We start from the raw sequence: 144,179 nt of genomic DNA on the forward strand, positions 1-144,179 counted from the left end.
AAGAATCCGCCTGCAAGTGCAGGGGACATGGGTTTGAGCCCTGGCCCAGGAAGATCCTACATGCCGCAGAGCAACTAAGCCCGTGTGCCACAAATACTGAAGCCTGCACGCCTAGAGCCCGTGCTCCGCGACAAGAGAAGCCACCGCAATGACAAGCCTGCGCGCCGCAAGGAAGAGTAGCCCCCGCTCGCCGCAACTAGAGAAAGCCTGAGCGCAGCAACGAAGACTCAATGCAGCCAAAAATAAATACATAAATCTAAAAAATTTTTAAAAAATAGGTATAAGGGCAAATGGCAAATACATGGCCATAAAGTATAATTTCAAGACAAAGTCCGGAAACCTCTGAAAAGGATAAGGATACTGGCTATTCCCTTGTCAATCTCTCTCTCTCTCTCTCTCTCTCACACACACACACACAAACACACACACTCACACACACACACACACGAGTTCACCTGTCCTGTCACTGATACGCATTTTTGTTGGCATGAGGCTGTCTTCACGAGTCAGACTCCCCACTGGCACTGAGCTACTCACTGTTGCTTCCACTCTCCTGTGAGAACGTCTACTGCTCTCCTTCCACGTTTTTGCCTTTCCCCTCCGCTGTCGCCACTGGGCCCTCCAGCACCACAGTGCAGAGCTTACTGTCTACTATATTCTATTCTCCCTTTCCCCCACCCCCCATTCTCACCTGTCTACTATATTTTATTCTCCCTTTCCCCCACCCCCCCATTCTCACCTGTCTACTATATTCTATTCTCCCTTTCCCCCACCCCCCATTCTCACCTGTCTACTATATTCTATTCTCCCTTTCCCCCACCCCCCATTCTCACCTTTTTTTTTAATCTCTTTTGAAGGCTGTGTTTTCCCCACATTTCTTAGGTTTTTTATCAAATATCTTTGGGTCAATATTGGTAACCAGCAGGGTCCCTACTAGATCGATATTGCCAACCTCGGGCCACTTACTTGAGGCAAGAAAGGCACCTTGTGCACAAATTCTAAACACCTTGCTTGCCTCACGCCAGTTCTGGCCTGGCTACCCAATAAGAATGTTTCTTTTGTTGCTATTATGAAAAGGCATGGTCTCTGATTCTAATTTCTGATATTTATTTCATAATGAATCATCTCCATCTCCTCTCATTCAGGTTCAAGCCCATGTAATTCTGGACCCACTCATGTTGTAGTACCCTTCAGAAAGCTATAAATCTGTAACAGCTACAAGAGGATGGTTCAAATAATTCATCTGATTGTTAGATTCTGGGAACGCTTTCATTGGCCTGCATTAAAAAAGCTGAAACAGAACAGATACTACCACTGGGTAGATAGGGTGTACAATCATACCTGGGATCACTGGGATGAGCCCTGGGTACCCCCATTGTTAATGAGCTGCCTATTCTCTTCACTCCCATGTTATGTATCTAGTGCATCTCTGATGCTTCCTACTTAACCCTCCAGGTCCTCTACTGGGACTAGAATCTTGTCCAAAGAGTCAGCCCACTTGATTGATATTTGCCAAGTTCCTGCAACCCTTCCTCCTTTGTACCCCATATATCCAGCTCATGGCTCCCCGGGAGTCTATTACAAATAGATGGATCATCTAGAATTGTCACACTGATTGTAGCCTCATGTTGACTATTCCACAGAAGACCCTAGAAGGGTGCACACTGCACTTCTGGCTACTCCCTTCCTCTCTGCCCCTGCCCCGAGTTCCCTCAGTCCCAGCTTCCTATCATTCACTGAATGCCCAAGATGCCTTCTAGCTGGGCTCATCCAAGTCAAAGCTCTAAGCATCCTAGGAACACATTTGAACACAGACTGGAGCCGCATAAGGGCAATGCTATGAAAGGAGGAAGTTTTGCTCAAGCACAAAAGCATTAACTGAAGAAGCAATGTAATCTATCGATAAGTACTCCAAGGTTTCTTAGACTTTTTAGAAAGTTACTACTTGTATTGGTCAGGGCCCTTCAGAGAAACAGAACTTGTATATGGTAGATAAAGAGATTTATATAGGTTATTAACTCACATGATTATGGAGGCCGAGAAGCCCCAAGAGCTGTAGTTGGCAAGCTGGGGACTTAATTCTGGAAGTTGTGGGTCTGTCTGAACTCTCATATGAGAGAACTGTAAATAGAAATAGTTCTGGAGGCTAGAAGTCCGAGGTCAAGGTGTTGGCAGGGTTGGTTCCTTCTGAGGCTGCCAGGGAAGGATTTGTTTCAGGCCTCTCTCCTTGGGGTGAAGACGGTGATCTTTCCCTGACATTTCTTCGTATTGGAGAGGAGGAAGACTTTTTCCTCTACCCTTCTGGGTTCTTTTGTCGGTCCGCTGAAAATCCCATCACACTTTTATGCTTCTGAGATGGGTGATAGGAAGGTCTTATCTAAAGGGCTTCAGAACACGAATCCAAACAAATGGCAGATCTGGTATCCATCTGTTCGCTCTGCTTCTCTCAGTTCGAGTGAAAGTTCCAGGCAGGCAGACCGAGAAAGCCCTGGTTGAGAAAGCCCTTTCCAGCCATCCGGGTGGCTATGTGGGCTGGGCAGCTTGGGGAGAAGACATTGGGGAAAAATTGTTTGTGGAACTGTTGACTTGCTGGGGACAGCAGTCGCAGGACCACCGGATCCCGGAGGGCTCGGAGAGCTCGGAGGACTCGGCTTCCGGGATACAGGCCGAGCCCAGCAGCCGGGCGGCGTTTGCCTCAGGCGCTTCCCAGAAACCCCCGCGGTTCCGGCTGCCCCGCCCCCGCCCCGCCCGAGGCCAAAAGGCGCAGGCGCGCCTGTCTGACCTCTGACCTCTAAACCCGCAACGCAGTGACAGAAGACCTCAGAGACGGGCAGAGGGAAGCGCGAGGTCAGCTTCCTAATTTTTTCTTCCAGGTGACCGGCGGTGGGCTCAGAGCTCCCGGAGAACTCGGTCACAGGAAGCAGGGACTCTGCAGGGCCGCTTAGGACGGGAGAGAGGAGGCTAGAGGGTTAACAGAAAGGCTATTTCCTAGAGTCAGTGTATCCTTAGCGGAGTAGCGCTGTTACCGACCAGGGTTCTTGGCCTCTTTAACCAACAGAAATTGATTAGAGGCCAGACAAGAAATTCAGGAGCTTCAGCAGAGGGGAGCGAGAACAAGTAAGTTTCCGTTGCTTGCTCCCTCCCTGGGCGGGGGAGGGCAAGCTTGTTCCTTATATGGGGGTGAGGGTAAGGGTGTGTCCAGGGGGGGGGGGGGTCAGGCTGGAGGTGTGGCTTAGGTGGTCTGCCCATCCCTTTGTGGTGTTGTGCGCAGGGGGCATGCGCAGTACCCTGCCTTTGCTCCCGACCCTCTGCTTTTGTTCCAGGCTCTTGAAAAGTGGCAGTTGGGTTTTTTGGTTTCTCTGTATCTTTTGTCCATAATTTGCCCCAACTGAACATGCAGGCAGTTACTTTTAGTCCCATACAGTTTGTTTGTATTTTGTTGCTGGAGGAGAGGTGTATCCAGGTGCAAGCACTGCAGCAAAGGGTCCCAGGTCCCAGCGTGTCTCATGACTACAAAAGGAAGCATTGTAAAATTTGAACCTTAGAGAAAGAAGGGAAATCATAACGCCTATACTGTAAAACCACCTTCAACAGCTTTGAAGTGAGAGATTTGAGGAAGCGGCCTCCTGAAGATGCTTTTTAAAGATACCTGGAAGCTCTTTGTTTCCACTGCCAGTAGCATCATCCAAGCTTCGATGGTCTCTCATGTGGACTAATACAACAGTCTTCTAGTGGACTCACTTCCTTATTCTTGTCTCCCCATCCAGTGGTAAGTGGGTCTTAAATTGATTGTATATTGGATTCACCGGGAAACACACAACCTACTGGTAATTGGGTCTCACCTGCAGAATTCTGATTTAATTGGTCTGGGGTGTGGCCTAGGTATGAGTTAAATAATTTCCCCAGGTGATTATAATGAGTAACCAGAGTTGAGACTCCATTCCACGTGCAGCGTGCAGAGCTAAATCCTTAATACCTTAATCAGCCTGCTTAAAACCTCTCAGTGTCCTTCAGTGGACCCCAGGCACTCACATTACTATCTCCACCCTATGCTGATCATGCTGCAGGAACCCCTGCATCTGCTGATTCTTCTGATGCATCCCCATCCCTTCATCTGCCTTACTCTGCCTTGCTTCTGGTTTCAGCTTCCTCCCTTTCCAAGTATACCATTCCATGCAATGGACATTGGAAGTGGCTAGGTACACGTTACTTGTTGGTTATTCCTCTGCAAAGCAATCCCATCCCATCTTTCAATCATAATTTGAATTGAGAGGACCCCATTCTTCTTCCCCTATCCCAGCTTTCACGTTGTGGTTGGGAATGTGATCTGGGTTTCTCAGAATGCTCCATCAGGACTAACAAGCACCCTTTCTGATAGTTTTTGGCTGGAGGCATCAGGAGTTGTGAATTGCTGGAGTTGTAAATCTGCTGCCATCTCCCTTGGCTGAGGGCGGAGAGTCATCTCCAGTAGGAGAGAAAGGGACCAGTGTGTCAAGAGAAGCACTGAGATGCAGGGTGCTCCATTTGTGTGATCCCATTTAATCCTCACAATATTCCATTAGAGTATCCATTGCTATCCCCATTTTGCTGATAAGAAAAGTAAACTCCAGAGAAATTAAGTAATATGCTTACATATTACTGTTCAGGTTAGAATTCCATTTTAGGTGCAAGAAATATTAGCTTATAAAAACCAATTTCTGAAGTATATTTACAATATTCTCTCAACCCAAGAATAAGTTTGTTGTGAACATTCCACATCAGTTTGAAAAGCCAGGTTTTAAGAATGTGCAGTTATTTATACTAGTTACACTGGTGAAGAAACAGGACACATGTTTTGTATAAATGGTTAGTGGTGGTGGTTGTTGGCAGATTCATTAAATGGTTCTGAATGCTGTTGGCACTGGTGGATTATGTCAGTTAAAACAATGCTTTTCAAAATATAATGTGAATAGGCGTCACCTGGAATCTTGCTTAAATGCAGCTGATGATTCGCTAGAACTGAGATTTGGTCTGAAATTGTGCATTTGTAACAAGCGCTCGAGGGATGCTTATGCTGTTGGGTCCTGCACCACTCTTTGAGGAGCAAGGGGTTAGGATATCAGAGATGTAAGTTATATTTATTGCACCAGTATCCCTGTAGCCTTCTGAAAGATTATAGCCTAAATTGTAGTCATAACCAATTGAATGCTTCACAAAATTCATTGACAATTAGAAGGAAAAAAACTTCATCAGAGTTGATGTGCATGTGATTACTTTAAGCACTAGATACTCACTGTTCTGTTAATCTGGGGACAGGTTAGGGAAAACTTGTATAACTCTTCCGGAATCCTGGGTGAGGAATAAATTCTTACAGAATAGTGAATTGAAGCTCTGGTGATGGGGAAGCTCCAGGAAGAACACAAATGATGGCAGTGAAGAATCCGTAGAAAGAAGATATTGCTACTTAAGGTGTAAGTTCTTTCCAGAAGTCAAACACAATACACAGGCTTCAGTAATAAATGACTTGCTATTCAAGTGTAGAACCATCCTTGGTAAATAGAAGCCTTAATACATTTTTAAATAGTGGGTTCTTTTTTTTAAGAGAAAAATAGAGTTTTATTTTTCTCCCTATATTTCAAGCTGGCTTCTTAGGAGAAAGAATTCATTTTATCAGTCTGTGAATAAACTAACTTCAGGGCTGTTCAGAAGAATTGAGACTTCTGAAAAGTTGAATACCCTGGAGTCCTTCTGCCAACTATGAGAAGAAAAATTCAGTGCCAGTAGGTACATAACAAAATTAATGAAGTTTAATGCTTCATGAGAATTTACAAAGTCAAAGTTTTGAAATAGTTTTAACATTGGGAAAGGCCATAACTCCTGAAATCAGTCATTTTCTCCTTGTAACTGGGCCCGTGGGACAGTGGTATTTCTTTTGCCTTTTTGGCAGCATTATCAGTATGAAGCCTTGGAGAGGAGGAAGAGTAATCAGTAAAGAATAATTATTTCATTGTGTTTTGTGAAATGTGAAGATAAATATTTTTGCATGAATGGGATAGAGGGCAGTTTTGGAGCCTGTAGCAGATGTAAGCAAAAGGTTGAGCAGAAAGAAGGAACTTGCTGGGCAGTCTTGAAATATTTTCAGTATTTAAAAACAGCCTAAAGGAAATTCTTTGGTGATTAGACAACAGAGGCTTGTTATAACATCATGGCTTCCTTTTTTTGTTTTTTTAACATTTTTATTGGAGTATAATTGCTTTACAATGGTGTGTTAGTTTCTGCTTTATAACAAAGTGAATCAGCTATACATATACATATATCCCCATATCCCCTCCCTCTTGCTCTCCCTCCCTCCCACCCTCCCTATCCCACCCCTCTAGGTGGTCACAAAGCACCGAGCTGATCTCCCTATGCTATGTGGCTTCTTCCCACTAGCTATCTATTTTACATTTGGTAGTATATATAACATCATGGCTTCTTAATGTTGGCTGATATTATAGAATTTAAGGAGATAACACTGGTTATCTGACCAATTGGAAGTACTGATTGAGATTTATATGCCTTTGTTTAAAAATGATATAAATTATTATAATATACAGTAAGTTTCTCAAAATATTGGATTGTTGTGGACTTGGAATAATGAAAAGACTGTTTTGAAAGTTGGAAAGTTTGGAGGCTTTTTTTTTTTTTTTTTTTTTTTGCAGTACTAGGGCTTCTCACTGTTGTGGCCTCTCCCGTTGCGGGGCATAGGCTCCGGACGCACAGGCCCAGCGGCCATGGCTCACGGGCCCAGCCACTCCGCGGCATGTGGCATCCTCCTGGACCGGGGCACGAACCCACGTCCCCTGCATTGGCAGGCAGACTCTCAAACACTGCGCCACCAGGGAAGCTCCTGGAGGCTATTATTAAAAATCAAGTGTATTACCTCTTGGAAGATAGACCTTGAACCAATGAACTTATTTGTAGTCAGTCAGCAAATATTTAATGAAGATCTTCATGTGCTGGATGCTGGGCTGGACATTTTGTGGATACAGTAATAAAAAAAGTCATGGTCATTGCCCTTATGAAACTTATGGAAGAAAAGGGAAACACTGAAGAAATAACTAGCTGCACATAGTGTTAACATAAGTTATTCTAAGGTCTCTTAATACTAAATAAAATGTTAATGCATTTTATTTCCTTATTTATATGTTTAATTTAAGATAAAATTCTGAAGCAGAACCAACAAGTAGTTATTCGTGACTAATACAGGCAGTGAATGACCCTTGGTGCCCATCTGGTGGACATCCTCTGTCTTGGTTGTTATCCTACACACATGCCCCTTGTAGTTTTTTTCTTCAGGTGTATTCCTTGTAAGAAACTCATTAAAATGTTAATGTCCCAGAACATTGGTGAGATGAATCACTTTCACCAAAACAACATTTGTTATGTTTAAGTTTTGAATTCTTGACCCAGATATTTTCCATCTTAGGGCTCAGAGTTCAAGCTCTTGCTCTTCCACAATGAACAGTGTTGACTATTTGCATTTGGTACTTTGTTTTATGAATCCCGTTCTGATTTACTCTTTCATCATTTGTTCATCTTGGTTGTCATAGAGGGCTGTTAAGTGATCTCTGTTTACTCTGTATACGCTTTCTTCATTTTTCAGCTCACTCATTTGTACATTTCTTTAAGTGTTGAATATTGATTACATAATTTAACTTCCAGAAACAACACAAGTTATTTGGTTAAGTAAACTAATGCTCAGAAAAAGTCACATCTGCTCATATCTTCCTTTTTTTCTTGTTTTTTTAATAATAGCCAATTTTTTTTAAGTTAATAAATTTATTTTTGGCTGCGTTGGGTCTTTGTTGTTGCATGCCAGCTTTCTTTAGTTGTGGCGAGTGGGGGCTAGTCTTTGTTGCAGTGCGTGGGCTTCTCATTGTGGTGGCTTCACTTGTTGCAGAGCACAGGCTCTAGGCATGCAGGCTTCAGTAGTTGTGGCACACGGGCTCAATAGTTGTGGCTCACAGGCTCTAGAGCGCAGGCTCAGTAGTTGTGGCACATAGGCTTTGTTGCTTCGTGGCATGTGGGATCTTCCTGGACCAGGGCTTGAACCCGTGTCCCCTGCATTGGCAGGTGGATTCTTAACCACTGCGCCACCAGGGAAGTCCCTACTCATGTCTTTCATATGTAGTATTTTCTTTAAAGAAGTATAGTTGATTTACCTTGTGATAGTTTAAGGTGTACAGCAAAGTGATTCAGTTATACATACACATATATATATCTATTCTTTTCCAGATTTTTTCCATTATAGGTTATTACAAGATATTAAATATGGTTACCTGTGGTACAAAGTAGGTCCTTATTGTTTATTTTATATATAGTAGTGTGTATCTGTTAATCCCAAAATCCTAATTTATCCTTCCCCCCTTTCCCTTTTGGTAACCATAAGTTTGTTTTCTATGTCTGTGAATCTGTTTCTGCTTTTTAAATAAGTTCATTTGTATCATTTATTTTAGATTCCACATATAAGTGCTATCATATGATATTTGTCTTTCTCTGTCTGACTTATTTCACTTAGTATGATAATCTCTAGGTCCATCCATTTTGCTGCAAGTGGCATTATTTTGTCCTTTTTTATGGCTGACTAATGTTCCAGTGTATAAATATACCACATCTTCTTTATCCATTCATCTGTTGATGGACATTTAGATTGCTTCCATGTCTTGGCTATTGTGAATAGTGCTGCTGTGAACATTGGGGTGCATGTATCTTTTAAAATAGAGTTTTCTCTGGATCCCAGGAGTCGAATTGCTTCATCATATGGTAACTCTATTTTTAGTTTTTAAAGGAACCTCTATACTGTCTCCATAGTGACTGCACCAATTTTATATGTAGTATTTTAATGGCAGAATTGGTGACATGTTTGGAGGTTAATCAGCAGTGTTCTGTTTCTTAAGCTGAAGCATGAGTTTATGGGTACATGTGGGTTCCTCTATTGTTATTCTTTATGCCTTATACATTTTATAATTATTCCTTTATATCTGTTCAATATTTAATAATAATAAAAAATTGAAATTTAGAGATTATTATCTTCAATAATAGAAACCTGGAGAGAACTATGGACCCTAGAGCTTTTGAGAACTTAAAGGCCACAATTAAGCATTATACTTTGTTTCCACTGACCACACACAAAAGTGAATATTTGCATAGTATTTACCATGATACTAAAGTTATATCAAATTTATTTTGTTGAATTTGTGTCTGTTTCCTAAAATCTTTTTATTTATTCAATTTATTTATTTTTGGCTGCATTGGGTCTTCGTTGCTGAGTGTGGGCTTTCTCTAGTTGCAGCGAGCGGGGGCTACTCTTCATTGTGGTGCATGGGCTTCTTATTGCGGTGTGTCCTCTTGTTGTGGAGCATGGGCTCTAGGTGTGCAGGCTCAGTAGTTGTGGCGCATGGGCTTAGTTGCTCCACGGCATGAGGGATCTTCCTGGACCAGGGCTCGAACCTGTGTCCCCTGCATTAGCAGGCGGATTCTTAACCACTGCGCCACCAGGGAAGCCCTGTGAGATTTCCTATGAAGTTGACAATATTGTTGTAATAATTCAAGGGCTGACTTGTAGGCTGAAGTCAAATGTTGTGGGAAAATTCGTTTGTTAGACTGTGGCCAGAAAATTGTGTTTGTTCATTTTAATTTGTAAGTTATGTTTGTCAGAGCAGGTGATTTTATGCACCAGCTTTATGATAATCAACTCTTTGAGCTTATTTAATAAATTTGAAGGAGTTCAACAATTTAAAAAGGCTGTGAGGATTTTTCTCTACAACAACAACAAAAATATCAAAAACCCCCCTACATTTAAAACATTTCACAAGTAAATAAATAACAATGTAACTTAAAAACATATGTATAACCTTGATTTTCTGAGAAACTATCAATATATATAAATTAAGGTAAGGTTTTCCTGTGATCATTGAATATTTGGGTATTCTTTCACTGACCGTAAATATTACCCTCAGCTGGACTTTTGAAATATTGCTTAGAATTTATTTTTTACATGTAAGTTTATACACGCACATACACACAGGTGATATAGACAAAAATTAAAACATGCAGAAAAAGTGTATCACATAGGACTTACCTCTAGTCAGAGTACATCAAAATGAATTGCTTTGTTAGGGAGCGGGGTGCTTAGGCACTGAAACAGAAGTTAAAATTTAATTGGGAAACAGGTTGTGAAAAGTAGGCTGAGGCAGGAAGCCAGGATGGGAGCACCTGGGCTGTGAAAATGAAAAAGGATAGTGGGGGACACTCTGAGGTTAAATTGTCTTCTTCACAGCCAAGCACATGCTGTGGTCTTTACTTGGAACATTTTTCTTCCTCCTGCTACTCCCCTCCCTTCCCTCTTTCTTTGTATGGATGACTTAATTTTATCCTTAAGGTCTCAGGTCTAACTTCTCAGAACTGCTTTTACCATCTCCACCAAATAACTCTCAGAACCTTGTTTGTTTCTGTGGTAGCACTTCCCACTACTTTCAATCATTTATTTGTTTGCTTACATTGTGGTTGTCTGTCGTCCTTCTCCATTGCCCACTTCCATTTCATTTCCAGTCTCTCAACTCCATGAAGAACTATTGTCTGTCCTACTAGAGCGTCTGGTACACAATAGCTACTCCATGGAGGTCTGGTGCCTTTTGTTGCTTTCAGGTAGCAATACAGGTACGTCATCTCTGACACAGGAGACTCCAGCAGACTTTAGAACATTTTTATACAGGAAGGTATGTAGATCCTTTGATCTCTACTCTCACCACTCCCTCTCCCATTCAGGCTTTTCTACGAATTTAACATAGGACTTTTTTGCAGGGGGTGTACATATTTACTATTCAAGAGCTTTCATAAGTCACTGGAATTGTGCTTCATAGTTAGAAACAGAATTCTCTCTTTCCCTAGTGATGACATAATGACTAGAAGGCAAGAAGCTTTCTATCTCTGCAGAGTTTTATCAAAGCATGGAGTGCTCCCATTCTACCATTGTAGCGAGCCTTGTTTAGCCTGGGGCAGTCTGCTGGCTGCTTTCAATGTTAGTTCAGTGCCCCCTGGGGACTTAATCCATTCATTCTATAATTAATTTCTAATTTATTATTGGGGGGGTGTTTACTATTCAGAAAGCATTCACTGAGTGCACATGCGTAGAGAACTTTGTATAGGGGGCTTATTCTCGGGACATAAAAATTGAAGATGACATTATTCTTGTATTTGAGTTGATCAAAAACTGTCTAGAAGACCACATATTCATATACGGAATGATGAAAAACAATTACAAATTATCTAAAACAGTGAAAAGTTAGAAACAATGTAAATGTTTAATAATGGGTGAATAGTTGAGTAAATTGTGATATATCTACATGTTAGGATTTGACTTTAAATTATATTGATAGTATAGATATGATTATATTATAAAGTTAAGTATGGAAAAAAGTCAGGATTCAAAACATGAAAAATGTAAACTGCAGGCTTCTTTTTCCTGTTTTATTTTCCTTGTAGCAATGAATACCATCTAACATGCTATATGATTTGCTTACTGATTAACTGATTGAAGTATAGTTGATGTACAATATTGTTAGTTTCAGGTGTACAACATAGTGATTTGACAATCAAATACATTACAAAATGATCATGAGTCTAGTAATCATCTGTCACTATGCAAAATTATTACAGTATAATTGACTGTATTCCTTATGCTGTACATTACATCCCCATGACTTATTTTATAACTGGAAGTTTGTATTGCTTAATCCCCTTCACCTGTTTTGCCAAACCCCCTACCCATCTCCTCTCTGGCAACCTCCAATCTGTTCTCTGTATCTGTAAGTCAGTTTCCATTTTGCTTTGTGTTGGGCTGCACCCGACAGGCTTACAAGGCCTGTGCTTGCCCAACTTCAAGCCCAGAGTCAGCAACAGAGACATCAATGATTTAATGGATGGGGGAGCTTACATGTCTGAAACAAGATCCCGGAGCAACACCCCACCATGTGCAGTGGATGGCGGAGCAGTACATGGTGGCAGTCCTCGCTCTTGGGGACAGAGGGAGGTTGCCAGTTATAGGGGGAGTTGACATCAGGTTGGCTTATTGGGTTACCAGGGAAGCCAGCAGAGGGGCATGCCCCTCACGACCCCTTTGATAAGCATAGTGGAGATGTTCTGATCTAAAGCTAGAACAATCATTGGCTGGGGCCTGGGACAAGTATGTAGGAAGGTCAGTCATGTGAGTAGTGTGTAGGCGAAGCAGGCACTGATCAAGTAGGGGATGTACAGAGAGCAAGAGAACAGCCATTTTGAGTGGTCTGACCATACGTTTTGTTTGTTTTTGTTTTTAAGATTCCACATATAAATGAGATCATAAGGCATCTATCTTTCTCTGTCCAACATTTTCCTTAGCATACTACTCTCCAGGTCAATCCATGTTGTCACAAATGGTGAGATTTCATTCTTCTTTATGGCTGGGTAGTATTCCATTGTGTGTGTGTACGTGTGTATGTGTATAAATATATATAAATATATAAATATTTATGCACACACATTTTCTTTATCCATTCTTCTATTGATTGATATGCAGGTTGCATATCTTTGCTATTATAAACAATTCTGCAATGACCATAGGGGTGAATATATCTTTTCCAGTTAATGTTTTTGGTTTTTCTTAAAGGTAAATCCTGAAAGTTGAATTGGTGAATCGTATGGTAGTACTATTTTTAATTTTTTGAGAAATCTCCATACTGTTTTCCATAATGGCTGCCATAGTTTACATTCCCACCAACAATGCATGGGAGTTCCTTTCTCCACATTCTCGCCAACAATTGTTGTTTGTTGTCTTTTTGATGATAGCCATTCTGAAAGGTGTGAGGTGATATCTCATTGTGGTTTTGATTTGCATTTCCCTGATGATGGGTGATGTTGAAAATCTTTTCATGTGTCTCTTGGCCGTCTGTATGTCTTCTTTGGAAAAAATGTCTAGTCAGGTCCTCTGTGCATTTTTATATTAGATCTTTTTTTTGATACAGAGTTATATGATTTCTATATATAATTTGGGATTAACCCCTTATCAAATATATCATTTGAAAATATTTTCCCCCATTCAGTAGGTTGCCTTTTTGTTGATGGTTTTCTTCACTGTGCAAAAGCCTTTAAATTTGATGTGTCATTTCTTTATTTTTGCTTTTGTTGTCCTTGCCTGAGGAGACATTTATAAAAAATATTGCTAAGAACCATGTCAAAAAGTGTACTGCCTGTTTTCTTCTAGGTGTTTTATGGTTTCAGGTCTTACATTTAAGTCTAATCCATTTTGAGTTTACTTTTCTGGATCATGTTAGAATATGATCCAGTTTGATTCTTTTGCATGCAGCAGTCCAGTTTTCCCAACACCATTTATTAAAGGGGATGTCTTCTCCTCATTGTATATTCTTAGCTCTTTTGTCATAACTTAGTTAACTGTAGTTTATTTCTGGGCTTTCTATTCTGTTCCATTTATGTATAGTCTGTTTTTATGCGAGTACCATGTTGCTTTGATTACTATTGCTTTGTAGCATAGTTTAAAATCAGAAAGTGTGAAACCTCCAGTTTTGTTCTTTCTCAAGATTACTTTGGCTACTGGGGTCTTTTGTGGCTCCATACAAATTTTAGACTCATTTGTTACAGTTCTGTGGAAAATGCGTTGGTATTTCAATAGGGATTACATTTGTAGATTGCCTTGGGTATTGCAGACATTTTAACAATATTAATTCTTTTAATCTATTAGCACAGTATATAATTCCATTTGTGTTGTCTTCAATTTATTTCATCAATGTCTTATAGTTTTCAGAGTATAGGTCTTTCACCTCCTTGGTTAAATTTATTCCTACATATTTTATTCTTTTTCATTTAATTGTAAATGGAATTGTTTCATTAGTTTTTCTTTCTTATAGTTCATTGTTAATGTATAGAAATGCAATATAATTCTGTACATTAATTTGTATCCTGTGACTTTACTGACTTTGCATATTAAGTTCTAGTAATTTTTTAGTGGCATCACTAGGATTTTCTATAATATGATGTCATTGACAAATAGTTTACTTCTTCCTTTCTATGTTGGGTTCTTTGTATTTCTTTTTGTTGTGTGGTTGCTGTGGCTAGGACTTCCAATACTATGTTGAATAAAAGTGGTGAGAGTGGGCATACTTGTCTTGTTCCTGATCTTAGAGGAAATGCTTTCAGCTTTTCATTGTTGAGTATGATGTTGGCTGTGGGTTTGTCATATCTGGCCTTTATTATGTTGAGGTACATTCATTCTTATACCCAGTTTGTTGAGAAGTTTTATCATAAGTGGGTATTGAATTTAGTCAAAAGCTTTTTCTGTATCTATTGAGAAGATAGTCATATGATTTTAGTCTTTTATTTTGTTAATATGGTGTATCACGTTGATTGATTTGCAGATATTGAGCCATCCTTGCATCTCTGGGATAAATCCCACTTGATTATGGTATATGACCCTTTTAATATATTGTTAAATTCAGTTTGCTGATATTTTGTTGAGGAATTTTACACATATGTCCAAGAGAGATATTAGTCCATGTTTTAATTTTTTTTAATAGTTTTTGTTTGGTTTTGGTTTCAAGGTAATGCTGGCTTTGTAGAATGAATTTGTAAGCATTCTTCAACTTTTTGGACTAGTTTGAGAAGGATAGGTATTAACTCTTCTTTAATGTTTGGTAGAATTCCCCAGTGATGCTGTCTGGTACTAGAATTTTGATTGTTTGAAGGGTTTTTTTTTTTAATGATTCAATTTCATCACTAGTAATTGGTCTGTTCAGATTTCTATTTCTTCCTGATATAGTCTTGGAAGATTGTATGTTTCCAGAAATTTATCCATTTTTTCTAGGTGTCCAGTTTGTTGGTGTATGATTTTCACAGGAATCTCTTATTATATTTTGCATTTCTGTGGTGTTGGTTGAAACTTCTCTTTCAGTTCTGATTTCATTTATTTGAGCCATCTCTCTTTTATTGATGAATCTGGCTGAAGGTTTATTGATTTTATTTACTTTTTCAAAGAACCAGCTCTTAGTTTCACTGATCTTTTCTATATTTTTTTAAGTTTCTATTTTATTTATTTTTGCTCTGGTCTTTATTATTTCCTTTCTTCAACTAACTTTGGCCTTTGCTTTTTTTTTTTTTATAGTTCCTTTAGATGTATGGTTAGACTGTTTATTTTAGATTTTTCTTGTTTCCTGAGGTAGACCTGTATTGCTATAAACGTCCCTCTTAAAACTACCTTTTCTGCATTCCATAGATTTTGGAACATTGTGTTTTCAAATTCATTTTTCTCAAGGTATTTTTGACTTCCTCTTTGACTTCTTCCATGACTCATCACTTGTTTAGCAGCATGTTTTAGACTCCATGTGTTTGTATTTTTTCCAGTTTTCTTCTTATAGTTGATTTCTAGTTTTGTACTGTTGTGGTCTGAAAAGATGCTTGATATGATTCCAATCTTCTTAAATTTATTGAGATTTGTTATGTGGCCTAAGCTGTGATCTTTCCTGGAGAATGTTCCATGTGCAATTGAATATAATGTGTATTCTGCTGTACAGTAGGTCCTCGTTGTTTATTTTATATATAGTAGTGTGTGTATTTTAATCCCAAACTCCTAATTTATCCCTCCCTTCCCCCCTTTTCCTATTGGTAACCATAAGTTTGTTTTCTATGTCTGTGAGTCTGTTTATGTTTTGTAAATAAGTTAATTTGTATTATTTTTTAGATTGCACATATAAGTGCAATCTTTATGTGACTTCATTTAGTATGATAATTTCTAGGTCCATCCATGTTGCTGCAAATGGCATTATTTCATTCTTTTTTATGGCTGAGTAATATTCCTGTGTGTGTGTGTACACACATATATACATACACACACACGTATACATCACTTCATCTTTATTCATTCATCTGTTGATGGACATTTAGTTTGCTTCCATGTTTTGGCTATTGTAAATAGTGCTGCTATGAACATTGTGGTGCATGTATCTTTTTGAATTAGAGTTTTCATCTTTTCTGGATATACTTCCAGGAGTAGTATTGCTGGATCGTATGGTAGTTCTGATTTTAGTTTTTAAGGAACCTCCATACTGTTCTCCATAATGGCTGTGCCAGTTTACATTCCCACCAACAGTGTAGGAGGGTTCCCTTTTCTCCACGCCTAAAAGGATAAAGTTTGACCATCGACTGTAGTTATTAACTTGGCAGTTGTTTTTACAAGTGCATTCACTGCAAAGTTGGGAAACTTTAATCTGTTTTGATTGGATGACAGGCAAACAACATTGTATTTCTTGCGTTTTCAGCAATAATCTTTTTAGATCTCTTCGGTGTACCATAAATATTTTGTTAGGTTGTATTAGTAATCCATGAGCTAAGAAGAACTTTAGGAGGCATATAGAAGTTGTCTTCTTTAGTTGTTACTGTCCATGAGACGATTAAAACACAGAACACATGAGCAATGGGTAGTGGGATACAATTTGGTATTGAAGTGCAAGGAAAGGGATTTGATTTAGAGATAACCAGTATGAAATAAAATTCAGGAACCTTTCTATTTCTAAGGATAACTTTAAAGAGTTGAATGTGAAAATCCTACCATTCTGAAAAAATCAACATCCACATATTTTTTCCATTTAAAATTTAAATTAAAAATACCACCTTTCTTTATAAGACATTCAGTCCCATGGAGAGAAAGAATTTCTTTATCTCTCAACCTCAGTGCTCCTTCATCTTTAGTATGCACCACCTGGGAATCTTGCTAGTGCAGATTCTGATTCAAGTCCCGACCCTAATTTCTGACAATGTAGGTCAGTGCTCCACCGTACTTGTTTACTCTGGGTCCACCACCTCTCCCGCTCCCTCCCAAATGACCCAAGTCTGTAAGAATAGAACCTATTTACGGAAAGGGTGCTTTAAAATTTTCTCTGCATACCCAGGTTTGTCTTGTACACCTCTTGCCACTCAGTGATGTTCAACGAGCACCAACTGATTGTGGCACCAGGAATTGTTTAAAAATATAGGTTTTCCTTAGTGCAACTTGGAATTATTTGCAGAGAATTTAGCAATACTCTTAGACATTTAAAAATAACACTCTAGTCTCTAAAAGTGGTAGTGTGGGGAAAGCATGAAACTGGGAGACATACTACCTTTGAATATAAACACTGGCTCAGTCATTTACTGCTTGTGATACCTGAAGTATGTAATTTCAGCTCTCTGAGTCTCAGTTTCTTCATCAGTAAAATGGTAGAGTTAATGCCTACCTTGCACTGTGGTTGTGAAAATTAAAGGAAAGGATATATGTAAAGCATCTAGTACAGGGTTTAGAATATAGCAGGCACAGAGTAAATGCTAAGTTCTTTTTTTAACCTCTTCTTCTACTATTCTTTGATCTGAGTCAGAGGAGTAAAATTTCTGCAGGTTTGAAAGTCACAGCCAAGGGAGAGTTAAGTAAAATCAGAAAAAGGTGCATACCCCTGTAATTAGTCTCTGCTTAAGATCTAAACTTACCTTTTGTATTTTGAAAAGGAAAAATATATTATGTAAAATGACTTTCATCATAAAATTAGCACAGTTGGTGTTTTGTATATAAAAGTTAAGCTTATTTAGAGGGAAACCACTTTATTATTTGGACTAAAAAATGTTCAACCTTTTTTTGGTTACAATTGGAGCTAAAAGTTACTCAGATTTATGAAATATGGCAGAGTTAAATCGTTAAATCTTGCTCACTTTTGAAAATCAAGCTGTATTAATTTGATTTGCTGCTTAACAATATTACTGCAAACTTAGTGGCTTAAAAGAGCACTCATTATCTCACAGTTTCTATGGATCAGGAATCTGGTCACAGCTGATTTTCAACAAGGATGCAATAAGGGCATCAGACGGGTCTGGGTTCTCATCTAAAGACTCCAGTGGGAAAGTATCTGCTTCTAATAAGCTCACAGGGTTTTTGGCAGAATTCAGTTCCTTGGGGTTGTAGGGCAGAGGGCTCCAATTTCTTGCTGGCTGTTGGCTGGAGGCCACCCTTAGTCCCTGGAGGCTGTCTTCAGTTCTTTGCCACGGGGTCCTCCCCACATGGCCACTTGCTTCTTCAGACCCTGCAAGGGAGAGAATCTTTTTGTGAGGTGGACGTTACTGTCTTATGTAACATAATCATGCAAGAAACACTCCATCACTATTGGCTAAAAGCAAGAAATACATCCTGCCCACATTCAAGGGGGGATTATATAAGGGCTTAGATAGCAAGAGATGGGGATCATGGGGGCACCATAGAGTCTGCTGCCACACAAGCATGTGTCTGAAAATAAAATGAATATTAACATATCAGTAAAAGAAAGCTAATATGATCATATATACATGTAGCAAATCATTATGTTGTACACCTTAACCTTATACAATGTTATGTGTCAATTCTATCTCAATAAAACTGGAAAAAATAAATTACAAAACACAAAAACAAAAGAAACAAAAAACAAAACAAAAAGAGAGCTAATTTTTTCCAACTTCTTATCCCCTTTGATGTTAACCATATCATGTATGGACAGTGTCTATATTCACAGAACAAACTGGTAGAACACAGGAGGAAAAATGGCCTGAAACTCATTGGATATAAATATGTGACTTGAAACTTAGTTTAATCAGTCTAATTTTATGAATAACTTTATCAGAAATTTCTGCTTTGATGTTTTCATGATGTTCACAGAGTATTGAAAACAAAAATTTTACCTATACAGACACCAATTTCTCTATTAAAAACTGATTTGGAATATTTTTAACAATGGTATAATTTTGGAATGTTTTTAAAGGTGGTACCTGTGCCACTTAATTTTGTGAATTGCAGGCAGGAATGAAGAGGCTTTGTCACCATAGTTTGATAGAGAGATCTGGAAAAACCCTGGGCTGCCTTCCCTAACTTCAAACCAGAAAGTCTTCTGCATCTGAGATTTTGATGGTATTTGCCCCAGTCAACCAATAAGTATGTACCTTAATTTTCAGCTTAGCCAATTCCTCAAGTAGTAGGCTCTCTGAATCTCAAAACCAGTTTGTAAATCAGAATTAATTTATTAGCTTATTCTTAATAAAACTGCTCCAGTTAATTTCTTCTGGACTTGAAATCAGAAATGTTATTAGATGAAAAACGTCTATGCTTAGTATCTTATCTCCAGTAGCAATCATATCATACAGTTCTAGTTTAAAATCCTTTATTAATATGTTTTAGAGACAGCTGGAAGCACTATATGCTGAGTAGCAATGTTCATATATATGTGTGTGTGTGTGTGTGTATGTGTGTATATATATATATATATATATATATGCATACATCTATATATTCTAAAACCATTCATGTAAAATTTCTCTGCTTTTGGAAAGGAAAAATTTACATATATAAATAAAGACAAAGATAAATAATAATACATTCCTTCGTTGTTTCTCATTCTAACACTTCACTCTTGAAATTATTCTTTATGATTTTGAATGTTTCTTTTTTTTATTGAATGTTTTCAATATCTGCAAATCAGTCAGTGTGGTGTACCACATTAACAAATAGAAGAATGAAAACCATATGATTATCTCAATAGATACAGGAAAAACTTTTGATAAAATTCAACATCTATTTATGATAAAAACTCTCCAGAAAGTGGGCATAGAGGGAACTTAGCTCAACATAATAAAGGCCATGTATAACAAACTCACAGCTAATATCAAACTCAATGGTGAAAAACCGAAAGCATTTCCTCTCAGATCAGGAATAAGACAAGGATGTCCACTCTCACCACTTGTATTCAACATAGTTTTGGAAGTCCTAGCCATGGCAATCAGAGAAGAAAAAAAAAAAGAAAGGCATCCAAATTGGAAAAGAAGAAATAAAAGTGTCATTGTTTGCATATGACATGATACTATACATAGAAAATCCTAAATACACTATCAGAAAACTACTATAGCTCATCAATGAATTTGGTAAAGTTGCAGGATACAAAATTAATACAGAAATCTGTTGTATTTCTATACATAAGAACGAAGGGTCAGAAGGAGAAATTAAGGAAACAGTCCCATTTACCATGGCATCAAAAAAAAATAAAATACCTAGGAATAAACCTACCTAAGGAGGCAAAAGAGTTGTACTCTGAAAACTGTAAGACACTGATGAAGGAAATTGAAGATGACACACAGAAATGGAAAGAATATCATGTTGTTGATTGGAAGAATCAATATTGTCAAACTGACTATACTACCCAAAGCAATCTACAGATTCAGTGCAATTCCTATCAAATTACCAATGGAATTTTTCACAGAACTAGAACAAAAAATTTTTAAATTTGTATGGAAACACAGACAACCCTGAATAGCCAAAGCAATTGTGAGAAAGAAAAATGGAGCTGGAGGAATCAGGCTATCTGACTTCAGACTACACTACAAAGCTGTAGTCATCAAAACAGTATGGTACTGTTGGACAAACATTATGGACAAAACCAGAAATATAGATCAGTGGAACAGGATAGAGAACCTAGAAATAAACCCACACACATATGGTCAGTTAATATACGACAAAGGAGGCAAGAATGTACAATGGAGGAAAGATGGTCTCTTCAATAAGTGGTTCTGGGAAAACTGGACAGCTACACATAAAAATGAAATTAGAACATTCTCTAACACCATACACAAAAATAAACTCAAAATAGATTAAAGACCTAAATGTAAGACCAGATACTATAAAACTATTAGAGGAAAACATAGGCAGAACCCTCTTTGACATAAATTGCAACAGTATTTTTTTTAGATTCGTCTCTTAGAGTAATGAAAATAAAAACAAAACAACATGGGCTTCCCTGGTGGCGCATTGGTTGAGAGTCCGCCTGCCAATGCAGGGGACACGGGTTCGTGCCTCAGACCGGGAAGATCCCACATGCCGCGGAGTGGCTAGGCCTGTGAGCCATGGCCACTGAGCCTGCGCGTCCGGAGCCTGTGCTCTGCAATTGGAAAGGCCACAATAGTGAGAGACTTGCGTACTCCCCCCCAAAAAACCCCAGCAACAACAAAAAACAAATGGGACCTAATTAAACTTAAAAGCTTTTGCACAGCAAAGGAAACTAAACAAAATGAAAAGACAAACTGCAGAATGGGAGAAAATACTTGCAAATGATGTGACTAACAAGGGATTAAACTCCAAAATATACAAATAGCTCATACAGCTCAATATCAAGGAAAAAAGCAACCTAATCAAAAAATGAGCAGAATATCTAAAAAGACATTTCTCCAAAAAAGACATACAGATGACCATAAGGCACATGAAAAGATGCTCAGCGTCACTGCTTATTAGAGAAATGTAAATAAAAAATACAATGAGATATCACCTCACACCAGGTAGAATGGCCAACATCAAAAAAGCTACAAATAATAAATGTTGAAGAGGGTGTGGAGAAAAGGAAACCCTCTTACACTGTTGGTGGGAATGTAAGTTGGTGCAACCACTATGGAAAACAGTATGGAGATTCCTCAGAAAACTTAAAATAGAGCTACCATATGATCCTGCAATCCCACTCCTGGGCATATATCTGGAGGAAATCATAGTTCAGAAAGTTACATGCACTGCAGTGTTCATAGCATTACTATTTACAACAGCCAAGATATGGAAGCAATGTAAGTGTCCATTGACAGATGGCTGGATAAATATGTGGGGTATATATATATATATATATGTATATATATATATATATATATATATCTCCAATGGAATATTGCTCAGCCATAAAACAGAATGAAATAATGCCATTTGCAGCAACATGGATGGGCCTAGAGGTTATCACACTAAGTGAAGTAAGTCAGACAGAGAAAGACAAATATCATATGATATCGCTTATATGTGGAATCTAAAAAAATGATACAAATGAACTTATTTACAAAACAGAAATAGACTCACAGATAAAATAGATAACCAACAAGGGCCTACTGTATAGCACAGGGAAGTATACACAATGTCTTGTAATAACCTATAATGGAAGAGAATGTGAAAAAAGAATATATATATATATAACTGCATCACTTTGCTGTATACCTGAAAATAACACAACTTTATAAATCAAATATATTTCAATAAAAATTTAGAAAATAAAAATAAAATAAATTAAAAAGTGTTTCTTTTTCCTTCTTACAAAAGTAGAACAAAATAATCACCGGTAATACCAGAACCAAGAGGGTATCAATAATATTTTGGTCTATTCCCGGCCATATTTTTATGTATATGCATGCATATACGTATTCATATATATATATTATATAAGCATATAAGATATTTATTATGTAGTATTATGTTATTAAATATTATATATATATTATGTGTGTGTTTAAGTGTGTATGTATTTTGAAAACCTGTGCTTTTGTCCCTTGGCAATATATCAACAAAATATGATCAACTGATAATTTAGGAGATTTATAATCATGGGTTTTTTTAAACATTTTTATTGGGGTATAATTGCTTTACAATGTTGTGTTAATTTCTGCTGTATAACAAAGTGAATCAGTTATATGTATACATATATCCCCATATCCCCTCCCTATTTCATCTCTCTCCCACCCTCCCTATCTAAACCCTCTAGGTGGTCACAAAGCACTGAGCTGATCTCCCTGGGCTATGCAGCTGCTTCCAACTAGCTATTTGTTTTACATTTGGTAGTGTATATATATCAGTGCTACTCTTTCACTTCATCCCAGCTTACCCTTCCCACTCCCCAGGTCCTCAAGGCTGTTCTCTATCTTTGCATCCTTATTCCTGTCCTGCCCCTAGGTTCATCAGAACCTTTTTGTTGTTGTTGTTAGATTCCATGTATATGGGTTAGCATACAGTATTTGTTTTTCTCTTTCTGAGTTACTTCACTGTGTATGACAGACTCTAGGTCCATCCACCTCACTACAAATAACAAAATTTTGTTTCTTTTTATGGCCGAGTAATATTCCATTGTATATATGTGCCATATCTTCTTTATCCATTCATCTGTTGATGGACACTTAGGTTGCTTCCATGTCCTGGCTATTGTAAATAGGGCTGCAATGAACATTTTGGTACATGACTCTTTGGGAATTATGGTTTTCTCAGGGTATAGGCCCAGGAGTGGGATTGCTGGCTCATATGGTAATTCTACTTTTAGTTTTTTAAGGAACCTCCATTTGTTCTTCACAGTGGCTGTATCAATTTACATTCCCACCAACAGTGAAAGAGTGTTCCTGTTTCTGCACACCCTCTCCAGCATTTATAGTTTGAAGATTTTTTGATGATGGCCATTCTGACTGGTGTGAAGTGATACCTCATTGTGGGTTTGATTTGTATTTCTCTAATGATTAGTGATATTGAGCATCCTGATATGTGTTTGTTGTCATTCTGTGTATCTTCTTTGGAGAAATGTCTATTTAGGTCTTCTGCCCATTTTTGGATTGGGTTGTTTGTTTTTTTGATATTGAGCTGCATGAGCTGCTTGTATATTTTGGAGGTTACTCCTTTGTCAGTTGTTTCATTTGCAAATATTTTCTTCCATTCTGAGGGTTGTCTTTTTGTCTTGTTTATGGTTTCCTTTGCTGTGCAAGAGCTTTTAAGTTTCATTAGGTCCCATTTGTTTACTTTTGTTTTTATTTCCATTTCTCTAGGAGGTGGGTCAAAAGGATCTTGCTGTGATTTATGTCATAGAGTGTTCTCCCTATGTTTTCCTCTAAGAAGTTTTTAGTGTCTGGCCTAACATTTAGGTCTGTAATCAATTTTGAGTTTATTTTTGTGTGTGGTGTTAGGGAGTGTTCTAATTTCATTCTTTTACATGTAGCTGTCCAGTTTTTCCAGCACCACTTATTGAAGAGGCTGTCTTTTCTCCCTTGTATATTCTTGCCTCCTGTATCAAAAATAAGGTGAAATAAGGTGACCATATGTGCGTGGGTTTATCTCTGGTCCTTCTATCCTTTTCCATTGATCTATATTTCTGTTTGAAGAAGCTGTCTTTTCTCCATTGTATATTTTGCCTCCTTTGTCAAAGATAAGGTGACCATAGGTGCATGGGTTTATCTCTGGGCTTTCCATCCTATTTCTTTCATCTGTATTTTTGTTTTTTTGCCAGTATCATACTGTCTTCATTACTGGAGCTTTGTAATATAGTTTGAAGTTGGGGAGCCTGATTCCTCCTGCTCTGTTTTTCTTTTTCAAGATTGCTTTGGCTGTTCAGGGTTTTTTGTGTTTCCATACAAATTGTAAACTCATTTGTTCTAGTTCTGTGAAAAATGCCATTTGTAGCTTGATAGGGATTGCACTGAATCTATCGATTGCTTTGGGTAGTATAGTCATTTTCAGTGCTGATTCTTCCAATCCAAGAACATGGCATCTCTCTCCAGCTGTTTGTATCATCTTTAATTTCTTTCATCAGTGTCTTATAGTTTTCTGCATACAGGTCTTTTGTCTTCTTAGGAAGGTTTATTCCTAGGTATTTTATTCTTTTTGTTGCAGTGGTAAATGCGGTGGTTTCCTTAATTTCTCTTTCAGATTATTTGTCGTTAGTGTATAGGAATGCAAGAGATTTCTGTGCATTAATTTTGTGTCCTGCTACTTTACCAGATTCATTAATTAGCTCTAGTAGTTTTCTGCTGGCATCTTTAGGATTCTCTATGTATAGTATCATGTCATCTGCAAACAGTGACAGTTTTACTTCTTTTTTTCTGATTTGGATTCCTTTTATTTCTTTTTCTTTTCTGATTGCTGTGGCTAAAACTTCCAAAACTATGTTGAATAATTGTGGTGAGAGTGGGCAACCTTGTCTTGTTCCTGATCTTAGTGGAAATTGTTTCAGTTTTTCACCGTGGGGAAGGATGTTGGCTTTGGGTTTGTCACATATGGCCTTTATTATGTTGAGGTAGGTTTATGCCCACTTCCTGGAGAGCTTTTATCTTAAATGGGTGTTGAATTTTGTTGAAAGCTTTTTCTTCATCTATTGAGATTATCATATGGTTTTTTTCTCTTCAGTTTGTTAACATGGTTTATCACATTGATCAATTTGTGTATATTGAAGAATCCTTGCCTTTCTGGGGTAAACCCCACTTGATCCTTTTAATGTGCTGTTGGATTCTGTTTGCTAGTATTTTGTTGAGGATTTTTGCATCTATGTTCATCAGTGATATTTGTCTGTAGATTTCCTTTTTTGTGACATCTTTGGTTGTACTGTCAGGTGATTTTGAGCCTCATAGAATGCGTTTGGGAGTGTTCCTCCCTGTACTATGTTTTGGAAGAGTTTGTGAAGAGTAAGTGTTAGCTGTTCTCTAAACGTTTGATAGAATTCACCTGTGAAGCCATCTGGTCCTGGGCTTTTGTTTATTGGAAGATTTTTAATCACAGTTTCAATTTCAGTGCTTGTGACTGGTCTGTTCATATTTCCTGTTTCTTCCTGGTTCAGTCTTGAAATTTGTACTTTTCTAAGAATTTGCCTATTTTTTCCAGGTTGTTCCTTTTATTGGCATATAGTTGCTTATAGTAGTCTCTCATGATCCCTTGTGTTTCTGCAGTGTCCATTGTAACTTCTTCTTTTTCATTTCTAATTCTGTTGATTTGAGTCGTCTTGCTTTTTTTCTTGATGAGTCTGTGTAATGGTGTGTCCATTTTGTTTATCTTTTCAAAGAACCAGCTTCTAGTTTTATTCATCTTTGCTATTGTTTCCTTCATTTCTTTTTCATTTATTTCTGATCTGATCTTTATGATTTGTTTCCTTCTGCTGACTTTGAGTTTTGTTTATTCTTTCTCTGGATCGTTTAGGTGTAAGCTTAGATTGTTTATTGGAGGTTTTTCTTGTTTCTTGAGGTAGGATTGTATTGCTGTAAACTTCCCTCTTAGAACTCCTTTTGCTGCATCCCATAGATTTTGGATCATCATGTTTTCATTGTCATTTCTTTCTAGGTATTTTTCGATTTCCTTTGTGATCTTTTGGTTATTTAGTAGCATATTGTTTAGCCTCCCTGTGTTTGTATTTGTTTATAGTTTTTTTCTCCTGTAATTGATATCTAGTCTCATAGCTTTGTGGTCGGAAAAGATACTTGATATGATTTTCCTAAATTTACTGAGGCTTGATTTGTGACCCAAGATATGATGTACCCTGCAGAATGTTCCATGAGCACTTGAGAAGAAAGTGTAGTTTGTTGTTTTTGGATGGAATGTCTTATACGTATCAGTTAAGTCTATCTGGTCTCATGTGTCATTTTTTTTTGTTTTTTTTGGCTGCGTTGGGTCTTCATTGCTACGCACAGGCTTTCTCTAGTTGCAGCAAGTGCGGGTTACTCTTCGTTGTGGTGTGCAGGCTTCTCATTGTTGTGGCTTCTCTTGTTGCAGAGCACGGGCTCTAGGCATGTGGGCTTCGGTAGTTGAGGCATGCAGGCTCAGTAGTTGTGGCTTGTGGGCTGTAGGGCGCAGGTTCAGTAGTTGTGGCACATGGGCTTAGTTGCTCCACAGCATGTGGGATCTTCCTGTCCCAGGGATGAACCCGTGTTCTCTGAATTGGCAGGTGGATTCTTAACCACTGAACCACCAGGGAAGCCCCCTAATGTGCCTTTTAAAACTTATGTTTCCTTATTTATTTTCATTTTGTATGATCTGTTCATTGGTGAAAGTGGGGTGTTAAAGTCCCCTACTATTATTGTGTTACTGTCAATTTCCCCTTTTTATGGCTGTTTGCCCTTGCCTTATGTATTGAGATGCTACTATGTTGGATGCATAAATATTTACAATGGTTATATCTTCTTCTTGTATTGATCCCTTGATCATTATGTAGTGTCTTTGTCTCTTGTACTAGTCTTTATTTTAAAGTCTATTTTGTCTGATACGAGTATTGCTACTCCAGCTTTCTTTTGATTTCCATTTGTATGGAATATCTTTTTCCATCCCCTCACTTTCAGTCTGTATGTGTCCCTAGGTCTGAAGTGGGTCTCTTGTAGACAGCATGTATACACGTCTTGTTTTTGTATCCATTCAGCCAGTCTATGTCTTTTGGTGGGAGCATTCAATCCATTTACATTTAAGGTAATTATTGATATGCATGTTATAATCGTGCTTTGAATTGATTTTCTCTAATATATTCCTACTCAACTTTTCTGTAACATGCACTTGCTAATATACTACACATTTTTATTTTAAATGGTCATAAAAACATCTCATCAGTTGCCCAATAATTTATAGAGTGTTTATCTTCTTACTGCTACCCTCACAAAGAAGGGAAGAATGTTTGATTAGAGATCAGAAAGCGCATGTCATCACTGTTTTCCCAATCAAGAAAGCAGCTTTACATTTTCTAAGTTTCACAACCTTTTCTTTATTTCTCACAAATTCCAACCAAAAAATACTGTCTTTTGGGAAGGGTGCCTACAGTTGTGCTGTCATTAATAACATTGTCTTGTCCACTTGTTCTGAATAGTTGTTCCTATAAACCATCTTTTCTAGAGTCTAAGAGTAAAGATTCTGTGTCTTTGCTTGTTTTAGAAATCCCACCACAATTTTACTGATAGTGGTGTAGTGATGTAAAGGTATCTTACTGCTATATGTGTATCAGTGACTTGCTTGTTTAAAACACTGCTATTTGGGTTGCTATTTCTGCATTTAAAAATTCCTCCAAAACTGAGCAGCTTAAAACAACCATTTTTATTTTGCTCTTGGATTATGTAGTCAGGAATTCCGACAGGGCTTAGTGGAGTTGGATTGTCTCTGGTCCACTATGCTTTGGGCCTCAGATGGAAAGTCTAAAAGGCTGAAAGTGGCTGGACAGATGGTGGCTGGGCTTCTCTGAAGGCTTGTTCCCTCATCTGCCTGGTGCTTAGGCTGGAGTGACGAGGTGAGGACCTCAGCAGGTGTGCCTACACAAGACATTTCTATGTGGCCTGGCTTCCTTACAGCATGGCAAAAGGTAGGTAGTTGGACTCATATATGGTGGTGGCTCAGCGATCAAAATTCAAGTGTTCTGGCCTGGATTTTCACAACCCAGCTCACAAATCACACAGTTGTGAGGAGGCCATCCTCCTCAGATGGTGAGGGCAGGTGTAACTATCTGGTGTGAATCACATTGCTCTAAAGGGGGAGCACGGGGTGCGGTTATTGCTGTAGGTAATGATAGACTACCTGTAAGCCAGAAACCTGTGTTTGCTTTCAAACAAAGAAGTAAATATAGACATTTAAAACTTATTAATGATTCACCATACTTTATTGGTCAGGGCAATCAGAAGCCCATGCAGATTTGGGGAGAGTAAACATATATCCTCTCCTTTTGAGGGGAGCAGTACCAAAAAATTGGGGCTACATTTTAATATTGTCACAGTTTTCATACATAAAATTGTATTTTTATTTTTTCTTTTCTAGTTATGAAAAGAGATACTCTGCTTAATCAAATATGCTGTTTAACAGGTAGTTCTCATATATAATATCCATGACATGATATTATTGGATAAGTTGTATTATTAACCTCTTTGACGTGTAGATGTTCAAAACATTTAAATAAAACATTAAGCTATATCAAATAGCATATTTAATTTTGCTCTGAAGGTGCATGAGACAGTTTAGGATCAAAATTATGAACACTAATTTTGTTGAAGGTGTGCTTGAGAACCATTAATAGAACACTGGACAATTAAACATGCTGTTTTTTCATTAGTGTGGTCAGGATGACGTCAGTCACATGTCATGACTTCTTTACATGTCTGCATTGTAGACTGCCACGAGTCTTTTATTGCATCCTGGTAGATGATAATTTCACATTTGGAGTGGCTGGTTTCATGAATGAGAATCAAGAGTCTAAAATGTCCTTTGAAATACTTTCCATTATATGCATCTCCCTAAGAGGTTTTCAAGTGAAAAAAGGAAGACTCAGAACTGTGTATATAGTGTCATCTGTGTAGAAAGGAAACAAAAAAGACAAGCACACTGCTTACATAGGTGTAGAATATCTCAGAAAGAAGAGTGGGGCTTAGCCTCACATGTGGGAGGGAGGTTTTCCCTGCATGCTCTTTTGTACCCTTTATTTTTGTGTTATATTAATATAGTTCATATTCAAAAATTAAAAAGAGATAAAAGAATTGTATTTGTGTATTGCCTTTTCTTTTCAACATCTTTATTGGAGTCTAACTGCTTTACAATGGGGTGTTAGTTTCTGCATTATAACAAAGAGAATCAGTTATACATATACATATGTTCCCATATCTCTTCCCTCCTGCATCTCCCTCCCTCCCACCCTCCCTATCCCACCCTCTAGGTGGTCACAAAGCACCGAGCTGATCTCCCTGTGCTATGCGGCTGCTTCCCACGAGCTATCTATTTTACGTTTGGTAGTTCATACACGTCCATGCCACTCTCTCACTTTGTCACAGCTTACCCTTCCCCCTCCCCATATCCTCAAGTCCATTCTCTAGTAGGTCTGTGTCTTTATTCCTGTCTTACCCCTAGGTTTTTCATGACATTTTTTCCCTTAAATTCCATATATATGTGTTAGCATATGGTATTTGTCTTTCTCTTTCTGACTTACTGAACTCTGTAAGACAGACTCTGGGTCCATCCACCTCATTACAAATAGCTCAATGTCGTTTCTTTTTATGGCTGAGTAATATTCCATTGTATATATGGGCCACATTTTCTTTATCCATTCATCCGACGATGGACACTTAGGTTGTTTCCATCTCCTGGCTATTGTAAATAGAGCTGCAATGAACATTTTGCTACATGACTCTTTTTGAATTATGGTTTTCTCAGGGTATATGCCCAGTAGTGGGATTGCTGGGTCATATGGTAGTTCTATTTTTAGTTTTTTAAGGAAACTCCATACTGTTCTCCATAGCAGCTGTATCAATTTACATTCCCACCAACAGTACAAAAGGGTTCCCTTTTCTCAACACCCTCTCCAGCACTTATTGTTTGTAGATTTTTTGATGATGGCCATTTTGACTGGTGTGAGATAATATCTCATTGTAGTTTTGATTTGCATTTCTCTAATGATTAATGATGTTGAGCATTCTTTGATGTGTTTGTTGGCAGTCTGTATATCTTCTTTGGAGAAATGTCTATTTAGGTCTTCTGCCCATTTTTGGATTGGATTGTTTGTTTTTTGGATATTGAGCTGCATGAGCTGCTTGTAAATATTGGAGATTAATCCTTTGTGAGTTGCTTCATTTGCAAATGTTTTCTCCCATTCTGAGGGTTGTCTTTTGGTCTTGTTTATGGTTTCCTTTGCTGTGCAAAAGCTTTTAAGTTTCATTAGGTTCCATTTGTTTATTTTTGTTTTTATTTCCATTTCTCTGGGAGGTGGGTCGAAAAGGATCTTGCTGGGCTTTCCTGGTGTTGCAGTGGTTGAGAGTCCGCCTGCTGATGCAGGGGATGTGGTTTCGTGCCCCTGTCCGGGAAGATCCCACATGCCTCAGAATGGCTGGGACCGTGAGCCATGGCCGGTGAGCCTGGACGTCCGGAGCCTGTGCTCCGCAATGGGAGAGGCCACAGCAGTGAGAGGCCCGCGTACCAAAAAAAAAAATAAGGATCTTGCTGAGATTTATGTCACAGAGTGTTCTGCCTATGTTTTCCTCTAAGAATTTGATAGTGTTTAGCCTTACATTTAGGTCTTTAATCCATTTTGAGTTTATTTTTGTGTATGGTGTTAGGGAGTGTTTGAATTTCATACTTTTACATGTACCTGTCCAGTTTTCCCAGCACCATTTATTGAAGAGGCTGTCTTTTCTCACTGTATATTCTTGCCTCCTTTATCAAAGATAAGGTGACCATACGTGCGTGGGTTTATCTCTGGGCTTTCCATCCTGTTCCATTGATCTGTGTTTCTGTTTTTGTGCCAGTACCATATTGTCTTGATTGCTGTAGCTTTGTAGTATAGTCTGAAGTCAGGGAGCCTGATTCCTCCACCTCCATTTTTCGTTCTCATGATTGCTTTGGCTATTCGGCATCTTTTGTGTTTCCACACAAATTGTGAAATTTTTTGTTCTAGTTCTGTGAAAAATGCCAATGGTAGTTTGATAGGGGTTGCTTTAAATCTGTAGACTGCTTTGGGTAGTAGAGTCATGTTCACAATGTTGATTCTTCCCATCCAAGAACACGGTATATCTCTCCATCTATTTGTATCATCTTTAATTTCTTTCATCAGTGTCTTATAATTTTCTGCATACAGGTCTTTTGTCTCCTTAGGTAGTTTTATTCCTAGATATTTTATTCTTTTTGTTGCAGTGGTAAATGGGAGTGTTTTCTTAATTTCACTTTCAGATTTTTCATCATTAATGTATAGGAATGCAAGAGATTTCTATGCATTGATTTTGTATCCTGCTACTTTACCAAATTCATTGATTAGATCTAGTAGTTTTCTGGTAGCATTTTTAGGATTCTCTATGTATAGTATCATGTCATCTGCAAACAGTGACAGCTTTACTTTATCTTTTCCAATTTGCATTCCTTTTATTTCCTTTTCTTCTCTGATTGCTGTGGCTAAAACTTCCAAAACTATGTTGAATAATAGTGGTGAGAGTGGGCAACCTTGTCTTGTTCCTGATCTTAGTGGAAATGGGATCAGTTTTTCACCATTGAGGACGATGTTGGCTGCGGGTTTGTCATATATGTCTTTTATTATGCTGAGGAAAGTTCCCTCTATGCCTACTTTCTGGAGGGTTTTTATCATAAATTGCTGTTGAATTTTGTTGAAAGGTTTCTCTGCATGGATTGAGATAATCATATGGTTTTTCTCCTTCAATTTGTTACCATGGTGTTTCACATTGATTGATTTGTGTATATTGAAGAATTCTTGCATTCCTAGAATAAACCCCACTTGATCATGGTGTATGATCCTTCTAATGTGCTGTTGGATTCTGTTTGCTAGTATTTTATTGAGGATTTTTGCATCTATGTTCATCAGTGATATTGGCCTGTAGTTTTCTTTCTTTGTGACATCCTTGTCTGCTTTTGGTATCAGGGTGATGGTGGCCTCGTAGAATGGGTTTGGGAGTGTTCCTCCCTCTGCTATATTTTGGAAGAGTTTGAGAAGGATAGGTGTTAGCTCTTCTCTAAATGTTTGATAGAATTCGCCTGTGAAGCCATCTGGTCCTGGGCTTTTGTTTGTTGGAAGATTTTTAATCACAGTTTCAATTTCAGTGCTTGTGATTGGTCTGTTCATATTTTCTATTTCTTCCTGATTCAGTCTTCACAGGTTGTGCTTTTCTAAGAATTTGTCCATTTCTTCCAGGTTGTCTATTTTATTGGCATAGAGTTGCTTGTAGTAATCTCTCATAATCCTTTGTATTTCTGGAGTGTCAGTTGTTACTTCTCCTTTTTCATTTTTAATTCTATTGATTTGAATCTTCTTCCTTTTTTTCTTGATGAGTCTGGCTAATGGTTTATCAATTTTGTTTATCTTCTCAAAGAACCAGCTTTTAGTTTTATTGATGTTTGGTATCGTTTACTTCATTTATTTTTCATTTATTTCTGATCTGATTTTTATGATTTCTTTCCTTCTGTTAACTTTGGGGTTGTTTTGTTCTTCTTTCTCTAATTGCTTTAGGTGCAAGGTTAGGTTGTTTATTTGAGATGTTTTTTTGTTAAGGTAGGATTGTATTGCTATAAACTTCCCTGTTAGAACTGCTATTGCTGCATCCCATAGGTTTTGGGTCATCGTGTCTCCATTGTCATTTGTTTCTAGGTAGTTTTTGATTTCCTCTTTGATTTCTTCAGTGTTCAGTTGATTATTAAGTATTGTATTGTTTAGCGTCCATGTGTTTGTATTTTTTACCGATCTTTTCCTGTAATTGATATCTAGTCTCATAGCGTTGTGGTCAGAAAAGATACTTGATACAATTTCAATTGTCTTAAATTTACCAAGGCTTGATTTGTGACCCAAGATATGATCTATCCTGGAGAATGTTTCATGAGCACTTGAGAAGAATGGGTATTCTGTTGTTTTTGGATGGAATGTCCTGTAAATATCAATTAAGTGCATCTTGTTTAATGTATTATTTAAAGCTTGTGTTTCCTTATTTATTTTCATTTTGGATGATCTGTCCATTGGTGAAAGTGGGGTGTTAAAGTCCCCTACTATGATTGTGTTACTGTCAATTTTCCCTTTATGGCTGTTAGTTTTTGCCTTATGTATTGAGGTGCTCCTATGTTGGGTGCATAAATATTTACAATTGATATACCTTCTTCTTGGATCGATCCATTGATGATTATGTAGTGTCCTTCTTTGTCTCTTGTAATAGTTTTTATTTTAAAAGTCTATTTTGTCTGATACGAGAATTGCTACTCCAGCTTTCTTTTGATTTCCATTTGCATGGAGTATCTTTTTCCATCCTCTCACTTTCAGTCTGTATGTGTCCCTCAGTCTGAACTCGGTCTCCTGTAGACAGCATATATATGCGTCTTGTTTTTGTATCCACTCAGCCAGTCTGTGTCTTTTGGTGGGAGTATTTAATCCATTTGCATTTAAGGTAATTATCGATATGTATGTTCCTATTCCCATTTTCTTAATTCTTTTGGGGTTTTTATTGTGGGTCTTTTTTTTCTCTTGTGTTTCCTGCCTAGAGAAGTTCCTTTAGCATTTGTTGTAATGCTGGTTTTGGGGTGCTGAACTCACTCAGCTTTTGCTTGTCTGTAAAGGTGTTAATTTCTCCATCAAATCTGAATGAGATCCTTGCTGGGTAGAGTAATCTTGGTTGTAGGTTTTTCTCCTTCATCACTTTAAGTATGTCGTGCCATTCTCTTCTGGTTTGCAGAGTTTCTGCTGAAAGATCAGCTGTTAACCTTATGGGGATTCCCTTGTGTGTTATTTGTTGTTTTTCCCTTGCTGCTTTTAATATGTTTTCTTTGTATGTATTTTTTGATAGTTTGATTAATATGTGTCTTGGCATGTTTTTCCTTGGATTTATCCTGTATCTCTGTACTTCCTGGACTTGATTAACTATTTCCTTTCCCATATTAGGGAAGGTTTCAACTATAATCCCTTCAAATATTTTCTCAATCTCTTTCTTTTTGTTTTCTTCTTCTGGGACCCCTATTATTCGAATGTTGGTGTGTTTAATGTTGTCCCAGAGGTCTCTGAGACTGTTCTCAGTTCTTTTCATTCTTGTTTCTTTATTTTGCTCTGCAGTAGTTATTTCCACTGTCTTATCTTCCAGGTCACTTATCTGTTCTTCTGACTCAGTTATTCTGCTATTGGGGTGTAAGTTAAGTAAGTTATGTAAGTTAAGCAAAATGAGAAGACAGAAAAACACACAGTAGAAGAAGGAGCAAGGTAAAAACCCACCAGACCTAATAAATGAAGAGGAAATAGGCAGTCTGCCTGAAAAAGAGTTCAGAATAATGATAGTAAAGATGATCCAAAACCTTGGAAAAGAATAGACAAAATACAAGTAACGTTTAATAAGGATCTAGAACTAAAGTGCAAGCAAATATGACAACACAATAAATGAAATTAAAAATTCTGTAGGTGATCTCCACGTCTTACTCTTCTGCCAACTTGAGGCTTGGATTCTGCCTTTTCTTCTCATCTCCCACTTATTCCTCTTTTCAATGAAGCTGATTTCCTAGCATGCCATTCAAGACATACTTAAAAGGTGAAAAATGGCTTTTGTTATGGTCACTGATGACTTCCATATTGCCACTTGCAATGGTCACTTTTCAGGTCTCACTTTACCAAACTTCTGAGTAGCATTAGGCCCAGTTCTCTACTTTTCCCTCTTGAAAATTCTCTATTCTTGGGGAAACACCCTCTCTTGGTTTCCTTTTACCTCTTTGTTCCTCCTCACTCTCTGTTGTAAATGTTGTAATCCCTTGTATTGGTCCCATATCCTCTACTCTCTTCTGTCCATATTCTCTGCCGAGATGCCCCCATCTTTTCCATTGTTTAAATATCATCTGTACACAGGTAGTCTTGCTTTCACAACACAAACTTGGTTTTCTCCTAGTTTTTCTCATTGCACTAAACTTCCCCATGTCTTTGTTACTTGAGCCAGAACCTGAGGGAGGGGTCATTATTTCTTCTCTCAACTACCTCTGTCTCCCATCACATCTTATCCATTAAGAAATTCTGTCATTTCTTTTCCAACATGTATCTCAAACCCATCCACTTTCCCCATCTGCATTGCCACCATCATGGTCCAGCCAACTCTTCTCTGAACTACTGGATTACTCTTTCCACAGTTTTCCTCACTTTTGCTCTTGCCACACCACCCTCCGAACATCTGTTTTCCATACAGCAGCCAGATGACTTTTTCTTCCAATGACACGGAGTAGATCATGTCATGCCTCTCTTCATGGCTTCTGCGGCTCTTAGCAGCACACCTTAGCACAGCCTACAGTGTGTTGGATGAACGAGGCTGGCTGTCTCTCCAAGCCTGTTCTGTGTACTTTTCTCCCCAGTTGATCACAGTGGTCTTCTCTGAGTTCCTGGGCTATGGCAATTTCTTTCTCATCTCAGGACCTTTGTTCATGCTGTCCCTTTCTCTTGGGAAGCTCTTTGCTTGCTTTTCTCATGTCCAATTCCTTATCTAACACATCTTAATTCAAACCTCTCTTTCTCAAAGAATTCTTTTCTGGCCAGCCCATGTGGAAGTGCCGTTGAGACAGCAGAAGCAAGAATAACTACAGTCCTGCAGCCTGTGGAACAAGAGCCGAATTCACAGAAAGATAGACAAAATGAAAAAGCAGAAGGCTATGTACCAGATGAAGGAACAAGATAAAACCCCAGAAAAACAACTAAATGAAGTGGAGATAGGCAAACTTCCAGAAAAAAAATTCAGAATAATGATAGTGAAGATGATCCAGGACCTCAGAAAAAGAATGGAGGCAAAGATTGAGAAGATGAAAGAAATGTTTAACAAACACCTAGAAGAATTAAAGAACAAATACCGAGAAAAATTAAAGAACAAACAAACAGAGGTGAACAATACAGTAACTGAAATGAAAAACACAATAGAAGGAATCAGTGGCAGAATAACTGAGGCAGAAGAACGGATAAGTGACCTGGAAGACAGAATGGTGGAATTCACTGCCATGGAACAGAATAAAGAAAAAAGAATGAGAAGAAATGAAGTCAGCCTAAGAGACCTCTGGGAAAACATTAAACGCACCAACATTCACATTATAGGGGTCCCAGAAGGAGCAGAGAGAGAGGAAGGACCCAACAAAATATTTGAAGAGATTATAGTTGAAAACTTCCTTGACATGGGAAAGGAAATAACCACCCAAGTCCAGGAAGCATAGAGAGTCCCAGTCAGGATAAACCCAAGGAGAAACACGCTGAGACACATAGTAATCAAACTGACAAAAAGTAAAGATAAAGAAAAATTATTAAATGTGATTAAAAATCTTCCAACAAACGAAAGTCCAGGACCAGATGGCTTCACAGGTGAATTCTATCAAACATTTAGAGGAGAGCTAACACCCATCCTTCTCAAACTCTTCCAAAAAAACGGCAGAGGAAGGAACACTCCCGAACTCATTATACAAGGCCACCATCATCCTGATAGCAGCACCAGACAAAGGTACTACAAAAAAAGAAAATTACAGACCAATATCACTGATGAATATAGATGCAAAAATCCTCAATGAAATACTAGCAAACAGAATCCAACAACACATTGAAAGTATCACACACCATGGTCAAGTGAGATTTATCCCAGGAATGCAAGGATTCTTCAATATACGCACATCAATCAATGTAATATACCATATTAACAAATTGAAGAATAAAAACCATATGACCATCTCAGTAGATGCAGATAAAGCTTTTGACAAAATTCAGCACCCATTTATGACAAAAACTCTCCAGAAAGTGGGCATAGACGGAACCTACCTCAACATAATAAAAGCCATATACAAGAAACCCACATCAAACAGCATTCTCAATGGTGAAAAACAAAGCATTTCCTCTAAGATCAGGAACAAGACAGGGATATCCTCTCTCACCATTGTAGTTCAACATAGTTTTGGAAGTCCTAGCCATGGCAATCAGAGAAGAAAAAGGAATAAAAGGAATACAATTTGGAAAAGAAGAAGAAAAACTGTCACTGTTTTCAGATGACCTGATACTATATATAGAAAACCCTAAAGATGCCACCAGAAAACTATTAGAACTAATCAATGAATTTGGTAAGTTTGTAGGATACAAAATTAATGCACAGAATTCTCTGGCATTCCTAAACATTAACAAGAAAAGACCAGAAAGGCAAATTAAGGAAACAATTCCATTCACCATTGCAAGAAAAAGAATAAAGTACCTAGGTATAAACCTACCTAAGAAGGTAAAAAACCTGTACTCAGAAAACTATAAGACACTGATGCAAGAAATCAAAGATGACACAAACAGATGGACAGATATACCATGTTCTTGGATTGGAAGCATCAATATTGTGAAAATGACTATAGTACCTAAAGCAATCTACAGAGTCAATGCAATCCCTATCAAATTACCAATGGCATTTTTCACAGAACTAGAACAAAAAATCTTAAAATTTGTATGGAGACACAAAAGACCCCAAATAACCAAAGCAATCTTGAGGGAAAAAAACAGAGCTGGAGGAATCAGACTCCCTGACTTCAGAGACTGTACTACAGAGCTACAGTAATTAAGACAGTATGGTACTCACACAGAAACCAAAATATGGATCAGTGGAACAGGATAGAAAGCCCAGAGATAAACCCATGCACCTATGGTCAACTAATCTATGACAAAGGAGGCAAGGGTATACAATGGAGAAAAGACAGTCTCTTCAGTAAGTGGTGCTGGGAAAACTAGACAGCTACAGTAGAAGAATGAAATTAGAACACTCCCTAACACCATACACAAAAATAAACTCAAAATGGATTAAAGACCTAAATGGAAGCCCAGACACTGTAAAATTCTTAGAGGAAATCATAGGAGGAACGCTCTGACATAAATCACAGCAAGATCGTTTTTGACCCACCTCCTACAGTAATGGAAATAAAAACAAAACAAAGAAAGAAATGCCTTCCCCCAGGTATTTGCCACTATAGTGTCTATGATATTCCATATAACCACTCAGTTTTTGAGTTCTTTTGAGATTCTGTGGTGTTTTCCAGCAGGTGAAGGGTGATGACTTTTTGACTGTAGAGATGGTGAGAGGACAGAATAATATGTGTCTTGTTACCAGCAAGGGAAAGGGGAATGTACATCATTTTCAAATTATATGTGCAATAAAAGAGACAAGAACAAGTTCAGGAAAGGACTAATGATTATTATCTTGGCTCAAGGGAATTGACAGATGGGGGAATAATACCCTTTGAGAGAAATAGGCATCTATTTACCATCTTCCAATTCCCTCAAAGATATCTAATTACCTCCAAAAGCAACATTCATTACAGTTTAAGTACTGTGTATTTCATTGGAGTTTGAGCAGGTAGGACTGTAAGAGGTCTTTAGAGTGTATCTGGTTTATCTTTCCTTTTCTAAACTTTCATCAAGAGTTGGAGAAGTTAAATGATCTGCCCAAGGTAATCCAGCCACTGGGCGGACATGTTGGGGTTTAGAATCCAGATAGTCTGCCTTCTGCTCCAGAGGGATTTCCACCACATTTTATTAATGCCTGAGCATTGAATTCCTAAAGGCAAAGGAGCCTGAGAACTCTATGGACCCAATGAAGCCTTAAAAAAATTTTCCTCAGCTGTTGCTAAAATTTTAGTTATATATCAGATTTCTTCTTGTTTATTTTTTTACATGCAGGCTTTAACTTTCCTTTCTTATAAAACAACCTTTAAAATGTATATGGCAGTCATTTAAAATAGAAAATAGAGATCAGTAAAAATGATAAAGATAAAAATCGTCCACAAACTTCTCCCCATCCCTTGGATAATAGCATTTTGATGTCATATTTTATCTTTACAGGGTGGTTCAGAACAAGAGAATTGTCTTCTTTAATCTTGATTCTACCACCTTGCTACCAAGAAATGTCGAAGAGAATTGTGGAGTTTAAGTTTCTATTAAATTTAACCTCTACAAGTTTTTCTGGAAGCTGAGGCAGGGTATGACAACAAAGTAGGTACATAGTTTGGGCTTAAATACTTTTCCACTTGTTTTAAGACATCTTCAGTGGCTTGCTCTGTTTCTCTCACAATAGGCCTAAGACAAGTCTCAATAGATGCCCTGATGCAGGAAAGTGTCCCTGAGGGGAAAGTGTATTCATTAGACTAGTTAGTGAGGGGGAGATAAACCAAACAGCAAGAAAGAAATTCCAGAATCATCAGCTTAGTGTATTGCCTAGGATTCTAAATATTGCCTCTCTGCCCAGACCCAGCAGATCTAGAAAATCAGAGTAGGAGCTCTAGGATATTAGGGGAAACTCTCAAGTGATGAATTAGCCTCAGTGTAGAACAGGCAGCTGTTCTACACTGTTCTACAGTGACCTCCAATGTGTTTACTGGAATGTAAAAGTAGATGAATATATGTAGATATGTTTTTAAAACTTTAGGTCTCTGAATATATGAAGCCCATGCTCTGTTATTCACCTCATTTGATTTTAGCCCTGTGAAATGGATGTGTGTGGGGGCTGCTGTGGTTTTTCTTCTTTTGTTGTTGTTGCTGTTGTTATTTTTCCCTTAAGCACAGGGTCTTTGCCTGAGATCCAGCTTAGGAGCTTGGAGGAGAGGAGCCCAGCTGAGAAGTGATGCTCCAGTGTGTGTGGGCACTGTCCTAGGTGGTTGCTGGTGAATTAGACTTTCAAAGCAGGAAAGGATGACAAAAAATAGTTTCAGCTCCCCTTCAGCAGGAGCAAGACACCAATACATTTTGTTATTTAGTCCCTGGGGGGTAAATTAAAATTATATTGTTTTTCCAATACTCCTTGGAACCAATAGTGAGATAATAATGACCTGTAGTGTTTTAGTGTGGGTGTCACTGGATGTACCAGCATTTTCCTCCTTAGTTTCTTACATCCGAATCTTCAAACATTGAATTTAAAATAAACGCTCCTCTCTCCTTGTGGTCAAATAGAAAGCTTTTGAATGTAAACTTTGTAATCAGATCCGATTATGATCTATCTTATGATCTCTCTGCAACCTATTTATCTGCCTAAGCCCCAATTTTCCCTCATAGTGTAATTATGAAAATTAAATGAGACAGTTAGGCAGATGGTTTTGCACAGGGTCTCAGGCTAAACAAATATCTCCTGGCAGGTGAGAGGAAGGACATGAAGGAGGACAGAGAGAGGGAGGGAAGAGGTTTGAGGGTGATTTATGAACTGGGATTGCTATGCTATTGGGGCAAGATTAACTCAGGTTTTAACCACCAACATTCCTTTATTACATCAAATGATGTTTTTCCACTGTGACTTTTTATAGTTTCTATTGTTAGACATTTAAATTTCAAAGTGTAGTGATTAAATAAGTTGTGATGGTAGCAAATGTGAACAACAGCTATGGAATTTTAAAAGCTGTAAATGCATCTTTAAAACCTAGTAGACTTCGGGCATCAGCCAGCATCATCCTATGTCGTCAAATACTTGTACTTTTCAATGACCTTGGAGCCTTTAGTGTTTTCCCCTCTCCTACACCCCCTGATGGTTTCTTTGCTTAATCAGGAATGAAGCTGAACTTTTCTGCCACCTACTGCTTCTCAATGTATATGGATGGCTTCCTTTGAGTTGTGCTCAAAATAACATCTGATCTGAAAGCAACACTAGGAAATTCAATCATCTGTGAAAAGAAGAGTAAAAAATAAAAGCCAAGCCAAGCCCCTGGAAAGTTCAGCTTCAGCTCTGGGAAATACAAAAAGGGGATTTGAGTGAGTCTATTTCTGGAAATCTGACTGCTCCAGCACAATGTGCTGAACAGCATGAGGGATTCTTTTGTGGCTAATGTACACTTCGAGAGCCTTGCTACATTGTTGCTGCCTTTTAACCGGCTAGAGGGCAAAGTCCATCTCAGCTGCCTGTTCTACACTGAGGCTAATTCATCACTTGAGAGTTTCCCCTAATATCCTAGAGCTCCTACTCTGATTTTCTAGATCTGCTGGGTCTGGGCGGAGAGGCAATATTTAGAATCCTAGGCAATACACTAAGCTGATGATTCTGGAATTTCTTTCTTGCTGTTTGGTTTATCTCCCCCTCACTAACTAGTCTAATGAATACACTTTCCCCTCAGGGACACTTTCCTGCATCAGGGCATCTATTGAGACTTGTCTTAGGCCTATTGTGAGAGAAACAGAGCAAGCCACAGCAGAAGAGCCTGCCAGTGCCTGCTAGCATCAACATGTGCTGTAAGGTGCGTGGAGCTGCTGCTACTCCCAGAATTACAACTTCCTCCCTCCCCACTCACGCTTTCCTAAACCCAGGGTTGACACCTGGGTCTGAAGCATCATTGAAAGTTTCTTCCAAAAAAAAAAAAAATAGCTATATCATCTTATATTCCTCAGGGCTTCTGGATTCAGGTGTACTCTATTCTTTTCTGATTTTCCTATCTGGCCTGATTTAGTTCCTCAGGAGATATGGATTCCATCATAAACATCACAGGCAGACTCCAGCTCCTAATAGGTCTGTCGGCCTATTAGGAGCTGGAGTCTTATCTATAACTTTTCTTATCTATAGCTATACTGAAAGGTACATTGAGAAAATAAACCCTGGCAATTATCAGCTTAACTCAGTGAAAAACAACCACCAAAAAAAAAAAAAGTGCTTTCGTTTGTAATTATCTGGCTAATTCCAGGTGAAAAATTTCATTTTGCCTTGGACTACCAGGATAATTGCCTCATTTTTTTCCACTTTGCTTTGCTAGTGACCTAAATGTTACTCTGAGCTTTGAATTCTTTGGTCTCTTGTTCCAGCATTTTGTGCTTCAAATGTTTTTGCCCCTCCCCATTTTCTCTATTACCTGTAACCAAGGAAACTGATGCGTACTAAAAGCTTTCTGGTAAATGTACCTTCTATCATTTTCTTCTTCATTGCTGGCTTTAAAAATTCCATTTTTTTCTGTGGATTTTATAGAAAACAACAGTCCTTTGAAAGGAGAAACCATTGGTTCAGGTAAACCCAAGGTAAGATGTGCAAAAAGAATAAGCTTCGGCAGCTCATGAAATCACCCTGGAATTATGTTATAGGGAAAGACTCTATTTTGACAGTCTGTTTTGTTTTATACTTTGGAGTGGATAGTTTGGGTAAAGTAGTCAATATAACTGAGCTTGGATGACATCACTGAAAGTAATAGAAAAAAAATCATGATTAGTCTTCCCCAAGTCCTTTGGGCATATGCCATACAATATGGTAGCCACTGGCCGCAAAATTTAAATTATTTAAGTTTAAATTGATTAAAATTAGATAAATTGAAATTTCAGTTCCTCAGTCACACTGGCCACATGTCAAGTGGCCAGCAACATGTGGTCAGGGGCTACTGCGTTGAATAGCACAGATATAAAATATTTCCATTGTGACAGAAAGTTCTATCAACAACACTGCTCTAGTTATCACTTTGCTTAAGTTTTTTCCCATCCAGGAATATCAGCTTCCCTTACCGCTGCCTCTGCAAAACTTACTAGTCTTACTGAAGCATTCTCACCTCTATCATGCATTGAAAGTCTATTCCACACCGCATTTTCCAGTTTTTATATATCTTGGGCAGAATTTGTAGAGTTTAGAACATATTGTGTAGTCAGTATTATTAACTTATTATTTATGTGTTAGTCTTAGATTTTAAACTAGATTAAAACCATATTAAAGGCAAGAGTTATGCCTCATAGACCTTAAACATCCTCTAGACCATATTTATTATTATTTGTTTTTTTCAAAGTATGCTCTGGGACTAAGCTCAGGGATTTTATATGCATCTTCTAGAATGTGGGCTCTTGTAAGGCAATGTCATTATTTACTTATTTACTTATTTATTTATATATTTTTTTGGCTGAGTTTACTTCTACCTTGTATTTTTTTTTCTTATTAGTCATACATTTTATACACAGCACTGTATACATGTCAATCCCAATCTCCCAATTCATCACACCACCACCCACACCCCCTGCCGCTTTCCCCCCTCAGTGTCCATACGTTTTTCTCTACTTCTGTGTCTCAATTTCTGCTCTGCAAACCGGTTCATCTGTACCATTTTCCAGGTTCCACATATATGTGTTAATATACGATGTTTGTTTTTCTCTTTCTGACTTACTTCACTCTGTACGACAGTCTCTAGATGAATCCATGTCTCTACAAATGACCCAATTTCGTTCCTTTTTATGGCTGAGTAATATTCCATTGTATATATGTACCGCAACTTCTTTACCATTCGTCTGTCGATGGGCATTTAGGTTGCTTCCATGACTTGGCTATTGTAAATAGTGCTGCAATGAACGTTGGGGTGCATGTGTCTTTTTGAATTATGGTTTTCTCTGGGTATATGCCCAGTAGTGAGATTCCTGGGTCATATGGTAATTCTATTTTTAGTTCTTTAGGAAACCTGCATACTGTTCTCCATAGTGGCTGTATCAATTTATTTTCCCACCAACAGTGCAAGACGGTTCCCTTTTCTCCACACCCTCTCCAGCATTTGTTGTTTGTAGATTTTCTGATGATGCCCATTCTAACTGGTGTGAGGTGATACCTCATTGTAGTTTTGATTTGTATTTCTCTAATAATTAGTGATGGTAAGCAGCTTTTCATGTGCTTCTTGGCCATCTGTATGTCTTCTTTGGAGAAATGTCTGTTTAGGTCTTCTGCCCATTTTTGGATTGGTTTTTTTAAAGAAATTGAGCTGCATGAGCTGTTTTTATATTTTGGAGATTAATCCTTTGTCCAATGAATTATTTGCAAATATTTTCTCCCATTCTGAGGGTTGTCTTTTCATCTTGTTCATGGTTTCCTTTGCTGTGCAAAAGCTTTGAAGTTTCATTAGGTCCTATTTGTTTATTTTTGTTTTTATTTCCATTACTCTAGGAGGTGGATCAAAAAAGATCTTACTGTGATTTATGTCAAAGAGTGTTCTTCCTATGTTTTCCTCTAAGAGTTTTATAGTGTCCGGTCTTAAGTTTAGGTCTCTAATCCATTTTGAGTTTATTTTTGTGTATGGTGTTAGGGAGTGTTCTAATTTCATTCTTTCACATGTAGCTGTCCAGTTTTCCAAGCACCACTTACTGAAGAGACTGTCTTTTCTCCATTGTATATCCTTGCCGCCTTTGTCATAGCTTAGTTGAGCATAGGTGCGTGGCTTTATCTCTGGGATTTCTATCCTGCTCCCTTGATCTATATTTCTGTTTTTGTGCCAGTACCATATTGTCTTGATTACTGTAGCTTTGTAGTATAGTCAGAAGTCAGGGAGTCTGATTCCTCCAGCTCCGTGTTTTTCCCTCAAGACTGCTTTGGCTATTTGTAGTCTTTTGTATCTCCATACAAATTTTAAGATTTTTTGTTCTAGTTATGTAAAAAATGCCATTGGTAATTTTATAGGGATTTCATTGAATCTGTGGATTGCTTTGGGTAGTATAGTCATTTTCGCATTATTTATTCTTCCAATCCAGCAACATGGTATATTTCTTCATCTGTTGGTATCATCTTTAATTTCTTTCATTAGTGTCTTTTAGTTTTCTGCATACAGGTCTTTTGTCTCCCTAGGTAGGTTTATTCCTAGGTATTTTATTCTTTTTGTTGCAGTGGTAAATGGGAGTGTTTCCTTAATTTCTCTTTCAGATTTTTCATCATTAGTGTATAGGAATGCCAGAGATTTCTGTGCATTAATTTTGTATCCTGCAGCTTTACCAAATTCATTGATTAGCTCTCATAGTTTTCTGGTGGTATCTTTTGGATTCTCTGTGTATAGTATCATGTCATCTGCAAACAGTGACAGTTTTATTTCTTCATTTCCTATTTGTATTCCTTTTATTTCTTTTTCTTCTCTGATTGCCGTGGCTAGGACTTCCAAAACTATGTTCAATAATAGTGGTGAATTTTGTATCTGCCTTATTTCACTTAGCGAAATGTCCTTCAGTTTCATCCATGTTGTCACAAATGGCAGGATTTCTTTTTGCTTTTATGGCTGGATAGTATTGTATTTGTGTGTGTGTGTGTGTGTGTGTGTGTGTGTGTGTGTGTCACATTTTCTTTATCCATTCATCTGTCAATCAACACTTTGGTTGTTTCCATATTTTCAATATTGTGAATAATGCTGCAGTGAACATGGGAGTTCAGATATCTGTTCAAGATCCTGTTTTCATCTCTTTTGTATATATGCCCAGAAGTGTGATTGCTGGGTCATACAGTAATTCTATTTTTAATGTTTTGAGAAAACTCCATGCTGTTTTCCATGGTGGCTGCACCGATTTGCATTCCCACCAACAGTGTACAAGGGTTCCTTTTTTTCCACATCCTTCTCAACGTTTGTTATCTGTTGTCTTTTTAATAATAGTCCTTCTGGGCTTCCCTGGTGGCACAGTGGTTGAGAGTCCGCCTGCCGATGCAGGGGACATGGGTTCGTGCCCTGGTCCGGGAGGATCCCACATGCCGTGGAGCGGCTGGGCCTGTGAGCCATGACCGCTGAGCCTGCGCGTCCAGAGCCTTGCTCTGCAATGGGAGAGGCCACAACAGTGAGAGGCCCGCATACTGAAAAAAAAGAAAAAGTCATTCTGACAGGTGTGGGGTGGTGTTTCATTCTGGTTTTGATTTGCATATCCCTGATGACTGGTGATGTTGAGCACCTTTTCGTTGGCCTCTTGGCCATTTGTGTGTCTTCTTTAGAGAAATGACTATTCAGATCTTTTGCTCATTTTAAAAATTAGGTTTTTTGGCTATTTGAGTTTTAGGAGTTATTGGTATGTTCTGGATATTAACTCCTTATCAGATATATGATTTGCGGGTGTTTTCTCCTATTCTGTAAGTTGCCTTTTCTTTTTTTTCTTTTTTTTGTGGTATGTGGGCCTCTCACTGTTGTGGCCTCTCCCATTGCAGAGCACAGGCTCCGCACGCACAGGCTCAGCGGCCATGGCTCACGGGCGCAGCCGCTCTGCGGCATGTGGGATCTTTCCAGACCGGGGCACGAACCCGTGTCCCCTGCATTGGCAGGTGGACTCTCAACCACTGCCCCTGCCTTTTCATTTTATTGATTGTTTCCTTTACAGAGCAGAGGTTTTTAGTTTGATGTGGTCTCACTTGTTTATTTTTGCTTTTGTTGCCTGTGCTTTTGGTGTCCTATCTAAAAAGTATTTTTGCCAAGACCAGTGTAAAGGAGCATTTCCTCGTTTTCTTTTAGGAGTTTTATGGTTTCAGGTTTTCATGAGGGCTTTGATTTGCATTTCTCTCATGACTAATGATGTTGAACATCTTTTCATCCTATATTGGCTATTTTCATGTCTTTTTTAAAAGTTTTTGTTCAGATATTTTGCCATCAAAATAAGTCAGACTGTGTGTCTTATTATTAATGAATTGTAATATTTGTATATATATGCTGAATATGGATATAGTAAATATTTTCTTTGAGTTTGAGAAAAAAATAGTGGTGAAGTGGAAATCCTTGTCTTGTTCCTGATCTTAGAGGAGATGCATTCAGTTTTTCACCATTGAGAATTATGTTTGCTGTGGGTTGATCGTATATAACCTTTATTATGTTGAAGTAGGTTCCCTCTATGCCCATTTTCTAGAGAGTTTTTATTATAAATGGGTATTGAATTTTGTCAAAAGCTTTTTCTGCATCTATTGAGATGATCATATGGTTTTTATTCTGCAATTTGTTAATATGGCATATCACATTGGTTGATTTGCATATATTGAAGAATCCTTGCATTCCTGGTATATATCCCACTTCATCATGGTGTATGATCCTTTTAATGTGTTGTTGGATTCTGTTTGCTAGCATTTTGTTGAGGATTTTTGCATGTATATTCATCAGTGATATTGGTCTGTAGTTTTCTTTTTTGTAGTATGTTTGTCTGGTTTTGGGATCAGGGTGATGATGGCCTCGTAGAATGAGTTTGGGAGTGTTCCTTCCTCTGCAAATTTTTGGCAGAGTTTGAGAAGAATGGGTGTTAGCTCTTCTCTAAATGGTAGAATTCGCCTGTGAAGCCATCTGGTCCTGGACTTCAGTTTGTTGGAAGATTTTTAATCACAGTTTCAATTTCATTACTTGTGATTGGTCTGTTCATATTTTCTATTTCTTCCTGGTTCAGTCTTGGAAGGTTATACTTTTCTAAGAATTTGTCCATTTCTTCCAGGTTGTCCATTTTATTGGCATAGAGTTGCTTGTAGTAGTCTCTTAGGATGCTTTGTATTTCTGTGGTGTCTGTTGTAACTTCTCCTTTTTCATTTCTAATTGTATTGATTTGAGTCCTCTCCCTCTTTCTCATGATGAGTCTGGCTAATGGTTTATCAGTTTTGTTTATCTTCTCCAAGAACCAGCTTTTAGTTTTATTGATCTTTGCTGTTGTTTTCTTTGTTTCTATTTCATTTATTTCTGCTCTGATCTTTATGATTTCTTTCCTTCTGCTAACTTTGGGTTTTGTTTGTTCTTTCTCTAGTTCCTTTAGGTGTAAGGTTAGATTGTTTATTTGAGATTTTTCTTGTTTCTTGAGGTAGGATTGTGTCCCTATAAACATCCCTCTTAGAACTGCTTTTGCTGCATCCCATAGGTTTTGGATCATCGTGTTTTCATTGTCATTTGTCTATAGGTATTTTTTGATTTCCTCTTTGATATCTTCAGTGATCTCTTGGTTATATAGTAACGTATTGTTTAGCCTCTATGTGTTTGTATTTGTTACGTTTTTTCCCCTGTAATTGATTTCTAATCTCAGAGTGTTGTGGTCAGAAAAGATGCTTGATATGATTTCAATTTTCTTAAATTTACTGAGGCTTGATTTGTGATCCAAGATGTGATCTATCCTGGAGAATGTTCCGTGTGCACTTGCGAAGAAAGTGTAATCTGCTGTTTTTGGTTGGAATGTCTTATAAATATCAATTAAATCTGTCTGGTCTACTGTGTCATTTAAAGCTTGTGTTTCCTTATTAATTTTCTGTTTGGATGATCTGTCCATTGGTGTAAGTGAGGCGTTAAAAGTCCCCCACTATTACTGTGTTACTGTTGATAATCTCTTTTAGAGTTGTTAGCATTTGCCTTATGTATTGAGGTCTCCTATGTTGGGTGCATATGTATTTATAATGGTTATATCTTCTTCTTGGATTGATCCCTTGATCATTACATAGTGTCCTTCCTTGTCTTTTGTAACTTTCTTTATTTTACAGTCTATTTTATCTGATATGAGTATTGCTACTCCAGCTTTCTTATTTCCATTTGCATGGAATATCTTTTTCCATCCCCTCACTTTCAGTTTGTATGTGTCCCTAGGTCTGAAGTGGGTCTCTTGTAGACAGCATACATATGGGTCTTGTTTTTGTATCCATTCAGCAAGCCTGTGTCTTTTGCTTGGAGCATTTAGTCCTCTCATGTTTACGGCAGTTATCGATATGTATGTTCCTATTAGCATTTTCTTAATTGTTTTGGGTTTGTTTTTGTAGGTCCTTTTCTTCTCCTGTGTTACCCATTTAGAGAAGTTCCTTTAGCATTTGTTGTAGAGCTGCTTTGGTGGTGCTGAATTCTCTTAGCTTTTGCTTGTCTGTAAAGCTTTTGATTTCTCCATCAAATATGAATGAGATCCTTGCCTGGTGGAGTAATCTTGGTTGTAGGTTCTTCTCTTTCATCACTTTAAGTATACAACTCTTTTGGCTTTAGAGTCTGCTGAGAAATCAGCTGTTAACCTTATGGGAGTTCCCTTGTATGTTGTTTGTCATTTTTCCTGTAGTGCTTTCAGTAATTTTTCCTTTTCTTTAATTTTTGCCAATTTGATAACTATGTGTCTCGGCATGTTTCTTCTTGGGTTTATTCTGTATGGGACTCTCTATGCACCCTGGACTTGGGTGGCTCTTTCTTTTCCCATGTTAGGGAAGTTTTTGACTATAATCACTTTGAATATTTTCTCGGGACCTTTCTCTCTTCTCCATCTGGGACCCCTATAATGCGAATGTTGTTGTGTTTAATGTTGTCCCAGATGTCTCTTAGGCTGTCTTCATTTCTTTTCATTCTTTTTTCTTTGTTCTGTTCCGCAGCAGTGAATCCCACCATTCTGTCTTCCAGTTCACTTCTCCATTGTCCTGCCTCGGTTATTCTGCTATTGATTCCTTCTATTTTAGTTTCATTTCAGTTATTGTATTGTTCATCTCTGTTTGTTTGTTCTTTAATTCTTCTAGATCTTTGTTAAACATTTCTTGCATCTTTTTGATCTTTGCCTCCATTGTTTTTCTGAGGTCCTGGATCATCTTCACTATCTTTATTCTGAATTCTTTTTCTGGAATGTTGCCTATCTCCATTTCATTTAGTTGTTTTTCTGCGGTTTATCTTGTTCCTTCATCTGGTACATAGCCCTCTGCCTTTTCATCTTGTCTATCTTTCTGTGAATGTGGTTTTTGTTCCACAGGCTGCAGGATTGTAGTTCTTCTTGCTTCTTCTGTCTGCCTTCTGGTGGATGAGGCTATCTAAGAGGCTTGTGGAAGTTTCTTGATGGGAGAGACTGGTGGTGGGTAGAGCTGGCTGTTGCTCTGGTGGGCAGAGCTCAGTAAAACTTTAATCTGCTTGTTTGCTGATGGGTGGGGCTGGGTTCCCTCCCTGTTGGTTGTTTGGCTGAGGTGACCCAACACTGGAGCCTACCTGGGCTCTTTGGTGGGGCTAATGGCCGACTCTGGGAGGGCTCACGCCAAGGAGTACTTCCCAGGACTTCTGCTGCCAGTGTCTTTGTCACTTGGTGAGCCACAGCTCCCCCGCCTCTGCAGGAGACCCTCCAACACTAGCAGGTAGGTCTGGTTCAGTCTCCTGTGGGGTCACTGCTCCATCCTCTGGGTCCCGATGTGCACACTACTTTGTGTGTGCCCTCTAAGAGTGGGGTCTCTGTTTCCCCCAGTCCTGACGAAGTCCTGCAGTCAAATCCCGCTAGCCTTCAAAGTCTGATTCTCTAGGAATTCCTCCTCCTGTTGCCAGACCCCCGTGTTTGGAAGCCTGACGTGGGGGTCAAAACCTTCACTTCAGTGTGTGGACTTCTGTGGTATAAGTATTCTCCAGTTTGTGAATAACCCACCCAGCAGTTATTGAATTTGATTTTATTGTGATAACTCTCCTCTACCGTCTGATTGCGGCTTCTCCTTTGTCTTTGCATGTGGGGTATCTTTTTTGGTGAGTTTCAGTGTCTTCCTGTCAATGATTGTTCAGCAGTTAGTTGTGATTCTGGTGTTCTTGAAAGAGGGAGTGAGAGCATGTCCTTCTATTCTGCTATCTTGAACCAATCTGAAATGTTCATCATTTATTATTGTATTCTCAGTGTCTGACACATAATAGATGTCCAATAAACCTAGAAAAAAGAGAGTACTATTTCACCTGACTTTGACAGCAGTGTGAAATAGGTATTATCTTCATTTTTACAAATTCAGAAATTGAGGTTCAGGAAAGTTCAGTAATCTGATGAGCCACAGTGCTGATAAACAGTGGATATTTGTACCCCAGAGCTCCTGCAGTGACTTTTCTCTCACTTGGTTTCTCATCCTCCTCTCCAGAAGAGTAACCTGGATTTCTTACATGGCAGCTCAAGGGTCCTTGTAAGAGCAAGAGGTCTGAGATGTTCCAAAACGTCACTTCCTGAACATTCAGTTGGTGAAAGCACTAGAAAACCCAGTGGAGATTCACAGGGCAATGGTGTACGCTCCACCTCTGCGTGGAGGGGTGGCATGTGCAAGCAGTGAGAGATTGCTGGAAATTGTCTTTGGAGACTAGCTACCACAGGGAGTCACCATCTCTATAGGGTCCGAGTTCCCTAGTACTGTGGTTCCTTCTCTAATAATTCTCCCACCTCAGAACATCTTTCTCTGAGATTTGAAAGGCATGGAAAGCAAAGCTGTAACCTGCTAGAACATTCCTATTAAAAGAAGTGATCTGGGTTTGATTTTTACAAATAAGTAGACCTGTAAAAATCTTAAAACGGCCTCTTATTCCAGAAAGAGGCAACTATGGTTGTCAGCAGATTTCGCAAGGAACTGGTGTTTTCGTCTTGCTTGGGAATGCTTCTGTCTCCCAAGGAGAGGTCTTGGATTAATGCTACTATCCTGGGATTCTCACAGCTAGAATCCTTGCCTGCAAGGTAAAGTCCCTCAAACTGCAAAGCTAAGACAGTTGCCTCTTCCTTCCAAAGTGGAAACAAGCAATTTCAGGAACAGGTGGGAAGATATTTCCCCTCAAAGGATTCTTTTGGCTCCCTTCTACAAGACACTCAGCAACTTCAGAATTTTACAATCAAATAATGTCTTTTTAGCATGTAATCATCTGTTATGGAGAGCTGGGCTTTTATAGTTGTGTTAATTACTCAGGTTGGAAGTAAGACCACTTTAAAGAAAATCTTCTGGATTTACTGGGGTGATATTTGAAGCAATTCCTTTGAAAGTAGGAAATGTAACAGGGAGTCTTGTGGATGTTTTTTTCCCTGTTGCTGTCAGGGAAGAAAGTTGGAGGAATGCCTCTTTAGGGACCGAAAAGGAACAGTCCACACGAGAACATGGAAAACCATAGAAGATTTGAGTTCAGTTCAGCTTCTGTCAGCTAATTGTATTTCGGTGAGTAATTAATTATTCAACACAGTGGGTGTTTTCAGCAGTCTCTCCCTCCCCCCGTGTGTGTTTCTTTCTCAAGTTGTCCTGGTTAAAAAAGAATCTGGCAAAAGCAGCTGAGCGAAGCATCCTTTCAGAAAACACAAAATAAAGCTAAAATAAGAGAACCAGGCTCAGTTTGAAATTTGTCTGTGTCAGTTCCTCAGAGACGCAGTGGGCATGGCTGTCTTTTCTGTGGGCTCCCTTGATCCTGTATTCCAAAGTAGCTGGAAAGGTGTTATGACCTTGATGCGGGAAAATAGAGTCCCCAAAAAGACCTAGCCCCAAGTTGGCAAGCACTGATTCTGAAATATGCATAATTTCAAGAGCAAACGAGTCCTCTCAATTTCAAAACAAGTAGGCTGGGATTTAGATACTACATTCTCCATAGCTTTGCTCTGATGTGATTCACTTTGCAGTGAAATTACAAATAAGTCTCTAGACCACCAGGTACTGGAGGTCTCAGGAGGATTTGGCTACCCTGCTGTTCCATTTACTATTGCTGTGTAGTGATCAATCCCAAACCAATTAATTTAAAATAACAACCATTTTTGTATGCCCCCAAATCCTCTGTGTTGGCAATTCAGTAAGGGTATGGTGGGGATAGATTGCTTTGCTTTGTGGTGGCTGGGCCTTCAGCTGGGTAAACGCAAATGGCTGAGAGCTAAAGTCCATTTCCAAAGATGGCTTCTTGACTCACACGTCAGGATGTTGGCTGGAACCTTTGCTGGGTGTCTTAAGTGGAGCATCTGTGTATGGTCTTTCCATGGGGCTTGGCTTCCTCACAGCATGGAGGCTTTTGGGTGGTTGGACTGCTTACAGGGTAGCTCAGAGCTTTAAATGTGAAAGTCTGCATGAACAAGGCAGAAGGTGTAGTGCCTTTTATGATCTAGCCTCAGAAGTCAGAGTGTCACTGCTGCCGTTCTCCATTCACCAAAGCAGTCATAGATCACAGGTTTGAGGGGAGGGGACATAAGTGCCACTTCTTGATGAGTTAGTGGTTAGGTCACACTGTAGAAGAGTATGTTGAAGAGAGATTATCGTGGCCATTTTGGGAAATACAATCTTCCATTTCCCTGATTCGACTAGAACAGGGCTTAGGACTGAGTGTTATGACTTGCCTTGAGGATTAAATCCACCTACCAATTACTCAGATTTATACTATACTGTGTACAAGATAATGGACCAAAAAGTTCATGTCTCATGGACATGGAAGATTGTATATATCTTCTCACAAAAGGGGCAAAGGACACAGCCATTGAGTTTTGGGGAGGTTTGTTACATATCAATGGCTGGATGATACAGGTTATAAAATCAGTGTACATTGTTCAATTTAATTTTCATGTATATATCAAATAACCACTTAGAATATATAATTTTTAAATAGTATTACTTAAATGTTGACACAGTTGTGTGTATATATGTGTATGTATGTGTATAAAAATCTAGAAGTACATCTAACAAGAGACATACAATACCTTTATGAAGGAAAATATAAAAATTTGTTGAAATATATGTAGAAGATCTTGTAATGGAACAATAACAAATTTTTATAGATAAGTGTTTCAATATAGTTAATATGTTGGCTTTTCTCACATTGGTCTACAAATGTATTCCAATCAAAATCCAATAGGGATTTTTGTTTGTTTGGTTGGGGTTTGCTTTGTCTTGTTTCATTTTTGTTTTAGTAGCTTAATTCCCCTTTGCTTAAGTTAGCCCCTGGGTTTCTGTCACTTGCCACCAGAGAACCCTAACTCATAAAATGGGTTAATGTACATCATCCATTCTCCCTTTCCTCAACTCTACCCTGCTGATGGGGATGATTTTTCAATATAGGCACAAATAGCATGTGAGAATTAAATGGATATGATTTTTCACCATTCCCTTTGACAAGATGTGTTTGAAAGTTAAAAACAAGATTTCATCAGTATCTCTAAGGTTACTAAAAGTATAATGGAAATCCTCCAAAATGACTTTTTTCACCTCACAATTATTCATCAATCATTCATTCTTATTCTCCAATTAGTTATTGAGTGTCCGTTGTGAGAGACATGCTGTGATAGGTGCTAGAGATAAAATGGGAGGACAACAGCAACAACAAACATGATTCCAGACCTTATGGAGTTGGTGTTCTATGTAGGTAGGGAGACAGATGTAGAAATAATTGCACAAAATACTTCTAGATTGTAGCAACTAATACGATGAAGACCAAATGAACGCTGTTTATCTCATTAGATGCAACCACATGGACAAGATGCTGGAAAATTTCAATGTAAGCCTCTGTACTTTACAGTTTTAGAAGAATATAGGGTTATTTTTGTAAACATTTACCTTCCAACAGAATTCACAATACTTGGAATCAGACCGTTATAGATTGATTTTTATGGCTTCAATATCACAACAAAACTTTGCCTTCACCACCTATCATATTTCATTTCTTCTGCTTATTAATAGCCTTAATTTCTTGCATTAAATGACAATTAAGTAAAAAAGTATCTGAGACTAACGTGATGAAAAGATAACTCAATTTTTGGGAGTAGATTAGATTTAGAGAGAGTAATTCAGTAAACATTGATTTAGTGATTTTAATGGAAAACTGTTCTTTGGAAAATGAAGGGAAAATTAAAAGGTAACTAATGTGATTTGTAAATAAATGTCATTATCAACTTGAATGAAAGTTTAAGGTATTTTAATGCTATTTTTTTAAACATCTTTATTGGAGTATAATTGCTTTACGTTGTTGTGTTAGTTTCCACTGTATAACAAAGTGAATCAGCTATATGTATACATATATCCCCATATCCCCTCCCTCTTTTTTTTTTTAACATCTTTATTGGAATATAATTGCTTTACAGTGGTGTGTTAGTTTCTGCTTTATAACAAAGTGAATCAGTTATACATATGTTCCCATATCTCTTCCCTCTTGTGTCTCCCTCCCTCCCACCCTCCTTATCCCACCCCTCTAGGTGGTCACAAAGCACCAAACTGATCTCCCTGTGCTATGCAGCTGCTTCCCACTAGCTATCTGTTTTACATTTGGTAGTGTATATATGTCCATGCCACTCTCTCACTTCTTCCCAGCTTACCCTTCCCCCTCCCTGTGTCCTCAAGTCCATTCTCTACATCTCCATGTTTATTCCTGTCCTGGCTCTAGGTTCGTCAGAACCATTTTTGTGTGTGTGTGTGATTCCATATATATGTGTTAGCATACGGTATTTGTTTTTCTCTTTCTGACTTACTTCATTCTGTATGACAGACTCTAGGTCCATCCACCTCACTACAAATAACTCAATTTCATTTCTTTTTATGGCGAGTAATTTTCCATTGTATATATGTGCCACATCTTCTTTATCTGTTCATCTGTCGATGGACACTTAGATTGCTTCCATGTCCTGGCTATTGTAAATAGTGCTGCAGTGAACATTGTGGTACGTGACTTTTTTGGAATTATGGTTTTCTCAGGGTATATGCCCAGTAGTGGGATTGTTGTGTCATATGGTAGTTCTGTTTTTAGTTTTTTAAGGAACCTCCATACTGTTCTCCATAGTGGCTGTATCAATGTACATTCCCATCAAAAGTGAAAGAGGGTTCCCTTTTCTCCACACCCTCTCTGATGCTATTTTTTCAAAAACTAACTTCTCCATCTATTAATTACTCAGCCCTGTCTGACTTCCACATCATCCCCCACCACTTTCTGTGGTGAATACCAGACAGCTTGAGAAAATTCTTACTGCTTCCTGACCACAAAGAATACTTTTCTACCATAATTTAGAAAGAGACATGTACACAGTGTTCATTGCGGCACTATTTACAATAGCCGGGACATGGAAGCAACCTAAGTGTCCATCGACAGATGAAGGGATAAAGAAGATGTGGCACATATATACAATGGAATATTACTCAGCCATAAAAAGGAACAAAACTGAGTTATTTGTAGTGAGGTGGATGGACCGAGAGTCTGTCATACAGAGTGAAGTAAGTCAGAGGAGAAAAACAAATACCGTATGGTAACACATATATATGGAATCTAAAAAAAAAAAAAATTGTTCTGATGAACCTAGGGGCCAAACAGGAATAAAGATGCAGATGTAGAGAATGGACTTGAGGACACGGGGAGGGGGAAGGGTAAGCTGGGAAGAAGTGAGAGAGTGGCATGGACATATACACACTACCAAACGTAAAATACATAGCTAGTGGGAAGCAGCTGCATAGCACAGGGAGATCAGCTCGGTGCTTTGTGACCACCTAGAGGGGTGGGATAGGGAGGGTGGGAGGGAGACACAAGAGGGAGGGGATGTGGGGATATATGTATACATATAGCTGATTCACTTTGTTATACAGCAGAAACTAACACACCATTGTAAAGCAATTATATTCCAATAAAGATGTTTAAAAAAAGAATACTTTTTGCTTTGCCTTTGATTCTTCCTTCACCAACAGCTATTCTTCATAGAATGTCCTTTCTTTCTTTTACCATTTAAGAATGGATTATTTTAGTTAATTTGCCAGTAATTTTTCAGAAACCCTAGTTACCTAGGTCAGAATTTGGTTTCTTCAACCAGGCTGTGTGTCCTTATATAATTTAAATCATCCCAAAGGAGCTACTGGCTGAGATTACAGCAACATCCAGAAGGTTGGAGGAGCATAGATCAGTCTGTGTAACTCTGGAGCCACATGTGTTCAGACTTCTAAAGATCTCTTGAAGTATTTGAAGCAGCTGAATAGTAGTCTCTCAGGTTTGTTTCCCTCTTGTTTCAGTGTTTCTGTACTATTGAGGTCTTCATCGTCTATGTCTTATATTTAATAAGCCAATATCTACTGCACCCCATTCTAGACCTTGTGCTAATGGTTGTGGGCACAAGGTTGTTTCAGATTGGGCTCCCTGGGAAACAGACTCTGAAGCAGATATTAGAATGCAAAAGGTGTATTTGGGAGTGTTCTTAGAATCAGCATCTGTGGAAGGGAAAGGAAAGAGCTGGATGGGGTAGATGGAGAGGTTGGACTGTGATGCAGTCTCAGTGGAGACCACAGCAAACCATACAAGGAGGTCTGAAGAATGACCCTTCAGAGTTGCCTTCTGCTAGGGCAGGAAGTCTAGGGCTTTATACATCTGTATCACCATTAGTAACCCCTGGTAGCGGGTGCAGCTTTGGGCAAGGTAGCTCTTTTCAGGTTTTAGTTTCATATAATCCCCAAAGTGGCTGGCAGCAGAGGGCTCTCTGCCAGTAGCTTTCCCAGAAACTGCGGTTACTGAAGGGAAATCTGGGCAGGACATCACAGCATCCAACACAGATGGCAGACAGAGAGTTAAGTGTCTACTAGGAGTGACAGTTGAATAAACATCTAACTCCAGTATTGTGTGATAAAGACTCCTAAGAGTGTGTCATAGGAGGCAAAGTTAATGTTGCCTAGTGAAAGTTTTAGGAAGCAGTAGCATCCAAGTTCTGAGAAATTATTGGGAATTAGAGGGACAAAGATGAGGTGGTGATAAGGGGAAAGACTGAGAAGCCAGGAGGCAAGAACAGAAGGAACGCTTTTTAAAAAAATTTAATTTAATTTATTTGATATACATCAGGCTGTTATTAGTTATCTGTTTTGTACATATTAGTGTATATATGTCAATCCCAATCTCCCAATTCATCCCACCACCACCACCACCCCCGCTTTCCCCACCTGGTGTCGAAACGTTTGTTCTCTACGTCTGTGTCTCTATTTCTGCCTTGCAAACTGGTTCATCTGTACTATTTTTTAGATTCCACATATATGCATTAATATACGATATTTGTTTTTCTCTTTCTGACTTACTTCACTCTGTTTGACAGACTCTAAGTCCATCCACGTCTCTACAAATAACCCAATTTCATTTCTTTCTATGGGTCAGTAATATTCCATTTTATTTATGTACCACATCTTCTTTATCCATTCGTCTGTCAGTGGGCATTTAGGTTGCTTCCAGGTCCTGGCTATTGTAAATAGTGCTGCAGTGAACAGTGGGGGTGCATGTGTCTTTTTGAATTATGGTTTTCTCAGGGTATATGCCCAGCAGTGGGATTGCTGGGTCATATGGTAATTCTGTTTTTAGTTTTCTAAGGACCCTCCATAGTGGATGTATCAATTTACATTCCCATCAACAGTGCAAGAGGGTTCCCTTTTTGCCACACCCTCTCCAGCATTTGTTTGTAGATTATCTGATGATGCCCATTCTAACTGGTGTGAGATGATACCTCACTGTAGTCTTGATTTACATTTCTCTAATAATTAGTGATGTCGAGCAGCTTTCCATGTGCCTCTTGGCCGTCTGCATGTCTTCTTTGGAGAAATGTCTATTTAGGTCTTCTGCCCATTTTTGGATTGGGTTCTTTGTTTCTCTGATATTGAGCTGTATGAGCTGCTTGTATAGTTTGGAGATTAATCCTTTGTTCGTTGATTCATTGGCAAATATTTTCTCCCATTCTGAGGGTTGTCTTTTCATGTTGTTTATAGTTTCCTTTGCTGTGCAAAAGCTTTAAGTTTCATTAGGTCCCATTTGTTTATTTTTGTTTTTATTTCCATTACTCTAGGAAGTGGGTCAAAAAAGATCTTGCTGTGATTTATGTCAAAGAGTGTTCTTCCTATGTTTTCCTCTAAGAGTTTTATAGTGTCTGATCTTACATTTAGTTCTTTAATCTATTTTGAGTTTATTTTTGTGTACAGTGTAAGGAGTGTTCTAATTTCATTCTTTTACATGTAGCTGTCCAGTTTTCCAGCACCACTTATTGAAGAGACTGTCTTTTCTCCATTGTATATCGTTGCCTCCTCTGTCATAGATTAGTTGATCATAGGTGTGTGGATTTATCTCTGGGCTTTCTATCTGGTTCCATTGATCTATATTTCTGTTTTTGTGCCGGTAGCTTATTGTCTTGATTACTGTAGTTTTGTATTATAGTCTGAAGTCAGGGAGTCTGATTCCTGCAGCTCTGTTTTTCTTTCTCAAGATTGCTTTGGCTATTCGGGGTCTTTTGTTTTTGTTTTTGTTTTTTTTTTTGCGGTACACGGGCCTCTCACTGCTGTGGCCTCTCCCACTGCAGAGCACAGGCTCCGGACGCGCAGGCTCAGCAGCCTTGGCTCACGGGCCCAGCCGCTCCGCGGCATGTGGGATCTTCCCGGACCTGGGCACGAACCCGTGTCCCCTGCATCGGCAGGTGGACTCTCAACCACTGCGCCACCAGGGAAGCCCTATTCGGGGTCTTTTGTGTCTCAATACAAATTGTAAGATTTTTTGTTCTAGTTCTGCAAAAACTGCTGTTGGTAGTAATTTGATAGGGATTGCGTTTATTCTGAGGATTGCTTTGGGTAGTATAGCCATTTTCACATTATTAATTCTTCCAATCCAAGAACATGGTATATCTCTCTATGTGTTTGTGTCATCTTTGACTTATTTCATCAGTGTCTTATAGTTTTCTGAGTTCAGGTTTCTTACCTCCTTAGGTAGATTTATATCTAGGCATTTTATTCTTTTTGTTGCAGTGGTGAATGGGATTGTTTCCCTAATTTGTGTTTCTGATCTTTCATTGTTAGTGTATAGGAGTGCTAGAGAATTCTGTGCATTAATTTTGTATCCTGCAACTACCAAATTCATTGATTAGCTCAAGTAGTTTTCTGGTGGCATGCTTAGGATTCTCTATGTATAGTATCATGTCATCTGCAAACAGTGACAGTTTTACTTCTTCTTTTCCAATTTGTATTCCTTTTATTTATTTTTTTCTCTGATTACCATGGCTAGGACTTCCAAAACTATGTCAAATAATAGTGATGAGAGTGAACATCCTTGTTTTGTTCCCGATCTTAGAGGAAATGCTTTCAGTTTTTCACCATTGAGAATGATGTTTGTTGTGGGTTTGTCGTATATGGCCTTTATTATGTTGAAGTAGGTTCCCTCTATGCCCACTTTCTGGAGAGTTTATTTAAATCATAAATGGGTGCTGAATTTTGTCAAAAGCTTTTTCTGAATCTATTGAGATGACTGTATGGTTTTTATTCTTCAGTTTGTTAATATGGTGTATCACATTGATTGATTTGCGTATATTGAAGAATCCTTGCATCCTTGGGATAAATCCCGCTTGATCATGGTGTATGACCCTTATAATGTGTTGTTGGATTCTGTTTGCTAGCATTTTGTTGAGGATTTTTGCATGTATATTCATCAGTGATATTGGTCTGTAATTTTCTTTTTTTGTAGTATGTTTGTCTGGTTTTGGGATCAGGGTGATGGTGGCCTCGTAGAAGTCTGGGAGTATTCCTTCCTCTGCAATTTTTTGGAAGAGTTTGAGAAGGATGGGTGTTAGCTCTTCTCTAAATGTTTGATAGAATTCACCTGTGAAACCATCTGGTGCTGGACTTTTGTTTGTTGGAAGATTTTTAATCAGTTTCAATTTCATTACTCGTGATTGGTCTGTTCAATATTTTCTATTTCTTCCTGGTTCAGTCTTGGAAGGTTATACCTTTCTAAGAGTTTGTCCATTTCTTCCAGGTTTTCTATTTTATTGGCATAGAGTTGCTTGTAGTAGTCTCTTAGGATGCTTTGTTTTTCTTCCGTGTCCATTGTAACTTCTCCTTTTTCATTTCTAATTTTATTGATTTGAGTTCTCACCCTCTTTTTCTTGATGAATCTGGCTAATGCTTTATCAATTTTGTTTATCTTCTTAAAGAACCAGCTTTTTGCTTTATTGATCTTTGCTATTGTTTTCTTTGTTTCTATTTCATTTATTTCTGCTCTGATCTTTATGCTTTCTTTCCTTCTACTAACTTTAGGTTTTGTTTGTTCTTCTTTCTCTAGTTCCTTTAGGTGTAAGGTTAGATTGTTTATTTGAGATTTTTCTTGTTTCTTGAGGTAGGATTGTGTCCCTATAAACATCCCTCTTAAAACTGCTTTTGCTGCATCACATAGGTTTTGGATCGTCGTGTTTTCATTGTCATTTGTCTCTAGGTATTTTCTGATTTCTTCTTTAATTTCTTCAGTGATCTCTTGGTTATTTAGTAATGTTTTGCTTAGCCTTCATGTGTTGGTGTTTTTTATGTTTTTCCCCCTGTAATCGATTTCATAGTGTTGTGGTCAGAAAAGATGCTTGATATGATTTCAGTTTTCTTAAATTTATCAAAGCTTGATTTGTGACCCAAGATGTGATCTATCCTGGAGAATGTTCCATATGCACTTGAGAAGAAAGTGTAACCTGCTGTTTTCCATTGGAATGTCCTATAAATATCAATGAAGTCTATCTGGTCTACTGTGTTATTTAAAGCTTGTGTTTCCTTACTAATTTTCTGTATGGATGATCTGTCCATTGGTGTAAGTTAGGTGGTAAGTTCCCCCACTATTATTGTGTTACTCTTGTTTTCCTCTTTTATAGCTGTTAGCATTTGTTTTATGTTTTGAGGTCTCCTATGTTGGGTGCATATATATTTATAATTGTTATATCTTCTTGGGTTTATTCCTTGATGATTATGTAGTGTCCCACCTTGTCTCTTGTAACATTCTTTATTTTAAAGTCCATTTTGTCTGATATGACTATTGCTACTCCAGCTTTCTTCTGATTTCCATTTGCATGGAATATCTTTTTCCATCCCGTCACTTTCAGTCTGTGTGTGTCCCTAGGTCTGAAGTGGGTCTCTTGTAGACAGCATATATATGGGTCTTGTTTTTGTATCCATTCAGCAAGCCCGTGTCTTTTGGTTGGAGCATTTAATTAATTCATGTTGAAGGTAATTATTGATATGTATGTTCCTATGACCATTTTCTTAATTGTTTTGGGTTTGTTTTTGTAGGTCCTTTTCTTCTCTTGTGTTTCCCACTTAGAGAAGGTCCTTTAGCATTTGTTGTAGAGCTGGTTTGGTGGTGCTGAATTCTCTTAGCTTTTGCTTGTCTGTAAAGCTTTTGATTTCTCCGTTGAATCTGAATGAGATCCTTTCCGGGTACAGTAATCTTGATTGCAGGTTCTTCCCTTTCATCCCTTTAAATATATCGTGCCATTCCCTTCTGGCTCGTAGAGTTTCTGCTGAGAAGTCAGCTGTTAACCTTCTGGGAGTTCCCTTGTATGTTATTTGTCTCTTTTCCATTGTTGCTTTTAATAATTTTTCTTTGTCTTTAATTTTTGTCAATTTGATTACTGTGTGCCTCGGTGTGTTTTGCTTTGGGTTTATCCTGCCTGGGACTCTCTGCACTTCTGGACTTGGGTTGCTATTTCCTTTCCCATGTTAGGGAAATTTTCAACTGTAATCTCTTCAGATATTTTCTTGGGTCCTTTCGCTCTCTCTTCTTCTCGGAGCCCTATAATGCGAATGTTGGTGCATTTAATGTTGTCCTAGGGGTCTCTTAGGCTGTTTACTTTTTTTTTTTCATTCTTTTTTCTTTATTTGGTTCTGTGGCAGTGAATTCCACCATTCTGTCTTCCAGGTCACTTATCCGTTCTTCCGCCTCAGTTATTCTGCTATTGATTCCTTCTATTGTATTTCATTTCAGTTATTGTATTGTTCATCTCTGTTTGTTTGTTCTTTAATTCTTCTATGTCTTTGTTAAACATTTCTTGCATCTTCTCGATCTTTGACTCCATTCTTTTTCGAGGTCCTGGATCATCTTCACTACCATTCTTACGAATTCTTTTTCTGAAAGGTTGCGTGTCTCCAGTTCATTTAGTTGTTTTTCTGGAGTTTTATCTTATTCCTTCATCCTGTACATAGTCCTCTGCCTTTTCATTTTGTCTGTCTGTCAGTGAATGTGATCTTCTTTTCACAGGCTGCAGGATTTTAGTTCTTCTTGCTTCTGCTGTCTGACTTCTGGTGGATGAGGCTATCTAAGAGACTTGTGCAAGCTTCCTGATGGATGGGACTGGTGGTGGGTAGAGCTGGGTGTTGCTCTGGTGGGCAGAGCTCAGTAAAACTTGAATCTGCTTGTCTGCTGATGGGTGGGGCTGAGTTCCCTCCCTTTTGGTTGTTTGGCCTGTGGCAACCCAGCACTGGAGGCTACAGACTCTTTGGTGGGTCTAATTGTGCACTCCAGGAGGGCTCATGCCAAGGAGTACTTCCCAGAATTTCCACTGCCAGTGTCCCTGTCCCTGTGTTGAGGCACAGCCACCTCCTGCCTCTGCAGGATACCCTCCTACACTAGCAGGCAGGCCTGGCTCAGTCTCCCATGGTGTCACTGATCCTTCCCTGTGGGTCCTGACACACACACTACTTTGTGTGTGCCCTCCATGAGTGGAGCCTGTGGAGTCTCCTGCTAGCCTTCAAAGTCTGATTCTCTGGGAATTCCTCCTCCCGTTGCCAGACCCCAGGTTGGGAAGCCTGATGTGGGGCTCAGAACCTTCACTCCAGTGGGTGGACTTCTATGGTATAATGTTCTCCAGTTTGTGAGTGACCCACCCAGCAGTCATGGGACCCGATTTTATTGTGATCATGCCCCTCCCACCATCCCACTGTGGCTTCTCCTTTGTCTTTGGACATGGGGTATCTTTTTTGGTGAGTTCCACGGTCTTCCTGTCGATGATTGTTCAGCAGTTAGTTTTGATTCAGGTGCTCTCGCATGAGGGAGTGAGCACACGTCCTTCTATCAAGAAAAGAAGGAATGCTTATGGAACTACTTGTAGACCAAATTCTTGGCGCCAGGTTAGATATAGATGTCCTAAAAAGGGTAACGTATAAGTTGAGATTTGCAAGGAGAAAGGGGTGTGTGTGTGTGTGTGTGTGCATGTGTGTGTATATGTGCACGCGTGCATTCGTGGTGAGAGCCAGGTGTTATAGATGGAAGAGCTTATGAGAAAACTGGGAAGGAGGAAGGGAGGGAGGGCAAGGAGAGCTGGAGGGAGAGAATGGAAGGGAAGAAGAGAGGAGAGGAGAAAGAATTGGGAAATTGAAGTTTGGCTGGAGATTGGAGTTTGTGACTGAAGGTTCTTGTCTGCTCATCATCATGTTTGATGTCATCTGTTCTTTATTCCAGATACCTCACATTATTATTTATTCTCTGAAGGTTTATGGATGGCACACTTAGGGACAACTGAGTCTGAAATAGTTTCATTTTGAGACCTTGTCACGTAACTACCATGTTGTATCAGTCAGATTTTGACATTGAATAAGGGATTTATTATTGAGTTGGATCTTGTATAAATGTGGGAGCTGGTGGGACAAGCTGTGCAGGCTGTTGTCTCTGCATCTGATACTTGGCTGGAAGTCTCTGTGGTTCATCCATATCTACAATCAGGAAGGAAGACTAGATGCAAATAACAGCAAGGACAAATGAAAGCCTATGAAAGTGAATTAGAACCCATGTCTGTCTCTCACCACCTTCAATCTTAACAAAGTGGGTGACCTGCAGGAAAGCAGACTTCCAGATCTGCAGGAAAAGCTGGTGTCTGTCATCAAGGAGCTGCACACGCGTCTGGCTCAGGACCTGGAGAAGCTGAAGGAGGAGAACCAGTCGAGCTGGAGGAGCTGCAGATGTGTGTGCTTCCCTGTGCCAACCAGGTAGGTCAGAGGTCAGTGACAGCGTGTGTGAGCTGCCACAGTACCTGGGGCTCTACACTGGCCTTCAAAGTGTGATGGCTGCTACTTCATTTCTGCCTTCCAAATCTTGTGTGAATTTCTTTAGTGGCCAATGCTAACCTGGAATCACATAGAGAAGGGAATTCTGGGAAGCATTATTTTAGCTCCACCAAGTTGATACTGTACAAGAGTACTACACATCATTTAAAAAAAACTTAAGTATAATGACATACAACATCATATTCGTTTTGGTGATTCGACATTTGTGTATATTATGAGATGATCATCACAGTAAGGCTAGTTACCGTCTGTAGCCATTTAAAGTTATTATAATATTTTTGACTATATGCTGTATTCTGTATATTATATCCCCATGACTTATTTATTTTATAGCTTCAAGTTTGTGCCTCTTAATCTCCTTCACTGATATCATTCATCCCCCCACCTTCCTCCTCTCTGGCAACCACCAGTTTATTCTCTGTATCTATGAATCTGGGTTTTGTTTTATTTGTTCATTTGTTTTGTTTCTTTATATTCCACATATAAGTGAGATCATATGGTATTTGTCTTTCTCTGTCTGATTTATTTACCTTAGGATAACACCCTCTAGGTCCATCTATGTTGTCACAATAGCAAGATTTCATTCTTTTATATGGCTGAATAATATTCCTGTGTGTGTGTGTGTGTGTGTGTGTGTGTGTGTGTGCGTGCGCCACATCTTCTTTATCCATTTATCTGTTGATGGATACTTAAGTTGCTTCTGTATCTTGGCTATTGTAAATAATGCTGCAACAAATATAGGGGTGCATATACCTTTTCAAATTAGTGTTTTTGTTTTCTTTGGGTTCTCAGAAATGGAATTACTGGATCGTAGGGTAGTTCTATTTTTAATTTTTGAGGAACCTCTATACTGTTTTCCATAGTGGCTGCCCCAATTTACATTCCTACCAACAATGAACAAGAATTACTTTTTCTCCACATGCTCACCAACACTTGTTATTTTTTGTCTTTTTAATAATGGCCATTCTAATAGGTGTGAGGTGATAACTCATTGTGGTTTTGATTGCATTTCCCTAATGATTAGTGAAGTTGAACATTTTTTTTATGTGCCTGTTGGGCATCTGTATGTCTTCTTTGGAAAAATGTTCAGGTCCTCTGTCCATTTCTTAATCAAATTGTTTTTTTAATATTAAATTGTATCAGTTCTTTATATAAAGATATATAGAGATATAAAGATTCTGGATATTAACCCTTATCAAATATATGATTTTCAGATATCTTCTCCCATTCAGTACGTTGCCTTTTCATTCTGTTATTGATTTCCTTTGCTGTACAAAGCTTTCAATTTGTTGTAGTTCATTTGTTTATTTTTCCTTCTGTTGACCTTCCTGAGGAGACAAATCCAAAAAGATATCACTAATGATGTCTTTGAGCTTACTGCCTATGTTTTCTTCTAGGAGTTTTAGGGTTTCCCATCATATTCAAGCCTTTAGTCCATTTTGAGTTTATTTCTGTGTATGGTGTGAGACAGTGGTCCAGATTCACTCTTTTGCATGTAACTGTCCAGTTTTCCCAATATCATTTATTTAGGAGACTGTCTTATCCCCATGGTATAGACCGTAAGTGCCTGGGTTTATTTCTAGGTTCTCTGTTCTGTTCCACTGATCTTTGTGTTTGTTTTTGTGCCAGACCATACTGTTTTGATTACTATGGCTCTGTAGTATAGTTTGAATTCAGGGAGCATGATACCGTCAGTTTTGTTTTACTTTCTCAAGATTACTTTGGCCATTAGGCGTCTCTTGTGGTTCCATAAAAATTTTAGGATTATTTGTTCCAGTTCTGCAAAAACTAGTGTTAGTATTTTGATAGGGATTGCATTAAATATATAGATTGCTTTGGGTAGTAAGGGCATTTTAACAATATTCATTCTTCCAATCCATGAGCATGATATATTTTTCCATTTATTTGTGTTATCTTTAATTTCTTTCATCAATGCCTTTGTTTTCAGAGTACAAGTCTTTCACCTCCTTGGCTAAATTTGTTCCTAGAAATTTTATTCTTTCTGATGTAATTGAAAATGGAATGTTTTCTTAATTTCTCTTTCTGATAGATTGTTATTAGTGTATAGAAATGCAGCAGATTTCTATATGTTAATTTTATATCCTGCAACTTTACTGAATTCATTTATTAGTTAGAACAGTTTTTTGGTGGAGTCTTTAGGGTTTTATATATGTAGTATCGCGTAATCTGCAAATAGTGACAGTTTTACTTCCTCCTTTCCAATTTGGATGCCTTTTATTTCTTTTTCCTGCCTGATTACTCTGGCCAGGACTTCCAATAATATGTTGAATAAAAGTGGTGACAGTGGGCATCCTTGTCTTTTTCCTGATCTTAGAGAAGAGGTTTCAGCTTTTTACCATTGAGTATGATGTTAGCTGTGGGTATGTCATATGTGGCCTTTATTATGTTGAGGTATATTCCTTCTATACCCACTTTGTTGAAAGTTTTTAATCATAAATGGTTGTTCAATTTTGTCAAGTGTTTTTTTCCTGCATCTATTGAGATGATCATGTGATTTTTATCCTTGATTTTGTTAATATGTTGTATCATGTTGATTGATCTGTGGATGTTGCACTATCCTTGTATCCCTAGAATAAATTCCACTTGATTGTGGTGTATGATTTTTTTTAATGTATTGTTGAATTTGGTTTGCTAATAATTTGTTGAGGATGTTTGCATCTATGTTCATCAAGGATATTGATCTTTAATTTTCTTTTCTCGTAGTAGCTTTGTCTTGTTTTTGGTTTTAGGGTAATGCTAGCCTTATAGAATCAGTCTGGGAGCATTACTTCCTCTTCATTTTGGGGGACTAGTTTGAGAATGATAGGTATTAAATGTTCTTTAAGTGTTTGGTCAAATACAACTGTGAGGCCATCTGGTTCTGGACTTTTGTTTTTTGGGAGTTTTTTGACTACTGGTTCAATTTCGCTACTAGTAATCAGTGTATTGAGATTTTCTATTTCTTCTTGATTCAGTCTTTTAAAAATTTTTTTATTGTATATTGGAGTATAGTCAATTAACAATGTGTTAGTTTCAGGGGTACAGCAAAGTGATTCAGTTATGCATATACATATATCCATTCTTTTTCAAATTATTTTCCCATTTAGGTTATTATAGGATTCAGTCTTGATTGTATGTTTCTAGGAATTTGTCCATTTCTTCTAGGTTGTCCAGTTTATTGGGCAGTCATTCCTAGTAACCTCTTAATAATCCCTTGTATTTCTTTGGTGTCAGCTGTAACTTCTTTTTCATTTCTGTTTTTGTCTATTTGGGCGCTTTATTTTTTTTTCTTGATGAGTCTGGCTAAAGATTTGTCAATTTTGTTTATCTTTTGAAAGACCCAGTTCTTTTTTTTTAAAAATTGAAGTATAGTTGATTTACAATGTTGTGCCAATCTCTGCTGTATAGCAAAGTGACTCAGTTATACACATATATATGTTCTTTTTTTATATTCATTTCCATTATAGTTTATCACAGGGTATTGAATATAGTTCTCTGTGCAATATATTAGGATCTTGTTGTTTATCCATTCTAAATGTAATTATTTGCATCCACCACCCCCAAACTCCTAGTTGATCCCTCTCCCTTACCCCTCCCCCTTGGGAACCACAAGTCTGCTCTCTACTTTTATGAGTCTGTTTCTGTGTTGTAGATAGGTTCATTTGTGTCATATTTTAGATTCCACATATAAGAGATATGGTATTTGTTGACAGACCCAGTTCTTGGTTTCATTGATCTTCTGTTGTCTTACTCTATATTTCATTTATTTCCACTCTGATCTTATCGTTTCCTTCCTTTTGCTAATTTAGGGCTTTGTTTGTTCTTCTTTTTCTAGTTTCTTTAGGTGTAAGTTTAGATTGTTTATTTTTCTTGTTTCTTGAGGTAGGCCTGTATCACCAAAACCTTCCCTCTTAGAACTGCTTTTGCTGTGTTCCATATATTTTGGTATGTTTTATTTCCATTTTCACTTGTCTCATGGTATTTTTTGATTTCCTCTTTGATTTCTTTGTTGACCCATTGATTATTCAGTAGCATGTTGTTTAGTCTCCATGCATTTGTGTTTTTTCCAGTTTTCTTTTTGTAGTTGATTTCTAGTTTCATACCACTGTGGTTTGAAAAGATGCTTGATATGATTTCAATCTTCTTAAATTTATTGAGGCTTGTTTTGCAGTCTAACACATGCTCTATCCTGGATAATGTTCCATGTGCACTTGAAAAGAATGTGTATTCTGCTGCTTGGGATGGGATGTTCTATCTATCAATATTAAGGCTATCTGGTCTGATGTATTCTTTACGGCCAGTGTTTTCTTATTGATTTTCTGTCTGGCTGATCTATCCTGTGGTATAAGTGGCATATTAAAGTCCCCTAAAATTATTGTGTTACTGTCAATTTTTCTTTATATGTCTGTTAACGTTTGCTTTATATATTTAGGTGCTCCTATTTTGCCTGCATAAATATTTAGAAGTGCTATGTTCTTTTGTTCGATTGATCCCCTTATTATTATATAATGGCCTTCTTTGTCTCGTTACAGCCTTTGTTTTAAAGTCTGTTTTGTCTGCTATAAGTATTGCTACCCTAGCTTTCTTTTTGTTTCCATTTTCATGTAATACCTTTCCCCATCTCTTCACTTTCAGTCTGCTGAGAGGTGGTATAAAATATCCAGCTCCCTTGACCTTAGCTGGAAGAAATCTGAGGCATGTAATTTTATACAATTTTCCAGTATTTTCTTGTAGAATTAAACTCCAATTACCCACAGTGTTAACTTACCTGATACACGCCGTTTATTGACTGCTTTCCTTTCTGTAATCTTTTTCCCTTTTCCTACACAGGTGTTCCTTGCACTTTAAAAATAAACTACTTTGACATGAATCTTTGTATCAGAATCTGCAGAAATTTCTGCGGGAAACTGAACTAAGAAGAATGGGAAGCATATGGAATTGAGATGAAGACAGCTGAGCATAGGGTAATAAAAAGAGGGAAAGAGCTAGTAGGAGAAGTTGGATGGGAAAAGGGAACTGGATGAATGGGAAATAAATAAGGTGGAGAAACTACTGAGATCTTAGGGACAAAGAGAAAGTTGTTAACATAACTTGAAAATAAAACCATTGGAGAGCTTCTTACAAAAAACATCTGTTTACTGCACATAAATCAGGTCTATGATTTAACTGTACCACCCCTGTGTTGGTTGGGGGTCAGAAGACATACTAATAATCAGTTGCAATCTTTAAAGGCCTCCAGTCCATTTTGAAGCAAAACTTAATGGTTCAGGAGACTTTTTATAAGAAAAGTCTAATTTCACAAACATCTCAGTTACATGATCCTCTTGGGTCTGACTTCTTCTTCCCCTCTTTCCATTTGCCTATCGAGAGTTAAGAAGGTGTTTTTTTTTTTTTTTTGTCACTTTGTAGTACATTTTTCCCTTTTGGATTTTGAAAAAGTCAAACTGAGAGCCACATTTGTTATTCTCAGTACTTGTAATAGGACTTGGCATTTTCCAAAGTGGAATAAAAATTTAGGCTGAATATGCTGATAGGAAATTTCTTGTTGAATTTCTTTATTGAATGGCTCAGGAAATAATTAGTGAACATTTAAAGCATAATTAAGTTAGTGAATAAACCTTTAGTTTCATACAATAACCTCTCCTGCCAGAGGGCTCTCCTGGGGATGTATCTGAGTTTCTTTTAGCTTCCACTCCTCAAACAGTGAACCCCTAACTGTTTCCTCACCTGGCACTATTTCTTCTGATTTGTTTGTTCTCTTATCTCCTTACTGGTTTGGAGTTGCCTCCTGTAGAAGGAATTGTGTCATTGTAGTAATGTATTAAAGAGAGACCACATATCTAGAATATTTCAGAAGACATTTCAGTGTCACCAGTGCCAATAAACGTTTGCATCTTCTTGGGAAACAGTGGTGCTGTTTATCCAACAATGACTTTTCAGAGAACCTTTGTAGATACTTTTCCTCTGTTTATTTTTTGGAAGCTGACCTGAGCAGGTTGAACATTTCTATTGTTTTGATAACAATAATATGTAGAAGAATGGCAGGCTTTAGGAACAGTGTTTTGTTACTGCTGGGAACCATAGAACCACCTTACCCTCAGATTACTGTTGTTTACAATCATAGATTAACAAAAGGAACACAGACCTAACTATTTGTGTAATAAACAATAGCCAGCATTCTCTTAGCTAATGAGATCATTTAAGCTGCTAGGGTACAACCTATTTTAAAATTGGATTAAAACAGTGGGCATTGAATAGAGACTAAGTTATAGCTTTGGTCCAAATCTTATGATAATTTTCTTTACCTTGTGGCATCAGTGACTTCCCTAGCAGGTGCAGCTGAAAATTTAATATCAATAAGACTGGGACATTATTTTCACCTTCATGATATTTTTACCAGCTATACCCATGTGTACTTTATATTTTTTTATTTTTTATTATAGACAAGGTGCTGTATAAAATATAAATTGTAGCTCATCATTTCTTTTTTTATTTTATTTAAAAAATTTATTTCAATTTTATTGAGATATAATTGACATATAGCACTGTATAAGTTTAAGATGTGCAATATAATGACTTTTTTACATATATTTCAAAATGATTACCACAGTAAGTTGGTAGTTCATCATTTCTTAAGTCAAATGCATTCAAAAAAAGATTTTGAAAATCTTTTTTTAAATTCAATTTTTATTTTATACTGGGTATAGTTGATTTACAATGTTGTGTTAGTTTCAGGTGTACAGTAAAGTTATTCAGTTATACATATATATATCCATTCTTTTTCAGATTCTTTTCCCATATAGGTTATTACAGAATACTGAGTAGAGTTCCCTGTGCTATACAGTAGGTCTTATTGATTATCTATTTTATATGTAGTGTGTATATGTTAATCCCAAACTCCTAATTTATCTCTCCCTCCCACCTTTCCCCTTTGGTAACCATAAGTGTGTTTTCGAAGTCTGAGTCTGTTTCTGTTTTGTAATAAGTTCATTTGTATCATCTTTTTACATTCCACATATAGGCATGTCATATTCACTGCCATAAATAGCTTTGTTTTCTAATTCATATTAAAGTGGATGCATAAATATGAAAAGATAATTTGGTTTCTGAATCACCTAAATTCATTTCATAAGCCATACTTGAGGAATATTGTTGTAGGAGAAATGCTTTCAGTGATTCTCTTTTTAAGCTATGAAGCAAAGCTTATGGAACTGGTGATCATGGTGACCATCTGTGTCTAAATTCCGCTAAAGAAAAGATTTTCTTCATATCACATATCATCTGACCACAATGGAATGAAAGTAGAAATCAGTAACAAAAGAAAAACTGGAAAATTTACAAATATGTGGAAGTTAAATAACAATCTTGGATAGACAGTGGGTTGGAGAGGAAATAAAGGGGAGAATAGAAAATATTTTGAGATGAATGAAAGCAAAACCATAACATACCAAAAGCTATGGGATGCAGCAAACTTGGATGGACCTAGAGATTATCATAGTAAGTGAAGTAAGTCAGACAAAGACAAATGTCATATGATAACACTTACATGCAGAATCTAAAAAAATGATACAAATGAACTTATTTACAAAATAGAAACACTCACAGACTTAGAGAATGAATTTATGGTTACCAGGGGGGAAGGGTGGGTGGGAGAGATATATTGGGAGCTTGGGATTGACGTACACACTGCTATATTTAAAACAGATAACCAGCAGGGACCTACTGTATAACTCAAGGAACTTGGCTCAATATTCTGTAACAACCTAAATGGGAAAAGAATTTGAAAAAGACTGGATACTTGTATGGGTATAACTAAGTCACTTTGCTATACACCTGTAACTAACACATCATTGTTAATCAACTATACTCCAATATACAATAAAAAATTTTTAAAAAGCCACATTTATTGGAAACAGCAAAAGCCATACTGAGGGAAGTTCATAGCAATAGATGCCTACATTAAAAAAGGAAAAAAATCTCAAACAACCTAACATTATACCTTAAGCAACTAGAAAAGGAAGAATAAACTAAGTCCAAAGTTAGCAGAAGGAAGGAAATCATAAATATTAGAGCAGAAAAAATGAAATAGAGAATAGAAAAACAATAGTAAAAAATCAACAGAACTGATAGTTTTTTTTTTTTTTTTTTTTTTTTTTTTGCGGTACGTGGGCCTCTCACTGCTGTGGCTTCTCCCGTTGCAGAGCACAGGCTCCGGACGCGCAGGCTCAGTGGCCACGGCCCACGGGCCCAGCCGCTCCGCAGCATGTGGGATCTTCCCGGACCGGGGCATGAAACCATGTCCCCTGCATCAGCAGGCGGACTCTCAACCACTGCGCCACCAGGGAAGCCCAGAACTGATAGTTTTTTTAAGAAAGGTAAACAAAATTGACAAACCATTAGCTAGACTAAGAAAAAAGGAGAGAAGATTCAAATAATAAAATCAGAAAAAAGAGGATACATTACAACTGATATTGCAGAAATACAAAGATCATAAGATACTACTATGAACAATTTTATGCCAACAAATTAGATAACCTGGAAGATATAAATTCCTAGAAAGATACAACCTACCAAGACTGAATCATGAAGAAATAGAAAATCTGAAAAGACCTATAACTAGTAAGGAGATTGAATCAGTAATCAAAAACTTCCCACAAAGTAAAGCCCAGGACTAGATGGCTTCATGGGTAAATTATACCAAACATTTAAGAATTAATACCAGTTCTTCCTAAACTCTTCCAAAAAGTTGAAGAGAGAGAATGCTCTCAAGCCCATTCTATGAGGCTAGCACTACCTGGATACTAAGTCAGATAAAGACACTACGTAAAAGAAAACTAAAAGCCAATATCCCTAATGAACGGAGTTGTAAAAATCCCCAACAAAATACTAGCAAACTGGATTCAACTGCATATTAAAAAGATCATATATTAATACCATAACCAAGTGGGATTGATTCTTGGGATGCAAGGATGGTTCAACATAATCAAATCAATTACTATGATATACCAACTTAACAGAATGAAGGATAAAAACTAAATGATCATTTCAATAGATAGGAAGATCATCTTAACTTCACTAATCATCAGGGAAATGCAAATCAAAGCCATAATGAGGTATCATCTCATACTTGTGAGGATTGATATTATATTGAAACAAACAACAGAAGATACAAAGTTCTGGTGTGGATGTGGAGAAATTGGAAGCCTTATATACTGTTGGGATTATAAAATGGGACAGACGCAGTGGAAAAAGGTATGGCGTTTTCTCAAAAAAAAAAAACCTAAATAGAAATGCCATATGATCCAGCAATCCCACATCTGGGTATATGTTCAAAAGAATTGAAATCAGGATCTTGAAAAGATATCTTCAGTCTCATGTTCATTGCAGCATTATTTACTATAGCCAAGTTGTGGTAACAACTGAAACATCTATTGACGAATGAATAAAGAAAATGTGGTACATACATTTAATGGCATATTACTCAGCCCTAAAAAAGAAGAAAATGTTGCCATATATGACAACATGGTGAACCTGGAGGATATTATGGTAAGTAAAATTAGCCAGCCAGAGAAGGACACATACTGCATGAATCCATTTGCACGAGGTATCTAAAATAGTGAAACCCATAGAAGCAGAGAGTAGAGAGATGTTGGCAGTGGCAAGGGGAGGGGGATCTGGGGAGCTGTTCAATGTATATAAAGCTTCAGTTGTGCAAAATGAGTAAGTTCTAGGAATCTCCTGTATAACATAGTGCCTATATTTAACAATACTGTACTGTGCGCTTAAAATTTGCTAAGAGAAAAGATCTCATAAGTGTTCTTACCACAGTAAAATAAAAATAAATAAAATTATCAGTGATTTTTAAAAAAGAATAGATTTTCTTGAACAGAGAGCTGAACAGTGCTTTTACTGGCACCCAGTCTAAGCCTAACCCTGTACTCTTGACTTCAGTGTCAGAAAGCGACTTCTGTCCAGCTCCAGAGCTCCTGTCACAGATAATATGACACACAATTAAAGAGAAGGGGTAGGAAGAGCAGGATTCATTCTTCCATTCATCTGACAGACTTTTATTGAGAATCCACTCCATTTTAGACACTAAGAATACAAAATTAATGAAACATTGTCTCTGTCACTAATGGGGTGTACAATTCAACAGGGGGAAGCAGACACATAAATGAGTGCAATACAATTTTATGGAATCCAAAAGTGAAAGCAGGAATCAGTACTTGGTGGAGCCAAGGGGAGAGAGGGGACGGTTCTCCCTGGGAAAGAGAGGCGGGGAAAGTTTTCAGAGAGGTAGCGACACTTGAGTTTAGAACTGAAAGATGAGAAGTCATTTTCAGGAAGGCTTGGAGGGGAAATTTCAAAGAGTCAAGGCTAGCAAGTGTGAAAAAAGCCTGGAGTCTTCGTTGCAACTTTTGGTTTCCCTAAGGTCTGAACTACTGGATACCAAGTGTCAGGGGAGTGAAGTGAGACAGGAGGCTGGAGACACAGGAGGAGCTACCCTAAGAGGGTCCTTATAGATTATGCTGAGGGATATGGAATTTTCTGTAGACAAAATCCATTGCAGAATTTGAAGCAAGGGGGTATTAGAATCAGATGTGCATTTTAGAAATATAATTTCCTGTATGGAAGAAATCTATTTGGAGTCAGTGTGTAAACATGTTGGATGTGGTTTGTCACACGTATGATCTTGAGATATAACTTGAGATATAACACTGCCACACGTATGGGGCTTACGCTTCCTGTTATGCTGTATAGTCACATTCTGACAGTTTCTCAGCTTTTATTTGTTTAATGGGTTTCAGTGTAGAGTTGATTGTTTTTGGAGATCTAAATGATAGAATCGTGGTGGGTTCTAAGGAGTTCCACACAGATGGTTGACGAATGCAAGGACTGATTTCCTGTGAGCCACATTCCTCTAGAGATGGATGACAACCTAAAGGAAAAACGCCTGTTAGTGTTGAATGGTAGCAAGGAGAATAAACCTGGATAACTCTGTCAAGGCATTGAGTGTGATGAAAATGGTTCCTTTTTACCTAGTCTCTCCTGGTATTTCTATTCTGGGGCCCAGGGTTACAGGCAATAATAAGCTCCTTCCCTGTTTAGACTATCCAGAGCTTGTCTACACTCATGGCTTTTCTGGTGAAATAGGAGAATGCCAAGAGTGATGTGAACTGATGTGGGGAGAAGGGGGGTAGATTTCCTTCCTAGTTATTTTAGTAATTGTTTGCTCGTTGGTATTTTCTTAAAATTATGCCCTGAGTGTCTAGAAGTATATGCCTTTCCTCTCATCTCTTACACATAGGTTGTTTATGGATTGACTAAATGTGGTTTTATTTTTTCCCATAAATATTAGACTAACATTCTAGTGCCTGGTTTGATAAATACTCCTGGGTAACAAAGGCAGACACACAAATCCAAGCCAGGTTGCAAAGGAAAGTGAGATAAAACAAAACACAACATGCAAAGAAATTAAATAAAAATTGTCTGGGTTGGGCTTCCCTGGTGGTGCAGTGGTTGGGAGTCTGCCTGCCAATGCAGGGGACACGGGTTCGTGTCCCGGTCCTGGAGGATCCCACATGCCGCGGAGCGGCTGGGCCCGTGAGCCATGGCCACTGGGCCTGTGCGTCCGGAGCCTGTGGTCCGCAACGGGAGAGGCCACAGCGGTGAGAGGCCTGCGTACTGGAAAAAAAAAAAAAAATTGTCTGGGTTAATCAGTAAAGTTATATCTCAAGCGGTATTTGGAAGGGCAAGATTCAGTCTTACAAAGTTAAAATTTTCATTTTTTTTTGTTAGGCTCATTTAAATATATAAATTACAAAGCTAATAGTAGTGTATATATTCTTCTTATAAAAAATTTTAACATAGATAAATCACAATCTCCCCCCTTATAACATTGCTCAAAATTCAGCCCCCTTTTCAAAAGTAACCACAAGTAGCAATCTGGTGTGTGTCATTTTTATGGTTTTCATTGTCTCCAAAAACCAAACCATATCAGATCAATTCAAACACCAACCAACCAGTTAATAAACAAACAAAAAAAAACAATTCCAGTTTTCACACCTTTCTCTTACCTCTCAGTTCAGTCCTCCAGAGTCATGTAGGAGAAACAGGGTTTAGTTACCAGTTTCAATTAAAAGAGCAGGTTTGGGGACACATTTTCTATGTGTAATTTGATGAAGGAAGCATGGACACCCTGGTGGTGGTTAACATCTGAGAGCTGGAACAGAACACATGCCGTCATTTTGGTGTTTTTCTGGATCGTTCTTAATTCTAGGTGCACAACCAAAGGCTAAAAGATTCTGCGATCCTTGGCATCATAATGGCATGTTGTCTTGTCTTTGATTCAGATCTGTCCATGTGATTTCTCTTCAATAAATATGTTTCTGAGTTCCTACTACATCTGAGGCATGACTCTCATCCTTGAGGAGCTTATAGCTGGGAATGGGTCCCCCTAGTAGCACTTTTTAAATAAGTTTTATTGAGATATAATTCATGTACCATACAGTTCATCCTTTTTAAAGTGACAGTTCAGTGGTTTTCAGTATATTCACAGAGCTGGGCAGCCATCACCACAATCAATTTTAGAATATTTTCATCATTAAAGAGAAACTCTATTCATTAGTAGTCACTCCCCATCTCTCTCCTCAACTCCCCAGCTCTATGAAACCACCCATATACTTGCAGTCTCAGTGGATTTGTTTATTCTAAACATGCCATATAAATAAAACCATACAATATGTAGTGCTCTGTGCCTGGTTTCGTTCCCTTAGCATAATGTTTCAAGGTTCATTCATCCTGTAGCATCAGTACTTCATTCCTTTTACTGCCAAATAATATTCCATTGTATGGATATACCATATTTTATTTATCCATTCATCAGCTGATAGACACTTGGGCTGCTTCCACATTTTGACTATTACGAATAATGCTGCTATGAGCATTCTTATAAAATATTTTGGTAGACATATGTTTTCATTTTTCTTTGGTGTATACCTAGGAGTAGAATTGCTGGGTCATATGATAACTATATTTAATCTTTTGAGAAACTGCCAGACTGCAATGCTTCTCAAACTTTAATATGCAAAACCTCACTTAGGGATCTTACTAAAATGAAGATCTGATTCCATATGTTTGGGGTGGGGCTCAAGAATCTGCAGTCCAACAAGCTCCCTGGTCCGAAGTTTATACTTGGTGTATCAAGGACCTGGTGTGTGCATATTTTATGGTTGAATTAGACTTTTTTTCATAAAAGCATTTTATTCCTGTATGTCTCTTGTATATTCTTTAAGTATACATAATTAATAATTTCTAGTTACTCAAAAGTCCATTTATTTATAAAGTCATTCTTTTGGTGTTATGTCTTACAATGTGTATCTTTAAAATGGCCACTAAAATCCTATTTGCTAAATACAATGGTTATGAAGCAAAAAAGAAGAGCATATCCCCAAATGACTGTCAAATGCATGTTCCAATAGAGATCCTTAAAATTGGCTCTTTTAATGATCAAACTCTCCCTACTCTGCCTTCCTCCTCTCAGCCTTTTTATTTATGCACTTTTCTCATCCTGCATACATCCAGTACTAGTAGTTGTAATATAATTTTAACCCCTGCATCTTTCTTGAAAATCTCTACTCATTTGGCTTCCTTAATAGCAAATCCTCCTGTACCTCCTTCAACCTCTGTGACCAGTTCTTTTCCAGTTTCCTTTAGGAATCCCACCCTGTGCTCATGAATGTTGTTTGTTCCTAGGGGTCTGTCTTTGGCCTGCCTCTCTTATCACTGTAAGTACTACATACAACTTTCTCCTGTCACTTTAATCATAAGCTGTACTCTGATGAAATAAAAATCTGTAACTTTAGCCCTGATTTTCCTTCAAGCTTTCTCCTCATACATCTCCAGCTGCCTTCCCCAAACTGTTACCTGGATATTTGAACCAACATATTATTGGCTCAAAATTTTGACCCTTATCTACTCCACACCCTTTGACTTTGGACTTGGCCATGTGCCCTGCCTTCCTTTGGCCACTGGCATGTGGGTGGAATTGATATATGCCAGTTCTGAGCTCGAGCCTTAAGAGGCTTGGTGTGTTTCCACTTGCAATTTTCCATCTCTGCTATCTTCACGAAAAAATTCCCTTAGCTAGCCGGTCAGTCCAAAGAGGATGGATGAAACCTGGAGTAGAGCCTCCCCATCCAACCCAAGACAGGTGGTGGAAAGTGGACCTTTCCATCAAAGTATAAAGCAAAGTTGCTCTGCTGAATCCAGCCTGGATTAGGCAAACCTCAGTCAATCACAAGATATACAAGTGATAATAAGTAAATACTTTTTTAAACTAGTGAGTTTTGTGGTGGTTTTGCATAAATAGCCAGCCAATAGAAATAATGTACTACAGCCATCTCAAATTCAGTCTGCCTGAAATTAAGCTCCTTTTCCACCATCTACCATAAACCTGTTCTTTTGTCCTGTATTTCTTTTGTTGATTGGTTGCCTCATCACTCATTTTTATCACTCAGTAAGACATCAGGATATTCTTGACTCTAACCTTTTCCTTACCCTCTACATTCCCTAAGTCTCCAAATTCTGTCAATTTCATTTTCTAACTAATTCTAATACCTGTTTTCTTCATCTGCATCCTCAATGTTGCTGCCTTTCATTGGCCTAAAACTTTTTCTACTGGGCTATTTCAGTGGAGCCCTAATGGGTCTCCCTGCCTCTGTTCTCACTGGCCTCTGATCCAACACCTGGTACCCAGAGCGCTATATTGAATTAGTCATGCCACCATGCTGTTTCAAATCTTTCACTAGCCGTCATCACTGCCAAGAGAAGTCCATGTTCCTTAGCATGACTCCAGACTTCTTCATCTGGTTTTCATCTGCCTACCCAAGTTCATTTCACACTTCTTTCCCTATATACTTTTCATCCATTAGTTTAAAACTATGTTAATTCCTCCGAACGTATCATGGGCCTTCCTACCCATGTGCCTTTATAAATTATATGGCCTTTGGAATTTTCTTCTATCCTTTCTCCATAGATAAACCCACCTTCATCCTTTAAAATGCATCGTAGGCATTAGCTCATCTTGGAAGCCTTGCTGGCTGCCTCAGACAGAGTCAATCATTTCTTCTATTACTTGGAAGTGTTTATGTTACTAAACTTATCACTCTGTGTTATGATATCTTTGTCTCTTCTACAAAACTCTTAAGTACTGAGTGGGCATGGACGGTACCCATAATTTCTGGTTCTTAGCACAGAGCTTGATGTATAACAGAGTCAACATGTGTTTTCTTGGATGAATGATGTTGTGGAAATGATGTAATTTTATTTGCAGTGTCCTAGTAGAGATGGGAAAGTCTGATAGGCTGGTACAGGCAGCCCTCAACGACAGCCAGAGCCAGGAAGCTACCTGCCCTGTACTAAGAATGTGGTGTGCAGTCATATGGTCCTGTATCCTGAGCAGCCTTTTGGAAGCGGGGGACAGGGTATGAGGGATTCAGAGAGAAGGCAGGAGGCTGGATGGTGATGGATGTGATCTCTTTTGGTTATGCCTCAATCATGAGTGTGATTGGATTCTTTGGGTGTTCATAGCCAAAGGGGGGCTGAGTTCTGTCTGCTCTACAACAAGGGACCTTACTGAGATGTTACTCCCAGATGGAAGAGCAGAAGAGTTGATTCTCTATGAGGAAACTGGCCAAATGGGAGACAGGAGATGGGGAAGGGAGGCGATCAGATACATTCCTCTCCCTTCTGCCTTCATGGATGGTATTTGGGGACAGTTTTCTATGCAGCTTGTTTGGAGATGTTAGGACAGCTGAGTGACCATCTGTATCTCTTTGTGGCTCGTGAAGCAGTAGCTGGTGTGGTAATGTATCACCTATTTACATGCCCTCTGTCTCTGTTTCCCTTACTGTTCAGTGATTGCGTCTCTTAATAAAGTGTCAACACTCAGGCTTGTTTTCTAGGTCATTGAGGGCTTTTGCTAGGTTGCTTATAATATAGAATAATTGTGGGCAAGTAGAAATCGACTTTGAAAAAGGTCATAAACAGGAAGTAGGCCTTGGAAATGTCTCAGGATTACACTTCCTTCTTACAGCTCAGCGGAGAAGGGATTAGTTCCTTTGATGTAATATCAGCGATAACACAGTTGAGAGCTACACTGACCTCACCTCTGGACAGAGAAGGAAGTGACCCATGCATTTCCATTCCCATGGTGCCTCATTCCTTCCTTAAACAAGGCAAGAAGAAATCTGCTTTGTCTAGTCTTTGTTTTGGCCTTCCTCTTCTTACCACAGGGGGTGCAAAATGCTTTGAAAATGAAAAAGTATTTTCTGATTATGAAGAAAAATATGTGCACTTGTCTAGAACTTGGAAAATTCAGAAATTTGTCAAGAAGTAAACAAAAAGCTCCTGTGGTTCCCTAACCCATAAACAACCAGTTAAAGTTTTGTACGTTTCTTTCTTAATTTTTAGAAACGTGTGCATGCTTATATGTACGTACAGGCTCACAAGCGTAATTTCCCTTCTCCTGGAAATCTCTCTCCACTCTCCACTCCCTGAAAGTCTCTTCAGCCCTTAAGATAAACTCACTTGGAACCTCTTTTCATGAAGGCTTCTTTGATTTTCCATATCAGAGATTCTAAAACAGGTTATATTTTGCCTGATATTATAGTTATTTTTGTTTATAGGTACATATTTTCCCAACTAGATTATAAGCTTCAAGATTAGAGGACGGGGTCCATATCTGATTCATCTTTGAAATCCCACATACCTGACAAGTTTTGAATTAATATTTGATAAATGAACAAATAATACATATATATATTATATATATAATTCAGCCGATTTTTATGTTTCAACACTTCCATCACAGTATTATTTCCTATACATGATTACCATTTTACTGTATGCTTTTCTCATTTATGAATTATTTCATATGAATATGTCTCATTTCACCAATTAGATTGTAAAGTTTCCAAAGGCAAGGACCTTTGCTTCTATTTCTTTGGTGTTCGTCATAGCATTTATCACACTGTTGAATATAGAGCAGGTATCCAGCAAAGCTTTGTTGAGTTTTTCCAATGATAGAGCCCAGCCATCAGATGTGGCATGTTTTTTAGCCCCTAATGGGCCAAAAGCAAATCAACTCTAGGGTTGGAAAATGATTGGAATCTGTATCTGTGATGTTCCATGGCAATTGAAAGGGGCTTGTCCATGCATGTCTGAGAATGGTTATAGTTTATTCCTGGCGATCAGTCCCTCTCATTGAGAAAAAGGACCAAATGTGTTATAGATACTTAATAACTCCAGAGAAGACAGCTTTTGAGAAAATGTAGTTCCCACTGTTTAAAGTTAGAACCTTGCAGTATAAAACTATTGTTTGTTGATTTCATAAGATTGAAATTCACTTATGTGAGAGAAAATACTTAACAAATTCAAAATTTGGAGAACAGAACGATCAGTTACACTGACTTATCCAAAATGAGATATGGCCCGAGAATGTAATTTCTGGAGTTGGTACCACTCCCCGTTCACCTGAGTGGCATGAGCATTTTTTAGGATATTCCCATGAGAGTTTTGAATTAACCCAGTTCCAATCACTACTTGTCCACTTGCTTCACATGTAACCTTAGACAAGTCACTAAATCTCTTTAAGCCTCAGTTTTCTTCTCTTTGATGGGGATAGCAAAACTACCTACTTTATAAGATTATTAGAAGATTAAGACTAAGATTAAGGTAGTCCATGGAAAAGATTTAGCAAAATACCAGCCTATCACCACTGTTCAATAAAGACTAGCATTTATTACGTTTATTACTTTTTTCTCAGACTGTTAAAAATAAGAAATAAATTAGCATTCATTAGTATTTAATTGAGTGATTTTCCTTATCAAAGTCAATATGCATTTCTTTTTCCTTCTTTCACCTGTTTCTCCTGCTTATGCTTTGCACTATTAGAGCGATGACAGCCACCTTCACCGGGGTTCTTACTGTTGAAGAGGCTTCTGTCCCCTCCTTGACACAAATCCTCCTTAAGTGTGGCAAATATTAATTACTGACATCAGAAATAGAAGGGCTGTGAAGTAGGTAGAAGTGTGTGTGAGGGCAGTCAGCAAGACAGCTCTTCTTAGAAAATATGTGCAAGTGACAGGCATCATAGCATCATTAATCGTTCTAATATGGGACAGGCTCACATCTTCTGAGCATAAGACTACTTGTCTTAAAACTGGCAAAGCAACTTGATGAAATGGTACTGTATAACTGGGAAAGTTAAATTTCATTAATAACTATTAAAATAATGAGCAATGCAACACACCCAACTCATTTTCTGTGAGAAAAAAAGAGAAATTGAGAACACATTACATAATAATGAACTAATTTTTAAGTCTACATGCACTTCTAGTTAATAACAGCAAAGTAGACAAGATAAGAAGTGTAGTATCATAAAGACGAGAGAAGGCATACTGACTTTGATAAGAGAGAACGCTCAATTTAATACTAATGAATGCTGACTTCTTTCTTTTTTTGACAGTTTGAGAAACTCTTGTCTCTATGCTGCAATGAAGCTCATTGATTTTGTCTTAATAGGCTTTGGAAAATTGTAAAAATCTTTTGCCTTGTGGAGAAGACAATGCAGATGACTATTAGAATTTTTTTTTTAACCTCCTTGATTCATGTCCTTTTAAAAAAGAGATACATGATAGCTCTTGCTTCCCACTCCCTTAACTAATAATTGGCTGACCCTATTTTTCTTCTCTTTAATGTGCTTACCTCTGCAGAGCATTCTAGAATTTGTTTGATTGGAAAGATCCTTTCACCCAGGGGATTTAATTAAAGAAAGAACCATGCTCACAGAGATGCAGAAGCAGGTGATTCGTAATATAGCCTCAGTGTAACTAAGACTGCCCACTTGCTGTAGGACTTGGGATCTTTCTTACCCCTGCCTGAGAGCAGATGCAGGTAAGTCAAGCTGATGATTCACTATTAGGCTTGTACGTGAGACCGGATGGGTGGCCTTATCTCTTGATGTGTTTCCTAGGAAACAAGTCACGTGCCTAGGGAGAGATGTGTGTGGCTTCTCTGAATGAAGAGATGCTTTCAGGAGGACCTTCAAGATGGCGGAGGGGTAAGACGTGGAGATCACTTTCCTCCCCACAAATACATCAGAAATACATCTACATGTGGAACAACTCCTACAGAACACCTACTGAACACTGGCAGAAGACCTCAGACCCCCCAAAAGGCAAGAAACTCCCTACGTACCTGGGTAGGGCAAAAGAAAATAACAGAGACAAAAGAACAGGGACGAGACCTCCACTTCTGGGAGGGAGCTGTGAAGGAGGAAAAGTTTCCACACACTAGGAAGCCTCTTCACTGGTGGAGACGGGGGAGGTGGGGGGTGGAAGGGGGAAAGCTTCAGAGCCATGGAGGAGAACGCAGCAATGGGTGCAGAGGGCAAAGCAGAGAGATTCCCACACAGAGGATTGGCGCCGACCAGCACTCACCAGCCTGAGAGGCTTGTCTGCTCACTCGCCGGGGCAAGTGGAGGCTGGGAGCTGAGGCTCGGGCTTTGGAGGTCAGACCTCAGGGAGAGGACTGGGGTTGGCTGCGTGAACATAGCCTGAAGGGGGCTAGTGTGCCACAGCTAGCTGGGAGGGAGTCCAGGAGAAAGTCTGGACCTGCCTAAGAGGCAAAAGACCATTGTTTCAGGGTGCGTGAGGAGAGGGGATTCAGAGCACTGCCTAAATGAGCTTCAGAGATGGGTGCAAGCCGTGGTATCAGCGCGGCCACCAGAGATGGGCATGAAATGCTAAGGCTGCTGCAGCCACCAAGAAGCCTGTGTGCAAGCACAGGTCACTATCCACACCTCCCCTCCAGGGAGCCTGTGCAGCTTGCCACTGCCAGGGTCCTGTGATCCAGGACAACTTCCCCGGGAGAAAACACAGCATGCCTCAGGCTGTTGCAACATAATGTTGACCTCTGCCACCGCAGGCTTGCCCCGCATTCCATACCTCTCCCTCCCCACAGCCTGAGTGAGCAGGAGCCCCCTAATCAGCTGCTCCTTTAACCCCCTCCTGTCTGGGCGAAGAACAGATGCCAGAGGGCGACCTACAAGCAGAGGCGGGGCCAAATCCAAAGCTGAACCCAGGAGCTGTGTGAATAAAGAAGAGAAAGGGAAATTTCTCCATGCAGCCTCAGGAACAGTGGATTAAGTCCCCACAGTTAACTTGAGGTATGCTGCATCTGTGGAATACCTGAGTAGACAATGAATCATCCTGAAATTGAGGTGGTGGAATTTCAGAGCAACTGTACACTTGGGGTTTGCTGTATGTGACTGACTAGTTTCTGAATTTTAAGTTTATCTCAGTATAGTTTTTAGCACTTCTTATCACCGGTGAATTTGTCTATTGGTTTGGTTGCTCTCTTCTGTTTTTTTTTTTTAAATTATATTTTTAATTTTTTATTTTAATTTTTTTTATTTTTTACTTTAATTTTTATTTTTTCTCTCTTTCTTTCTTTTTCTCCCTTTTTTTCTGAGCCATGTGGCCGACAGGGTCTTGGTGCTCTAGTTGGGTGTCAGGCCTGAGCCCCTGAGGTGGGAGAGCAGAGTTCAGGACATTGGACCACCAGAGACCTCCCGGCCCCATGTAATATCAATCAGCAAGAGCTCTCCCAGAGATCTCCATCTCAATGCTAAAACCCAGCTCCACTCAACAACCAGCAAGCTCCAGTGCTTCACACCCCATGCCAAACAACTAGCAAGGCAGGAACACAACTCCACCCATTAGCAGAGAGGCTGCCTAAAATCATAATAAGTTCACAGACACCCAAACATACCACCGGATGTGGTCCTGCACACCAGAAAGACAACATCCAGCCTCATTCACCAGAACACAGGCACCAGTCCCCTCCACCAGGAAGTGTACACAACCCACTGAACCTACCTTGCCCACTGGGGGCAGACACCAAAAACAATGGGAACTATGAACCTGCAGCCTGTGAAAAGGAGACCCCAAACACAGTAAGTTAAGCATGAAAGAGTAAGGTAAAAACCCACCAGACCAAACAAATGAAGAGGAAATAGGCAGTCTACCTGAAAAAGAATTCAAAGTAATGATAGTAAAGAATGAGCCAAAACGTTGGAAATAGAATGGAGAAAATACAAGAAGCATTTAACAAGGACCAAACAAACAATGATGAACAACACAATAAATGAATTAAAAATTCTCTAGAAGGAATCAGTAGCAGAATAACTGAAGCAGACAAATGGTTAAGTGACCTGGAAGATAAGATAGTGGAAATAAGTACCACAGAGCAGAATAAAGAAAAAAGAATGAAGAGAATTGAGGACAGTCTCAGAGACCTCTGGGACAACATTAAACACACCAACATTCAAATTATAGAGGTCCCAGAAGAAGAAGAGAAAAAGAAAGGGACTGAGAAAATATTTGAAGAGATTATAGTTGAAAACTTCCCTAATATGGGAAAGGAAATAGTCAATCAAGTCCAGGAAGCACAGAGAGTCCCATAAGGGATAAATCCAAGGAGAAACACCAAGACATATATTAATCAAAAATTAAATACAAAGAAAAAATATGAAAAGCAGCAAGGGAAAAGCAACAAATAACATACAAGGGAATGCCCATAAGGTTAACAGCTGATGTTTCAGCAGAAACTCTGCAAGCCAGAAGGGAGTGGCAGGACATATTTAAAGTGATGAAAGGGAAAAACCTACAACCAAGATTACTCTACAGCAAGTATCTCATTCAGATTCGGCAGAGAAATTAAAACCTTTACAGACAAGCAAAAGCTAAGAGAATTCAGCACCACCAAACCAGCTTTACAACAAATGCTAAAGGAACTTCTCTAGGTGGGAAACACAGAGAAGGAAAAGACCTACAATAACAAACCAAAAACAGTTAAGAAAATGGTAATAGGAACATACATATCGAGAATTACCTTAAATGTAAATGGATTAAATGCTCAAACCAAAAGACACAGATTGGCTGAGTAGATACAAAAACAAGACCCGTATATATGCTGTACAAGAGACCCACTTCAGACCTAGGGACACATACAGACTGAAAGTGAGGGGATGGAAAAAGATAATCCATGCAAATGGAAATCAGAAGCAAGCTGGAGTAGCAATTCTCATATCAGACAAAATAGACTTTATTTTTTTAATATTTACAACTTTTTATTTTGCAATAATTGTAGATTAACAGGAAGTTGCAAAAACAGTTCATCCAGTTTCCCCCAGTAGTAAGATCTTACACATAACTATATTACATCTTGAAAACCAACATACTGACAATGATACAATACTGCTAACTAGACTACAGACCTTATTCAGCTTCACCAAATTTTACGTGCATTCATTTCTGGGTGTGTGTAGGTCTGTGTAGTTTTAGCACAGGTATAGATTCATGTAATCAACATCACAATCAAGAAACAGAACTGTTCCATTAGCACAAAGGAATTCCTTGTGTTATCCGTTTATAGTCACCCATATCCCATAGCCCCTCCAGTCCCTATCCCTGTCAACCATTAATCTGTTTTTCACTTCTATAATATTGTCATTTCAAGAATGTTATAAAATGTAGTCATACAGTGTGTGACCTTTTAAGACTGTTTCTTTTCACTCATCATTATACCCTTGAGGTCCATCCAAGTTGTGTGTATCAACAGTCTGTTCCTTTTCATTGCAAAGTAGTATTGCATGGTGTGGATGGTTGGTTTAACCACACACACAACTGCAGGTCATCTGGGTTGTTTCCAGTTTGGGGCTATTACAAATGAAACTGCTAAGAATGTCTGTATAGAAGTTTCTGTGCCAAAATAGGTTTTATTGCTTTGGGATAAATGTCCAGGACAACAATTGCTGGGTAATATAGTACATTTATGTTTAACTTTACTAGAAATTTCCAGACACTTTTATTCAGAGTGCCTTACCATTTTACATTCTGTTCAGTAATGTATGAGAGATCCACTGTGTATGCTCAACAGCACCTGGTGTTATCACTTTTTTTAGCCATTCTGATAAGTATGTAGTCATAATTCACTGTGGTTTTAATTTGCATTCCTTGATGACTAATGAAGTTCAACATCTTTTCATGTGCTTGCTTGCCATCAATATACCCTCTTTAGTGCTATGTCAAAAAGACTTTAAAATAAAGACTATTACAAGAGACAAAGAAAGACACTACATAATGATCAAGGGATCAATCCAAGAAGAAGATATAACAATTGTAAATATTTATACATCCAACATAGGAGCACCTCAATACATAAGGCAAATGTTAACAGCCTTAAAAGGGGAAGTCAACAGTAACACAATGACAGTAGGGGACTTTAACACCCCACTTTCACCAATGGACAGGTCAACCAAAATGAAAATAATAAGGAAACACAAACTTTAAATGACACATTAAACAATATGGGCTTAATTGATATTTATAGGACATTCCATCCAAAAACAACAGAATACACATTTTTCTCAAGTACTTATGGAACATTCCCCTGGATAGATCATATCTTGGGTCATAAAGCAAGTCTTGGTAAATTTAAGAAAATTGAAATCGTATCAAGTATCTTTTCTGACCACAACGCTATGAGACTAGATATCAATTACAGGAAAAAAAACACAAAAAATTACAAAAACATGGAGGCTAAACTATACACTACTAAATAACCAAGAGATCACTGAGGAAATCAAAGACAAAATCAAAAAATACCTAGAAACAAATGACAATGGAAACACGACGATGCAAAATCTATGGGATGCACCAAAAGCAGTTCAAGGAGGGAAGTTTATAGCAATACAATCCTACCTCAAGAAACAAGAAACATCTCAAATAAATAACCTAACCTTACAGCTAAACAATTAGAGAAAGAAGAACAAAAAAACCCAAAGTTAGCAGAAGGAAAGAAATAAAGATCAGATCAGAAATAAATGAAAAAAAACGAAGGAAACAATAGCAAAGATCAATAAAACTAAAAGCTGATTCTTTGAGAAGATAAACAGAATGGATAAACCATTAGCCAGACTCATCAAGAAAAAAAGGGAGAAAACTCAAATCAGGAGAATTAGAAATGAAAAAGGAGAAATAACAACTGACACTGCAGAAATACAAAGAATCATGAGAGATTACTACAAGCAACTCTCTGCCAATAAAATGGACAACCTGGAAGAAATGGACAAATTCTTAGAAATGCACAACATTCCGAGACTGAACCAGGAAGAAATAGAAAATATGAACAGACCAATCGCAAGCACTGAAATTGAGACTGATTAAAAATCTTCCGATAAAAGCCCAGGACCAGATGGCTTCACAGGCAAATTCTATCAAACCTTTAGAGAATAGCTAACACCTATCCTTCTCAAACTGTTCCAAAATACAGCAGAGGGAGGAACAGTCCCATACTCATTCTACAAGGCCACCATCACCCTGATACCAAAACCAGACAAAGGATGTCACAAAAAGAGAAAACTATAGGCCAATATCACTGATGAACAGAGATGCAAAAATCGTCAACAAAATACTAGCAAACAGAATCCAACAGCACATGAAAAGGCTCATACACCATGTGGGGTTTATCGCAGGAATGCAAGGATTCTTCAATATACACAAATCAGTCAATGTGATAAACCATATTAACAAATCGAAGGATAAAAACCATATGACAATAGATGAAGAAAAAACTTTTGAAAAAATTCAACACCCACTTATGACAATAACCCTCCAGAAAGTAGGCATAGAGGGAACTTACCTCAACATAATAAAGGCCATATATGACAAACCCCAAAGCCAACATAATTCTTAATGGTGAAAAACTTAATCCATTTCCACTAAGATCAGGAACAAGACAAGGTTTCCCACTCTTACTGCTATCAGTCAACATAATTTTGGAAGTTTTAGCCACAGCAGTCAGAGAAGAAAAAGAAAGAAAAGGCATCCAAATTGAAACAGAAGTAAAACTGTCACTTTTTGCAGATGACATGATACTATACATATAGAATCCTAAAGATGCTACCAGAGAACTACTAGAGCTAATCAATGAATTTGGTAAAGTAGCAGGATACAAAATTAATGCACAGAAGTCTTTTACATTCCTATATACTAATGATGAAAAATCTGAAAGAGAAATTAATTTGTCCCAATTACCATTGCAACAAAATACCTAGGAATAAACCTACCTAAGGAGACAAAAGACCTGTGTGCAGAAAACTATAAGACACTGATGAAAGAAATTAAAGATGATACAAACAGTTGGAGAGACATACCATGTTCTTGGATTGGAAAAATCAACATTTTGAAAATGACTGTATTACCCAAAGTACTCTACAGATTCAGTGCAATTCCTATCAAACTACCAATGGTTTTACAGAACTAGAACAAAAAATTTTGCAATTTGTATGGAAACACAAAAGACCTCAAATAGCAAAACAATCTTGAGAAAGAAAAATGGAGCTGGAGGAATCAGGCTTCTTAACTTCAGACTATACTACAAAGCTACAGTAAACAGACAGTATGGTACTGGCAGAAAACCAGAAATATAGATCAATGGAACAGGATAGAAAACACAGAGATAAACCCACGCACCTATGGTCAACTAATCCATGACAAAGGAGGCAAGGATATACAATGGAGAAAAGACAGTCTCTTCAATAAGTGGTGCTGTGAAAACCAGACAGCTACATGTAAACAAATGAAATTAGAACACTCCCTAACACCATACACAAAAATAAACTCAAAATGGATTAAAGACCTAAATGTAAGGCCTGACACTATAGAACTCTTAGAGGAAAACATAGGCCGAACACTCTATGACATAAATCACAGCAAGATCCTTTTAGACCCTCCTCGTAGTGAAATGCAAGTTAAAAAAAAAAAAAAAGTCGGACCTAATGAAAGTTAAAAGCTTTTGCACAGTAAAGGAAACCATAAACAAGACAAAAACACATCCCTCAGAATGGGAGAAAATATTTGCAAATGAAGCAACTGACAAAGGATTAATCTCCAAAATATACAAGCAGCTTATGCAGCTCAATATCCAAAAAGCAAACAACCCAATCCAAAAATGGGCAGAAGACCTAAATAGACATTTCTCTAAAGAAGATAATACAGACTGCCAACAAATACATGAAAGGATGCTCAATGTCACTAATCATTAGAGAAATGCAAATCAAAACTACAATGAGGTACACCTCACACCTGTCAGAATGGCCATCATCAAAAAATCTACAAACAATAAATGCTGGAGAGGGTTTGGAGAAAAGGGAATCCTTTTGCACTGTTGGTGGGAATGTAAATTGATACAGCCACTATGGACAACATTATGGAGGTTCCATAAAAACTAAAAATAGAACTACCATATGGCTCAGCATCCAATGACTGGACATATACCATGAGAAAACCATAATTCCAAAAGAGTCATGTACCACAATGTTTATTGCAGCACTATTTACAATAGCCAGGACATGGAAGCGACCTAAGTATCCATCAATGATTGTATAAAGATGTTGTGGCACATACATGCAATGGAATATTACTTGACCATAAAAAGAGATGAAATTGAGTTATTTATAGTAAGCTGGATGTACCTAGAGTCTGTCATACAGAGTGAAGTAAGTCAGAAAGAGAAAAACAAGTACTGTATGCTAACACATATATATGGAATCTAAAAAAAAAAGTTTCTGAAGAACCTACGGGCAGGACAGGAATAAAGATGCAGATGTAGAGAATGGACTTGAGGACATGGGGAGTGGGAAGGGTAAGCTGGGACGAAGTGAGTGAGTGGCATGGACATATATACACTACCAAACGTAAAATAGATAGCTAGTGGGAAGCAGCCGCATAGCACAGGGAGATCAGCTCGGTGCTTTGTGACCACCTAGAGGGGTGGTATAGGGAGCGTGGGAGGGAGACGCAAGAGGGAGGTGGTATGGAAATATATGTATACATATAGCTGATTCACTTTGTTATAAAGCAGAAACTAACACACCACTGTAAAGCAATTATACTCCAATAAAGATGTTTTCAAAAACTGAATTGCTTTCAATCATTTGTCTTGGTGGTGCCTCCTGTCTTCGTTCTTGCACAGTCTCTCTCTGGCAGTGACAGTTTCATGGCTCATGATAGAAGACAGGGAGATTTCTAATCTCCACCCCCTGCTTTTAAGTGACCTTAAAAGCATTGCCAAAACTGACTATCCCTTCTCCAAAGGTGAGGTGCTCAAACTTTGGCATCCAGCAGAATCCTCCTGTGAGCTTTTTCCAAATACATACAGTAGGGGTCCTTCCCAACCGCTGAATCAGGAGTTGAGACTAGGCATGTGATTTTTGAGGAAAAAAATCTTCATGTGATTCCATGTATACCACAGATCGCTGTTGTAAACCTTGGATTATGTTCCTACAGAAGCTCAGGAGTTTTCAGCTGCGGCTGCCCATAGGAATCATCTGGAGATTTAAAACACCACTGCTGAGCTCCATCTGTGATTTAATTGGGACCCGGGCTTTGAGGTTTTTAAAAGCTCCTTAGGTGATTACAGCATTCAAAGGTCCAAAGTTGTGGACCTCTGTCCTAGCTACATACCCAGCTAGGTGAGAAGCACTTTGAGCATTCAAAGTGCCATATTTTATCTAACACTAATTTTCTAACACTAATTTTTTCTTAGCTTTAATTAATAGATCCCTTGATAGGACTGATAGACTGGGAGTGCTACATGTGAGACTGCTATACATAAAGGATAACCTATAATCATTTGTTCATTCATTCATTCACACATTCATTGAGTATTGTTCCTACCATGTGCCATACTCTGTTCTAGGGGCCACAGCAGTGGACAAGAAATACACAATCATTGCCTTTGTGGTGATCCATAGACCCAGTGTTTCACGTTCTCTTTGTCAGTTGGCTGCTGGGGTTGTGTATACCCTCTTCATCTGACTTCCTCTTAGATGTCCCAGATGCCCCATTTTTATGAACTTGTTCTTCCCTGAAGGAATCGCGTTTTCCCACCCTCTGGGTCTTGTCCCTATTGCTGTCTCTCTGCCTGGATGTCCCTTCCTATTCCTCATTAACGAGCTAGCTTCTATCCATCCTTCCATGCTCATCTTGGCTAGCATCTCTTTTGGAAGTCTCCTAGGACTGGGGTAGATGTCTCTTCTTCATGCCCCACAGGCCCTTAAATTGGGTAAGATGGGTCACAAAAGAAATCTACGATACAAGAGGAGGAAGATATATTGTAGTTGATGTCAAAATTGCATATATTAATTCAGTAAATTCTTGGTGGACATTTGGAAAAACAAAGATGACGAGAGTAAGATGACTGTGTGCTTACAGTTTGTGGCTGTGCACATGAGGTGAGCTCAGGGCAGCACTGGGTTCAAGCTATGGGAGCAGAGATTCTAATGAGGACTGGAATGTACAGCTTTCTCTTCTAGTTGCTCTGGCCCCTCCTCCTTTTAATGGTGTTATATGGAGAAAAAACAAATGCAAACAGCTCTAACAAGAGACTTTAATAAGAGCAATGATCTAACTGGCTCTAATTAGAGGAAGTAGTTTTGGAGGGTTCTGTGAGGTTCATAAAGGATGAATCAAAGAGAGATTTTGGGGGTGTTAAGTAAATGGTTGAATGGAGCATGTGAGCTGGGAAATTTTAGGAATATTGCAGATCTGTTGTCTTTTCTGCTGATGTTGTTATAACCAGGGTAAATAAATTGCTTGTAAATTTGCATTGTCTCTGTTGTTCCAAATGGTGCCATCGCTAGATGGGAGAAAGCCCAAGGACAGGAAAAGAATGGAGTTCTTGCCCTTGATTACATCCTTCACCTCTTTCTGTTGCTGAGGAGGGCTGAGTCCCTCCCAAGGGGTTATCTAGGTATTTGCTTTTCAGATTGCTTTTTATCCTCTATTCCAATTGTTGGTTTATTTCTTCTGTCTCCTACCCTGGATGTAAATTCCTTGACAGCTACGACCATGACCTTAACGTGATCTTGCTCATGGGCTACAAGAACTGGCATAGAGTTGGTACTCTGAAATGTATATTGGTCAATATGCTCTTACTTCCACAGGGTTCGTTAAAAGTTTTGCCATTTTGAAATATCTTGAGCAAAGTAAGGAGGGCACTAGGAAAATTCAAAAACCTAATCTTAGTGCCTTTATCACTACTTCCTAAAACTTTATTTTAAACCTCTGGAGAGCAACTTCTAGGGGACTTTATGATTTATATCTTGCTATTACTCAGGGACTTTCTGACTGTTTTTTTGAAAACTATTCTTAGGCTTCTGTTCAGTGCCTGAGAGAGGTCCCTCAGGTTTCTCAAAAAACAAGTGTAGGTGAGTTTCCACCCTGGAGAGGAAGTGGATGGTGGTGTAATAGGGAAGCTGACATTTCCTTCTTTGAACATATTTGTTTGGCTGTGTGAGGGGGAGGGGAGTCATAACAGTGAGGTGCCGCTCAAATGACTTAGAATTAGGGGGACTAATGTAGACCCTGGAGAGTGAAATAATAACTGGTTTGTAGCACAGTCGATCCCTTCAGAAATAGGTGAAGTCAATTTAACAAGATTGAATGGCCTCTAGGCTACAAGCCTTGACTAAAGGTATTTACATATATGGGAAAAGAAGATAACAGAGAGAAGTGGCTAGTCAGTTTCGTTAATGTAGAAAAGAAAGGTGAGAGAAATGGGACTCTATCCATGCAAACAATCTCGAGGGTAAAAAAAGCCCCATATCTTAGCAACTAGCATGAGCACTTGTTACCAAATGCATGTATGTTCCTATTGTGAAAATGGATATTTTGGGCAGCCTTTTGGTAATAACCAAAGCAAGAATCATACAATTAATCTACCTACTTTAGTCCCACACTCACCAGGAACTCTTCTGTCTACAACTTGCCTTTGCATGGAGGTCTGCATATTGGAAGAAAATGTGCTTATCACAATAGAATGGATATTCTATGCTGAAAGTAACATGCCTTGTTGTAAACATAATAATTGATATCCTTTTCTTTTTCCATTTCATTTATTTATGTCAAATATTGCTTACATATATTAAACTATCAGAGGCATACTTTTATAATCATCACCATATCTACCTCTTTATTATTGTGAAATGTCCATCTTTGTCTCTAGTAGTTCTGACATTATAGCTATGTTATCTGATATTAGTATAGCTATACCAATTTTCTTTGATTCCTGTTTTCATAGTATATTTTTTAAATCTTTTCATTTTCAAACATTTGGCATACTCATATTTAAAATGTGCTATGAGAAACAGCACACACTTTTTAAAATCCAGTTCACAATAATAATATATGTAAAAACATGTATATTTGAATTTATACCTACTGTGTTTCTTTTTTTTAATTCAAACAGAAAGTCACAAAAATTATAATCATTCTATCAGTTCACTCAGTCCCATGTAATTTTTTTTATCTTGATCTTTTGTTAGCACTTTTATGAATTCATCAGTTTTCCATTAGAGTTCTGAAAATGCTTATTTATTCAGTTCAGCAGTATAGTCAGTTACCAGAAACCTGTACTTGTCAGAGTCTTTTCCATGAATTCCTTGAAGATGAAACCCTTTTATAGGAAATTTTTGCAAAAGCATCAGAGTACGCCCAGAACTGTCTGTAAATGACAAAAGACTTAAAAATGACCACGGTTAAAGATTTGATGAAAGTTCATAATAATTCAATTGACAAGGAAATTTAGTTATTTCTGAGATATACATTTTAAAGTAATAACTAGAATTATGACATAACATTATACCAGAACATATAAGATTTTTAGGAATTTCATGTAATGTCTGAAATATTTATATTAACATATTTCCATACAAATAACCTAAAGAAAGTTTAGTTTGTTTTTTTTGGAATTTTTGATTTTATTTTTTTATACAGCATGTTCTTATTAGGCATCAATTTTATACACATCAGTGTATACATGCCAATACCAATCGCCCAATTCAGCACACCACCATCCCCACCCCCCAGCGGCTTTCCCCACTTTGTGTCCATACATTTGTTCTCTACATCTGTGTCTCAACTTCTGCCCTGCAAACCGGTTCATCTGTACCATTTTTCTAGGTTCTACATACATGCGTTAATATACAATATTTGTTTTTCTCTTTCTGACTTACTTCACTCTGTATGACAGTCTCTAGATCCATCCACATCTCAACAAATGACTCAATTTCATTCCTTTTTATGGCTGAGTAATATTCCATTGTATATATGTACCACAACTTCTTTATCCATTCGTCTGTCGATGGGCATTTATATTGCTTCCATGACCTGGCTGTTGTAAATAGTGCTGCAATGAACATTGTGGTACATGACTCTTTTTGAATTATGGTTTTCTCTGGGTATATGCCCAGTAGTGGGATTTCTGGGTCGTATGGTAGTTCTACTTTTAGATTTTTAAGGAACCTCCATACTGTTCTCCATAGTGGCTGTATCAGTTTACATTCCCACCAACAGTGTATCAGGGTTCCCTTTTTCCATCATTGTTTTTAGTTAATGCAAGGTAGGTTCTCCAAGTTGTCTCTCTACTTTGATATTTACCTTCCTTCACAATCTGGTTTCTGTGTCATTTACCAGAAAAGTATTTAACATGATTGTTCATGAAAAGGAGCTAAAATATTGTTGCAAAAGCTATTGCATGATTGCCATATATCTAGTCCAGATTTTTAGAGTAGACCATCCTGTGCCTTTCAAGAAGTCTATGTGCCTTCTCATGAGTCTCCATATTTCAAAAAGTTAAATGTTTCAATTATGTCTCCCAGCTTATAACGCTTTTATGCACTTATTGTTTCATCTGATCCTCATACCAACCAAGTAATGTACTGGCACTGATTTCTTTTTTTACATGAGGTTCTAAGGTGGTTGTTTTTTCAAGGCCATAGAGCTACATACTGATATAAATAGAAATTGAAAGCAATTTTCTACATCTAAGACCAATTAAATGCCCACATCTTAAATGACATGTCAGACTGGGGAAAGGCATAAAAATTTCTCCACATCAATCTCAGTGAAGGGTCCTATTGAATATCCTTTGTGATCACTTTTCTAACCTTGGAAGAATCATTCCCCCATTACAATATACTCTGCTACTGGCTTTATTTTATTTATTTGGTTCACTTCCCAGTTACTTCCTTATATACTTCCATAACAAAGAGAAATCACTATTTAAAATTAGATATTTTTAGGAGAGGAGATCCTGGTAAAGGACACCTTAGTTTTCTGCTGGTCTTCTGTGTCCCCAAGAGAAAAGATTGGCCATTTGTTATGTTTGACACATGTTCAGTTGATCCATCCAACATAAAGTAGATTTGGCACTAAATATAGAAATAATAGCCAGAGAGAACTGAATACAATAATAAATAGCAAGAACAGTTGTTAGCTTTTTCAGGGCATTTCAAGAGAGAGTAGGGAAAGAGAACTAGGGGAGAGGTATTAAGAAATTGGTTCGAGTCTGGGATATAAACTGGAGCACAGCAGCTGCTGTGGCAGAGGCAACAAAAGAACTTTGGGAAGATTTGTCTCAGAATTAATTTTAAATCTTTGGTTTTTTCCCATTATTGTGACACTTAAACACCTTCTTTCCTTTCCTTCTCTCCAAACCTTCGGGAAAGTCAGCTCTACACACAAATGCTTTTTGTGAGGAGTTTGCTTTTATAGAAATCAAGGGAAAAGGCCAAATCAAGTTTGGGTCAATGCAGTGTTGGGAGAAGTTTATAATATGAGGATCATGGTGAAATTATGTAGGAATTGAATAATTTATCTCTAGAAGAAGCAGATAATTGGAGACCTGGGGACCACAAGAACGAAAGCTCTCGGTCCATTTGCAGGAATCTTAAAGAGAGCGTTGGATATCCCACTGCTGTGGCATTGGGTTTAAGCCAATCTTCATTTCAAGGGGAAGGGTGATCCTAGCTGGCTTCTGGATTACTTACAAAAATACTTCTAATTGATGGTTTATTCCCTCCATAATCTTAATTTGATTCACATTTTATTACCTTCTGGCCAAAACCTGTGAATTAAAATTTTATTAAGTTAGAACATAAAGGACTAATTTGTTCAGGGTTACTGCCCATTATGCAGTAAAGCCAATAGAAGGAAGTAATTTATTTAATAAATGAAGTCCAGAGACTGTCTCAGAAGTAGTTCATGTTAAACACTCATTGTCAGTTTAGTAGGCAGTTTTGGAATTTCTTTTAAAGATATAAAATATCAGTTAAATTATATGTCCTTACTTGAAAACTGAAGCTGGTACATATTTTAATATAGGTGATGACCCCTCCTATTTACAAAGCAGATGTAGACATGTATGAAGACAAACCAAGAATTACCTAAGTTTGCTTATAAGAAACAGCAAAGCCATGTGATGTCACTAATAATAGCTACTATAATTAAACATTTTACTGTATGCTAGGGGAAGGGCTAAAAATTTTATCATATATCTCATTTAATTTTCAAAACTCTACAGAGATAAGTATTATTATTCTTATTATATAAATGAAGAAACAAAGGTTCAGAGAGGGTAATAACTTGCCTCAGGTCACATAGGTAGACAGTGTTAGAGTTTGGACTTGAACTCAGGTCTATTTCATTCCAAAACTTGTATATAATATCTAGTGAGTCCTGACAAGACCACAGTCCACACAGGACTGTTTTAACAAAACACTATCACTTGGTATATATCAAAAGGATTATTGCATGCTGCCGGCTTCAATCATTTGGAATATAAATCTATGTAGGAAATAAAATCACCACCAACAACTTAGACTTGGGAAATATTATTTTATGAGAAAATTGATTTCCTCCTTGCATATCACATTTTCTATGGAGCCTAAATTATATACCAGTATTCCTAGTGTATATTCCTAGAAATTTGATCAGATTAGGTAATCTTCTGACCACCTCACTTCCTAAACCCTTCCTAATCTTTTTCCCAGTTGCTTACCTTGATTTCCAGCTTCTTATTCCCTAAACTTTTCTTATTAATCAACACACAGATGTTGAGAAGCTGTTACATGCCTTGAAGGTGAAAATAAAGAAATATAAGATTTTTGAGGTGGATCCAGAAGTTTGAGTAAAACAAGAGAAAGAAAGATAGGAAGGGATGAGGTAGGATGAGAAATGGAGGGAATAATTTAACAGTGGTGCCTGACATACAGCAGGGACTTAATAGATGTTTGTTGGATGAATAAATGGATAAATGAATAAGCAGTCAAGTGAATGGATAGATAAATGAGTGGATGGATGTCTAGATAAATGAGTGGATGGATATCTAAATAAATGAATGGATGGATATGTGAATGTATGAATGGATGGAATACATTGATTTAGAAAAGATGGGTTTGGAAAAGATGAGTACAGAAAATCATATCTTGTCTATATGGACTTGATCCTTTAATAGAGAATCTGTTAAATAATTTGGCAATGGTTCCAATCATTTTTTTTTTCCTTGGTGGTACATGGGCTTCTCGCTGTTGTGGCCTCTCCCGTTGCGGAGCACAGGCTCCGGACACGCAGGCTCAGCGGCCATGGCTCACGGGCCCAGCCACTCCATGGCATGTGGGATCTTCCCAGACCAGGGCACGAACCCATGTCCCCTGCACCGGCAGGCAGACTCTCAACCACTGCGCCACCAGGGAAGCCCGGTTCCAATCATCTTAAAAGGGCACAAAGCAATCTACAGATTTAATGTAATCCCTATCAACATACCCATGACATTTCTTACAGAACTAGAACAAATAATCATAAAACTCATATGGAACCATAGAAGACCCTAAATTGCCAAAGCAAACTTGAGAAAAAAGGACAAACCTGGAGGTATAACCCTCCCAAACTTCAAATTGTAGTACGAGCCTACAGTAATCAAAACAGTATCATACTGGCATAAAATAGACAAATAAATCAATGAAAAAGAGAGACCAGAAATAAACCTATGTACTTATTATCAATTAATCTGTGACAAGGGAGGCAAGAATATACAGTGGAGAAAAGACAGTCTCTTCAGTAAATGGTGCTGGATAAACTGGACAGGTACATGTAAAACAATGACATTAAAACATTTCCTTACACCATATACAAAAATAAACTCAAAATGGTTTAAAGACATAAGAATGGAAACCATACAACTCCTAGAAGAGAGCATAGGCAGAGCACTCTTTGACATAAATTGTAGCAATATTTTTTGGGTCAGTTTCCTAAGGTAAAAGAAGTAAGAGCAGGGCCTCCCTAGTGGCGTAGTGGTTGAGAGTCTGCCTGCTGATTCAGGGGACATGGGTTCGTGCCCCGGTCCGGGAAGATCCCACATGCCACGGAGCGGCTGGGCCCGTGAGCCATGGCCGCTGAGCCTGCGCGTCTGGAGCCTGTGCTCCGCAATGGGAGAGGCCACAACAGTGAGAGGCCCGCGTACCGCAAATAATAATAATAAAAAATAAAAAAAGAAATAAGAGCAAAAAGAAACAAATGGGACCTGATCAAACTTACAAGCTTTTGCACAGCAAAGGAAACCATCAACAAAATGAAAAGACAACCTATGGACTGGGAGAAAATATTTGCAAATAATGTGACTGACAAGGGATTAATATTCAACATACATAAACAGCTCATACAACTCAATAAAAAAAGTCAAAAAATGGGCAGAAAACCTGAATAGACATTTTTCCGAAGAAGACATACAGATGGCTAAGAGGCACATGAAAAGATGCTCAACATTGCTAGCTATTAGAGAAATGCAAATCAAAACCACAATGAGGTATCCCCTCACACCTGTCAGAATGTCTATCATCAAAAAATCTACAAATAACAAATGCTGGCAAGGATGTGGAGAAAAGGGAGCCCTCTTACACTCTTGGTGGAAATGTAAATTGGTGCAGGTACTATGGAGTTTCCTCCAAAAATCTAAAAATAGAACTGCCATATGATCCAGCAATTCCACTCCTGGGTATATATCTGGAAAAAATGAACACACTAATTTGAAAAGATACGTGAACCCCAATGTTCACAGCAGCACTGTTTACAACATCCAAGACAAGGAAGCAACCCAAATGCCCATCAATAGACGATTGTGTTAAGATGTGGTGTACAAAACTGCAATGAAGTACCACCTCACACTGCTCAGAGTGGCGATCATTAAAATCTCTACAAATAACAAATGCTGGAGACGATGTGGAGAGAAGGGAACCCTTCTACACTGTTGGTAGGAATGTAAGTTGGTACAGCCACTATGGAGAACAATATGGAGATTCCTCAGAAAACTGAAAACAGAGTTGCCATATGATCCAGAAATTCCACTCCTGGGCATGTATCCAGACAAAACTCTAATCCAAAACAATACATGCACCCCTATGTTCATAGCAGCACTATTCACAGTAGCCAAGACATGGAAACAACCTAAATGTCCATCGACAGATGAATGGATAAAAAAGATGTGGTATATATATACAATGGAATACTACTCAGCCATAAAAAGAACAAAATAATGCCATTTGCAGCAACATGGTTGCAACTAGAGATTATCATACTAAGTGAAATAAATCAGAAAGAGAAAGACAAATAACATATGCTGTCACCTATATGTGGAATCTAAAATATGACACAAATGAACCTATCTATGAAACAGAGACTCGCAGACATAGAGAACAGACCTGTGGTTGCCAAGGGAGAGGGGATTGAAGGACGGATGGAGTGGGAGGTTGGGATTAGCAGATGTAAGCTATTATATATACAATGGATAAACACAGAGATGTAGCACAGAGAACTATATTCAGTATCCTACGATAAACCATAATGGAAAAGAATATATAAAAAAAGAATGTATATATATGTATGACTGAATCACTTTGCTGTACAGTAGAAATTAACATGACATTGTAAATCAACTATACTTCAATAAAAAAAGAAAATGCGGTATATACATACAATGGGTTATTACTCAGCCATAAAAATGAATGACATTTTGCCATTTGCAGCAACGTGGATAGATCTAGAGAATATTATGCTTCGTGAGGTAAGTCAGACAAGACAAATACTGTATGATACTACTTACATGTGTATTCTTAAAAAAACACAAATGAATGCATATGCAAAACAGAAACAGACTTGCAGGTATAGAAAACAAGCTGTTGGCTACCAAAGGGGAGAGGGTAGGAGGGAGGGACAAATTATGTGTATGGTATTAACAGATACAAACTACTATGTATAAAATAGATAAGCAACAAGGATACACTGTATAGCACAGGGAATTATAGCCATTATCTTGTAATAATCTACAATGCAGCATAGTCTTTAAAAATACTAGATCACTATGCTGTACACCTGAAATTAATACAATATTGTAAATCAACTATACTTTAATAAAAAACAAAGGGCACAATGTGACAGATCCTGACTTATGTTCCTACCTATTGTTTAGGTTTGAACAAGTCATAAGTCACCTAGGGACTAGATGGTGGAATAAACAAGGGCCCTTCAGTGTTGGTACCAAGCAGGAAAGCTTATAGAGACAAGCGTATAAAATGTTTTCAATTTGATGTAGAAAACCTGAGTGTTTAACTAAATCCTAAGTATCACATACGCTGTGATATTTAAAAAATAGTGCTGAATAGAAAGAAGAAAGATGTTTACACAAAAGCTCTGATGACACTAAATGAGAGAATGGGGTGAGAATGGTTAAACAGCTTAGCAAGGAACAAGCTTATGGCTTTGGAGCCAAAAGGTGGAATAATGCCAAGCTGTGTCTTGCCTTTGCAGCACTAGCACTTTTCATCTCCATCAGTAACAGAAGATCACCCCCCAGAGTGCTCTGCCAATCTCCTGGGCCCAGAGAAGTATGTGGAGTTTTATTTTTATTTTTTTTCTTTCCTTGATTCTAAAAGATTGCTGCACCAGTTTTAGAATGAATATTGCCTGTAGCCAGACCCATGCCGATTTTTGAAATATGGTTCGTTTTTTTTGTTTTTGTCATTGTCTGACTTTGGACAACCATTGCTAATTTGAATATTGATTAAATACCATATGTTGTAACAGAAAGAGATTTTCATGTTCCTTGGCAAGTTTCTGAGCCTCAGTTTTCTGAGGTTGAGGATGGTGAGGCTAACTCACAATGTTCCTTTAAGGATTATGTCAGGTATCCTTTGTGAAAAATTTTCTTGACTTACTGTGACCCGTTCCATGAATTTCTGTGATCCTATAAGATTATACTTATATTAAATCCTGTATCCTGGAGGCTGGGCTTATCAAATAGAGTTGCCTGCTATTTCACTATATAGATGGAGACAGCAAATCATTTCAGAAAAATTTCTTTGCTTTGAGAAGGAGATAGTGTTTCTCTGAGACATGTAATAGTAAGGACAGTAGATCCCCTTTGTAACAGGTTAGAGGCTAGAGGAGGTCAGTGTTAAGATTGTGGAGACTTTGTGAGCCAAAGGTTCAAGGCCAATATGTGTCCTATTTAATGAGACGGTATCTAAGGGATTGAGAGGATCTTTACTGAAGACCTTTGTGGAACTAAATATACAATGGGAAGAAGGAGTCTGTAATGGAGACCCAGTTTCAGTGCTGAGACTTTTGATAGCTTGAGATTGGCGTAGGTATGGCCAACTGTTAAACTGAAGTTAGAGATGGCTCATAGTTTGGGACAGGTGGTCCTCCCTTATCACAGGAGATAAGAGTGTGGTAGCCAGGGTGTGTCTGTCTTTTCCACGGTCTCTTGGAAAATTTAGATGTGGAACAGACATTAAAGATAACCACAGTGGTTCTCTGATAATATGGCATGTGAAACCCAAATACTTCCCTTGGATATTAAAAAGAGAGAACTTCCCTCCCCACCAAAATCAAGGCTGAATCTGATCAGGCCTCTAGATCCATAGGAAATAAAGAAATTAATGTAAATTTACAGGAAATAAGCATAGGAACATGTTATATGACAACATGGGTTTGTGACCTGTAAAATGCAATATAGAGAGAAACTACAAGATGAAGCACCTGGTTTCTACAATAAGTGAATCAGAGGGAGAGTGAGGGAGTAAAAAAGAGATTAAAAGAGATTGAAGGGACATAGTAACTTATTGTTGACCTATTGAACTACATGAAACTTTTAGATCCTGGTTTGAACACACAAACTGAAGTTGCAGAGGGGAGACAGAGACAGAAGGCTGAGTCGTGATTGGTTATTCAATGATATTAAGAAATTAATTTTTCTTAAGTTGACATAGTATTATAATTTTTAAAGGAGTCTTTATCATTTCATGCATAAATACTTGAAACTTACATACTTAAATATTTATGAGCAAAATGATGAGAGCTCAAGTGAGAGAGAGTGTGCCTTGTTGGCACCACAAGCTAGTGTAGCAGGTCATGGGTCTGACCCTGGGAGCACTAGAGAGAATGCAGTTCCTTCCTCCAGCTGGGACAAGGCACATGTTCCCTGGTTCCTTTCCTCAGTCCCTCTTTCTTTAGCAATATCAGCGTTTATTCCCAATACATGGTTTTCTGTGCTTCAGATACTGTAGTTGATTTCACTTATACCTAAACAATTTCTCCAGAACTGAGAAAACCTAGAGTTAGTTAGGGTTAGAAGAAACAAATATTGTTCGCCATGCTGTAGGAGGCAGGATGTGTTAGGTGCTCCTGGCATGCTTGCCATTAGGAGTATTCATTTGCACTGTAAGAAGCTCCACAGCGGAGTTTCCATTGTTTACAGTGTTTCAGCAACAGCATGAGATGGGCTGGTGGAATGCAGCTGAGGTAACTTTGGATTTGGTAAAAGATCTGTTCCAGTCAAGAGTGATTCACAGGTTCCCGTCTTCTGGTGAGACTAGCCTCGTAAAGATTGTATGAGCCTCCGTATTTTAGCTCTGAAGCATAAAGGAAATGTTAAACTTTCAATCTCTTCGCAAATACTGTACTCCAATGAAGACTTTGGCCATTTGTCCCAATGGAAAAAGCAGTCCAGTTCAGATTCATCAAATCCATCCATTCATCTATTTATTCATTGAATCTACTTGTCCATCCATCCATATTTATTATATATCTACTTCTTATCTATATATCTTTATGTAATTTCTTTGAGAATTTTGATGAAAAATTGATTTTATGTGGTATTTGTCATAATTATTGATCACCAACATCAACATTTTGGGGAACATCATATTTCAGTGGAAAAAGTTATGTTAGGAGGAGTCACAGTAATTTTAAATCTTAACTTAGCATATAACCTCAGAAAACTATACTTTTCTGTGCTGAAGTTTCTGTACCTGTAAATTGTTAATAAAATACTTTTCTCTGAAAAAAACTGCCCCAGGAAAGAATCACCAGTGATGTTATATCATGTTCCAAAGACTGTTTAAACAGATGGGATATTATTATAATATGTTAAATGAAAAGAAAAGAATGTAATACTCTTCCAGAATAATCTCAAATTTTTAACATACAAAGACATGCTGAATTCAAATATATGAAAATTTTTGTGTTTCTCTAATGTCCCAACTTTCTCTAATTAAATATATTTATGATCAGAAAAAATGCTATAAAATAGGGAATCTGTGAAGATATAATGAGGTAACAGTTGTGAAAAGCCTAAAAAGCTAATACATAATGTAATTATTCAAAAGTGCTATTTTGTTTACCAAGTTGCAGAAGATCAGAGAAAGGTAATCCAGTGGGTAGATAAAATAGATAAATAATGGTATCCTATTGTAGTCAGTGTAGCTGTATTAGATTCAGCAATCATCTATTAACCACTTTTTATGAATAAGACACGAGGCTAGGTCCAATAAAGCTATTTAAATGAGGGAAGGTAAATCAAAAGAATGAACTTGGCTTTCGGGTAGGTTATTTGACCTGGAATGAACAAAGAAGAATTGGAACAGATAGTCTGATAAGAAAATCCAAGTGTGGAATGTTAGTGCTGGAAGGAGATTTAGAAGGCATTGAATCCAAGCACCCACGATTAACATAAATGAAGGTGAAGGTAGAGTGTATGCATGCTTGCCTAAACTCAAAGAGAGAGTATCAGAGTTAGCACCAAGACACAGGTTTAAGAGGTAGGATTGTGTTCACTGGCATTTTACAGAGAGCTAATGTGGGGTGGCCTCAAGCTAGCTGTGTTCCCTAAAGTCACTGCTTCTCTTAAGGTAAACGTCTATTACTGAACCCTCTCCCAATGACTTCTGGTAACTCTCCCTTCCCCTCCGTACCATGGATTTAGGGTCCCTGCAGATCTGATGTTTGAGTCCAGCATTACTGCACTACTCTTCAGCCTGCCCACACTTTTATAATGAGTTCCTACTGAAAACCTCCTATTTTGAGTATGCCATCTGTTTCCTGCTGAGGCCCTGACTAGTATAGTGCTCAATAACTATTTTTGAATGAATGATTGAAAAACAGATTTTTTAGGACAAAGGGGTACTTTCACAGGTTTATATTAAATTTTATACATATCCTCATATCATGTCCAATGAATGAGACTGTAGTAATTCTAACTTTTTTTTTTAATTGGAGTATAGTTGCTTTACAATGTTGTGTCAGTTTCTGCTGTACAGGAAAGTGAATCAGTTATATTCACTACAGATACATGTGTCTACTCTTTTTTAGATTTCCTTCCCATTTAGGTCACACAGTGCATTGAGTAGAGTTCCTTGTGCTGTACAGTAGGTTCTCATTAGTTACCTATTTTATTTATAGTAGTGAGTAATTCTAACTCTTAAAGAAGGTTTCAGTGACTGTTCACATTCTGCAGAATTTAGAATGTTTCAGATTACTTTAAGTGAATTTAAATATAAAATTCTAAGCTACTTGGCATGTAAAAATAGCTTTCTCATCTTTTATTCTTATAAATGTATTTTATATTCATAAAGATTTAATTTCTTACTAAACTGCACAGAGCTGAATTGACAATAATTAATTTAAAACAAAGCAAGGGAATACCACTTTTCAATAGTTTTAGATGCTCAATAACTGAAGGTACCTCATTAGCAAATAAAAGACTAATAATTTTATTTAGTTTAAATAAATGGTTTTCCATTATTTCTTAGCATGAAGACCTGTGGAATGGTTTCATTTCAACCTGGACAAGAAAAGAAAGAACAGGAATCAGCATAATGAAGCTCTGCCTTCTCATGAGATTTTAGAAGCTCGGAAAGTGCTTTCTGATTAATGCTAGTTACTGGCTTATAGAAATAGTTTGAAAAGGTGGCATATAGATGTTGATTTGTCTTTATACTGAATCTTTGTTTACCGAGTGACCACATTGCTGAAAGTAAATTGCTAAAGGTAGCCGTCAAGTTGCTGTCACTATATCTTTGCCTCCTAGAAAGTTCACTTGGACTACACAGTATAGAGATGAGTGGTCTCTTCTTAAACGGGAGTGTTGTGGGAGGGTTGGTGGGGTGGAACAAAGTCTTCCTTTGGAAATTTGTAAGATGGGACCAGGCCACTGGTAAGTTATAAATCTGTCGGTTTGGCTAGGGTGTAATTGCTCAGAGTTCTACTAAAAGATCAATGGATTGTCATTGTATCTTGATTTCTATTTTCTCTCATCTCTGTCTAGTCACATAGATTGTGTGTGTTTGTGTGTCCGCACATCTCACCTACCTCTAAGATACCTAGTAAAAAATGCATCTGATCACTCCATCACGCTTTGGTTTGAAAGCCCAATGTTTTGCTTCTATCTGGCAACTTTAATTTCAAGAGGAGTTAGAATTTAGCTTTTCCGAAGGAACAAATTTCTAAATGGAATTTAAGTTAATTAATTAGACTGTATTGGTTAACTATTGTTAAATAGCAAACAACTACAAAACCTCAGTGGCCTATAACAAAAAGCATTATTTTTTTCATGTACCTGCAGGTCAGCTGGGAGTCAGGTAAGCTAGGCTGGGATAGGCGGGCCAGCTTTTTTGATCTTGGCTGGACTCACTCATGTGTCTGTGGGTTAGCTGGGGGTTAGTTGATCTAGGCTGGCTGATTGGAGCAGCTTGGCTGGATGGCTCTGTTTCACGTGTTATTCATCCTTGCTTGGGATTAGTAGGCAAGCCCAGACATGAACTTCTCAGATATGACAGAAGCACAAGAAGGCAAACAGAAACACTCAAGACCTTTTAAGGCCTAGGCTGGAACTGGCACAATTTCATATTGTGAAATTTCTCACAATTTCAAAATATACAAATCAATTTTCACTGCAAAGTAAAGGAGCTGTTACAGTGGAGGGTTCCTGGACTGAATGTCAATATTATGACATAGAAAAAAATATATATATATTTGTGTGTCATCTTGGGCATGTTACTTAACTTCTTGTCTCATATGTAAAATGGGATAGTAGTAGTATTGTTCGGAAATTATGTGAGATAGTATATGTAATGCACTTAGAATGGTATATGGTTCAACCAAAGACTATATATGTGTTTGCTTTCTTCATGGTATTTTATTGTGTGTATGCAATATAATTAATTTAGCTAGTTTCCCATTGATCAAAGTATAGCATTTTCAATTCCTCTGCTATTCCAATGTTGTTGTCAATATCCTTACATATCCATTACCATTGGCAAAAAAAAAAAAAAGATGCAATTTACTGCAAAGTCCATCCAATGTTGTTGTCAATATCCTTACATATCCATTACCATTGGCAAAAAAAAAAAAAGATGCAATTTACTGCAAAGTCCATCCAATCCAAGACCATTTAATGTAATTAGTTTTCTCAGTTTTCTATTTAAACGCAATGGTAGTATTATTTTGCAGAGTACCAGAGCTGGTTCCCTTTATGTGATATTTCTTTAGAACTTAAGTTTCCCCACTGTATTCCAAAACCCAATCTACTTCATCTTGAGCAATTTAGGGAAAATTCTTCAATTCTAGGGTATTTTTACTCCTTTGCAAAGAATGCTAATCAAAATGCTTGCTGTTTTTTAATTTCACTTTGATAAGTTCAGTTAAGGCCTCATAATTTCAGAAATTTAAAAGTACAGTAATTAAAGACACATTGAAGACAATATGCAAATATTTCAGTCCAAAGGCAACACACCCAAGTCTTCATTAAGCTTTACTAATTACATAGTAAAAGTAAAACCAAATAAAATTCTTTTAAAGTAGCAGTCCAGAATTTGGGCCTAGACCTATGAAAGGCATTTCCCTAGCTGACAGTTATGTGAACTCTGAAATTAACCAGAGCTAATTTGCTAGTAAAGGGGACAAGGGGTTGCATATACCAGTGTTGGTTTATATTTTCATGAAGTCTTGTCTTTTTTTTTTGGCTGCACTGCACGGCATGTGGAATCTTATTTCCTTGACTGGGGTTCGAACCCACACCCCCTGCACTGGAAGGCAGAGTCTTAACCACTGGACCACTGGGGAAGTTCCTTTCATGAAGTATTTTTGGTCCCAAAACTTTGGCTATTTGTTTTATGGCACTCAACTTTTGGGCAGATACATAGGTCATGTGTACACCTCGGGCAATGTGAATAGTTTGGTAAGCTGGACAAAAAGGTAAATATAGGTGACTATAAAGGTCAACAAGAGCTAGTTTATGACAGGTCTTGATTCCTCAGCAGAGCCAAGGTTGTGCTCACCCTAGGTGTGTTGAGGCCTGTCTGGAGCACTGGAGGGGTGGGATCACCAGGAATTTATCTGTATGGATGATAGGAGACCTCCTGGGAACAACTCTTTCTGAAAAGGTAGAGTGTGGACATTGGTACAATCATAGCACAGAAGCATTGGCAGGGAGAAGGTGGTTTTAAACACTGTATGCAGATCTTCATCAATTACTGCCTGCATGGATTGGCCTTGAGTTTTAGAGAGGAGGGAGGAGGCTACCAATGACACTGCAAGTTAAGTTTCTCTAAAATTCTAAATGATATGGAAGGCACAGGCATTCACTCTTTTGAAATGTGTAGGGAGAAACGTTTATGCCTCTTTCCTCAAGTTCCTATCTCAGTACGTTATGGGCGTGAGGATTGAATGAACTTTTGTTCCATACCCCCTTAGGCAGGGCACAGAAACACTTCTGGCTCCTCTTGGTCTTGCTAAGGGAGGTGGACGAGCTAAGCACATTGGGGAAACTTTGTTCACTGGGATTTATCCACTACAGAGCGGAGTGCTCACATGTGGCATAGCATCTTCATTTTCTACTTCCTGGCAGTTTTTGTCTCCATGCATTTATCCTGGGAAGGGCCCATAGCCCATATTCTGAAGAAGGTCCTGTGAGCTAGACTACACCCAAAAGGTGAATCTATACAGATATAGAAAACAAACTTGTGGTGACCAAAGGGGAGAGGGAAGGGGGGAAGGACAAATTAGGGGTATGGGATGAGCAGACACAAACTACTATGTGTAAAATAAACAGCCAACAATATATTATATAGCGCAGGGAATTATAGCCATTATCTTGCAATAACCTACTATGGAGTATAATCTGCAAAAAAACCTGAGTTACTATGCTGTATACCTGAAACTAACATAGGTTTTGGATCACTGTGTTTTCATTGTCATTTGTCTGTCGGTATTTTTTGATTTCCTCTTTGATTTCTTCACTGATCTCTTGGTTGTTTAGTAACGTAGTGTTTAGCCTCCATTTGTTTGTGTTTTTATGTTTTCTTTCCTGTAATTGATTTCTAATCTCGTAGCGTTGTGGTCAGAAAAGATACTTGGTATAATTTCAATTTTCTTAAGTTTACTGAAACTTGATTTGTGACCCAGTATGTGATCTATCCTGGAGAATGTTCTTTGCACACTTGAGAAGAAAGTGTAATCTGCTGTTTTTGGATGGAATGTCCTATAAATATCAATTAAATCTATCTGGTCTATTGTGTCATTTAAAGTTTCTGTTTCCTTATTTATTTTCATTTTGGGTGATATGTCCATTGGTGTAAGTGAGGTATTAAAGTCCCCCACTATTATTGTGTTACTGTCGATTTCCTCTTTTATAGATGTTAGTAATTGCCTTATGTATTGAGGTGCTCCTATGTTGGGTGCATATATATTTATAATGGTTATATCTTCTTCTTGGATTGATCCCTTGATCATTATGTAGTGTCCTTCCTTGTCTCTTGTAACATACTTTATTTTAAAGTCTATTTTATCGGATATGAGTATTGCTACTCCAACTTTCTTTTGATTTACACTTGCATGGAATATCTTTTTCCATCCCCTCACTTTCAGTCTGTGTGTGTTCCTAGGTCTGAAGTGGGTCTCTTGTAGACAGCATATATATGGGTCTTGTTTTTTTTTTTTTTAAATATTTATTTATTTATGTGGCTGTGCTGGGTCTTCGTTGCAGCACGCGGCATCTTTGTTGCAGCATGCGAACGCTTAGTTGTGACGTGCAGGATCTAGTTCTCAGACCAGGGATCAAACCCGGGCCCTCTGCATTGGGAGCACGGAGTCTTAACCACTGGACCACCAGGGAAGTCCCTGGGTCTTGTTTTTGTATCCATTCAGCAAGCCTGTGTCTTTTGGTTGGAGCATTTAATCCATTCACGTTGAAGGTAATTATCGATATATATGTTCCTATGACAATTTTCTTAATTGTTTTGGGGTTGTTTTTGTAGGTTCTTTTCTTCTCTTGTGTTTCCCGCTTAGAGAAGTTCCTTTAGCATTTGTTGTAGAGCTGTTGTGGTGGTGCTGAATTCTCTTAGCTTTTGCTTGTCTGTAAAGCTTTTGATTTCTCCATGGAATCTGAATGAGATCCTTGCTGGGTAGAGTAATCTTGGTTGTAGGTTCTTCCCTTTCATCACTTTAAGTATATCATGCCACTCCCTTCTGGCTTGTGGAGTTTCTGCTGAGAAATCAGCTGTTAACCTTATGGGAGTTCCCTTGTATGTTATTTGTCATTTTTCCCTTGCTGCTTTCAATAATTTTTCTTTGTCTTTAATTTTTGCCAATTTGATTACTATGTGTCTTGGAATGTTTCTCCTTGGGTTTATCCTGTAATGGACTCACTGTGCTTCCTGGACTTGGGTGGCTATTTCCTTTCCCATGTTATGGAAGTTTTCGACTATAACCTCTTCAAATATTTTCTCAGGTCATTACTCTCTCTCTTCTCCTCTGGGACCCCTATAATGTGAATGTTTTTGCATTTAATGTTGTCCCAGAGGTCTCTTAGGCTCTCTTCATTTCTTTTCATTCTTTTTTCTTTATTCTGTTCCGCAGCAGTGAATGCCACCATTCTGTTTTCCAGGTCACTTATCTGTTCTTTTGCCTCGGTTATTCTGCTATTCATTCCTTCTAGTGTAGTTTTTATTTCAGTTATTGTATTGTTTATCTCTGTTTGTTTGTTCTTTAATTCTGCTAGTTCTTTGTTAAACATTTCTTGCATCTTCTCGATCTTTCCCTCCATTCTTTTTCCGAGGTCCTGGATTATCTTCACTATCATTATTCTGAATTCTTTTTCTGGAAAGTTGCCTATCTCCACTTCATTTAGTTGTTTTTCTGGGGTTTTATCTTGTTCCTTTATCTGATACATAGCCCTCTGCCTTTTCATCTTTTCTATCTTTCTGTGAATGTGGTTTTTGATCCCGGGCTGCAGGATTCTAGTTCTTCTTGCTTCTGCTGCCTGACCTCTTGCACACTTTTAAAATTCTAGTCATATCTATTCTGATGGCCAACTTTGGTGCTTGAAATGTACTCTTTGATTGGTTTGATGATTTTAAATCTTTTATTTTGTTCTTGTTGACTGTGAGCAGGGAGCTTTAGCATCTATTCTTAGCATTTTGACAACTTTTTCATTACTGATTCCTGAATCTATCAATTAAAATGATATTGTTTTCTGTGTCCTATGTGTTTGTGACAGGAGGGGGTGAGGGGCAATGAATATGTATACAGAGCAAAGTGATGGATGTACGTATGGATGAATGGAGGGAAGATTTAGCAATAACATAGGAATTTCAAGTTTTAATCCCCATTAGGTAATAAACCCCAGAAATATATATATTTTTGATTAACATAGGAATTCAAATTCCTAGTACATTATATGTCATCGTGGAGACTAAGGTTTTTTTGATGAATAAATATTTTCTATATGTGTGTGTTAGTATCTATGCAACATGTAAAAGAAACAGTCTACAGGAAGTTGCCTTGGGGGAGAGCCTCAGAGGGAAGGAGTAAAATGAGAACAAGGCAGAGAAAAATTGAACTGAAGACAAAGGATTTATTTTAATTTATTTTTTTATTGAAGTATAGTTGATTTACAATGTTGTGTTAGTTTCTGGTATACAGCAAAGTGAGTCTGTTACATATACACACACACACACACACACACACACACACACACACACACACACGTCATTTTCAGATTCTTTTCCGTTATAAGATCCTGAGTCTAGTTCTCTGTGCTATAGAGTAGGACCTTGTTATTTATCTATTTTATATATAGTAGGGTGTATGTGTTAATCCCAAACTCCTAATTTATCCCTCCCTCCTTCCCCTTTGATAACCATAAGTTTGCTTTCTATGTCTGTGAATCTATTTCTGTTTTGTAAACAAGTTCATTTGTGTCATTTTTTTAAGATTCTACATATAAGTGATATCGTATGATATATATATATATTTTAATTTAGAAGACAAAGGATTTTTTTTAATTTTTGGATTTTATTTTTTTACACAGCAGGTTCTTATTAGTTATCCATTTAATACATATTAGTGTATATATGTCTATCCCAATCTCCCAGTTCATCCCTCCACCCCCCCACACCACCACTTTCCTCCCTTGGTGTCCATATGTTGTCCTCTACACCTGTGTCTCTATTTCTGACCTGTAAACCAGTTCATCTGTACCATTTTTCTAGGGTCCACATATGCATAAATATACGATATTTGTTTTTCTCTTTCTGACTTCCTTCACTCTGTATGACAGTCTCTAGATCCATCCAGAGAGAAGACAAAGGATTTTGAAGAGGGAGAGTGACATGAATCTGTCACTTTAAACTCTAAAGCGACCATCCATTAATTTAGGGGCTTTTCTTGGGTTTTACTTTTTCTTTGTTCAATGATGCCTCTTCAAACAGTAAGAAACTGTGCATGCATTTCCTGGGAATGTTTATTGAAGAAAAGGAATTCAGAGCAGAAGACAGAACAGACTCTTGGCTGCATATGAACAATTTGTTCCAAAAAATCAGATTTAAATATTACCATAGTGATAAAATGAAAATGTTTTCAACATCTGCCTTACTGAGACCCTGGCCTCTTAGGCTTCATCACGGCGATGGCCCCATGTCCTTTGATGAGGCTGTCAGAACTGGAGGGTTGGGGGGCATGTGGAGATGGCCCCTGCTTGGTGGTGGTGTTCCCATGTCATCACCTCAGAACCACAGAGAGTTGCCAACGGATGCCGTCAGACTCATTGTAAGAATCCTGAATATCAAAAGAGACATCTTTTTCAGAATGGAGAGCAGCACAAGCCGTCCATAGGGAACAGAGCTGTAGGCAGCCTGACATATTTTCAAGCTGAAAGCTGTGTAGTGCTTTTTCTTCCTTAAAAATAGGCCTTTGCTGTAAAATAAAATGCCATAATCAATCATTGGATTTCACCGTTATAACTTGTTCAGTTCCTTTAAATTAAATTGTGGTTAAAACCTGAAACAGACACACTTTTTAAAAAAATAAAATGAAAGTATAAGATTGATGAGAAGAAGAAAGAAGTTGTGATTCTCCCTGCCCTTCCTACCCAACACTGATAACAGTGACAGTGCATTTTCAAGAAGTGATAAGGTGTGTTTTGTCACCTTAATATGCTCAAAAGACATCTTTTCACATCCTGTTTTCTGTGATGTGGTTATTTCTCACAAATTCTCGCCATAGACTTTTTTTTCCCTTGAGAGTATATTATGAAACTGCTGCAATAAAAATATGTTTATCCAGAAATAGACACACAGACATAGAAAACAAACATATGGTTACCAAAGGGGAAAGTGTGGGTAGGGATGAGTTAGGAGTTTGGGATTTAGCAGATACACACTACTATACATAAAATAGATACAAAACAACGTCCTACTGTATAGCACAGGGAGCTATACTCAATATCATGTAAAAACCTATAATGGAAGATATATATATCTTCTGCTTGCATGATTTTATTGAAGGCTTCCTGCCCCTCATTTTCTCTAATCTCTTTTCCTGGACATGTTGGATGGATTGATCCTTTCATTTTTTTTTCTTTTCTCCCGTCTTTTATATTTCTTTGTCCTTTTTCCTCTCTCTCTCTCTCTGTCTCTCTCATTCTCTCTCACACACAGAGACACATACACATACACATGCATGCACACATGCACACATCTTTGGCATTATCTTCCAACCCTTCTCTTGACTTCTTTATTTCTGATATCATGTTTTTCTTCTCTGAGGTTCCTTTCTTATTCCCTGAATGCTCTTTTTTGATAGCATCTTGTTCTCATTCCATGTGTGCAGTGTATTCTGTGATCTCTGAGTATATTGGTGTATGTATATGTAAGAAGTTTTCTTCTCCTAGCAATCTAGGTTTTTTGGTTTTTTCTTTTTCAGTTTGTTCTTTTTTTCTATTTATTTGTTGTAGTCTCTGTCTTTTGGGTTATAGACTTTCCTCAGATGTTTGGCAATCCTTGTTTGCCAATTCTTATTTAAGAGTCAGGGATGAAAAAGCTGCTTTAGAAGCTCTGAGGACATATGTAGAGCTTGTAGACTGAGAACAGCAGTGTAGAGTGATCCGGTTGGAAGTCTGTTGGGAAACTCTTAGTATCATAATCTTTGATTCTGCCTCATGGGCTGCTCGGATTCCAGTGAGAAGGAGCTTTGGTTTCCTGCCTGAGAGCCTGGTGAAGAAAGATTGGCTGCTGCTTCTTTTTTTTTTTAATCACTCAGCGTAATTCTCTTGAGTTCCACAGAGTTGTAGTGTGTATCAAGAGGTAATATAGATGGAATCATAGAATATGTAACCTTTAGAGATTGTCTTTTTTCACTCAGCATAATTCCTTTGTGCTCCACCAAAGTGGCTGCATGTATTCATTTTTATTGCAGAGTAGTATTCTGTGGTATGGAAGAGCTGCCATTTTAACCATTCACCCACTGAAGAACATTCGGATTGTTTCCAGCTTTTGGCTCTTATGAATAAAACTGCTGTGGACTTTAATGTGTAGGTTTCTGTGTGAACATAAATTTCATTTCCCTGCGAATGCTGAGCAATATGATTACTGGGTAATATGGTAAACGCATGTTTAGTTTCAAAAGAAACTACCAAATGGTTTTCCAGAGTGCAGTGCCATTTTGCACTTGTACCAGTAATGTACGGGTGTGATCTAGTTTCTCTGTATGTTCTCCAGAGTTTGGTATTTGCTCATGGTTAATTAAGCTGTTTGTTTTTCAGATTGTCCTTTGGTGTCTTATCTATGAATGATTAGATTAACCCAAGGTCACAAAGATTTTATCCTGTTTTCTTCTAGAAGTTTTTTTTTTTAACATCTTTATTGGAGTATAATTGCTTTACAATGGTGTGTTAGTTTCTGCTTCATAACAAAGTAAATCGGCTATGCTGTACATATATCCCCATATCTCTTCCCTCTTGTGTCTCCAGCCCTCCCACCCTCCCTATCCCACCCCTCTAGGTGGTCACAAAGCACCAAGCTGATCTCCCTGTGCTATGCAGCTACTTCCCACTAGCTATCTAACATTTTTTAGTGTATATATGTCCATGCCACTCTCTCACTTTGTCCCAGCTTACCCTTCCCCCTCCCCGTGTCCTCAAGTCCATTCTCTAGTAGGCCTGTGTCTTTATTCCTTCTTGGCCCTAGGTTCTTCATGACCTTTTTTTTTTTTTAGATTCCATATATCTGTGTTAGCATACGGTATTTGTTTTTCTCTTTTTGACTTACTTCCTTCTGTATGACAGACTCTAGGTCCATCCACCTCACTACAAGTAACTCAATTTCCTTTCTTTTTATGGCTGAGTACTATTCCATTGTATATATGTGCCACATCTTCTTTATCCATTCATCTGTCGATGGACACTTAGGTTGCTTCCATGTTCTGGCTATTGTAAATAGACCTGCAATGAACATTTTGGTACATGACTCTTTTTGAATTATGGTTTTCTCAGGGTACATGCCCAGTAGTGGGATCCCTGGGTCATATGGTAGTTCTATTTTTAGTTTTTTAAGGAATCTCCACACTGTTCTCCATAGTAGCTGTATCAATTTACATTCCCACCAACAGTGCAAAAGGGTTCCCTTTTCTCCACACCCTCTCCAGCATTTATTGTTTGTAGATTTTTTGATGATGGCCATTCTGACTGGTGTGAGATGATATCTCATTGTAGTTTTGATTTGCATTTCTCTAATGATTAATGATATTGAGCATTCTTTCATGTGTTTGTTGGGAAGCTGTATATCTTCTTTGGAGAAATGTCTGTTGAAGTCTTCTGCCCATTTTTGGATTGGGTTGTTTGTTCTTTTGATATTTAGCTGCATGAGCTGCTTGTAAATTTTGGAGATTAACCCATTGTCAATTGCTTCATTTGCAAATATTTTCTCCCATTCTGAGTGTTGTCTTTTCATCTTGTTTATGGTTTCCTTTGCTGTGCAAAAGCTTTTATTCATTAGGTCCCATTTGTTTATTTTTGTTTTTATTTCCACTTCTCTAGGAGGTGAGTCAAAAAGGATCTTTCTGTGATTTATGTCATAGAGTGTTCTGCCTATGTTTTCCTCTGAGAGTTTGATTGTGTCTGGCCTTACATTTAGGTCTTTAATCCATTTTGAGTTTATTTTTGTGTATGGTGTTAGGGAATGTTCTAATTTCATTATTTTCCATGTAGCTGTCCAGTTTTCCCAGCACCACTTATTGAAGAGGCTGTCCTTTCTCCACTGTATATTCTTGCCTCCTTTATCAAAGATAAAGTGACCATATGTGCCTGGGTTTATCTCTGGGCTTTCTATCCTGTTCCACTGATCTATATTTCTGTTTGTTATTGTTTTCTTTTGTTTGTTTTTCAGAATGTCCTTTGGTGTCTTATCTACAAATGATTAGCTTAACCCAAGGTCACAAAGATTTTATCCTGTTTTCTTCTAGAAGTTTTAGAGCTTTAGGTTTTATATCTAGGCCTTGGACCTATTTTGAGTTAATTTTTATGTATAGTATAATGCATGGATCAAGTTTCCTTTTTTTATAAGTAGATATTGAATTGCTTCAGCATCATGTATTAAAAAAAGCTATTCTTTCTCCATAGAATTGCTGCATCTGTCAAAAATCAATTGGCCATATTTTTGAGGGTGTGTTTCTGGACTGTCTATTCTGCTCTGTTGATCTCTGTATGGTTTTGCCAATTCCACAGCTTTATAGTGAGACTTGAAGTCAGGCTGTGTGAATCTTCCAACTTTCAGCTTCTTTTTAAAAATTATTGTGATTATTCTAGTTCCTTTACCTCTCCATATACATTTTACAATCAGCTTATCAACATCTACAAATATCTTACGAAGATTTCGATTGGGATTGTAATGAGTAATGAATCTATAGGTCCATTGGGGAGAACTGACATCTTAACACTACTGAGTCTTCTAATCCACAATCATGGTATAAAACTCCATTTACTAAGGTCGTTGATGATTTCTTTGATCAACGTTTTACCATTTCCAGCACATAGATCTTGAACGTATTTTGCTAGATTTATACCTAAGTATTTCATATTTGTGCTGCTATTATAAGTGGCTATGCCAGGTGTCAATTTGTTTTCCATATCCCAGGTGATATGTTTCAGCTCTTAATCCTCAGAGTCTAGGACATTGTCTAGCATAGACTAAGAACTTAATAAATATTTGTTGGCTATTGGTCTTGATGTTAGACAATTTGAGTTCTATTCCTGGCTCTAATCACTGTGATATCTTGGGTAAGACACACAATCTCCCTGGGCCTCATTTCATCCATCTGAAAATAATGCATTGCACGGGGTGGGGGGGGGAGCTTCAAGATGGCGGAGGAGTAAGACGTAGAGATCACCTTCCTCCCCACAAATACATCAGAAATACATCTACACGTGGAACAACTCCTACAGAACACCTACTGAACGCTGGCAGAAGACCTCGGACCTTGCAAAAGGCAAGAAACTCCCCCACGTACCTGGGTAGGGCAAAAGAAAAAGGAAAAAACAGAGACAAAAGAATAGGGACGGGACCTGCACCTCTGGGAGGGAGCTGTGAAGGAGGAAAGGTTTCCACACACTAGAAGCCCCTTCGTGGGTGGAGACTGCAGGTGGCGGAGGGGGGAAGCTTCGGAGCCGCTGAGGAGAGTGCAGCAACAGGGGTGCGGAGGGCAAAGCGGAGAGATTCCCGCACAGAGGATCGGTGCTGACTGGCACTCACCAGCCCGAGAGGCTTGTCTGCTCATCCGCCGGGACAGGAGGGGCTGGGAGCTGAGGCTTGGGCTTCGGTCGGAGCGCAGGGAGAGGACTGGAGTGGGCTCCGTGAACACAGCCTGAAGGGGGCTAGTGCGCCACAGCTAGCTGGGAGGGAGTCCAGGAAAAAGTCTGGAGCTGCCAAAGAGGCAAGAGACTTTTTCTTGCCTCTGTGTTTCCTGCTGTGTGAGGAGAGGGGATTAAGAGCACCGCTTAAAGGAGCTCCAGAGACAGGCGCGAGCCGTGGCTATCAGCGCGGACCCCAGAGACAGGCATGAGATGCTAAGGCTGCTGCTGCAGCTACTAAGAAGCCTGTGTGCGAGCACAGGTCACTATCCAAACCGCCCCTCCCGGGAGCCTCGGCAGCCCGCCACTGTCAGGGTCCCGTGATCCAGGGACAACTTCCCCAGGAGAACGCACGGCGTGCCAGAGGCTGGTGCAACGTCACGCCGGCCTCTGCCGCCCCAGGCTCACTGCGAACTCCATACTTCTCCCTTCCCCCAGCTTGAGTGAGCCAGAGCCCATGAAGCAACTACTCCTTTAACCCCGTCCTGTCTGAGCGAAGAACAGATGCCCTCAGGCGACCTACACACAGAGGTGGGTTCAAATCCAAAGCTGAACCCCAGGAGCTGAGTGAACACAGAAGAGAAAGGGAAATTTCTCCCAGCAGCCTCAGGAGCAGGGGATTAAATCTCCACCATCAACTTGATGTACCCTGCATATGTGGAATACCTGAATAGACAGTGAATCATCCCAAATTGAGGACTTCGGGAGCAACGATATTGCCTTTTTCTCTTTTTGTGAGTGTGTATGTGTATGCTTCTGTGTGTGATTTTGTCTGTATAGCTTTACCATTTGTCCTAGGGTTCTCTCTGTCCTTTTTTTTTTTTTTAAGTATAGTTTTTAGCACTCGTTATCATTGGTGGATTTGTTTTTCAGTTTGGGTACTCTCTTCTTTCTTTCTTTTTTTTTTATTCTTTAAAATTATTTTTGATATTTTTATTTTTTATTTTAACAACTTTATTTGATTTTATTTTACTTTATTTTATCTTCTTCTTTGTTTCTTTTTTTTTCTTCCTTTTATTCTGAGCCGTGGATGACAGGCTCTTGGTGCTCCAGCCAGGTGTTAGGGCTGTGCCTCTGTGGTGGGAGAGCCAACTTCAAGACACTGGTCCACAAGAGACCTCCCAGCTCCACGTAATATCAAACATCGAAAATCTCCCAGAGATCTCCATCTCAACACCAGCACCTAGCTTCACTGAACGACCAGCAAGCTACAGTGCTGGACACCCTATGCCAAACAACTAGCAAAACAGGAACAAACCCCATCCATTAGCGGAGAGGCTGCCTAAAATCATAAGTCCACAGACACCCCAAAACACACCACCAGACGTGCACCTGCCCACCAGAAAGACAAGATCCAGCCTCATCCACTAGAAAACAGGCACTAGTCCACTCCACCAGGAAGCCTACACAACCCACTGAACCAAACTTACCCACTGGGGGCACACCAAAAACAATGGGAACTACAAACCTGCAGCCTGCGAAAAGGACACCCCAGACACAGTAAGTTAAGCAAAATGAGAAGACAGAGAAACACACAGCAGATGAAGGAGCAAGGCAAAAACCCCGCAGACCTAACAAATGAAGGGAAATAGGCAGTCTACCTGAAAAAGAATTCAGAATAATGATAGTAAAGGTGATCCAAAATCTTGGAAATAAAATGGACAAAATACAAGAAATGTTTAACAAGGACCTAGGAGAACTAAAGAGCAAACAAACAGTAATGAACAACACAATAAATGAAATTAAAAATTCTCCAGCAGGGATCAATAGCAGAATAACTGAGGCAGAAGAATGGATATGTGACCTGCAAGATAAAATATTGGAAATAACTACTGCAGAGCAAAATAAAGAAAAAAGAATGAAAAGAATTGAGGACAGTCTTAGAGACCTCTGGGACAACATTAAACACACCAACATTTGAATTATAGGGATTCCAGAAGAAGACAAGAAAAAGAAAGGGACTGAGAAAATATTTGAAGAGATTATAGTTGAAAACTTCCCTAATATGGGAAAGGAAATAGTTAAGTCCAGGAAGCACAGAGAGTCCCATACAGGATAAATCCAAGGAGAAACACGCCAAGACATATATTAATCAAACTATCAAAAATTAAATACAAAGAAAAAATATTAAAAGCAGCAAGGGCAACACAACAAATAACACACAAGGGAATACCCATAAGGTAAACAGCTGATCTTTCAACAGAAACTCTGCAAGCCAGAAGGGAGTGGCACGACATATATAAAGTGATGAAGGAGAAAAACCTACAACCAAGATTACCCAGCAAGGATCTCATTCAGATTTGATGGAGAAATTAAAACCTTTACAGACAAGTGAAAGCTGAGAGAATTCAGCACCACTAAACCAGCTTTACAACAAGTGTTAAAGGAACTTCTCTCAGCAAGAAACACAAGAGAAGGAAAAGACCTACAATAACAAACCCAAAACAATTAAGAAAATGGGAATAGGAACATACATATCGATAATTACCTTAACTGTAAATGGATTAAATGCTCCAACCAAAAGACATAGACTGGCTGAATGGATACAAAAAGAAGATCCGTATATATGCTGTCTACAAGAGACCCACCTCAGACCTAGGGACACATACAGACTGAAAGTGAGGGGATGGAAAAAGATATTCCATGAAAATGGAAACCAAAGAAAGCTGGAGTAGCAATTCTCATATCAGACAAAATAAACTTCAAAACAAAGGCTATTACAAGAGACAAAGAAGGACACTACATAATGATCAAGGGATCAATTCAAGAAGAAGGTATAACAATTGTAAATATTTATGCACCTAACATAGGAGACCTCAGTACATAAGGCAAATACTAACAGCCATAAAATGGCAAATTGACAGTAACACAATCATAGTAGGGGACTTTAACACCCCACTTTCACCAATGGACAGATCACCCGAAATGAAAATAAATAAGGAAACACAAGCTTTAATTGATACATTGAAGAAGATGGACTTAATTGATATTTGTAGGACTTTCCATCCCAAAACAACAGAATACACATTCTTCTCAAGTGCTCATGAAACATTCTCCAGGATAGATCATATCTTGGGTCACAAATCAAGCCTTGGTAAATTTAAGAAAACTGAAATCGTATCAAGTATCTTTTCCGACCACAACGCTATGAGACTAGATATCAATTACAGGAAAAAATCTGTAAAAAATACAAACACATGGAGGCTAAAAAATACACTACTTAATAACCAAGAGATCACTGAAGAAATCAAAGAGGAAATCAAAAAATACCTAGAAACAAATGACAATGGAGACACGACGACCCAAAACCTATGGGATGCAGCAAAATCAGTTCTAAGAGGGAAGTTTATAGCAATACAATCCTACCTTAAGAAACAAGAAACATCTCAAATAAACAACCTAACCTTACACCTAAAGCAATTAGAGAAAGAAGAACAAAACAACCCCAAAGTTAGCAGAAGGAAAGACATCATAAAGATCAGATCAGAAGTAAATGAAAAAGAAATGAAGGAAACGATAGCAAAGATCAATAAAACTAAAAGCTGGTTCTTTGAGAAGATGAAAATAAATCATTGAGTCTAGATGATATGCAAGCATTTTTGCATCCTACTTACCCTGTGAATATAAGACTGAGCCAAGTTGACATGAATTGCCAAAGCTCTGTCCCCCCCTACTATTCTGGATGACATATCTGAGCTAAGCAGAAAAATTAGATTAAAAGTTAAAGTTACCACTCCACTTTACAAATGAATTGAATACTCTTGACATTAAATGTTTAAACCTTTAAAATGAATATTTATTGGGATTAGTGGGGCACGATGGAAAGAGAAGAAAGTCATGGTGATACCTGCTCTTTCCTTCTCCATTTCACAGCCCTAGGAGTATAATTTACGGTAGAATATTCTCATAATCTGGGCATCCCAGATGGATGTGTCAGGCATTAAATGCTCTGATAATGATCACTCCTACGTAATCAACTTGATTTTATTTGGTACTCTTTTAAGTTATAAGAAATCAACAGCAGAAACTAACACACCATTGTAAAGCAGTTATACTCCAATAAAGATGTTAAAAAAATTTTACAAGGAATCAGGTTGGTCTTATGAAATCATGCAAAGTAAAAAGTTATGACAACCAAAGCAATTCCCCTTACCTTCTCTCCATCATCCATGTGAAATATTGCCTGTTTCATTCCTCACTGGCATCTCAGTCTCAGGTTGTACAGCAGAAGTGATTTTATTTTCATGGGCTATTTACTCCTAAGATTGTTTCAGAGAAGTGGTGGCCTAATTTTTATGGGCTTAAATATTTTATCATACTTAGGGAGATAAAATTTGGTAAGGCTCTATTTTAATCACTCTTGTGGTCAGGTCTCACTGACCAGTACAAAAAGTCTTATCCTTTCATGTACGCAAATTATTGCATTCTAAATTAAAATTTTGAGTACCACTGTCATCCTTTTCCAAAGTGAAGATAATTTTAATCAAATTTTTTTCTTTTTAGAAAAAAACTTAAAAAAGAACTTGTCACATTCACTATTAGTATTCCTTCTCTACCTCTGCAGTCAGGATTGTATTTCTGTAATTCAGTGGAAACTTCTTGCAAAAGTTATCTATGGCTTCATTTTGGTCTTCCTTATTATAGACTTCTCTGAGTCACTTAAAGCCTTTGGCCACCATTTTTCTTGGTATTTTCTCTTCCCTTGGCTTCCATAACACATCTTAAAATGTTTTTTTGTTTTTTACCCTCTCTGGCTGTTTTTTTTCTTTCTCCTTTACCCATTTTGCCTTGGAGTGGCTTTGAAGTTATGAAGAGGAGTGAGTGACCTAGAGGGATTGTTGACCAGAGACCAGTTGGGGGCAGGCAGGGAGCAGTCATGGCAGATGTCAGTAAGAACAAGTGACAAATGAAGACCTCCCCAGTGCTTTGGCACTACATAGCCCTTCTCGGACTATGGGCACAAACACAGCAGAAGTATGAAAGGACCTGAATTGACAGAGGTTAATTTCTCACACCTAGTAGGATGAGAGCTCAAAATAGAAATTAAATTCATTTGTAGAAATAAAGTTATAGCTTGGCAAATCTCACTTTGTGGCCTGAGATTCAAGTTTACCAAATACAGCAGTTTCAAATTGCTCTCTCTTTCATATGTTTTGACCCTGATAATATTATGAAGAAGATAAATCAATTATGGTTACTTTCCAGAGTTAAGTGACTTTCCCAATATCCAGGAAATCCAATAGCAATAAGGCAGGAATTAGATTTCAAGGCCTCTGCTCCACAATGCCGTGCTCTTTCCATTAGACCACATAAACTTAGGGGTTAACTGGTTATTTAATAATAGCAGAAGGAATCTAATGATCTATCATCAGTGAGACTAATGCCGAGTGAGATCCAGAAGGAAAAAAGCTGTACTCAGTAGCATAGAAACTATGTTTATATGAAATACTTTTGAGTCAAACCAGTTGACCCAGCCATCAATAGAGCTGATTGCTATGCGATATGAACTGAGTCATCCTACTTTGTCATTTTCATGTGTAAGAATGATTGCTGCAGCTTTCAAAAAGAGGAATATTACAAGTTGAAGTTAACCTCTTGTGCAGGTCTTTTCATTTTCCAGGTAAGAGAACAGAAGTCCAGAAAGGTTATGACTCTTGCAAGGTGACAAAACTGGTTACTGGCAGAAACAGAGTCAGGACCCAGGTTTAAGATGGTGCATTTTCCCTAAAACTATATTACTTTGGGGAAACTGAAATGGTCAGGTTGTTTCTATTTTGGCTGAGCTACAGAGGCTGAAAGAAGTGCAAGGATATTCAAATCAGGTCAGATTTACTGTGTCCTGAGCTTCCTGGGCTAGATGTTCCTCCCTGTGTTCTGCTGCCCATTGTCAGAGCATTTCAGTAAGCCTATTAGAGGCTATTTGTGTTATTAACCTTTCCTTGGGCAATCTGAATATTTTTAGCTTCTGAAGGAAGAGGTTGTCCCAAAGAGCACTGGCTTAGGGTGTGGTGGGTGGTAAATATATTTTCAGTCTATTAGCTTTCAGTTTTCATTATCATTTTCAAATATGCAGTTCTCTGTAAAAGACTTGAAAGTCAAGACAATTTTTGCCAGCTCTGTAAGGAGTCCAGGTATTAGATCCATAATGTGTTCTCCTGTGGGATGGCCATCTAAATTGCTGGACTTCCCGCTTGCTCATTACTCTTTAATTTTTCTTCTTTTACTAATCCTTTTCATTTATTTCAACCTCAATTGTTTCCCCTGTTTCTCCTCATCACCACCGCCCACAAATTGCATAGTGAGTGTACTTTGTTCCAAACAAGGATACTGTCTTAATTCATCAACCATGTGGTCAATTAATTAGCCTAAATCCTTGAACTCCTGTCAAGTCTTGCTGAGTTGGCAGGTTCTTCTCCATCCTTCCTTTTTTTTTTTGCGGTACGCGGGCCTCTCACCGCTGTGGCCTCTCCCGTTGCGGAGCACAGGCTCTGGACGCGCAGGCTCAGTGGCCATGGCTCACAGGCCTAGCCGCTCCGCGGCATATGGGATCTTCCCGGACCAGGGCACGAACTCGTGTCCCCTGCATCGGCAGGCGGACTCTCAACCACTGCGCCACCAGGGAAGCCCCTTCCTTTCCTTTTATGCTTTGTCTTTTTGACTGTGGTTTGGTTAAGTTCCAGTGATGAATAATGTGGTTTTGATGCAGGTTAGAGTGTTTTAAATTGGAGCATATAGTCTCCTTCTGTGTCATACTAAAAAATGTATTAACAACATTTAGTCTGTCTTTACCTAGTAATCTACATAATTTCCCAAGACTCAGTTTTAATTACTGAAGTGTTTTAGGGGGGGTGAATTTTGGCTGTTATTGCTGAAGTTCAGGCACTTAGCCCTAAATGAGGCTTGGTTCTAGTGAGTGAGGAGAGTTCAGACCATGTTTAGAAAATGGACCAGTCCCTCTGCAGTCATATATGTGAACAAATTGCATGAACTCTAAATTCTGTAAAATTAATCCGAATGAGTGTGGGGTCTTTCACAAGGTCTGTATTACTTTCCTATGTCAGTTTACTCCCTAATACACAAAAATAGAATATTCTGTGTCTTTTTATGATTCCAAGAGTAAGAATTAACCAAAAACTGTCTCCCTCAACTTCTGGATGGCTCTTACTTCCTGAATATTTCTGATTTCATTTCCAGTGTAAACATCAGTACTATGATTAATATTTTTCCTCTGCAAAGGGCCTGCTTATCAACAACCAGTGAGACGGATTACAAGTCTGAAAAATGTACTGTTAAAATAACAAAGGTTATTTGTTAACAACTTTAAAAGGTTTCAAATCCACCATAAAATCTTTGTTGGGAACCAAATGGGGATGGGCCTCAGTCTTGTAGCATATATTGTACAGATATCTTTTGACCTGGTGGAGACACATCAACAAGAAATTAATTTCCCACTTGAAGCTGAGAACAAAGTCATTTATTCTTACTTCTCGTCCTTCGAAATAAATGGTCCTCTTGTTCATATTCTTATGTATGGACTTCCCACATCATCAGCTGTCTAATTTCATCCTTTCTGTAGTATACTTTTGATTCCTTGCTTCATGAAAGGCAGGTCCATTGGAAGAACTTCGGTGGGGAGGTCAGGTCAGAGACCTAATCACCTTTTTTTTTTTAACTAATTTTATTATTTTTTAAATTATTTATTTATTTATTTTGGCTGCGCCAGGTCTTAATTGCAGCACACAGGATCTTCGTTGCAGCGTGCAACGGTCTTTAGTTGGACCATGCGGACTTCTTTGTTGTGACATGCGCGTGGGATCTAGTTCCCCAACCAGGGATCGAATCTGGGCCCCCTTCTTTGGGAGCTCGGAGTCTTACCCACTGGTCCACCAGGGAAGTCCCTAATCACCTTTTTTTTTTTTTTATTAGAGTGTCCATATGGACAGGGAAGCCAAATCTAAAATCTCCGTGTGAATTCCTGGGAAATTTCTGAGGGAAGGAGCCAACAGCAAAACGATACTGTGCTTCTTTCTAATGAAAGCCTTCATTTCTTAATCCCTAGAAAGGACAAAAGTCATATCTTAGTTACCAACAACTTAGATGACTAGGTTTTCTACATTTTGGTAAGATGCAGCTTTACAGGTTGGGAAGAATATTTATTTGGGAATATAGAAATCTAGTCGGTCCTTAGATACATATTAGCTGTATGACATAAGACGAATGAATACTCCAGGCCTCTAGATTAGATTACCTCAAAGTTTCCTTATAGCTATAATGTCCCATGACTATTCTACAAGAGTTGGGAGTATGGGGCCCAGGCAAGAGCATGATGCTTATACAACACCAAACCGAATAGGTTTGACCAAATAGGCTCAATAAACCTTCTGTGTGTCTAGATCATTCCCACCTCCTCCATCTAGTCCTATTTAAAGGAACAACATCTCAACAGGACCCTGTAAGTACCTGCAAAACAATTTGCATATGCTATTTAGAGTTCTCCTATTATCATGGTTTTAATTGGAAGGATTACTTCTTACTGAGTCATTCTTTTTGACTTCCAACAGTTGTATTTTTCAATTCTGTTCCTTGAAACGTTTAATAAATGTTCTTCATAAAAAAGTTCTGTAATGAAGTAGATTTAACAAACACTGTATCGTGTAGTCCTCTACCAATTCACTTTGTTCTTTGGATACTAAAAGTTCATTGATATCCTTCTGTAAAGATCCCTGCTTAATTTTATTTAACACACCATGGTAGGCAGAATAGTTGTCTCCAAGTATGTCCATGTTCTAATCCCCAGAACCTGTTAATATGTTATGTTACATGGCAAGGGAGAATTAAGTTTACAGATGGAATTAAGGCTGCTAATCAGCTGACCTTGAGATGGGAAGATTATCCTGGATTATCTGAGTGGGGCTCATGTAATCAAAGTGTCTTTAAAAGTAGAAGATGGAACCAGAAGAGTCAGTTTCAGAGTCAGAGAAAGACTTGACTAGCTGTTGCTGGCCTTGAAGATGGAAGGGGGTGACTACTAGAAGCTAGAAAAGACAAGAAAATGACTCTACCCTAGATCCTCCAAAAGGAACACAGCCCCACTGACACTTTGATTTTAACCCAGAGAAACCCACTTTGGACTTCTGGCCACCAGAACTGTAAAATAATAAATATATGTTGTTTTAACCCACGAAGTTTGTAGTAATTTGTTACAGCAGCCGTAAGATCCTAATACAGTGTTTTCCAAAGTTATATGATCATGTTGTGTCTTGGGTATTGTGTGCAAATTTGGGACAAAATCTGGGGGGAATGCTGGTCTCAGACCTTCATTCTTCTCTAGATAAGCCACATCCAACACAACTTCCTGTAATGATGGAAGTGTTTTATTTCTGTGCTGTTCAATAGGTAACCACAGCTACAGGTAACTACTGTTAGTTCTCAACCAAGGAGCTTCCTGGATGTGAACCCGCCCCTGTACACGGAGGGCAAGCAGAGACTGAAGAAAGAGGGGAACACTCCACATTATTAAGCAAGGAAGCTTACATCTGAGGCCTCTCTTAGGCATCACAAGAGAAGTAGATCTCCCTACCTGCTTGCCTACACCTTAAAAGTTTACACAGAGGCCTTAACTGGGTTCAGTTGCATATACCGTCCAGATGGTCTCAGCAGCACCTTACTCTCTCAAGGCTTCATCCTTGGAACAACTCCCCCTGTGGGAACAGTGGGCAGAATGTATTTTCCAAGGACAAGGTAGGGGGTCAGGAGCCTCCGATTGTTTGGGTCCAGCTCTCAGGTCAACCAGCGGTCACATCCTCTTGATGACCTCCTCCAATAGCTACTGAGCATCTGAACTGTGGCTGGTGAAACTGAGGAACTGAAATTTAAATTTTATTTTAATTTAAAATTTCAATAGGTACATGTGGCTAGTGGCTACCATATTGGACAACACAGATTTATTTATTTTAAACATCTTTATTGGAGTGTAATTGCTTTACAATGGTGTGTTAGTTTCTGCTTTATAACAAAGTGAATCAGTTATACATATACATATATCCCCATATCTCCTCCCTCTTGCATCTCCCTCCTATCTTCCCTATCCCACCCCTCCAGGTGGACACAAAGCACCGAGCTGATCTCCCTGTGCTATGTGGCTGCTTCCCACTAGCTATCTGTTTTACATTTGGTAGTGTATATATGTCCATGCCACTCTCTCACTTTGTCCCAGCTTACCCTTCCCCCTCCCCATGTTCTCAAGTCCATTCTCTACGTCTGCATCTTTATTCCTGTCCTGCCCCTAGGTTCTTCGGAACCACTTTTTTTTAGATTCCATATATATGTGTTAGCATGCAGTATTTGTTTTTCCCCTTCTGACTTACTTCACTCTGTATGATAGTCTCTAGGTCCATCCACCTCACTGCAAATAACTCAATTTCGTTTCTTTTCATGGCTGAGTAATATTCCGCCATATATATGTGCCACATATTCTTTATCCATTCATCTGTTGATGGACACTTAGGTTGCTTCCATGTCCTGGCTATTGTAAATAGAGCTGCAGTGAACATTGTGGTACATGACTCTTTTTGAATTATGGTTTTCTCAGGGTACATGCCCAGTAGTGGTATTGCTGGGTCATATGGTAGTTCTATTTTTAGTTTTTTGAGGAACCTCCATACTGTTCTCCATAGTGGCTGTATCAGTTTACATTCCCACCAACAGTGCAAGAGGGTTCCCTTTTCTCCACACCCTCTCCAGCATTTATTGTTTGTAGATTTTTTGATGATGGCCATTCTGACCGGTGTGAGATGATATCTCATTGTAGTTTTGATTTGCATTTCTCTAACGACTAGTGATGTTGAGCATCCTTTCATGTGTTTTTGCAATCTGTATATCTTCTTTGGAGAAATGTCTGTTGAAGTCTTCTGCCCATTTTTGGATTGGGTTGTTTGTTTTTTGGATATTTAGCTGCATGAACTGCTTGTAAATTTTGAAGATTAATCCTTTGTCAGTTGCTTTGTTTGCAAATATTTTCTCCCATTCTGAGGGTTGTCTTTTCGTCGTGTTTATGGTTTCCTTTGCTGTGCAAAAGCTTTGAAGTTTCATTAGGTCCCATTTGTTCATTTTTGGTTTTATTTCCATTTCTCTTGGAGGTGGGTCAAAAAGGATCTTGCTGTGATTTATGTCATAGAGTGTTCTGCCTATGTTTTCCTCTAAGAGTTTGATAGTGTCTGGCCTTACATTTAGGTCTTTAATTCATTTTGAATTTATTTTTGTGTATGGTGTTAGGGAGTGTTCTAATTTCATTCTTTTACATGTTGCTGTCCAGTTGACAACACAGCTTTAGATCAAAATTTGCAAATTCAGTTGCCAGCCAGGATATATAAATATGAGAAGCTGATCAAATATAAACAAGACAACAGTGGAAGCATTATGATCAATGACACTGACTCTTTGGCCTCAGTGTTCCAGAGGTTGACAAGGATTAGTGGAGAATGGGAGGAAAATTGTCCTTAGAGGGTATGCCTTGGCTCAAGGGACAGGGCTACCCTGCTCCTGAAGGTTATTGCAATGAGGGAACAAAGCTTATTTTCAGAAATAATTTTTCAAGAGAAGCTGAGAATTTGGATTCTTATCTTAACTACTCTGATTTCTCAAAGTTTCAGATAAAAGCAAGCATAGGTCTGGTGCATACCAACCTGTAGACTTCTAGTTTAGAAGCCCTGAAAACAGATGGTGCAGAAATGTTTGCATTATTTTAACCCTGAGGCCCTGGCCTAAGGAAGAGGTGTATATTAGCATTCAAGGTAGGGCTGTTGAGTACGGTTGTATAGACTGGGCACTGCCCAAGAACACACATACCATGAGTTCCCATTGACATGGTCCACATGAAGGATGTATATGTTTTATTCAGATAGTTTTTTGGCAGATAACAGCAAAGTATTTTGTTCTTAGAAAGCCAGCACATTATGACAACTTTGCAATAGATGGAAGTAAATTGCCTTGAAGAAATTGTTTTTTGCTTATTTTTTACATACTGTCTGGGCTAATGGCAACTCTGATGAGGAGAAGTATGAGTTCAAAGGAGAATATGTAAGAAGGCTGAAAATCAGATACAATTCAGCTTTATGAGCCCATTGTTTATAAACTCTAAACTCCTTTTTTTGCACATTTATTAAGAGGACAGGTCTGTATCTTTCCACAAAGGTGCCAGACCACTGATACTAGCCGGGTATTCCTACTATGTTCCTCTTCTCAGAGAGCACTCGACTTTGCCCATGACTGCTCTTCACTGCAGTGGCTTATGTAATTGATTTATCTTCAGTCCCAGGGCCTGCCAACACAGAACCCTCACAGAGAAGCTGCTCAGTAGATTCTTGTTGAAGGAATATTCTTTCTCTCCTATTCCAACTACAGGTGTCTTTTTTCTTTCTACTTCTACATGTTTTTTTCCCTCTCAACCCTTCTCTGTTTTTGCCTCTCTTTGACCCTGTTTGCCTCTGAGTCTTTCTCAGTCTCTTTCTTTCTTCCTTCATCTTTCTATCTTTCCTCACTCCTCCTCTCACAGCATCTCCTCGTCACCTTGTGAATTGCTTCCATCTCCCTCTTTCACTTCTTTCTCACTTTTTACTCTGCTCACTATTTCTAGCTCTACCCTTGATTGTCTGTTACCCCCACTGGGGCTTTTGAATCCACAAAATTGAGACAGCAAGAGGTGTGACACATTAACCTTAATTTTCCAATTGTTTCTTTGTCGGATGCTTTCAGGATTTTCCTCTTTCCAAGGTGTGGATCTAGGTTGGAGAATGAGTGGTAGGTGCTTCCAAATACAGAAACCTTTCTCAAAGCACCAAGGTAAGGCCGTTAAAAAAGTCACTGACCTTCAGCCTCAGGAGACTCTGGTGGCAGCTTGCCTCTTCTTACTCTTTCTCTTTTTAATATTAGGAAACAAGCTAGTTTCATCAAGGTGGAATTTCCTGCTGCAGATGAGAGTCAAACAGCTGCTTATTTTAGTTTCCATGGAGTCCACTCTTCTTGGGTCAGAAGAAGCTTCGGGGGAGATGAGTCTGGCTGTAACATCCCACCAGCCCAGCCGGAGAAAACAGTAGGGATGAGGATGTGTAAATGAGGAAATAAAGCTGGCTATGCCTTGCTTGCTTTCAGCCTTGCTTTCAGATTCTCAACAGTGAAGAAGCTGCCCTACCTGACACAACCTACTTTGCTTTGAATTATTCTGGACCGGGTTGCATGGACCAGCCACAGGCGTTCAAGGGAAAGGCTAACTTAGTTTCTCTTCAGGCTGTCTTAAAAATTTAGAATGTTTTAGAAGCAAATGTTCTTCATTTTCAATTAGACACCCATCATTCTGTCATCATATTTATGCTTGGGCTCAGATGTATGGCTGGCAGTGCCGACTATAATTGAAAGGTCCCAGAGTCCCCTTTCTCTGGTGAGGTAGGTGCAAATCAGCTACTCATAGCAACTGAACTTGGAAGAAAGTGTGTTTGCAGGAGGTACCAAGGTCTTTTGCTGTTTTGTAAATTACAAAAGGAACTAGTTCTGGGCCATCTAGGGGACGTCTTGTTTAAATCATGATTGAGTTTGCAAGAGGGTCTTTCATCTGATGACTGCCTCAAGTTGGCCTCAATGCTTTCCTTGTAACCAGCCAAACGACTTCTTTCCTTGGTTAATCAAAACTCTTGCCTTGAAAAGATACATGCACCCCAATGTTCACAGCAGCACTATTTACAATAGTCAAGACATGAAAGCGACCTAAATGTCCACTGACAGATGAATGGATAAAGAAGATGTGGTATGTGTGTATACACACACACACACACACACACACACACACACACAATGGAATATTACTCAGCTGTAAAAAAGAATGAAAAATGCCATTTGCAGCAAAATGTATGGATCTAGAGATTATCATACTAAGCGAAATAAGTCAGAGAAAGACAAATATCATATGATATCACTTATATGTGGAATCTAAAACAATGATACAAATGAACTTATTTACAAAACAAATAGACTCACAGACATAGAAAACAAACTTATGGTTACCAAAGGGGAAAAGGGAGAGGGATAAATTAGGAGTTGGGGATTAACAGATAGACACTACTATATATAGAGTAGAAAAACAGCAAGGTCCTACTGTATAGCACAGGAAACTATATTCATGATCTTACAGTAACCTATAATGGCAAAGAATCTGAAAAAGAATATATATTATGTTATATTTATAAAGCGGAACCGTTTTACTCGATACCTGAAACTAATACAACGTTGTAAATCAACTGTACTTCAAAAAAAAAAGTGTATGCACACACACACGCACGCACACACACACACACACACACACACAAACTCTTGGCTTGCCTTACATTTGACTTAGTAAAGCTGGAGATTTGGGAGGTAAACACATACGCTGTCCCTCACTCCTTCTGCCTCAGCCCTGCTGGCCTTTTTTATTCCCTTGAATTCCCCACATCCCACATTTCTTCCTGCCACTGTTTTTCTTTTTTTCCCTTTTCTTTTCCTGAATGCTCCTTCTTATTGTCTTACTACTTCCCTTCTGCTCAGCTCTCAGCTCTCCCCAGGGGTTGCTCCCTCAGAGAAACCTTCACTGACTTCCTGTCTACTAGAGCATGACAATAGCCTTCCAAATATAGGACTTCATATGACATAAGCTCTCCTTCATAGATTTGTCCAGGTTGTGATTCAATATTTCCTTCCATTATCACTTGTTTAATGTCTGTCTCCCTTACTAGACTGTATGCTCCCCAGATACAGGGGCTGGTTTTCGTTACTTTGCATCTGCAGTGTTTGGCAGTGAACTTAACACAGGGTGAGCACTGAATAAATATTTGTTGAGTGAATACATGGATGAATGAACTATAGCACTGCAATGTCATCATAATGAATCACCTTAGCCACGATCCTGGTTTGTTATCATTTAGCAACTGCAGGGAACAACTTAGCAAGTAGGTACAGGCCAATAGGACCCAGAGAGAGAGAAATCTTTCTGGTGGGGTAGGGATACTCCCAAAGGCCATAAGAAGCAACCCTGAGAGGATAAGGAAAAGGGAGAGGGTCAAAGGAAGAAAGTGCAGTGGTTCTGGTGAAACCAATTGAATTCCTCCCCACTGATAGGATTAGTTATAGTTAGCTGCCACTGGTTGAGAGCTTCTAAGCACCAAGAATCACTGCATATCTGATGTGGATTTTGAGAAGGAAGAGAGCAAACCTCCAAGAAAGAGGCTCACAGAGGCAGTGAAAATGGATCAAGTGTGGTGTGAGGATGGATCAGGGCTATCTGACCACACTCGACATTTCCTGCATTCTGTATGCAAGGGCTACCAAGTGTGGATAAAACCTATTAGAGATTGCAGTGGGAGACTGATGCAAAATCACAGTGAAATTGGAAAATATTCATAGTGACAGCATTGGGGTCAAGTATCCGGGGGCAGCAAGAGTGTCCCGTGGTTGTGGCCACAATAACAGCATCCTAATCAGAGTCTTCGTGTAATAAAGTATTGGACTGAGAGGAGAGGCCCTTGGTTCTTAACTGTTTTCCGAGTCTGCTTTTTCAGTCTTCCTGCTGGGGCTGGGATTTACTATTACATGATACGCATGGGTTTTTGGGTCATTGTGCGTTATGTGAGAAGTGACTTATTAATAAGGTGAACATGAAAGCTTGAATAAGGACTACTGCAACTTTAAGAACGCTGAGTAGAATAAGAATAATAAATGCAATGAGGGCTGTGGTAATACTAATGCTTATTAGGGCCAGGGTTGCTCCTCTGATTAGATAGATTAATAGGTGACCATCTGTAATCTTAGCTGTTAGCCATATGGCCAGGACTATTGATTGAATAAGTAAGCTAATAGTTTCAATAATTACTGGCATGGGGATAAGGGGAATTGGTGTTCCTTGTGGTAAAGTGGGCCAGAGATGCTTTTGTTTTATAGTGGAAGCCAGTGATTACAACTCCTGCTCATAAAGGAATTGCTATAACTAAATTTCTTGAAAGTTGTTTCGTGGGCATAAATGAGTGGTAAGAGACCTAGCAAGTTTGTTGAGCCAATAAATAAGATTACTGACATGAGATTTAGTGTTCAAGTTTGTCCTTTATAGTTGTGGCTAGCCATTATCTGTTTTGATGTGAGTTGAACTCGTCACTGTTGAATAGAGATTGTGCAGTTATAAAACATTTGGTTGTGTGTGGGCAATAGAAAGCTTGGAAGTATAATGACTAAAATGGCAATAGGTAATCTTATTATAGTTGGGGTGATGAAAGAGGCAAATAAATTTTTATCCATTTTGTTTCTCAAGGGGCAGAGTGTTTTGGTGTTTTAGTTGATTTTAGTTTTAGAACTGAAGGATAAGTATATTTTGAAATTTTTCAGTTGAGATACAATAAATAGAACTAGAATTATTGATATAATAGTGATAAATCATGTTGATGTATCTAGTTGTGGCATGTTATTAAGGGGAGTTTTTAACTCCCAGTCTTTAACTTAAAAGGTTAATAATACTCAGCTTCTTAATGAACTTATAGTATGGATGCAGATCATTTCTCAAAGCATTTTAGAAGGTTATTAGGTAACCTTCCTGTTAACCTCCCAGTAAATTATTTTTCTGTTTACCCAGAATCAATCCCTATTGCTTACAAGCAGGAAATGTTGGACTGCCATATGAAATGTGACAGAAAATGCCAGGAAAAGTCTCTCTCTGGTGTACTTTCTGAACAAACACCAGTCAAACCAAATGCCATGTCCTGCCATGGCCAGAGGTGGGAAGGTGTGGGTGCTCTTGGCAGACCAGCAAAGCCTCAGCAACCAGAGATTCCAGAACGAGCCCTTTGTGGTGCAGGGTTTCCTCTGTGGGATGATAGTTCTCACGGATGTGCATCTTCTTGAGACCTACCTTTCTGCTAGATTGCCGGAGCCCCCAGACTTCTGGTTTCCAGAGCTGAAAAGGATAATCTAATTCAGTGGTTTTCACATGGGGCATTTTTAACCCCTAGGTGACATTTGACAATGCCAAGAGATGTTTTTGATGTCACACTTGAGGAGAGGGTTGTTAGTGAGTAGAGGCCAAACATCCCACAAGGCACAGGAAACCCCCCCCCCCGACCAAAACAAAGAAGTATCTAGCCAAAATGTCAATGCGTCACTGTTGAGAAATCCTGATCTAAATAATGTGTCTGAGAATCTCTTGTTTCTCAGGAGTCTTGTATTGGAAAATATCTTGTATTGGAAAAATGTTAGCTTCATATTTTGAGGTAGTGTGTAGAACTGCATAGTCCAGTGGAGTATTGATTATCTACATATAGCTATTGAGCACTTGAGATATGACTAGTCTGAATTGAGGTGTGCATGTGTAAAACACACATTAGAGATTTTGGATATAAGCTATCCTGCTCATATTGAAAAGAACAGAAGCTAAAAGAAATAATTTTTCACTTATTCTTTAATTCCTCCATCCAATAGACATTTTTGAACTTATGCTATATGCTAATCATTGGGCATATTAAACATAAGTACCACTTCCTTTGTGAAGAGCTCATAATCTATTGAAGAAGTCAAAGAGTTAAGGAAAGGGATTGCAGAAGAGTGTGTACGTTAGTGTTTGTATAGAGGAAAGCGTGATTAGCTGCCTAGATGAGCCAGGGACCATGCCTGTAGGGAGGTGATGAAGTATTATTGGAATCTGTTCTTCCATACCTTTGAGGATGTGCAGTTCCCTCTTCTGCCTCTTACCAACTGGAATGTTAGTCTTCACCTCTCTACCAGCCAACACCCTGTCTTGAGCTGAATAACTGAGCCCTAGCTAGACCACTGTAGCTCAAAGACATCCTTTGTGATTTTGAACTTTTAACAGTCTTGATTTGTTGCTCCCCATAGGTACTTGATAAGGTAGTTCTTGCCAGGGCTCCCTTGTTCTATTGTAAACTACATGAAGCACTGAAACGGAAGTGCACAAATGTGTTTGTTGAATGCAAGAATGACCATCCCAGAAAGTCTCATTAAGTCCTGCCTATAGATCTTTCTGGGATTTATAGGACAATATGGCAACACACAGGCTCCGTATAGACTTCTTCACTAAATGATCCAGCTGTTCACTGTCTCCCCTCTGGCCTTTGCCCTTGATGTTCCCGTCCCATATTCCACATTGCCCTTTGCATGCATAACTCCTGTTTAGCTTTTGGTCTCAGTTTCAAAGCCATTTCATTTGGTAAGCCACCTCTGACAACTGCCACCCTAAAAGATTAAGTTCTCCTTTTCCCAAGGCACTGTTGGTGCTTCTACATTAACTCAGTTCAATGTCCCATCTTCTTCATTAGACCATGAGCTCCAAGTGGCAGTGTCTGTGTCTCATTTGCTCACTGCTAAAAAATATTCTTAGCATCCAGCCCCAAGTGTTACACATAGTATGTCTTAGGTTAAGTCCCCAGAAGCAGACACTGGGGTGAGGACCGTGTGCAGGTGATTTTATTAGAAAGTGTTCCCAGGAGAAAGAGAGTGGGGGGAACAGGGCAGGGCAGAGGGGAAGCTGAACAAGGGTGTAGTTTCAGGTGATGACCCACCTGACGTGAGGATGAGGAGAGCCTCATTCTGATCTCCCTGAGAGCCCTGAATCTTTTTTTCTTTTGGCCGTGCCATGCCGAACCACTGGCCCGCCAGGGAATTCCCAGAGCTCTGAATCTTACACCTTGAGAGCTATGGAGAATAAATTGAGAACTTTCAATATATGCCTACTAATATTTCTGGAGGAAGAAAATGAAGAGAAGGTTGAGGTGAGGAAATAAGATTTGAAACACTAATGGCAGAATGAAAGACAGATAGGAGGTTTTTTAAAAAATTAATTTATTTAATTAATTTATTTTTGGCTGCATTGGGTCTTTGTTGCTGCGCGCAGGCTTTCTCTAGTTGTGGTGAGCAGAGGCTACTCTTCATTGTGGTGCCTGGGCTTCTCATTGTGGTGGCTTCTCTTGTTGCAGAGCATAGGCTCTAGGCACATGGGCTTCAGTAGTTGTGGCATGTGGGCTCCATAATCGTGGCTTGCGGGCTCTAGAGCGCAGGCTCAGTAATTGTGCTGCACGGGCTTAGTTGCTCTGCAGCATGTGGGATCTTCCCGGACCAGGGCTCGAACCCGTGTCCCCTGCATTGGCAGGCAGATTCTTAACCACTGCGCCACCAGGGAAGCCCCAGATATGAGTATTGAGAATGGAAGGGTATGCTCAATACTGACTAAAATTAAAACCCCACACCTGATACTTGGTAGTGAAATGGCAGAATATCAAGAATAAAAAATACATTCTTAAAAGTACCATAGAGAAAAGACTATTTAGAATATCAAATAATGACACAGCCAACTTCATATCATTAACGGGAGATACCAAAAACAAGAATGGAATATCTTCAAAGTAGTGAGGGAAAATAACTGATGACATATTTTTATATCTAGCTAGATTATCATGAAAGAGGGAGAAGAGGGTAAAAAAAACATTTCAGACATACAGTGACTATGAGTGTTTTCCAGCCATAGCCTTTTACTGTAAAAATGTTAAATAGTTTTCTCCAGGAAGTTGAAAATTAAACCCTGAGGGGAATGAGATACAAGATATTAAATATTTGTACACAGAAATTTAGTGTGAATTTTTTATAGTTTTCATTAACTATTGAATGTAAAAATAATGCAGAACAAATATTGTGTGTGAATAAAAAGGAAAAGAGTTATATTCTAGGTAGCAATGACAATGTGGGCACATTGTTCTGTGGAAAGTTAAAGGGTGTTAAGGTCAATGTCATTTTCAGGAGGAAGAAAGAAATCTTGAATAGCTTCAAATTTAGGAAAATGAAGACCCAAATAATTATGTTAAACAATTTAAGAGTAACCTCTATTTTTCTTCAGAAGAGGGGGAAAAAAGGAAGTATCCAAACATTTATTAATCCAACAAAATGCAACCAAAGAGAAAGTAGGTGAAAAATAAGGTGGTAGAAAAAGAGAGTATAGTTTACAGCATGATATTTACTGATTCTTCTGGTGGCATCTTCAAGTCTTTCTCAGTTTTGCCTGTGAAACTATAGAAATAAAGATCACATGATCTCACATATCAGCATGTTCTTAATCATCCTGATAGCCCTTTGACTCTGGTCTCTGGGGAGAATGCTCTAGCATCTCTTCATAATCCTACTCAGAGATGCACTGTCAGTTTTCACTCCTCAGTGGAATCTGAAATTAAGACTCAAGAACTTGGTGGAAGTGACATATTCTTCTTCATCTGCCTTTCTTTTCCATCTCCCACCTCTCTCCCTGGGAACTGCAATCAGGTTCCTGCAAAAGCACCACAAATTAATCCCCTGGTGGGACATATTCTTTGAAGCCCAAATCAAATCACATGATCTGAAAAGTGGTTCCTGTATGGGAATATGGAATCATGTATTCTTAGTAGAGATGAAAAGAGAACAATATTGAACATTTGGTCATCATAAACTACAGGGAGAAAGTGAAAGTATATTATGTTGTTAATATGAAAGAGATAAAACATACCTAATTTTCTGGATGATCAATAAACTTATTGAACTGTTGTGTGACCAGTTTTCCAGCTTACTGTACTAGGTACTGTAGAGATACATTTACCCATATATATGACTTTCATCTCATCATACTATTTAATATATCACTTAATTGAAAAATTGATATTCTTTTTAAACTAGAAAAATTTTAATTCATTATGTTTTACTGATTATAAAATTAAACATGTTTTGGAGCAATCTGGATAGAACAGAAGAGTTAATAAAAATACTACTTGAGATAACTACTAGTAACATCTTGGTATAGTTTTTCTTTCAGTCTTTTATTTAAGAACTTGAAAAAAATGTTGGCTCTCCCTTTTCTTAAAAACAAATTTAATCTTTAGTGGCTTTCTGCATTATTCTTGGAGTCCCTAGGAACAAGCATATAGTAAGCACTCGATGAATGATTGGATAGATGCATGAAGGAATGGGGTCATGAGTAAATGACTACATATGTGAATGATACTCATCAGGAGGAAAACCATTTATTCAAATTCAGGGCTCAATTACAGAGATGCTAGCGCACAAAGGATGAAAAGGGAATACATTATGAAGGTGGGTTATGGGTGGAGTAATATAAATTCTAAGAAATAGCGGTGCATTACTGTGCATTACTGTGAAAAATGACAGCCATCAATCCCAAGTACAGAATTCATACTTTGGGGGAAAAAATGGAGTGATTTTCAAATGACTACTAATGGCATCTATGTCATCTTCATGCATCTCAGCCTGTGGAATTACAAACAACACATGCCAACAAATATAGCTATAATTGGGGAGTTTCCCTATTCTGTGCAATTATTGTTCACTTTATATTATAAAATGACACCATTATACATAATATAAATGACACTTGAGTTAAGCTGGGCTTCTCATTTTTTTTCCCCCAAGCTTCACTGAGAGCTAACTGACATAAAACATTGTGTACGTTTAAGATGTGCAACATAATGATTTGAAATATGTGCGTATTGGTTTTTTTAAACTTATTTATTTTTGGCTGTGTTGGGTCTTTGCTGCTGCGTGCGGGCTTTCTCTAGTTGCAGTGAGCAGGGGCTACTCTTCGTTGTGGTGCACGGGCTTCTCATTGCAGTGGCTTCTCTTGTTGTAGAGCACGAGCTCTAGGTGAGCAGGCTTCAGTAGTTGTGGCTCGCGGGCTCTAGAGCGCAGGCTCAGTAGTTGTGGCGCACGGGCTTAGTTGCTCCGCGGCATGTGGGATCTTCCTGGACCAAGGCTTGAACCCATGTCCCCTGCATTGGCAGGCAGATTCTTAACCACTGCGCCACCAGGGAAGCCTGAAATATGTGTATATTGTGAAATGATTAGCACAGTAAATTTAGTTTATATATCATCACCTCATATATTTACATTTGTATGTGTGTAGTGAGAACTTTTAACATCTACTCTTTAGCATTTTCAAGTATACAATATAGTATTCTTAACTATAGTCACCAGGCTGTACCTTACATCCCCAGAACTTATTCATCTCATAACAGGAAGTTTGTACCCTTTGACCACCTTCACCCATTTCTGCCCCATCCCTACTCCCCAGCCCTGGCAACCACCAGTCTGCTCTCTGTCTCTATGAGTTTGTTTTTTTTAGATTCCACATATAAGTGAATTCATACAGTATGTTTCTTTCTCTGTCTTGTTTCACATAGCATAAAACTCTCAAGGTTCATCCATGTTGTTGCAAATGGCAGGATTTCTTCTTTTTATAACCGAATACAATTCCATTTTACACACACACACACACACACACACCCCTAAAATGTATCTTCTTTATCCACTCATCCATTGATGGACCCTTAAGTTGTTTCCATGTCTTGGCTATTGTAAGTAATGCTGCAATGAACATGGGAGTGCAGATAATTCTTCAAGATAGTGATTTCATTTCCACTGAATATATACTAAGAAGTGGGATTGCTGGATCATATGGTAGTTCTATTTTCATTATTTTGAGAAACCTCCATATTGTTTTCTGTAGTGGCTCTACCAATTTACATTCCTACTCGCAGTGCACAAGAGTTCCCTTTTATACACTTAGCCAGCACTTATCTCTTGTCTTTTGAATGACAGCCATTCTAACAGGTGTGAGGTGATATCTCATTGTGGTTTTTATTTGCATCTCTCTGATGATTAATGTTGTTGAGTACCTTTTCATGTACCTTTTGACATTTTGAAAATCTTCTTTGGAATAATGTTTTTTTTTTTTTTTACTCATTTTTTTTTTACCCATTTTTTTTTACCCATTTTTTTTACCCATTTTTATTTTTATTTATTTATTTTATATATGACTCATATATCTATTAAATTCTTAAATTAACAGAATCAATTTTTTCATTAAGTTGGCACCTAGCCCAGTGTTCCTTTTTTTTTTTTAACGTCTTTATTGGAGTATAATTGCTTTACAATGGTGTGTTAGTTTCTGCTGTATAACAAAGTGAATCAGCTATACATATACATATATCCCCATATCCCCTCCCTCTTGTGTCTCCCTCTCACACTCCCTATCCCACCCCTTTACCCATTTTTAAAATGAACTTTTTTTGATATTGAGTTGCATATATTCCTTTTATAATATGGATATTAAACCCTTATTTGATATGTGCTTTGCAAATATTTTCTGCTCTCTCTTTTTTCCTTGAGTAGATTAGGTAAAGATTTGTTATTTAAAATAATCTTCTCAAAGAACCAACTCATAATTTTTTTAATCTTTTCTATTATTTTCCTATTTTCTATTTTATTTATTTCTGCTCTAATCTTTATTATTTCCTTTCTTCTACTAACTTTGGGCTTAGTTTGTTCTTTTTTTTCTAGTTCCATGAGGTGAAAAGTTAGGTTGTTATTTGAGATTTTCTTTTTTGATGTATTGATTTCTTACTATAAACTTTCCTCTTAGTACTGCCTTTGATACATCCCATAAGTTTTGGTATACTGTGTTTTCATTTGTCAAGATATTTCTTAAAAATTTACTATTGATATTTTTCTTTGATCCATTGGTTCAGGAATGTACTGTTTAATTTCCTTAAATCCATGTATTTGTGAATTTTCTGACTCTTCTCCTGTTATTTATTTCTAGTTTTTTACCATTATGTTCAGAACAGATACTTTATGTAATTTCCATCTCCTTGAATATGTTCAGACTTATTTTGTGGCTTTATATATAATCTATCCTAGCAAATGTTCTGTGTGTACTCAGGGAAAATGTGTATTCTGCTGATGTTGGATAGAATGTTCTATATATGCCTTTTATGTTCATTTGGTCTGTAGTTTAAATCCACTGTTTCCTTATTGATTGTCTGTCTGGATGATCTGTCCATTGTTGAGAGTGTGATATTAAAGTCCCCAACTATTATCATATTGCTGTTTGTTTTTCCTTTTAGTTTTGTTGATATTTGTTTTATATATTTACATGCTCCAATGTTGGGTGTATAAATATTTATAATTGTTATTTCTTCTTGATGGATTGACCTCTCTATCATTATGTAAGACCTTTTTTTGTCCCTTTCAACCATTTTTAGCTTAAAGTCTAAAGATGTGAGCATAGTTGTCTCTGCTTTCTTTTGATTACTATTTGCTTGAATTCTCTTTTTTCATCCCTTCACTTTCAGTCTATGAGTTTCCTTAAAGCTAGAGTGAGTTCCTTATAGGCAGCTTATTGTTGGATCTTGTTCTTTTTATCCATTCAGCAATTCTATGTCTTTTTATTAGATAATGTAATCCATTTATGTTTAAAGTAATTATTGATAAGTAAGGACTTAACTATTGTCATTTTAGTATTTGTTTTCTGACTTTTTACCTTGTGTCCTCTCTTGCTGTCTTATTTTGTGATTTGATTACCTTCTGCAGTGGTATGCTTTGAATACTTTATCATAATCTTTTGTATATTTGCTACAGGTTTTTCCTTTGTGGTTACCATGAGACTTAGGTAATATAGCTTATATTTATATATAACACTCTATTTTAAGGTGGTAACAACTGAACTTTGATAGCATACAGAAACATTATACTTCCTCTTCCCTCACATACTAGATTATTGATGTTACAGTTTACATCTTTTTTGTGTTATGTATCCAATACCAAAATTACTGTAGTTATGGTTAACATTAACATGTTTGTTTTTTAACTTCTCAACTAGAGTTGAAAGTGATTTCCATAAAACCATTCAATATTAGAGAATCTGAGTTTGCCTATATGTTTACCATTCCTAATGTCTTTTATACATTCATGTTTTATGATGTTAATTAGCATCCTTTTATTTCCACTTGAAGATCAGCCTTTAGCATTTCTTGGAAGACAGGTCTAGTGGTGATGAACTCCCTCAGCTTTTCTTTGTTCAGGAAAGTCTTTATTTCTCCTTTATTTCTGAAGAAGTTTTGTTGGGCATAGTATTCTTGGTTGATAGCCTTTTTCTCTTTTAATATTTTGACTATATTATCCCAGTCTCTCCTGGCCTGCAAAGTTTCTGTTAAGAAATCTATAGTCGTATGAGGAGTCCCTTATATGTAATGAGTCACTTTTCTCTTGCTGCTTTCATAATTGTCTTTGAGTTCTGACAACTTAATTATGTTTCTTAGTGTACTCCATTTTGGGCTCAACCTATTTGGGATCTTTTGGGCCTCGTGAATGTGGATGTCCATTTCTTTCCCCATGTTTGGGAAGTTTTCAGCTATTATTGCTTTAATAGACTTTCTGTCTCTTTCCTTCGCTTCTCCTTTAGGTAGTTAGCTAAGGTCCTAGAACAATACTGTGAAATTTTAACAACAGTGATTTGTTTTTTAATACATCTTTATTGGAGTATAATTGCTTCACAATGCTGTGTTAGTTTCTGTTGTACAACAACGTGAATCAGCCATATGCATACATATATGCCCTATCCTCTCCCTCTTTAGCTTCCCTCCCACCCACCCTATCCCACCCCTCTAGATCATCACAAAGCACAGAGCTGATCTCCCTATGCTATGCTGCTGCTTCCC

At 38.2% G+C, this 144,179-nt stretch overlaps 1 long non-coding RNA gene across 4 annotated transcripts; it reads left to right on the forward strand.

The window, feature by feature from the left end:
* Positions 1 to 2,770: 2,770 nt before the first annotated feature.
* On the forward strand, positions 2,771 to 106,936 carry LOC307187204. Of its 4 annotated transcripts, none has more exons than XR_013828547.1 (6): positions 2,771 to 2,847; positions 3,595 to 3,769; positions 63,980 to 64,128; positions 82,983 to 83,163; positions 101,976 to 102,052; positions 106,259 to 106,936. It is a non-coding gene; the product is annotated as an uncharacterized lncRNA (long non-coding RNA). The 4 variants fall into 4 exon arrangements; XR_013828550.1 differs by lacking the exon at positions 63,980 to 64,128 and adding an exon at positions 3,059 to 3,117 and having other exon boundaries at positions 2,816 to 2,847; XR_013828548.1 differs by lacking the exon at positions 63,980 to 64,128.
* Positions 106,937 to 144,179: the final 37,243 nt, after the last annotated feature.

The sequence above is a fragment of the Stenella coeruleoalba genome, assembly GCF_951394435.1.
Source record: "Stenella coeruleoalba genome assembly, chromosome: 5".
In the NCBI taxonomy this organism is placed as follows: Eukaryota; Metazoa; Chordata; class Mammalia; order Artiodactyla; family Delphinidae; genus Stenella; species Stenella coeruleoalba.